At 53.1% G+C, this 125,977-nt stretch overlaps 7 protein-coding genes across 19 annotated transcripts in view; 4 read left to right on the top strand and 3 right to left on the bottom strand.

Annotated features, from left to right (window-relative positions):
• Positions 1–9,590: 9,590 nt before the first annotated feature.
• SMPD4 (sphingomyelin phosphodiesterase 4) lies at positions 9,591–40,064 on the bottom strand. Of its 4 annotated transcripts, XM_037823515.1 has the most exons (21): positions 39,979–40,011; positions 39,778–39,787; positions 37,403–37,483; positions 27,644–27,730; positions 25,434–25,576; positions 24,765–24,840; positions 24,258–24,366; positions 24,106–24,158; positions 22,438–22,589; positions 20,693–20,825; positions 19,517–19,588; positions 17,679–17,765; positions 16,269–16,399; positions 15,829–15,919; positions 15,418–15,518; positions 15,005–15,168; positions 14,495–14,700; positions 14,087–14,320; positions 13,876–14,007; positions 13,658–13,786; positions 9,591–13,535 (listed from the first exon to the last, which is right to left on the bottom strand). In XM_037823515.1, the coding sequence occupies exons 3-21, from the start codon at positions 37,436–37,438 to the stop codon at positions 13,206–13,208; spliced, it is 2,466 nt and encodes an 821-aa protein (XP_037679443.1). In that variant the 5' UTR covers positions 37,439–37,483; positions 39,778–39,787; positions 39,979–40,011; the 3' UTR covers positions 9,591–13,205. The 4 variants fall into 4 exon arrangements, with proteins under 4 accessions (XP_037679443.1, XP_037679441.1, XP_037679442.1 ...); XM_037823513.1 differs by lacking the exon at positions 39,778–39,787 and having other exon boundaries at positions 39,979–40,064; XM_037823514.1 differs by lacking the exons at positions 17,679–17,765; positions 39,778–39,787 and having other exon boundaries at positions 39,979–40,064.
• A 538-nt stretch (positions 40,065–40,602) lies between these two features.
• On the top strand, positions 40,603–47,665 carry LOC119524865 (mitotic-spindle organizing protein 2B-like). The gene is given in 5 exon segments (XM_037823517.1): positions 40,603–40,798; positions 40,929–41,068; positions 41,821–41,948; positions 41,950–42,001; positions 47,399–47,665. Coding segments are annotated over 5 exon segments (648 nt in total). The 5' UTR covers positions 40,603–40,628; the 3' UTR covers positions 47,557–47,665.
• A 2,256-nt stretch (positions 47,666–49,921) lies between these two features.
• On the bottom strand, positions 49,922–87,854 carry LOC119524939 (putative tubulin-like protein alpha-4B). Its single transcript, XM_037823676.1, is given in 6 exon segments — positions 49,922–50,286; positions 50,288–50,560; positions 50,562–50,699; positions 50,933–51,081; positions 51,866–52,088; positions 87,207–87,854. Coding segments are annotated over 5 exon segments (930 nt in total). The 5' UTR covers positions 51,987–52,088; positions 87,207–87,854; the 3' UTR covers positions 49,922–50,037.
• Positions 87,155–92,477, top strand: LOC119524938 (cationic amino acid transporter 4-like). 3 transcript variants are annotated; one of them, XM_037823674.1, is made up of 5 exons: positions 87,155–87,282; positions 88,468–89,490; positions 89,762–90,384; positions 90,565–90,673; positions 90,783–92,477. In XM_037823674.1, exons 2-5 carry the CDS (start codon positions 88,509–88,511, stop codon positions 90,971–90,973), a joined length of 1,905 nt encoding a protein of 634 aa, XP_037679602.1. In that variant the 5' UTR covers positions 87,155–87,282; positions 88,468–88,508; the 3' UTR covers positions 90,974–92,477. The 3 variants fall into 3 exon arrangements, with proteins under 3 accessions (XP_037679602.1, XP_037679603.1, XP_037679601.1); XM_037823675.1 differs by lacking the exon at positions 87,155–87,282 and adding an exon at positions 87,924–87,950; XM_037823673.1 differs by lacking the exon at positions 87,155–87,282 and adding an exon at positions 88,012–88,050.
• Positions 92,478–95,988: 3,511 nt separating this feature from the next.
• On the top strand, positions 95,989–99,525 carry LOC119524846 (cationic amino acid transporter 4-like). The gene is made up of 5 exons (XM_037823479.1): positions 95,989–96,047; positions 97,017–98,039; positions 98,361–98,965; positions 99,148–99,256; positions 99,365–99,525. The coding sequence occupies exons 2-5, from the start codon at positions 97,058–97,060 to the stop codon at positions 99,523–99,525; spliced, it is 1,857 nt and encodes a 618-aa protein (XP_037679407.1). The 5' UTR covers positions 95,989–96,047; positions 97,017–97,057.
• Positions 99,526–102,410: 2,885 nt separating this feature from the next.
• Positions 102,411–117,120, bottom strand: LOC119524845 (tubulin alpha-3 chain-like). The gene is made up of 13 exons (XM_037823478.1): positions 117,116–117,120; positions 116,836–116,905; positions 114,687–115,284; positions 114,260–114,389; positions 111,500–111,633; positions 111,169–111,251; positions 110,522–110,741; positions 109,576–109,724; positions 108,629–109,309; positions 106,045–106,318; positions 102,724–102,742; positions 102,590–102,683; positions 102,411–102,500 (listed from the first exon to the last, which is right to left on the bottom strand). Exons 1-13 carry the CDS (start codon positions 117,118–117,120, stop codon positions 102,411–102,413), a joined length of 2,547 nt encoding a protein of 848 aa, XP_037679406.1.
• A 3,198-nt stretch (positions 117,121–120,318) lies between these two features.
• The window catches only part of LOC119524937 (cationic amino acid transporter 4-like), a 23,632-nt gene continuing 17,973 nt past the window's right edge, over positions 120,319–125,977 (top strand). For 2 of the 8 annotated variants that reach the window (XM_037823659.1, XM_037823658.1), the window contains exons 1-2: positions 120,320–120,621; positions 121,092–121,218. In XM_037823659.1, the coding sequence (XP_037679587.1) occupies positions 120,532–120,621; positions 121,092–121,218 (217 nt within the window). In that variant the 5' untranslated portion in view covers positions 120,320–120,531. Of the gene's footprint in view, positions 120,622–121,091; positions 121,219–125,977 lie in introns of all 8 variants that reach the window. The other 6 variants (XM_037823663.1, XM_037823662.1, XM_037823667.1 and 3 more) reach the window with 4 other exon arrangements.

The raw sequence follows: 125,977 nt of genomic DNA, 5'->3' as shown, positions 1-125,977 counted from the left end.
AAACACTCAGGAAACTTCCTCAACATGATGAAGGACATTGTGGCGGTAGGAAGCTCTATGTACCCCAGAAAAGTATCTCCTGTGGGTGTGGATCCACCGTAAGCAGGATCTTTCGGTGGGTAGGATCTTAAGGTGTGGCCCACCTCATTCAGGTGGGCCTTACTCCTCTTACTGGGGTCCTTTACACGCAAATGAAATTCAGACTGAAAACCGTGGACACAAGAAGCCGAAAGCAAGGAAACCTGGAGGAGAAGGGAGAGACCAGCAGATGCCGCCGTGTGACCTGCCACGTGGCAGAGGAGCCCCAGAGTTAAGCTTGGGGAAAGATGAGGAAGGCACAGAGCTGAGACGGTAGGCGCAGGGGTGGGCACAGTTGCTGGCGAGGTTCGAAGAGCTGGGGGGTGCTGGACAGTGCGATGCACTACGATATTACAGTCCACCCCATCCCACGGCTCTTACAGTCTTTCCGCCACCTCTGCCGCGGGGGTCCCTGAGCACAGTTCAGGAGGGTCCAGGTCTACGGCCACAAGATTGAGAAACAAGGCCACAACTCCAATATAAACAGCAACCAGACAGACAAATAGTCAGTGCAGTCAGTGTGCCGATAAGCATGTAACTCCAGTGCAAGAGGAAAAGGAGTCTTCAAACCCTGATTTTCTGATACGGTTGGTACAATTTCATACATGTGCTAAGGCAACGGTGACACACACGTTCATCTGGTGTATACGAGAGCAAGTCGTGCCAGTCAGGGCATGAGTGCCGCCTTGAGTGGCAGTAAGCAAACCTAAGGCCAAGCAGTTTTGCAACACTCCTTTTCCCATCGGCGCGGTTCCTTCATTTGAAAGCTGCATACCACGGTTAGTAGCACGAGGCATGGGAGTCAGGTTTGCTGAGGCTGCACCTTGTGGTGATGCAGCTACTGCTCCAGCGCCAGGAGCCCAATCCTGAGCAGGCGAAGGGGCGTTTCACCCTTAGACCAAGGCCGTCTTGTAGAGCTGGGAAGTGCGGTGGTGCGCTGGGTGGAGCCCTGGCAGGAAGGGGCACCCTAGAGTACAACCCATTGAGTTGCAGAGGAGAAGGGCCAAGGGTGTGTTCCACATGACCAGCCAGCACCTGGGGGAGGCACACACGAGCCGGCATGTTCAGAACTGCTTTGTTTTCCTGTCCGTTTGTCCTGCCGTCCAGTGGCATCTTGATCGTGTTCCAGTGTGGGCAGCCACCCCGTGTCGGTGCGTGGCTAAGTCAGAAGCCCGACGTCTTTCCGCACACGAAGGAGCTCTGGCACTGGGATGCCACAGTCAGGCCGTCCCAAAGGGATGTCACGGACGGCGGGTCTCGTTCAGATGTTCTCTAACAACAGAAATAGCAGGTTGAACAGAGAGAGAACAGTTACAGAGAGCGTTGGAATCAGGTAGTTGCCGCCTTGGGGGACGTGGGTGATTAACAGTTATAATCCAGTTACTCCAGTTAACTAAGCATGATGGGAGAATCCCCCCTGGGAGGCCAGAGTTCATACCCAGCAGTCAGTTTGATTGTGGACTGTGGACCACTGGGCCCATTCAAGGAAGGAGCTAGATGAGCTTGCATGCAGCAAGGAGAGGAGCTCTAAGGGCATAGACATAAATGTTTAGTGGGTCCTCGAATAGGAAGGTCTTTGCCAGCAAGCACAATGGTGGTCGGGTTTTCTCCCACTGGCCCCAGAACACCAGCTACCACTGGGCACGTGCCGGGCTTACGAACACCACACGTGCTGCCCTCCATGCGAGCAGGCCTTAGTGCCCCTTGCTTCCTTTTGGATCCGATCCACATCACTGGCTGTCACTTCCTCGGTGGATATTTCTCTTGTGCATCGTTCGTGTTGTAGCATCGTCGGTCCTCTTGAGAACGGGAAAATGGGCTCTGGGGTTGCACCGGCCTGTCACACAGTGTCCTCCGGCACGTGCAGCAGTCACTCCACGGAGGCAGTGACCATGGAGAGCCGAGACAACGGAGCCCTTTCTGGCAGGCAGAGCTACGGGTGTCTCCATCCACCTCTGGGGCACGAGCAGAAGAGGTGACTGATACCTTTCAGTTTTGGGGGCCATAGAAATCTGCCTTGCTGATATCTCAAATGGGGAGACACCGTGTGCAGTACTGGAGCTTGGTGAAGCAGGTAAGAGAATGTTAATATGGAAGCCAGATTCTGCAGGGCATGGGTTTCATTGAGTTGTCTTATTTGCCGTTTTAATAAGCCGTGTTTTTCATTCTATTGAACTGGGTCCTGGAGGGGTGGAGCGTAGGTGAAAATGCCAATCTATTTCTCGTTCTTTAGCCCACTGCTGTGCATAATGCCCGGTAAAACGCATTCCCTGACCACCACTTATGTGGCGTGGCATCCCGCAGAAGCCACTGAGCCATTTTACACCTTTGATGGCATGTTGCTGGGTAACACACTGCACTGGGAAAGCCTGCAAAGGCCAGTGTTAGTGTCTACACAAGTTGAGGCCTAGTGTTTGCCAGCACTAACTGTAAAGGTCCTAGATATTCTACCGGCCAGTCTAAGGGCATGTGAGCTCGACGCACGAGCCCACCGCTGTAAGGTACAGAGCACGGCTGAAGGTGGGGACACGCATCATGATTTTGTAGAACATGCAGGAAGTCAGGATACTTTCTAGGGACTCCTACAGCCTTTGTGATATGCCTCCCCCCACCCTGGGGCTGTCCCCGTGTCCACTTCTGTGCAGCCGTGGGGTGGCTTCTGCAGCCGATGTGGGACACACGATTCACGGGTAGGCCCAGGTGTCTGCTTGCTTACCTGGGGGTGGGGGTGGGCTTGCTGGTGGGCTGGGACACGATGAGGAGTTAGAGCCGCTTCAGGAGCTGAGGGGGAGGCGTACATTTCTTGCCACATGGTAGTTCCTCAGAGCGGATGGTTCATAATTTGCCAATTGTCTTTATGCCACTGGTTTATCCATAACGTGAGCCCCTGGTTGACCACCTCGTTAGAGGCCAATATTCTTGCTACTATATCCGTGCTGCTCGCAGTTCGGCCCGTTGACCACTTTGTCTTGAAGCCGAGTCTGAGCAGATGCTCCGTTTCATCTCAGCGGCCAGAGCTCCCGGCTTTGGGTGTTGCCATCACTTGACCCTCAGTCCACCCCTCATCACGTATCGGGGCTCAGTCTTCACTCACTGTGGGTAAAACTGAAGCAGGGGCTTCCGCCCGAGGTGGACTGCCCGGTTCTTCAGACAAAATAGGGCCCAAAATCTGTTTTAGGGCTTGGCTGCGAGGACTAGTTGGTAAAGTTCCTCTCTGATTTATGGATGTGAGCCGTTTTGTAAAATTTGTAATTGGGCTATTCCAGATCTGGGTTCAGTCAGTAAACCTCCCTCCAGCCTGTGAGTGGATAGGGAGTTCTTACGGTTATGGTTTGGGCTCCTGTAATTGACTCCACTTGCTGAGGGGTTTTATATACTGCAGGTAACTGTTGCTCCATTATTGTGTGTTTGGCTTCTGCCCCTCTCCAGAGTTGTGATCAGAACCCCACGGGCATGATACCTGTAGGCTGTTTTTGCCACGAGCCCCACTGCACGCCTTCATCACTCGAGCTGCTTTGGGTACGTATGGGTGCTGGGGAAGGGGGAGCACAAAGCCAGATCAGACTTCCCGTTCTTGTTTCTCCTGGTCCCATGTCTCCCTCTTTTCATAAGTGCATATAGTGGTCTAAGAACTTGGGCTGAGTGTGGTACACATATCCGCCAGGGATTTAAAAGTGCTTTAGGAACTTGTGATTGCTTAATAGCAGTAGGGGCAGGTTGTTGTAGGATTTTCTTTATGACTCCGTCTGGAGTGTTTCGGGTCTTACCCAACCAGCTAATGCCCAAGAACTTCACCGCCATCCTGGGCCCTTGTATTTTTGCCGGGTTGACTTCCCAACCTCAGTCCTTTGGGCTGTTGCAGACAACTATTAAGGCAATTTCTAAATCTGCGAAAGAACTGGAGGTTAACACAACGTCATCTATGTAATGGAACAACGTAGCAGTAGATGATAGAACTAGAGTTGATAAATCCCGGGCAACCGTTCCGTGACAGGCAGAAGGACTGTGTAAATATCCTTGTGGCAGGAAGGAAAGTGTCTGCTGCTGGCCTTCCCACGTGAGGACAAATTGATTTTAGGATTGAGGATCTCGGGGTTTGCTGAAGAAGCACTTGGCAGGTCTGTTGCAGCGTGAGGGGTCCCCAGCTCACTGATCACTTGATCAGGTAGTTCAGCTGTGCTGGGTACAGCAGTGTGTCTGGGGGAACAACTTTATTCAGTTCTCTATAATCTGTCATCATTCTCTGAGTTTCATTGGGCTTTTTTATTGGCCAGACAGGGCTGATCAAGGGACTTCACACTGATCGTACAATTTGCGCTTTTGCCAGTGCTTTAATTGTGTCAGTTATTTCTTGACGCTGTCCTGGCAGTCGGTGTTTTTGGTGTGCACGATTCGCCGCAGGCCTGGTAGACACTGTTTTCCATTTAGCTGATCCCTGCAAGCCCATTTTTATTGCTCATACTTGTGGGTGAAACTCACCTGTAGTATTGTGGATAGCATGAGCCATTAGAACATCAATCTATAAAACATTTTCCCGTTTGGGGGGTATATGTACTATATATTCATTTGGGGGGTAAGTACCGATTGCAAGAGTTAAACGTCCATTTTACCCATATGGCAGGATTGGCAAAGCCATTGTCAGGAACCCAGTGCTCTCACTGTTTTTCAGGATTTCCATATATCAAAATACATTCAGCCCCTCTATCTACTAATGCCTCATGTTTTTTGCTTATTTTGGGGGTCAAACGTATGGTGAGCTCCACACGTGGCCCTGGTGTCCCCTTGTAGAGCTCTCCTGTGCGGGCAACCTAGGGCTCTCCTCAGGGCGGAGGCCCAGGGGGGGCACCCACAGAACCATCCGCCCTAGGGGCCGTGGGCATCACAGTTACTGCCCCTTCAGAGGTGTCAGGTTTAGGAAATTGTTGTTTGGGTTTCAGGATATTCCAGAGACCAATCACACAACATTGTTTCCCATCTGTCTCTGCATGGGCAATGCCTGCTCGTAAGACGTTGGCCCCCTCTGGTTTATGGGTTACTCTAATGGGACCCTTTGTAGGATTTATTTCTTCTTTGAGTTGTTCTTGACTTTGTTTCCTGGGTTTGATTCCTTTATTGTCTTCTTACTCTCTGTTATTGTCTAGACTGTAAGGTCAGTCGTGGCTTCCCACAGTGCACGAATCTCCCACTTGGGGACCTGAGGGCTGCTAAAGCACTGCCGCATTCCCTGGGTCCTGAATTAATGATCTTTTTCCAAATTTCTCCTGTAAACATAGCACATCAGGACCCGTAAACCTTGGGTCATAGATTGCCTGTCTCATGCCTCGTTCTTTTAACCTTGCCTGACCTTCAGTAGTTCCCCACACTGTGGATGGGGACGGTCACGGTGTCATCTGTCCATCTCTGCAGGCTGGAATCGGCCAGGACATGAGGGGCCAAGTCCCAGCAGTGCCTTGAAAATTATGCAGCTTTTGTCCCAAGTCTGGGTTAGCACTGATGATACTGAGTTTTTCTGCCTCTTGAGACTTGAAGCTAATTCCCACCATCCACAGGGCACCGTCCAAGTCACTGAAAGTTCCCTGGGTGCCACCAGAAGGTTTCTCCCAATTCAGGAAGCTCCGTAGCGGAGCCCTCCCTCCCGCAGACGCACCGAGCCCCCGGCCTGGGCCGCGCTGCCCTGGGGTGTGGCCTCCCTCTGGATGGGACGCCCGTCACCGCCATGTCAGTGTCGCTGTCTTCATCCTCCCCGAGTCCAGGGTTTGGGATCCCAATCCTAAGAAAGCTCTAACCTTTGCTTGGGCCTTTTTGTGCCCTCCTTCTTTTAAAAACCGACAGGCCAGCACTTCATATCATCTCTGGGTGCCGAGAGCCTGTTCCGAAGGCTGCGGTGGAATCCGTGTATCTTGGTAACTGTGACTCCTCCCGCAGTGCGTGCGTTTTCCTGTCTTTCCCGAGACGGCCTGCCCGAGCCACCCCACCGCCGACTGCAGAAGCATCGCATCTGCCATCTTCACAAATTTCATCACCTTTTGTTCTTGTAACTCGCACTCCTGGGGCGTCCCCATACTCACACGGGGGTCACAACAGTCAAGCAAGCGGGCGGCCCCGGGAGCTCCCCCGTGGACTCCGCACCCCACTCGTGCTCTGCTCCGCGGCGTCCTACCGACCACGGCCGTCGTTCCGGGTGAGGCAGGAGGCCGTGTACCAGGGCGGCCTTCCACCCAGCCGCCAGGGCCCGGCAGGTCAGAGGGTGACTCGGACAAGTCCAGCTTGGCGAGTGAGATGGGGCACTTATTGGGGGCCTGCCTGGGGTCCTCGTCCTTGGTGGTCCTTGCTGGGATGGTCCGCACTGACCAGAGGGGAAGGCAGGGCTTAGTGGGAACGGACGCAGAGTGTGCCCCACGACTGCCGGCCAAGTTCACTGCTCTCAGAGATCATCCCTGGGCAAAGCTTCCCCCGATGTTAACCTTGGGACATTAACAAAGGCACAGAGCAGAGAGCACGTGCGGGGATGTGCGTAATTGCCGAGGAGGGTGGGAGAGTTGGGGGATATTGGAAAGTGCAAAATCATTATCGTGTTACAGTACCGGACGGGATCTAAGCAAAGGCTACACAAGGATATTGGGACAAAAGGAAAATTTGGAATATTGGCTGTGAGTTTTATGTCAACTTCAATTTCTTCATCTCGATAACTGCACTTACGGATACACAATGAAGAGCCTTGCTCTGAGGAAGTGTGCAAGGAAGTATTAAATATTCCAGTAGTAGGATGTGTGTAAGCTACTCTCAGATGTTTCCAGCTGAGAGAGAGATTATTGAGTGATACAGCAAATGTGGCAAAACGTTAGAATTGGTGGATCTGGCCTCCGGGGCTGGGGAATGTTGGAATCCTCTGCTCTGTAAGGAGTTTGTATTACTTTTGCAACTGTTCTGTAACTTTGAAATTATTTCAAAATAAAACTTAAAAAAAAGAAAAAGGTGAAATGAAAACATTTTAGAGTTCCCAGGAGACCTGTACTAGAAGAAACACCGAAGAAAATTGTTCTGGCTGAAAGGAAATGACACCAGATAGTAACTTGGATCTCAGCCGGGCGTGAAGAGCCCAGAACTAGAAAACGTGTGACCAGGCACATGTGAGGCTGAAAACCCCGTTGGCTGTGGGCTGGTTGCTTCCCTCATGGATGACCGGGATTTTTCTTCCAGAGGACGCTGTGCACAGCGACAGACTGTGTCAGGGTGTAGAGGTTTGGGCCGAGGCCGGGAGTTTATCTAGAGATGTGCATCAAAGACGGAAGGAAGAAGGAAGCTTGCTTTGAGATTTGATCACGTGAGTGTTTCTTGAAATCTGGAGTCGGATCCTGGCTGAGCCTGAACCTAGCTTGGAGTTTACCCCCCGTGCAGGCTCAGGATACTGACTTACAGTCTATGCATAGTTGTTTTCATTTTTCAAAGTGCTGGTAAAGAAACTGATGTGATTATAAAATAAGTGAACAACAGAGTCCGTTTCTAGAAGGCCTTCCTGGCTTCCACTAGCGTTCTCCTTTAGGCCTTTCGTTTCTGCACACTCCTGAGGATTCTTGTCAGGGTTGCACCCACTTCCTGTAACTTTGTCAAACTCATGTAAATTTCATATTTACTGGCGTGTTTTATGGGACATAAGCCGTGCCACGTGGTAAAGGTGATTGAAAAGGTACTCGATGGATCTGAAAAGTATTCCACTTACCAGGTTAACGACATAAAAGAGAAGTTTCTAGTTTGGGCAGAGAATGGGAACGCTTAAGGAAGGAAAACGATTCCAGTGGTATTTTCATGACTTTTAACCTCACAGAAGGAAAGAACTCACTAACTGGATGGGTTGAAGACCAGATTAGACGTGGCCTTGGGTAGAGCCGGCCCGGCTGGAACACGGTGTCAGCCTCAGGACAGAGGAGGAGGAGGACATGTGGGAAAGGACGAAGAGTTAAGTACCAGCACCAGCTATTCAGGAATTCAGTCGAACACACGTGGAATTGGGATCCTAGAGGCAAGAAGAGAGAGAAGGTATCTGAGGCAGTATTTGGAGATGCCAAAACCGAGACGCCATCCAGCCCAGTCTTCCAAGGGGCACTCAGCACGCTACAAGGCTAGTGAAAAAGATAATCACCACCGGGATGACAGGAGGAAATCTGCCAATGGACAAAAGGCCAAACTTAGAAGCTTGCAAGGAAACAAACAAACAGCTGGCTTGTAGGACTGTCCTCTCAGTTAAAAACAGTGGAAGCCATGAGAGAGCTGGAAGGAAAAACCAGAGCCGAACCCAAGTTTGAGATTCTTCAAGAATGAGAAAGAGGATTGTCATTTTCCAGAAGAAACCGCTAATGAATGGAATGCCCAAGAGTAGCCAGCCGGTAGTGGGTGCAGCTCATTGCGAGGAAATCCCACCACGACAGCATTAGGCATTGAAACAAAAATATAGTTTGTGTGCAGAAAAGTATGTGATAATACCATATGTCCAATAAGAAAGACTGTCAATAAGCAAAGAAAAAACTCAAATGGCAAAATACAAACAAGAAATTAAAAGACTATGTTTTATTCTATTCTTTTAATTACTTTAAAAGACTGGTTTTATAACCTTTATGGATATAAAAACCATAAGAATAACACAAAAAATATGGGAAATTGAACTATACAGTTTCAAGATTCCTATATTACATCTGTAGTAACTCAATGAAGCCCAAGTAGATTGTGATAATTAAAGATATGCATTTTATTCCCTCTGGCAACTACTTTAAAAATGGTGGGAGGGACACAGATAAAAGCTAAAAAGGGTTTCCAGCTTCTGCTTAAAGATGTAGTAAGCTGGAAAGAGTTTTGCTCTCCAGATCATCTGAAAATTCAGATTTTTTACTGACCCCATTTGAGTGGAAGTTGTATGTCAACAGCCAACTTGAAATCTAAGGAAATCCTGGTCTCCCCAAGGGGAGACAGGACATGAGCAGATGCTGAACCCCTTACAAGCCAGTAAGAAGAATTTAGCCGACAATTTTCAATCTCCAAAGCCCAGTTGTGGACTATTTTGAGAATTCACAGCCACCCGCAGCTCCTGTGCACAGACGTCACCGGCGGAGCTCCAGGGGAAGTCTGGGGACTGGGAGAGAAACTGCCCTCCTGGTGCGAGCCTGGGAGACGGAGCCGCTGCTTTACACACACGGCACAAGCCTTTCATCTCTTAGTTGCTATTGAAAGTGGAATTGTTTTTTTGATTTCCATTTGGATTGTTCGTTGCTGGTGTATGGGAACACCACGGATTTTCTGTATTGATCTGGGACCCCACCTCTTGGCTCAATTTGCTTATTAGTCTAGTAGCTTTCTCATAGATTCTCCTGGGTTTTCTATATAGGGTCATGTCGTCTGTGCACGGGGATAATTTTACTTCTTCCTTTTATAACTTAGATGTCTTTTATTTCTTTTTCTTGCCTAGTTGCTCAATATTTGCTTCATATATTCTGGAGATGTGTTACTAGGTTTATATATGTTTTTTTTCCAATCTTTTTTATTGTGAATTTTAACAGGTATACACAACAGTGATAACTTTCATTGTACGATTTCACAAGCAGTTAGCAAATCACAAAAGTTCAACCTAGTTAAAAATTCTGCACGTATTAAGCCACCCATTCTCTAGCCTCATTCTATGTCCTGGTTAGGACGGTATCTTAGAAGTCTTTGTCCGATATTTCCAAGATCTGATCTTCCTCACTGATGGTTTCTAACTCTTTATCTTGTTCCTTTGCATGAACCGTCACTTCCTATTTCTTTGTATGTTTTCTACTCCTTGGTTGCAACTTGGGACATTTAAATATCCCCGTTCCCCTGGGAAATGGTTTTCTCGTGGTCCCGGGTGCTGCACTATACGCTCCACAGCCCGCCATCCTCTGCCCTGGGGAACTGAGCTCGGCTGTCCCGTGGGGTCCAGTGAGCCACCTGCGTGCAGGGTGACTTTCGGGATGGTGAACCTGCAGTGGGGCTGCCCCAACTGGTGTGGACATACGTGCGCCCAGTAACCTAAGCAGGGACCTGCCTTGGAGCCAGAGGGGACGGGGGAGGCCCGGCAAGGTGCCGTGGCTGTTTTTGCTTTGGCTGGGGTCCCACGTGCGCCTCGTTGCCGTAGCCCTTTAACTGTTTTCAGGGCTTTGGGAAAGGCGTTCCTTCCAGTTCTTGTTTAAAGCTTCTGTGGAGGGTGGAGCCTGGAGTTGTCTCTCCACCATCCACCTCGTGGGGCAAAGGGAAGCAGAGGAAGGGGTTCAGACGCGGGGGCAGACCAGGCACCCGTGGAGAGGGGCGTGCACAGGACCTCAGGTGCCCAAGGAGGTCTTAGGGGTGAGGGGCCAGTGTCCCCCCAAGGGCCAGGGGGATGTGGTGCGATCCGCTGTGCTCTCCCTGGCTGCCCAGCACCTGTGGCCAGGTGTTGACAGGCTCCCTGGAGGTGGCCACTTGGGTGTGGGCTCGGTTAGGGGTACATGAGGGGGTGGGGGGCACAGGCAAATTGGGGGAGCGACTAAGAGTTCTGCCTTGCTGCCGGGTCCCCACAGGGTCCTCGGGGACGACTGGCACCTGCCTTCGGCCCTGTGGGTGAGCATGTCTGTGGTATGTCCGGTGGCTTGTCCAGCAGAGCCTGAGTCTGAGCCGCCTCCGCCTCAGTTGCACCAGGGCTTGGGGTCGTGATGCCCCTGAGATGAGTTTGTCAAGAAAGGCAGTGGGCCGGGAGGGCTCCGGGTACAGCATCAGCTGCTTGGGCCACCCCCAGCCCCTTCCTCTGCCACACGCGCTCCTGAGTCCCAGCATGGCCAAGGCTGGGTGCCCCAGGCGGCTGTTTCACGGTTAACGGGTGAGGGATGAAATGGGACATCTTGTTTGGTTTTGCTCTTGAAGGTGTCGGAGGCCCGAGTGTTTTCAGTGAAGGAGAAAGAGCACAGGGGATGTGCTGGTGAGGGGGTGGGGAGTGCGGAGGGGAGGAGCCGTGGGGGCCACAGGGGGCCACGGTGCCCTCACGGGAGAGTCGGTTGGGGAAACTGAGGGGCGCCGTGGGGACCCCAGAACCTTGTCTGGCCAAACACGCTCATTTTGCTGCTTTTGACTTGAGACAAAGATCAGTCAGAACCTGCAGAAATAATAGCCCATCCCCAGCAAACGACCGAAAGCAGCCGACCTACCAAGCGAACGGGGGGCGTTTAACCCTCCCGGCTGCTGTCCGTGGAGGCCGCCCCTGCCCCCGGCTGAGGGCCACGGTGGGCTGCCCTGCGCGTCTGGGGCCCCAGTGCCCACCCCCCGTCAAACACGGCGACGACGTCATGTCTGTCGTGGGCCGCAGGTCTCGGGGCACACGGGCACCAGCCGGAGGGCGGCTTCTGCTGCGTCAGGGCCTGTTTCCCTCCGAGCCGTCCCGGTGGGCGGCGCACAGGCATCCTGCAGTGCGGCCCGGCTCCCCACGGCTGTGTGTGCTGTGTTCTCGTTTCCAGGGCTGCTGAGAGCAGATACCAGGAAATGTTCAGCTTGAACAACAAGAAGTTATTTTGCTTATTGTTTTGAGACCAAGAAAGTGTCCAAACCAAGGCATCACCAGGCGATGCTTTCTCCCTGACGCCCGGCTGCTGGCGATCCTGGGCTGTCCTGCCACATGGCCGGGCACACGGCGGCATCTGCCGTCCTCCCCCTTCTCCTCTGGGTTCACTGCAGCTTCTTGCTTCCCTAGAGCTTCCCTGGATTTCTCTTTAAATTTCATTTTGTTTATAAATGACTCCAGTAAGAGGGTCAGACCCATCCTGAATGAAGTCACCTCCTTGGAAGGCTGTATTGACACGGGGTCCACCCGCAGGGATGGGTTAGATTTAAGAGCGGTTTCCTGGGGCGCGGGCAGGCAGGGCGTCAGCTGCAGACGTGACCCAGCACGCGCAAAGCTTCAGAAGCAACGAGTGCTCCAGGCAGACCCGGGGGGCAGAGGCCGCGTGCCTGCCGAGGCCATGTGGAGGGAGCCTGCAGCCCAAGCACCCCGGGGACCCCGCCTCCCCCCGCAGGGGTCTCGCTGAGACCTGCCTGCTCTGTTGCTGCTGCAGAAGCTCACGGGCCTTTGGGTGAGGAAAACAGAGACGACCACCAGGTTCACTGGCCCTGGGCAGGGGGCGGTGGGGCCCCCGCAGCTGTTCCTGCAGCTCCTGAGCTCCCTGGGGGACCCCACGCAGGCCCGTGACCCGGAGAACAAATCCTGCAGCCAGACGCTGCCTGGAGCCGGGACAGGGTTTATTCAGAGTCCTGGCTGCCGAGAAGTCCGTTTGATTTTTGCTCATAGGAAAAAGGCCACCTTACTTCAAAATACAAAACCTAACATTTACGATTTGCAAAACTTAAAACGTTTAACAACCATCCCACATGCGTCAGAAACCAAGGCCGGCTGGAGACGGTTGCAGAGACTGTTCTCTCTGGTGGGGCCAAGGGGGAGTGAGACTCGCGGTTGCTGGTTTTGAGGGTGAATGTGTAACTGTTGTGTTCTGGAAGCTCAAGTTTTAACGAAGGTGACTCCGTCTTTAGGCGCCTGATTTTATTGGGGACATGACACGGCTTGTGCCTGTCTTTGGTCACAGGCTGGAAGCCGGGGCTGACCCGTGGACTGTACCCCAATGCCTGGGGAGGGGCAGCGCCGGCGGCAGGCACGGCAGGGGGGACATGCGCAGGCCCGGGGGCCACGAGGGGCCTGAGCTCAGCACCCGTCGGCACCTCTGCTCCCAGGGGGCTCCACCGCCTCAGCACGGGGCTCTCGGGTCCAGCCTGGGGGCAGCCGGGGGAAGACAGGGACGCGCCTTGTTTTGTCGCGTGTGGTGGCAGCACCTGCGTTTACAACCAGGGACTGGGGAAGCCGCGGCCGCCTCTCCACGGTCCTGGGGTCACGAGGGAGAGCGGAGGTCGCACTGCACCGTCTGCCCTGAGGCAGCACATAGCGCCTGGGTGTCACACAGTGGGAGCCCCAATCAGCCAGGAAACAACAAACGAGGCCTCGAGAGCTGCTTCGGCTGTGAGTCCTCGGGCGCCGTGCCCGGGTGCCTGCTGGGCCCACGGAGGGGCCGGGCTGTGTGCAGCAGCCCCCGCGTCCCGCCCGGCCTTCAGGGCTGGTGCAGCTTCACCCGCTCGGTGAGCAGCGTCATGGCCACGGCGTAGAGCAGGTAGCCCAGGGCCAGGAGGAGGGCGCAGGGCAGGGGCCCGACGCAAAACAGGGAGGCCGTGAAGAAGGCCAGCAGCAGCGAGAGCAGCGTGTGGTAGCTGCCCAGGAGGCGCAGGCTGAGCCGGGGGCCCCGGGCCCGGAGGGCGGCTCGGCCGGGCCCCACAGGGCTCCGCGGGTGCCAGCCGGCCTGCGCGGGCTCCAGGAGGTGGTAGCGGGAGAAGCTGCCCAGGAAGTCGGCGCGGGCGCACAGGGTGGCCATCTGGCCTGCGAACTGGAGGGGGTAGAGTGGGGGCCTCAGGCTGCCGGCCCCGGACGCAGGCCCGCGCTCCCCCCACGTTCCCGAGGACGCTGGTGGGACAGGGCGAGGGGTGAAGCGAGGGCCGCCCCGCTCACCCGGCGGTTGATGGCGGATGACAGCCGGAAGAGGGCGCGCACCAGGCCGGCGATCTCGTGGCTGCGGATGGGCTGCAGCTCCGCATCGCCCTGGTACTCGATCTCAAACCTCCGCAGGCCGTTGATGATCTAGGAGCCCGGAGAGGCCCAGGCTGAACCAGGGGGCACACGTCCACCGGCCCCCCAGGGAGCAGCCCCCACCCGTGGGGGCCCCGTACCTGGTACCGGCCCAGCGGGGTGAGGACGAGCCCGGCCTCACCCACGACGCAGTCCGGGAGCTGCTTCTTGCCGTTCTCGTCCTGAGTCGTCCCCAGCGCGAGCGTGAGCTGGGCGAGCTGGGCCTCGCTGAGCTGGGGAGAGAAACGCCTGATGAGCCGCGGGGTCGGGGCGAGGGCAGGGGTCTCTCGGCGCCCAGCAGCCCGGCCGCACCCGGAAGATCTGGCACAGGTACTCCAGGGCCTTCTCCAGGTGCTCGTCCGTCTTGCGCACGCTGTCCTGGCCGCCCTCGTCCAGGTCAGTGGCTGAGCCGGAGCCGTTGGGGTCTGTGGGGCCGAGGCGCAGCCACGACAGGAGGGAGCGGCCGGCCGTGCTCTCCCCCGCCTGGTCGGAGACAGCCTTGGCGGTCTGCTGGGCCCGGGCGATGAGCTGCGCCAGGCGCAGGACCTGCGGGCAAGGAGAGTGCGGGTTGGCTGGGGGCCTCCGCGCGGGAAGGACCTTCACAGACTCCAGGATGCGCCGCCTCGGATCACGAGTGCCCACCAGTGCTGGGGGAAAGGCCTCGGGGGACTGGCGGGCGAGGGCGCTCCTGGGAGCGGACACCGGGGACGCCCCACTCACCAGGGTGCGGGCCTCGGGCCCGAACAGCGGGGTGTACTTGCAGTCCTGACCCTCCAGGCCGTACACGTGGCTCTTCACCTTGAACGAGGCGTCGGTGGCGGCCGGCGGCCAGGACGACAGGAGGCCCCCGGAGAACGAGGGGGCCGCGAGCGTGCGGTGCTGCCGGTGGGGGAGGACGAGCTCCGGCTCCAGGAACAGACGCTCCCCTGGGAGGGGACCCGGGTCTGGCTCCCGCTTCACAGGGCACAGGGGCTGCCCCCAGCAAACCTGAGCGTCTCCAGGTTTCCAAGGGGCACTGAGCGCCGAGCACCCCAGCGGTGGGGGCTTCCCCTCAGTGGGGGACCGGCTCGGAGCCAGCTGGGGGGACGGGAAGGCCCGGAGGGTGCACCCCGGTGCTCACGGTGCCCCACACGGTCAACAAAGGCCCCTGAGACCAGCAGGACCCCAGAGCTGAGCCCTCACGCCGGCGCCTCGAGAGGGGACACAGCCCGGGACAGGCGGGCGCCTCACCTTTCTGGATCATCTCGGCCAGGTGGGGCTGGGCAAAGACCTTGGCCACGCGGAAGACCATGAGCGCGTTCTTGGGGCTGACGAGGTCGGTGCGCAGCGCGCGGTTCAGGAAGCTCACGAAGAGCTTGGTGTACACCAGCAGGTTCCCCTGCACGAAGGGCGCCCTGGGGGCCGAGGCGTGGGTCAGGGTGGGCCCCGCTGCTCCCTGGGTCCGACTCGCCTGGAGCCCAGGACGGTGGGACGGGGCGCGAGGGGACGCAGGGCGGAAGCGAGGAGTCCGCGGGGACCCAGCACAGGCAGAGGGTGAGCGGGTCGAAGGGGCTGGGGTGAGCCTGAGCCGAGAGGAGACGGGAAGGGCGAGGGGACAAGCCCCCCACCGCCTCCATGGGAAATCGAGGCCGAGCTGGGCTCACCACTTCTCCGCCACGGCCCGGGGCTGGGCGTCGGGGCCCGGGGCCTGCTTTTCAGGCGCATACCTCCAGGGCTGCAGGTAGCTCAGCCACATCTCCAGGACCTGGGGGGAGAGCCGCGGCCACGGCTGGGTCCCGGCTTCCTCGGGGACCTCAGCGTAGAGGCTGACAAGCCGCTGCCCCCCCAGCGTCCCCGGGAACCAGCGGGGCGTCTGACCAAAGCCCCACCCAGCCTTGGAGGTTCGGGATCGGCCGCTTTTCCCAGCTGAGGCTGCGGAGCCCGGCCTCATGGGGCAGGGGCTGCCCAGGCCTCCTCTCTCACCTCCGCGGGAGCCATTACCTCCCTCCCACATGGGGGCCGAGAGGAACACACCCCACCCGGGACTCCTGACGCTCACCACGGGCCACACTCACAGCTCGGAAGGATGCGTCCAGGGGCCAGTGGCCGAAGCAGTGCTGCAGGAAGAGGTAGAGCTTCTGCTGGACAAACCGGGGAATGGCGGCCCTGCGGGGGCCAGAGCAGGTCACCCTCCACCACGTACCCAGGTACACGCTCAGCAGGTGGGCGTCGGGCGTGCGTGACCCTGGGGAGCCTCCCAGCACCCCCCACAGGGAAGGTTTTGGATAAAGAACCGAGGTTCAGAGAGATTAGGGAGCAGCCCAAGGACGCACAGTGGCTCCCGCGTGCCCTCGGCCCGGCCCCGGTGCTGATGGTGGAGGGCAGGGGCAGCAGCACCGGGTGGGCTCCGGGGATTTGTGCGGACTGAGCAGGGGCACCCCCAGCCCACCTGCTTCCCGTGCTGCTCCCGCCCCACCGCCCGGGGGAAGGGACGAGAGGCCAAGGCCGCACGCACCGCTTGAACTCCTCCAGGGGGCTGGCGGCGTGGGCGTGGGGCTCGGGCCGCAGGCTGCCGGAGAAGGCGTGCAGGCGCTTCAGCAGCAGCCGCACCACCAGCACGTGCTCCTCGCTGGGCGCGAACGGCTCCTGCGGCCGGGGAGGGGCGTCAGGGCCCGGGGGGCGCGGCACCCACAGCACCCGCGGCCGCACCCCACCCGGGGCCACCCGGGCTCCGAGAGCAGCCGGTGGGGCGCGCTCGGCCCTGCCCCGACGAGGCCTCGTGGACTGTGACGCCCCCAGGAGGTGTCCAGGGCAGGGCGGCCCCTTCTGGGGTCCCTGGTCAGCCCGCGGGGGCACAGGGTGGCACGTCCTCCCTTGCGCACACCCTGGCCGGCCAAACCCTGAGACAGGAGCCTCAAGCTCGGGAGCCAAACTCCGCACTCCCAAAGCCAGCGGAGGAGCTGAGACCCGGCCCCACGCGGCAGGGGGCTTTGCAGATCCGGGGCAGGACCCACTCCCGGCGCTCCCTGCTCTGGGGCCAGCCGGGCTCCCACCACCCACCCCTGTGGCTTCCGGCAGTGTCCCCCAGTCCACCCGCAGTGCTGGGGCCGCCCCACCCCGTCTCCCTCCACGGCCGGGCTGTTTGCTAATCCGTGCGATGCGACGTGTGCTGTTCTGAGGCGGGGAAAGCCGCCTGGGGTGTTGGGGAGAATTTTGACAGAAGACAAACCCCGCAGGGCCAGGCCCCGGCTCCTCACAAGGACCCCCTCAGCCCCGCGGGGAGCCTCATTTCCTGCCCTCCGGCCCTGCTGCTTCCTCCCCCGGGGCTGGCTGGGAGCTTTTCCCAGCCCCGTCGCCCCGGGAGCCTCCGACCACGGTCCTCCCCACAGCTCTCCCCTCCCGAGGGTCTCGCCCCACGCGCAGGCCGGCGAGGGCACTGCTTCCCCGCTCAGCTGGGGCCCGCGGCGCTCCCCTTCTGTCCGGGCTGTGTCGCCCCAAACACACTCAGCCCCGAGCCTGCTGTGTCCCCCCCGCCTGAGCTGAGCACAGACCCCGCCCGGCCCCCACCTGCTCCCGACCCCTGTGCTGCACACACAGGCCCCGGCTGGGGGCGCCCCTGACAGCGAGGAGCCTGCACCCCCGTCCCTCGGGGCTCCAGCCTCTGGCTCGGCCCCGTGGGCACCAGACCCTGCCCGGGCAGGTGAGGCGGCCCCCACAAGGACACCCCGCTGGCTCCCTGAACCTTGGGGCTGAGCCTGGAGGCCGACCCCGAGATGCCACTGCACCCCACTGCAGCCGGGGGGGCCTGGCCGGGTGCGCCGTGCGCCCAGCCCTGCCCGCGGCCGCCCTGGCACTGCCCTGTGCGGCCTCCACACTGCGGCGACGCAAGGGGCAGCACAGAACCACGCGCCGCGCGCGCCGGTACTTGGTAGGCGTGGAGGGCCTGGCAGCTGGGGGGCACAGGGCTGTGGAGGGCGCTGGAGACGCTGAGGCGGTAGTGCAGGACCTCCAGCTGGGGGGCGCAGGGAGGGCCGGACGGGGAGACAGGGAGGGGGAGAAAAACAAGAAAGCGAGCGTGAGCCCGGGAGAAAATACACAACAAAACAAAACAAAACAAGAGCAGTCACTGAAAATCCAAACCATCACCTCTCCTTTGCAGCTCGCAGCCGGGGGTCCCCCAGCAGAGCCCGGCCGGGCAGAGACCCCCCGAGACCGCCTCGAGGCTGCAGGGCCCAGTGCTCCCCCCGCCCCCGGCAGCGGAGGCCACAGCTCAGAACGGAACCTTCAGCTGGAGAAGAGCCCCAGGCTCTGCCCACAACAGAAAAACGCCTGCTCGGTGGGACCTTCTGGGGCGGTTTTAAGGAGACGCTCCCCGAATCAGTACGTACATTAAGTTCCCACCTGCCTGACACCTGCCTTCTCTGAGAACTGACGGAAGGGGCCGGGCCCCACAGGAGCCCCCAGGCCCCCCGCTCTGTGGCTCCACCTGTGGCCCTGAGCCCGGCAGCCCCCAGCCCTCCCGCCTCAGCAGGAACTCCCCTCGGACCCCCGGAGCCCCTGCCCCGGCTGCACGCCCAGCACACTTGCCCCGAGCCGGGCACTGGGCACAGCAGGGCAGGGGGGGTGAGCAAGGTGGCACCAGCTTCCCTGGACGAAGGCCGCACCCGCCCGCAGGAGACCACACAACCGGGAGGGGCCTGGGCAACGAGACCCCGAAGCTTCCATGGGCCCCACCCAGCCCGGGGCCGGCCAGGAGGAAGCACACGGCAGGAGGAGAGGGACAGAGGGCAGACGTGCACGGCAGGGACGCGGCTGACCCTCCTCAGTGTCCCCCGAGGACTCACAGCCTCACAGGACAACGAGGGGCCGACAGGATGGCAGACGCGTGGGGTGGCCTGGCTGTGGGCACAGGCTGCTGGGACCCGGGGACAACAGACCCTGGGGGGCTCCTGGGGGGCCCTCGGCCACAGGCAGCCTCCAGGGACGTGCAGGGAGTTGGGTTTTGGATGCAGGAAGGGCATTGCAGGCTCTTGGCAACTTAGGAGACCCCAGACGGACCCCTCAGCTTTTACTCCCAGGGACAGCGACTGGGGGTCCCTGGAGAGCAGCGGGGTGGCCGTGATCTGGCCATCCGTACGGCAACGTGAGGGGCTCAGGAACTCCCAGGGTCAGAGTGAAGCCAGGGACAGGGCCCCTCCCCAGTTTCAACTCCATCACCCACAAATTCTTAATTCTTGAGGAAGCCCAAAGAATCCCGTCCACCAGTGACAACGTCGAAGCCGCAGGAGCAAGCTGGTGCCCAGAACCCACGGGGAGCAGAGATGGGCCAGTGGGCGTCACTCGAGCCGTCTCCCGGAGCGTGGACTGAGCCACGCCTCTAAGTGCCCCCCGTGCTGCTCGGCTCACTGAACCAACCATCGGCCTGGGAGCCCCAGGGGCGCTGCCGGCCCCACCACACCCCACAGGCCTGCATTGCAGGGAAGGGGGCAGAGGGCCTGGGCCCACCCACCACCAAGCCGCCAGTGCCCTGAGGGCAGGGGCAGGCAGAAGGGCCGGAGCCCGTCCCCAAGGTGGGGGCTCCTCCTGGGAAAGCAGGGGCTGCTGCTGAGGTGGGATGACCCAGGCTTGGCTCCCGGAGGGGGCCGCAGACCCCCCCTTCTCAGGGAGAAGGTCCACCCACAAGGGCAGAGGGGCCCCCACGGCCCAGCCCCGGGAGCTAACCCAGCTCGAGGCCACGCGAGGAGGGACACGGCGTGAGCATACCTTGGCGTGCGGGGACTGCAGCTTCTGGTACATCTCCAGCGAGTAGTGGTGAAGCCACATCTCAACGAAAACCTGCGGGCGAGCACGAGCATTGGTTTTCAGTCCAAGAAACAACCACCAGCTCCACACTGTGAGCCGCGTCCTGGTCCCGTCCTCCGCCCACACCAGCTGGCAGCCGCCCGAGCCAGCACTGCCCGCCCCGGGGGCTGCCGTGACAAGAAAAATCAAAGGAGGCCCTCGAAGGCACAGGCCTTCTCTAGGTCAGCACTGCCCTCCCCACTACATGGGACCTGACCCCCAGGGGTGTAAATCTCCCTGGCAACAGAGGATATGACTCCCAGGGAGGAATCTGGACCCGGGATCGTGGGATTAAGGACATCTTGACCAAAAGGGGGATGCGAAAGGAAATGAAATAAAGTTTCAGTGGCTGAGAGATTCCAAATGGAGTCGAGAGATCACTCTGGTGGACATTCTTATCCGCTATATAGATAACACCTCTTAGGTTTTAATGTATTGGAATAGCTAGAAGTAAATACCTGAAACTACGAAACTCCAACCCAGCAGTCTGGACTCCTGAAGACAATTATATAATAATGTAGATTACAAGGGGTGACAGTGTGATTGTGTAGACCTTGTGGATCACACCCCCTTTATCTAGTGTATGGATGAGTAGAAAAATGGGGACAAAGACTAAACGAAAAATAGGGAGGGATGGGGGAATGATTTGGGTGGTCTTTCTTAATTTTTACTTCGATTTGGGGAAGGGTAATGAAAATGTTAAAAAACTGTGGTGCTGGAAGCACACCTACAGCTGGGGCCCCATCCTAGCCCACCAGCGGGATTCCACAGCTCCCCCCCACCCCGAATCCAGCGCAGGCTCGGCCAGGTCCCAGCAGGGCGCAGGCCTCGCAGGGAGGAAGCCCGAGCCCGAGGGCAGCCCGTCGCCAGCGCCGTGAAATCATGAGCAGGAGGCAGCTGGGGACGAGGTGTAATGTCCCCCCAGGGCAAGCACAGGGCACCGTCTCCAGGGGTGCAGGAGGGGACAGAGTGAGGGGCGGGTCCTGCATGGAGGACCCTCGTGGACAGGGAAAGTAACGGGAATGGAAATCTGGCCCACGACACTTCCTAGACTCCACGGCAGGAGATGGCAACGAAAGGCAGGCCCCGGGCACTCACCTGCAGCAGGGTCTCGGACCTCCAGATCTCGTGGGAGGCGGGGTCCGCGTTCACGGGCGTCTGGTGTGCCAGGTGCCGCTTCAGGAGGCTGGTGTGGTGCAGGCCGTAGGGGGCGAAGGGCACGGCTGCCGTCCTGGGGAGGGGAAGGGCCAGGGACAACTGGACACCAAAGTCGTCATGGGCAGGCACCGACAGGACCTGCCGTGCCACACGACACCCCAGGTCCACACTGATGAAAGTGAACAGATGAACAGCAGAGAAAAGTCCCCCAACAGCGGAGGACGAGCTAATAAACGTGGAGGGACGCGGGAGAATGTCACCAGCCAACACCTGACCCAGTGATGATGCGGCCATGAGCCACCAATGCATCGGGCGCTGACACTACTGACAGCTGCACCGGCTGCAGACGTTCACCCACAACACCCTCGTTACTGATTAATACAGGACTCAGGCACGAGGAAGTTGCTAACGTTACAGCGGAGAGACAGGGCCACCTCAGCGCCTCCAGGCAGGACACCGGACACCAGCATGGCAGGCCAGGGGCACAGCCTCCACTCCCGTCCCTCAGGCCACACAGAGCCTGTACCCGGGGGTCCTGGGTCCACAGGACCCTCTAGCCCTGGTCCTGGGGCCCCTGTGACCCCACCCTGTCCCTCTGGGGCCTGACCCACAAGCCCCTTCTCTCTCGAGCTGACACCCCACACCTGCAATCTGCGGGTGACTGAGCTTGTACCTCAACTTACCAGGCCTGGGCCAGGGGACCTGATATCACCCCCTGGGGAGGGTAGTAGGTACGGGCGTTAGTGCCCTCTGCAGCCCCCCCGAGCCTGGGAAGCGAGGTCAAGGCAGCTCCCTTTTCCTCACCCAAAATGCCACTGGCAGGGGAGGCTTGCCGGAGGGAACCGCCTTTCTCCCAACCGCCCTTTCCCCACTTCCTTATCTTGCCCGCACACTCCCCTGTGCCAAGGCAACTCCTGCCACCGCCAGCGCGCATGCACCGTGGCCAGAACAACTCCCGCCCGCTGCAACGGCTCCTGCGTCCTCTCAGAACCAATCCTAGCCCCTCTCCCTTCAGTATTGCCATTTAAGGCTACTTCACCTCCTTTCCAGCCCTACCCTTCTCACCAGCCTATATAACCTGTAATCACCCCTAAATAAAGTCTCTCTCTCTCTTTGGCACATACTCCTACTGGATGAAGAGTGCTTTGTCCTTATCGCCGCCCTCCACACCTTGTACGCCCCCCGCCGAGGACCTGGCCAAGTCCTCCGCCTCGCCCTCGCCTCCGGGAAAGAGCCCCCGCCGCCGGTACCCTTTAAGCAGCCCCGAGAGCTGATGGCTCCGCTACCGGCCGCCACTCCCCCCAGAAGCAGTAACCGCGACCGCACAATCCGCTCTCATACACACCTTCCTGTCCCTCCCCACCCTGCTCCCGGCTCTGCGTGTGGGGAGGGCCCCCGGGGCAGAACCCAAGCCCATCCCCAGCAGCCCACGGCCATGTGGAGGCAGCTGAAGACCAGCTCCTACCCGCACAGACCACGACACCCAACACAGAAGCCCCCCAGAGGCCCCCGCCCTCCGTCCTGGGCTGTGGCGGCTCGGCTGGGGACACGAAAGGCAGGAGGAAGCTGTGGGCCCTGACGGAGGGCAACGCACTGTCCCGGGACGGCGGCTTCAGGCAGGACATTCCCCGGTGCCCGCAGGCCGGGCCGCCTCAGCCCCTCCCCGACAACCCGTGGGGGCTTACCTGGGAGCCGGCGAGGGGCTGGCCCCCCCAGGGCTGGAGGCGAGCGGGGGGAGCACGCTGCCCTCCGTGGGCAGGAACCACGACAGGTATCGGTCAACCAGGATGAAGTAGGCGCAGTCCGACGTGCGCACGGGGAGGGGCCCGGGTAGCGGCTGGAAGAGCAAACGGCGTCCGGGGGTCCTGGGATGCGGCACCACGTCCGAGGCCGGTCCCAGCACACGGGGCCTGAGCGGACCCCCCAGGCTGGCCGGCCGCGTCCCGTCGAACCTCCCCCAGAGGGCACGGCCTTTCAATGCCGTGCAAGTATCTTTACCACCAGGCTTTCGACGGAAAAGCTTAGCGCACGTGTCCCCGATGGGACTGGGGAAAAGATGTAGAACTACTAAACTTCCCCACCTGGGGACACCCGCACGGGGGACTCGCGATTTAAGAAGCCACGCCCCGGATCGTGGGGCTCGCCCCTATGAAACTTATTTCCGTAATGGAGAAGCTAAGCCACTTACAAACATGCCTAAGAGTCTCCCCAGAGAACCCCTTTTGTTGCCCAGATGTGGCCTCCCTCTCTCAGCCAAGTCTGCAGGTGAACTCGCTGCCCTCCCTCCACGTGGGACGTGACTCCCAGGGGTGAGCCCGGCCCTGGCAACATGGGACTGACGATGCCTTCTTGACCAAAAGGGGAAAAAGAAATGAAACAAAGTCGAGTTTTGGTGGCTGAGAGATTTCAAATAGAGTTGAGAGGTCACTCTGGAGGTTACTCTTATGCAAGCTTCAGCCACATAGTGCAAATGGCCACAGTGTGCCAAGCCCCAACCAACAGTGTTCCTGAAAACCCTAAACAAAATAAAACAAAAAAACACCCAGGGTTCCATCTAAGACTCTAGAAAAGTTTTACTCATTAGCTTTATTTGTTGAGAAAGTTAACACCTCCAGACTGTTCCTGTGCCAGATCAGCCCTGACCCCAGAGGGCCGAGTCTCTCCTCGGGCATCAGCCAGCTGTGTTCCCCACCCCGTAATGTCGACACCCCTTTTCCAACATGAAGAAGTTGAAATGGTCATTGCCCAAATATCTCTGAAGACTGAGACAATGATCAAACGAGAGGGAGGAATCGTAGCTGAGCAGATAGGATTTAACAAGTGATTACAACTACAGAATACACGGATATTTCTTTTCAGTTTCTAGCGTATTAGAACAGCCAGGAAGAAACACCTGGAACTGTGAAACTGCACCCCATGCTGCACTGTGAAATCTGCTCTATCGCTACTTACCAGACCCTTTGGAATTTATCACCTTTCTGCATGTATTTATATCTCACAAAAATGTAAAAAAAAAAAAAAGTGTCCGAGATGGGAAACACTGCAGCACGGACAGGTGAGGGGCGTGAGGGTAAAGGGAAGAGAAAAGAGGCCAAGGGGGAGCAGGACAACGGGAAGAGGCAGCCGCCATGTTCCCACCGCCACCTCCTCCAGGAAGCCGCCCTGACCACCACCTGGGACCCGGACAGCCTGCCCGCCAAGCCGGCCCGTATCTGCTGACCTCGCCGAGGGAGCATGAAGGATGACCAGGCAGCGAGGCGGGGAGCCGAGCCGGGAGGGGAGGCCCAGAGCCCCTCACCCGCAGCCCCCACCCCGGCCGGGGGGCTTTGCTGAGCCCCCCCCCCCACACCTACCTTTTGAGTGATGAGGCTCAAGGCAAAGAAGAAAATGTAGTACTCGAAGGGATCTGACGGCAGGGTCAAGGACAGTGGCGCGAGAGGCTGTGGGCCGCCCTCGCCCGCGTGCTGCCCACCCCGGCCCCACCCCCCCCGGGCACCGAGGATGCTGAGGGACAGGTGGAGGCCCAGGCCCCCGGGCGGGGGGAACTGCAGCTTGTTGTGGTACAGAGGGCTGTCGGGGAGCACGCGCTCCTGGATGGACGCCTTCACGGGGCCCTGTGGAGACAGGCAGGTGGGTGCGCCCCCGGGAAGGCTGCCTCCCCCCGGGCAGCGCTCGGGCAAAGAGCGTCTGCTTAGATTCTCTGTGATCACCTCATAAAAACCCGCCAACAGGAGGGACAGCAGCCGTGCCCACTTCCGAGCCTAGCCCGTCTCCTTTGCTCTCAAACCCTACAAGAAGTCGTCCCTCGACACACCCCCAAAGGACTGGAGACTCAGACCACCACCAGGTCCCAGCCCTGCCCACCACTCGTCAGCAGCCGGCAGGCGGAGCGGCGCCTCCGTCACTCGCAGAGTCGAATTATCTGGAAACTACGCATGACCCTGCTTGCCGTCGCGGCCGCCTCGTGCAGCCCCTGCTGCCCCGGCCCCAGGCACCGCCACGGCCGACTCACCGGCAGGTAGGACACCGGGAAGTCGAACCTATAGTCTTCCGCTTGAAGTTTATAAACCAACTTCATCATCGGGCCCCTGAACACAAAACGAAGCAAACAAAACGGGGCAAGTGAATTGCAAATCGTTTTGTTTTGATTGTTTCTCAACTTCAGGAAACAGTGTGATCTAAAAATGGATCACAGGATGACAACCATCTCGAGCCATCGGATGCAGCGGCTCTGCTTGGCTGGTCTCTCCAGCTCCTGTCTGAACGCGCACGGGGATTTAACAACGGAAAATTTAACAGAAGCTTCCCTTGTCTCTTACGGAGATAAGAGTCATTTGTACTCTGCTCTCCTCTTGGAGCAGAGGCAGGTCCTACTGGTGTATATGAGAAAGTCTTAGAGGGACGAGGCTCTCTGGACACTGAAATTTAAGTCAGTTCTCTGTAAGCAACTCATCATGTGCCGTTGCTAAGAATGTTGCTAAGAAGCAGGAAGAACAGGCCTTCTGGAAGTCTTATTTCTGACGGGATTCCTGGCGGCGTGGGTCAGACGAAGGAAGTGGGACGAACAGCCTTCTCTGTCCATCGGTCTGCTTCTCAGCTTAATAAAACAGCCCGCAGTTTCGGGGAGCAGGGATTACCCTGTGGAAACGCTGAGCACCTCTCGGGTGACAAACCTACCTACCCAGGGTCGAGAAACTCCATCGCGATGCTGAATTCCACGGGGTTCACCCGACCCTGCAGGCAGCGAAGGTTCCAGCCGACGAGGACGCCATCCAGGCTGCCGAAGACGCTCTCCACCAGCCAGGGGAAGACGGCGTGCAGGTCCTGGAACAGCGAGCGTGAGGACGGGGCGAGCCCGGGCCGGGGCCCCCCGCCCCAGCCCACTGGGGAAACCCATGGGAACCCCCGGTGCAGCGGCGCCGATGGGAGCCACGGCTTTGGGTTCTCTCACTGTGGCCACGGGGCACACGAAGCAGCCGTACTTTGTGTTCGGGCCAGTCAGATAATCAGCCTGGGATTAAAACGTTTTCTAGGAATATCAAAGACTCGCTCTGTAGGAGAGTCCGTGTTCTCTGCCTTCTCCTGATTGCGCTGACGCCGCCCCGCTCCCCCAGCCTCCAGCCCGCCGTCTCCTTGAGCCCCAGCGCCATGCTCTCAGTTAAGAGATATCTGAAGCTGACGTGGAAATTGCCAAACAATCTGTGACTGTAAAGCCTGTGTTAGAAGACGTGGGAACAGAGGAAGAAGGAGGTGACCCCGTTCGTCCACCAAATGTTGATGCGGCCACATGAGAAAGGTCGTTCCGTGGGGCAGCGGCCACGAGGGAAGCAGGTGGACCGCACCCGTGTGGGGCGGAGAGCTCCTGAAGGCTGACCGGGGAAGGCTTCTGGAACTTACTCCAGCTGCACGCTACTTAGACATCAAGGGTTCACTCGAAGTTATAGGCCAGACTGTTGCGAATCTGACCAAGGGGAGAACTGAGGACATTCACCACATCAACGACTCTACTGAAGAGGAGGGAACCTGGGTGACTGAGAACCGGTGGCGTGAACACTCCAAATGCCACTTGCACTGCTGTTTACCACAGTTAATCTCAGACAGACAGTCGACAAATACAGCAGCAGATCAACCACCTTAGCAGAACCCTGTCCTTGTCACACGTGTGGTTTGAGAACAGATTCCAAACCTACAGCTGAGGTTCTGCTACTGTGATCAAGTTTTTTCTTTGCTCTGAATAAAATTGAACTGTGGGTTCTCTACAGAAAGCGGCACTTTGGGCTTTCCCTCTTTACGTAAAGCAATTTGTGCCCAGTTTACTGTTCAGTTAACACCAGTTTAATTGCCTTTTAAAAGCTGGCACTGTAAATAAAAACAACTTGAAAAAGAGTTTTCTGAAATAGAATTAACAAAGAATTATCTTTATTCATGATCTGAAAACTGAAGAAGGCCCCCTGGGGCACCTGTCCTGAGCAGGGTTGCGGGGTGTCTCCCAGCTCCCTCGAGTCGCGGAGGGTCGCTGTGCTGACCGCCCCGTACAAAGGGCTTCCTCAACCAGATCTGAGGACTTGGGGTTGGATCTTCAGTCCCCTCGGCTTTCACTACGTTGGCTACGGATTCAGCTGCCAATTTGTGGGTTTTGGAGGAAGAAATATAACTAGGCAGTCTGGAGTTTTGCATTTGAAAGACACTTAACCCATGTGGAATATCATCTTTTTATAAGCATTATTCCCGAGGTGGTGGTGGTGGGGAGGAGAGACTACTATTCACAGCACATGCATGTAAAAAGGATTTAACCCTGAACATTAAAATATGTGGCAAAACCTGGGAAGCATCTACCACGAACGCAAGATACTTTCAATAAAAAATAAGTTACGTTAAAAAAAGAGCCTGGTAAAGTTCTTTTCCGAATTGAGCTCCTAAAACATAACCATGAGGTAACTGTTGTTTGGTGTTAACAACTTGCCCAGTGTTGTGTCGTGAGTGTAATTACACTAATTATTTGACAGGTCCGGGTGTGACTGAAGCATGTATTTTGAGCATTTACCTAAGGGTTCCTCCACCGCAACACAGCTGACATTCTGGGCTGGACACTCCTCTAGGACCACCTGGCGCGGGGGCTGTTGAGCAACACCCCCGACCTCCCCTACTAGGTGCCACCAGCAACTGCTCTCCCCACTGCCTCCCTAACCCGTGACAACCAAAGACATGACCAGACGCTGCCAGGTGTCCCCTGCAGGGAACAAGCACCCGCGGTGGGGAACGCCCGGTCCACGTGTTCACGCCCGTGAGAGAGGCAGTAGGACGGGCCTCTGTGCCAGGCAGCGCTCGCCGAGGGGAATCCCCCGGGGGAGCATTAACCGGGCCCCACAAGAGACACAGGCAGGCCTGTACCTTTGCTGGAAAATCCTCGATGACTTTAACCAAGTCTTGGCACCGCTGTGCAAAGGGCTTATTTAGAGAGTCGGCTTTCAGATTAGCCTGGAAGACAGAACAAACCGAAAAAAAAAAAAAAAAACAACAAAAACGTAAGCGAATTCATTTTGCAGCTTTTGCGGCTATTCTGTCTCAAAACAAAACAGAAGTCTGAGCAAGAGGACCCCCTGGCCTGGTTCTGTCCCCACAGGCTCCGGGTCGTGGACGCCACGAGACTCGCAACTCCCCGGCTGGCTTCCAGCACCCTCCCGAGGCACCACCTACAGGCAGAACAAAGCTGCCTTCTGAAGTCAGGAGGGGAGACAGGGGCAGCTCGCAGCCAGGAGGCGACCCCTGTGGGCTGGCCGACTCCTCACGGAGCACGGAGTCTGTGAGCGCGAACTGGAAATCGCCCATGTGGCTGATCGCCCCAGAGTTTACACAACTACAACTGTCGGTGAGAATGTCCAAAAAAACGAGCTGTACTTTATACAGTAGATAACAAACCCACCAGACCTGTTGCCCGAAGAAACACAGCAGCCTGCAAGTACACACGGCCGCAGCCACGTCAGCACTAGCCACCGGGCGACACAGTGGACAGGGGGCATTCAGGACAAGCACGAGGTCAGGGACATGGGGAAGGACGTGCAGATCAAGATCAGGAGGAAACGGCAGGATTTCAACCAAGAGGGTGTTTGCCTTCTCAGGGCAAAATCTATGGCCGTGTCCATCTGCAGTGACGACAGATCCCACGGGGCCCCGGTCGGCGGGAGCCCTGGGCTGTGCAGGCCAGGGCCGGGCCCGCTGGCTCTAGAGCTGTGCGCTGAGGAAGAGTCCTTCCAAGAGAAGGCTGCAGCAGAGCACCTCCTGGAGCTTCCGGCTGGAGGGCTGCAGCCCGCTGCCCGTGCACTCCTGGCCAGAGCGGGGAGCAGTGCAGCGCGGGCTCACCCGGACTGCTGGGCAGCTGCAGTACAGTTTGGGGGGGGGGGCATGCTCCTAGCAAATTATTGAAAGGAACATGAGAAACAGTCGATAGGAATTCCAGGAAGATGGCGGAACAGGAGAGGCAGAGCAAAGCTCTCCTCCGTGAGAGGGACAAGAGAAGGGGCTGAGGGCGCCCAGAGCAGGAGTCCAGGGTGCGCGGCTGGAGAGGGAGCTCGGCAACCACAGCGCACAGTGGGGACTTGGGTGGGCAGGCGGAGAGACTGTACCTGGAAGGACAGGGAGGGTGTCTTTGACCAGGACCACTGTGGGGGGAGGGGGTGGCTGGAGGTGGACGCCCAGCGCAGGAGGGGGCAGCTTTCCACGCCCCGTGCACCCGCCTCAGCAGGTGGCTGGGAGATGACCCTTCACAGCCCCACGGCTAGGAGCTCCATGAGGACTTGTGATCACATCTACTTTCTCCACGGACGCCCGCGGTGTGCAGGGGCGAGAGGCGGGGAGACGCAGGGAAGCACCAGGAGGCTCGCGGCCACGTGGCGGACAGGGACTGGAGCGCATCCAAGCTGGAGGGTGAGACACACGAACTCACAGCCCAGAGTGCTCCTACTGGGGCCACATCGCACCCCCAGGGCACATGGAGAACTGGGGTACACACTGGATTCCCACCCTGTTGGACTCCGCCCACTGCACAGAAATTCCAGGAAGACCTACTTGAGGGCGCCACCTGCAGGTAGGTCAGGGAACCCGCACCCCAGGGAGCTGTCTCAAGGGCGCCACCTGCTGGTAGGCAAGGGAACCCGCACCCCAGGGAACGGTCTCAAGGGCGCCACCTGCTGGTAGGTCAGGGAACCCACACCCCAGGGAACGGTCTCAGGAGCGCCACCTGCTGGTAGGCCAGGGAACCCGCACCCCAGGGAACGGTCTCAGGAGCGCCACCTGCTGGTAGGTCAGGGGAACTGCACTACAGCAAGCTATAACTCTCCCGAATTATATATAAATGCTCAAATAATCATGCGTTTCCCAAAATAACCTTTTCAAGACAAGGAAATGCCCAAAGCCTACAGAAAATTACAAAGCACTTAAAGAATCTAGAAGATATGGACAAGCCAAATGAACAAATTAAAAAACCAGAGGAGACACAGAATCTGGAGCAATTAACCAAAGAAGTACATACAATTCTCCAAAACCACTTCAATGGGTTGGCTAAAGACAAAAAGACATCAAGAAGACTCTAGAAGAACATGAAAAAGAATTTGAAAGGGTAAATTAAAAAATAGCAGCTCTTAGGGAAATAAGGGATACTGTAGATCAAACTTGAGAAACACAACAGCAGATTTCAAGAGGCAGAAGAAAGATTAAATGAATTAGTGGACAGGATAATTGAATGTGATGCACAAAAGAACAAATGGTGAATAAAAACTGAAAACTTTGAAATGGATCTCAGGGAAACGAAGGACAGCATGAAGCATGCTAATAAAAGAATCACTGGTGTCCCAGAAGGAGAAGAAAGAGTAAAGGGCTAGGAAAAGTATTCCCAACACTTAGAAACAACATGAATATGCAAATCAATGAAGCCCAATGAACACCAAATAGAATAAATCCAAATAAATCTACCCCAAGACATACCCTGATTAGGCTGTTAAATGCTGAAGAGAAGGAGCAAGTTCTGAAAGCAGCAAGAGAGAAGCAACTCGCCACATACAAGGGAAAGAACATGAGACTAAGTACTGACTACTCAGCGGCCACAATGGAGGCGAGAAGGCAGTGGTATGACACATTTAAGATTCTGAAAGAGAAAAATTGCCAGCCAAGAATACTTTATCCAGCAAAATTGAAGGATAGGTTAAAATTTTCACAGACAAACAAATGTTGAGAGAATTTGTGAACAAGAGACCTGTCCTGCAAGAAATACTAAAGGGAGCTCTACCAGCTGAGAAAAAAAGGAGAGAGAGGTCTAGACAAGGGCACAGAAAAGAAGAATATTAGTAAGGGTAACTTAAAGGCGAAAAAAAAGAGGGGGAGGGAACAGATCTGACAAATAAAAACCAAAAGATCAGATAGCTGATTCAAGAACTGCCTTCACAGTAATAACTCTGAATGTGAACGGATTAAACTGTCCAGTTAAAAGATACAGACTAGTAGAATGGATTAACAAGTATGACCCATTGATATGCTGTTTACAAGAGACTCATCTTAGACCCCGAGACACAAAGAGACAAAGTGAAAGGATGGAAAAAAATATTTTACACAAGCTGCAACCAAAAGAAAGCAGGGGTAGCTATAGACTTTAAATGCAAAGATGTCATAAGAGACAAAGAAGGACAATATATATATTAATAAAAGGGACAATTCAACAAGAAGAAATTACAATCATAAATGTTTATGCACCCTATCCAGGAGCTCCAAAATACATGGGACAAACACTGGCTAAACTGAAGGGAGCCACAGACACATCTACAGTAACAGCGGGAGACTTGGATACACCACTCTCTTCTATAGATAGAACAACCAGACAGAGAACCAATAAGGAAACTGAGAACCTAAACAATTTGCAAACGAATTGGACTTAGAGATATATCTAGAGCGTTACATTCCAAATTACCAGAATATGCATTCTTCTCTAGTACTTATCAAACGTTCTGCAGTATAGATCATATGCTGGAGCACAAAACAAGTCTCAATAAATTTAAAACGACTGAAACTCTGACCATAATGGAATGCAGCTAGAAATCAATAACCACCAAAGAACACATCTTTCACAAATATATGAAGGATAACAACATATTCCTAAACAACCAGTGGGACAAAGAAGAAATTTCAAGAGAAATAGGTAAATATCTAGTGACAAATTAAAACACGAACACAACATACTGAAACTTAAGGGATGTGGCAAAGATGGTGTTGGGGAAATTTATAGCTCTAAATGCATACATCAAAAAGGAAGAAAGAGCTAAAACCAAAGACCTAATTGAACAACTGAAGAGGCTAGACAATAATCAGCAAATTAACCATAAAGCAAGCAGATGAACAGAAATAACAAAGAATAAAGCAGAAATAAAGGAGCCAGAGAACAAACAAACAAACAAACAAACAAAAACAAATAGAAAGAATAAATAAAACCAAAAGTTGGTTCTTTGAGACGATCAACAAGATTGACAAACCCTTACCTAGACGGAGAAAGTAAAAAAGAAAGAAGACCCAAATAAACAGAATCAGATATGAGAGTGGAGTCATTACTAGGTATCCTGAAGAAATTTTAAAAATCATAAGAGGATACTATGAAAAACCATATGCCAACAAACTAGACAACCTAGAGGAAATAGACAATTTCCTGGAAATGTGAACAACCTAGATTGACCAAGAAGAAACAGAAGACCTCAACAAACCAATCACAAGCAAAGGGATCCAAAAATCTACCTACAAATACAAGCACAGGGCCAGATGGCTTCAGGGGAAATTTTACCAAATTTTCCAAAAAGAATTGACACGATTCCTGCTCAAACTCCTTCAAAAAATTGAAGAAAAAGGAACACTATCTAACTCATTTTATGACGCTAACATCACTCTGATACAAAAACCAGATAGATACTACAAGAAAGGAAAACTACAGGCCAATCTCCCAAATGAATATAGATGCAAAAATATTCAACAAAATACTTTCAAATCGAATCCAAAGGCACATTAAAATAATTATACATCACGACTAAGTGGTGTTCGTTCCTAGCATGCAAGGGTGGCTCAACATAAGAAAATCAATGTAATACAACACATTAACAAATCAAAAGGGAAAAATCAAACAATCATCTTGATAGATGCTGAAAAAGCATTTGACAAAATTCAGCATCCTTTTTTGATAAAAACACTTCTAAAGGTAGGAATTGAAGGAAACTTCCTCATTATAAAGGGCATATATGAAAACCCACAGCCAGCATAGTACTCAAAGGAGAGAGACTGAAAGCCTTCACTATAAGATGGGGAAACGAGACAAGGATGCTCGCTGTCACCACTGTTATTCAACATTATGCTAGAAGTTCTACCCAGAGCAATCTGGCAAGACAAAGAAACAAAATGTATCCAAATTGGAAAGGAAGAAGTAAAACTGGCATCATTTGCAAATGACATGATCTTATATTTGGAAAATCCTGAGAAATTGACAACAAAGCTACTTGACCTAATAAACAAATTCAGCAGAGTGGCGGGATACAAGATTAAGGCACATAAGCTGGTAATGGTCCTATACACTAGTAGCGACCTAACTGAAGAGACTCAAGAAAAAAATTCCATTCACAATAGCAACTAAAAAAAATCAAGTACCTAGGAATAAACTTAACCAAGGATGTAAAAGACCTCTACACAGAAATTCATGAAATGTTACTAAAAGAAATCCAAGGGGATGTAATTAGGTGGAAAGATACTCTGGGTTCATGGATAGGAAGGCTAAATGTTGTTAAGATGTCAATTCTACCCAGACTGATCCACAGATTCAACACAATGCCAGTCAAAATTCCAACAACCTACTTTGCAGACTTGGAAAAGCTAGTTATCAAATTTATTTGGAAGGGTAAGGGGTCTCAAATTGCCAAAAACTTTCTAAAAAAGAAGAATGAAATGGGAGGACTTATACTTCCTGTCTTCAAAGCCTCCTATAAAGCCACAGTGGTCAAAACAGCATGGTACTGGCACAAAAATAGACATATTGATCAATGGAATCGAATTGGGAGTTCAGAAATAGACCCGCAGATCTACAGTCGGCTGATTTTTGATAGGGCCCCCAAATCCACTGAACTGGGACAGCACAGTGTCTTCAACAAATGGGGCTGGGAGAACTGGATATCCATATCCAAAAGAACGAAAGAGGACCCTTACCTCACATCCTACACAAAAATTAACTCAAAGGGGACCAAAGACCTCAATATAAGAGACAGCACCATAAAACTCTTAGAAGATAACATAGAGAAATATCTTCAAGACTTAGTAATAGGAGGTAGCTTCTTAGACCTTTCACCCAAAGCACAAGCAATGAAAGAAAAAATAGATAAATGGGAACTCCTCAAAATCAAAAGCTTCTGTGACCCAAAAGACTTTCTCAAAAAGGTGAAGAGGCAGCCAACTCAACAGGAGAAAATATTTGGAATCCATATATCTGATAAGATTGATATCCTGCATATATAAAGAAATCCTACAACTCAACAACAATAGTACAAACAGCCTATTTATAAAATGGGCAAAAGATATGAAAAGACATTTTTCCAATGAGGAAATACTAATGGCTAAAAAACACATTCACCAGCTAGGGAAATGCAAATCAAAAGCACAATGAACACCATCTCCCACCAATAAGAATGGCTGCCATTAAACAAACAGGAAACTGCAAATGCTGGAGAGGACGTGGAGAAACTGGAAGTCTTATTACTTGTTGACGGGAAGTAAAATGGTACAGCTGCTGTGGAAGACAGTCTGGCAGTTCCTCAAGAAAACTAGATACCCAGTTACCCTATGATCCAGCAATTCCACTTCTCGGTATATACCCAGAAGATCTGAAAGCAGTGACATGAACAGACATTTGCACACCGATGTTCATAGCGGCATTGTTCACAAGTGCCAAGAGATGAAAACAATCCAACTGTCCTCCAACAGACGAGTGGAGAAACAAAATGTGGTATACAATACAACATAATACTACGCCGCAGTTAGAAGGAATAAGGTACTGAAACATGGTAACATGGATGAACCTTGAAGATATAATGCGGAGTGAAATAAGTCAGACACAAAAGGAGAGATATTACATGTTACCACTACTGTGAACTCCCTGAACAATGTTAAATCAGTGTCTTATAATGTATAATATCAGGGACCTAGAGATAGCAGAAGCTAGTGTGGGGAAATGATAACCTGATACGTTCATATACGTTAATGAGGATGAACTTAAAGGTATGGGAATGGACAGGGGTGATGACTGTTTGTTAATCGGATTATAAGGATTATAAGTGTCAGGGCTGCACTGAAGGTGGGGGGCTGTTTAAAGGCATATAACCCTCAGAGTAGCACTACAAATATAGACAGGTGCTTGCATGATATACTTCTAAGGTATGACACTGGTACAAAGAATTCACAACACAGTGGTATATGGGAAAAACTACTTATTGCCTGCTAGGGACTATAATTCACAGGAATACCTTATTAGTACCACACAAATACCAGGGAAAAATAACTAAGGGTTGATAAGACCTTTGAGGTGTTTTGGGTCATGAGAGTTGTTTAAAATGGAGTGATGATTGTACAGCTAAGTGAAGATAATGTGAGACCCTGATTATTTTTATCTTGGAGAGAACAGATGCTATATGAACTCAGGAGCCCCTACTTAATAAGTCAAGCCCTTGATCTTGAGGCTTGCTCTTGTGAAACTTATGGTTGTCATGGGGAAGCTAAGCCCACCTATAATTATGCCTACGAGTCACCTCCAGAGAACCGCCTATTGCTCAAATGTGGACTTTCTCTCTCTAAGTCCAACTCTGCAAACATATTCATCACCCTCCCTTCAATGTGGGACAGGACTCCGCAGGTGAGTAAATCTCCCTGGCGACGTGGGACATGGATGCCAGGAATGAGCCTGGCCATGGCATTGAGAATGCCTTTTTGACCAAAAGGGAGAAAAGAAAGGCCACAAAATAAGGTTTCAGTGGCTAAGAGATTTAAAAGAGTCAACAGGCTATCCTGGAGGTTACTCCTCTGCAAGCTTCAGCTAGATATGCCGAACGGCCACAGTATAAGCCCAAGTCAACTGTAGTCCCCAAAACCCTAAAGAATACCCGGGCCCCTATCTGAGACTCTATGAAAGGTTCACTCACCCAGTTTATTTCTCAGAAATTTAAATTCTCCAGTTCTCCTATGCCAGATAAGCCCCCCTTTCAAGAACAGCCTCTTCAAGAACATCAACCAGATATGTTCCCCTTTCCAATAATGTCGACACCCCTTTTCAACATGAACAGGTTAGGGTGGTCACTGCCTAGACATCCCTGAAGATCGGGAAAGTGATTAAACCAGAGGAAGGGGTAGTGACAGAAAAGATGGAATTTAACAAAGGTTTAGAAATACTGAATCTTTATGTAATTTTTTCTTTCTTAGTTACAAGGTGTGCCAGTTTGAATGCATGATGTCCCTTCAAACGCCATTATCTTTGATGTAATCTTGTGTGAGCAGGCCTATCGGTGTTAATTAGATTGTGATTCTTTGAGTGTTTCCATGGAGATGTGCCCCATCCAACTGTGGGTGATGACTCTGATTGGATGATTTCCATGGAGGTGTTGGCCCGCCCATTCCGGGTTGGTCTGAATTAAATTACTGGAGCACTATACAAGCTCAGACAGAAGGAGAAAGCTGCTACAGCCAAGAGGGACACTCTGAAGAATGCACAGGAGCTGAGAGAGGAGCTGCAGTTTGAAGATGGCTGTTGAAAGCAGACCCTTGCTCTGGAGAAGCTGAGAGAGGACAAACACCCCAAGTGCAACTAAGAGTGACATTTTTGAGGAACTGCAGCCTAGAGAGGAACGTCCTAGGAGAAAGCCATTTTGAAACCAGAACTTGGAGCAGACGCCAGCCACGTGCCTTCCCAGCTAACAGAGGTTTTCCGGATGCCATTGGCCATCCTCCAGTGAAGGTACCCGATTGCTGATGTGTTACCTTGGACACTTTATGGCCTTAAGACTGTAGCTGTGTAACCAAATAAACCCCCTTTATAAAAGCCCATCCATCTCTGGTGCTTTGCATTCCACAGCATTAGCAAACTAGAACACAAGGGTATTAAATAGCTAGAAGGAAAGAACGGAAACGGTGGAATGGTAACCCATAACATTCTTTGAAATTTGCTCTGTAGCTACTTGTTAAACTGTACTTTGAAAGTTTTATCACCTTTCTGTATACATGTTACATTTCATAGTAAGGAAATAACTGAATCTATGGTAGTATAGCCCATAATATTCTTGGAAATTTCCTATATAATTATTTGTTAAATCATACTTTGAAAGTTACCACCTTTCTGCATTTGTCGTACTCTGCAATAAGGAAATAACTGAAATTGTGGAACTGTAAGCCTAAACATTCTTTGAAATTTTCTCTATAGCTAATCGTTAAGTTGTACGTTGAAAGTTATCACCTTCTATATATATATTTCACAAAAAGGAAATAACTGAAACCGTGGAACTGTAACCTGTAACAGTCTTCGACATTTGCTCTCTACTTCTTAAATCACACTTTGAAAGTTAACACTTTCATGTATGTTATATACCACAATAAAAAAATGGAGAAGAAAAAAAAAAGCGTCTTCTGAGAACTGAAACTAAGAATCCCGGTTGCCAGTACTTGCCCCTCACCTAACTTCCCAGCGTCGGGTCACACACTCAAAGCACAGCCCTGGTGGTCCCTCTGTCTTTGCTGATGACAGTCACGACTGTGAGACCACCTCCTATTTGTGTAACGGTTTTCAGGGCGTGCAAAACCCACATACACCCTTCACTTGCTCCTCCACAGACCCAGGAAAGCAGGAAGAATGGGCATTTGGATCAGCTTGACTTCCAGGTGAGAAAACCAGAGCTCAGAGGTTGAGCCAACCCACGGCCCCATACCAATAGGAGGTAGAGTGGGGCTTAAGGATTCCAACCCCGAAGTCAGTGTTATTTCTATCATTCGCCCTTTAGAAAACAACCACTGGAGAGTTCTGTAGGTCCATGGAAAGAACGCAACCCCCTCAGCTTCAAAACTATCATCACACAGATATCCACGCAGACAACTGATACTTACCAGGAGGCTGGGCTGCTGGAAATGTGGAAATGCCATGGCAGCCTCCCGGGGAGAGTCTACACCGGCCGTCTTAGAAAACCACTGCGGAAAAACAAAGACGGAATCAACACCTGCCACACAACAGAATTATATGTAGTTTCCCGATGCCCAGGAGAACGCTGGTGTAACTCCACACGCACTGCACTGTCAAAGCCTGTGTTTTAGAGAAATACTAGTCTTGTGTAGTGCGGACGTGCACGGCCAGCTGTGGACCCGAGTTTGTAGTGGGGAATCCTTGGTAACACCTGGGCACACTGACTATGTACAAAATCCAGTCCTAAAGGCTCTCCTTGTATTTCTTCCTCTAATCCTTCCTAGTAGGCAGAATTCTAAAATAGCCCCCACAAGATTCCTGTTTCCTGGGTATTCAATCCAACACTAATCTAGGCACTGCTGGGAAGGGATTTTGCAAATGTAATTAAAGACCCAACTCAGGTGACCTTAAGCTACAGACTGTCCAGGGAGGGCCTGATTCAACCACACAAATCCTTTAAAAGCAAAGCATTCTTTCTGGCTCATAACAGAAGGGGAAGTCAGAGAAATGCAAAGGGCCTTGAAGTGCAGCTGCTACTTGGAAGATGAAGGAGGCCACCTGGGAAGGCAGGTAGGTGGCTCTCAGAGCAGAGAACAGCCCCTGGCTGGCAGCCGGCAAGGAAATGGGGACCTTAGTTCTCCAATCCCAAGGAACTAGATTCTGCCAGGTAAGAGCAAAGCTGGCTGACACCTTGATTTCAGCTTTGTGATGCTCTCAGCAGAGCCCACCTGGACTACCTAACAGTAAGGTAATCAATGGGTGCTATTTTAAGCTTCTAAGTTTGTTAGAGTAACAGAAAACACACCCTACAAAACAACTCTGTAAGGAGAGGACTGGGAGTCACTGGCCCTAGCTAATAAATGGCAGAGCCAAGATTCAGATACAGACCTCCTGGCAAATCCCTGAGGCAGGCAGGTAAACACTCTCTATATTACCTGTGCTCTAGGGGAATGGATGGAGGGGAAGGGCAAGTTCTGCTAAGGGAGCCTTTGAACTGGCCATCAGAAAAACACAAGCTGCCCATCAGATTCCCGCCCACCCAAGACAGAAACAGAAAATATCCAGACCTGGACTGGACAAACAGGAAGCCTGCCCAAGTCCCACTGATGGGCGAGTGGTGGCTTTTCTGGCGCCGCTTTGTCTGCTGTATATGGGTGAAGGTGCCAAGGCAGCAACTGACAGCATATGTGGGGAAGGTCACGGGCAGGGTGCAAGGAGGTGGTATAGGAAGTTGGGGTGTTGAGAGAAGACATCCATTTCTGCCATTTGGCAGTAGGAACAATGCCCCCTCTTTTTTTTTTTCAATTTTCAATTTAAGCTGGTTACCAATTTCAATTTAAAAGAAGACTTAAGGTATTAGAACAGCTAGAAGGAAATAACTGAAATGGTGAAACTGTAACCTACAACATTCTTTGAAATTTGCTCTATAACTTTTTAAATCGTACCTTGAAAGTTATCACATTTTTTGTATACGTTACGTTTCACGATAAGGTAATAACTGAAATTGTGCAACTGTAACCCATAACATTCTTTGAAATTTGCTAACTACTTGTTAAATCATACTTCAAACATTGCCACTCTTCTGTATATGTTAATAGTTCATAATAAAAAACGTTAAATAAAAAAAGAAGACTTAAGACAAATAAAATGCCTCAGTTCTGAACCACTTGGTCGAGAGAAACACTGTGTACTACTCTGAAAGGATCAAAGCAGCATAAAATCCTGGACAACTGGAAAAAGGCAAAGCCTTACAGATGGGGAGGTGACGGCACCTTTTCAGAGAAAGCTTCCAAAGGCAGCGACGGAAGGAACGAGGCCCAGAGGCGCCAAACCAGGGATGTTTCCAAGAGACCATCATGTCTTCCAGGAGCCCCGTTTCCTGATACCGCCGAGGCCACGCTCCCCCCCCCAACCACACCCCTCTGGGGCCGCGCACCAAGCGGTCAGCTCATCCTGCCCTTACAACACCCACTTTCTTCTGGAGCGCTTCAGAGCCCGCTGCGGGGTTTCTCCTGAAGCCGGCAGCCCTCGGTCAACGCCCCCCTTTGGCTGCGCCTCCCGCTCTCCGAGAAGCAGCAGCACGCCCCCCCATTTGGGGCTCACATGTGTCCCGGGAAGCTGGCACTGCGACCCCCACGCTGCAGATAAAGCAATGGAAGCTCCGAGAAGTCGCGCTCCAGAGGGAGGGCCGGGCCTCCCACTCGGCTCGTCCTCCCACACCGCTTGTTGAGCCCCGGGCTCAACTTTAAATCTTAGTTCTCCTTCCCCCAACTCGTTCAACGATCGTTAACGGAGCACCTACCGGGACCCGCCTGCGGGCCGCGCGGAAGGGCAGCATGAAGGCTCAGCCTCGGCCTGCGTCCCCGCCGCGGGCCCGCTCCAGCCCGGGCAGAGACGCCGGGGCCCGGCCCGAAGTCGCCGGTGGGACCCGCCGCCGCCCGCCCGGGGCTCAGGAAAGCCGCCAGGGCGCGGGGCCGACTCGCGCCCGCCTCCCGCCACTCACCCGCGAGGCCCTGAGAGCCGCAGGCCGCCATTCGGACACGGGGAGCCGCGATGGCGTCATCAGGCTGCGCGCGGCGTCCCGCCCCGTGGCCTGGCGGGAAACGCGCCGCTCCCTCCTCTAACGCCAAGCTCCAAATACGCGTGCGCGAAGCCGAGACCCACCGGGTTTGGTGGGCGCTGCCTCTGATTGCGCGTGCGCGATGCGGGACATCCGCGCTCCTCCCGCCTGGCAGGGAGTGCGCGTGCGCGTCAGCAGAGGTCGTTTCCTCCGCCCGCGAGGAGCGCCGCCTAGCGGGGAACCCGCGCGGAACAGCCGATCGCGCGCGGGGCGTCCACGTCCCCTCCCCCGACCGGCACTTATTGGGCACCTGCTGTATGCCGGGCGCGGAAACCCAAGCGGGCGCGCCACCTGCGGCCTGGCCGGGGAGGCCGCGGTCGCCAAGAAGCGGGGGTGCGCGGCCCGCCACGGCCCCCGCGATGCCGGACACCCCGCCGGGCGCACGGCGGGCGATCGGGGACCCCCCAGCCCCGGGGCCGCGGTTGAAGGGGTTCGCGGCGGCCTAGGCGGGCGGGGCGGCGGGCCGCGGCGAGGCCGGGCCGGCAGGGGGCGCTGTGGGCGCGCGGGGCGGGCGGGCGTAGCTTCCCGCGCGGATGGCGGCGGCGGCGGGGGGCGCGGGGTCCGGGCCGGGGGCGCCCCCGGGGCTGGAGGCGGCCCTGCAGAAGCTGGCGCTGCGGCGCAAGAAGGTGCTGAGCACCGAGGAGCTGGAGCTGTACGAGCTGGCGCAGGCGGCGGGCGGCGCCATCGACCCCGATGTGTTCAAGTGAGCGCGCGCGGGGGGCCCCGGCTGTCCTCCTTGGGGGCTGGGGAGGGGGTGCCCAGGGTAGAGTCGGGGCCTTGGGTGGCCGGTCCGGGGCAGAGGGCTCACCGCGCCCCGCGTTTGTTCCCGCCAGGATCCTGGTGGACCTGCTGAAGCTCAACGTGGCCCCCATCGCCGTCTTCCAGATGCTGCAGTCCATGTGTGCGGGGCAGAGGCTGGCGACCGAGACCCTGGACCCCGCGGCCCCCGCATCCAGCGTGCCGGATACCCGAGGTCAGAGCCGGGCCCCGTGCGCCCTGGCCCAGAGGCCAGATCTCTCTGTCTGTGGGCCTCCCACCCGGGAGCCGCAGGGCCCAGCTAAGAGATTTGCTCCCGGCTTGGCTGCCGCTCTGAGAGGGGGTACCTCCAGATACCGGGGATGGAGCGAGGCCACTGGGAAGCCCAGGAAGGCTATAGGGCGCACCTAAGACTTTGGCTGCCCCAGCTCTCTCCCCCACCCCTGCACTCCTTCCTTCATTCTACAACACGGGGGCAAAATGGCTTGGGCCGCTGTCTTAGCAGCATGCTCGGCCTCCAAGGAGGCGCTCCTTCCTGCAGCCCCTGGCCCAGATCCCCAGCCCCTGGCTGCCCCGGCACATGCAGAGCTCCCAGAGCACAGGGGACCGGAGAAGCAGAGCTCTGGGCTCAGGTTTAAGGGGCACCCTCTCTTGGGGGTGATGACTGAGGGAGAAAGGTGCTGATTTTTCACTCAACCTGCAAGTTGCTTCTGCTCTCCACAGCTTTTGGGGATCCTCTGAAACACAACACAACTTCGCAGGCAAACAGAAGGGGGTCCAGGCTGGATCCATGGGCACCCACAGGCATCCTGGGAAGGGGTGCATGTCTGGGTGGAGGGCAAACCGGGCCCCTGGGCTGGGAGAGAGTGGCCCCAGGTGTCCGGGCCCCCCTGTCCAGAGAGGCCCGTCTCCGCACTGACACATGCTCTGTCTGCTCTCTTTGTCTCTCTCTCTCTCTCTAACCTCCAGCGGCCTCCTTTCTCTCTGCCAAGAACAGTAGCCCCCCAGCCAGGCCCTCCTTGTCCTCTGCCCTGCGGCCCGCGGCCTCTCCGGTGCTGCTCCACGGCCCAGCTGCCACGTACCCGCCTCTCTCTCCGGGGCCCCCCCGGTTCCTTCCGCTTCTCTTGCTGCCTGTTCTCTCCTTTTACAGGTCGCGTTTATTGGCTTATCTCAGGGGGGTTGGTGCTCGCTCTTGTTTTTGTGGTCCCCCAGCTGCCCAGTTTAGAGACGGGGCACAGTCTCACGGCTCGGTTTCCTTCCGAGGCAGTTTGTGATGCTTCTAGAACATGGGGTCAGGCTGGGGCCAGGACACGAGCAGCCCTGGTAGGTGAGACAGGGCTCTGCACAGGTGGGGTCCTAAGCTGGGGCTACCTTGCCAGGTATGCTGAGTGGAGCCCTCAAGCCATGAGCTGTGTGAGCGCCCAAGACCCCACATTGCCCATCTTGCTGTTTTGGGGGAGACACCTGAAACTTGGTGCACGGCCTCTCTCTGCAGGCCCTCTCTGCCCTGGGCTGTAGACCAGGCCCCTCCTCGCATAGCTCAGACCCAGGCAGGGCCAGGCTCAGGGTGGGCATGGGCAGGTGACAAGGCAGAAAGGGGACATCTGTGGGCGAGTTTCCAGAGGGAGAGGGATGGATGTAGAAGCCAACAGTGATGGAGACAGGGCTGGGGGGTGGCCAGTGCAGCCTGTCCAGTCACAAGGAAGCTTCCAGAACCTTGAGAGCCCTGGCCTTGCAGCAGCAGTAAAGCTTAAGCAGAGCGGGAGGGCCGTGTGGCCCTCAGGGGACTGGCCCTGGATGGAGTGGGGCGAGCGGAGGCACTGGTGAGCAGGGGCGTCTGTTCCGGCCTGGGTGGGAGCCAGGCCTGGCCTGGGCTGGCAGGCGCAGGGCAGAGAATCAAGAAGTGTGTTGGGAGTTCAATGGGCAGGCCTTGGGGATCGACTAGATCTGGGGGTGTGAGCAAGGAGGAGGGAACAGAGCGGACAGCCTAGGGGACACTGGGTCTAGGGTGGAGGGGGGACAGCAGGGCTGAAGGGGGGTGGGCACTGGCTATAGGGGGGGTGCGGAGGATAACCCAACGGGGAGGGACGTCCAGCTGCTCAGAGCGAGGGGAGAGGGAGGTGGGGGCTGATGCATCTTGATGGATGCAGGGATGAGAGGCACTGGGGGCTGCAGGGGGTGGCACCGGGAGCACCATGTGCCTGAAAAGGGGCTCTGAGGGTGAGTGGGGACAGGAGGAAATGGAGGGCTGGCCCCACAGGAACAATTTCTGCACAAGGAGGCAGGCCCCGGATCTTGGGTTCTGCTAGTCTGTGCAGCAGGGGCTGGGAGCAGAGGACATGGAGGATCCCGAGAGACCCAGTGGGGGTGGAGGGGAGTCTGGGGAGAACTGGGGGAGTCAGGGCTGGCAGGTGGCCACACAGGAGTGGGCTGTGGTCAAAAGGCAACCACCACCAGGCCAGAAGTGCAGAGACCTCGGGCCAGTGTGTCACGGGAGCTGTCCGGGGGATGGGATGGTGGGTGGTGGCCTAGGGTGACGACAGGGATTTCTGGGGGCCTTTGGGGTGTGGACTTGTTTGCGATCAGGAGCTAGGGCCCCACTGAGGGTAGAGAATCAGGGGCTTGACCCTGAGCTGCTGCACAGTCAGGGGACTGTCATCTCGCTTGTGCTCAGCAAAAAAGGGGGAAACCTGAAAGCACAGTGGGGTGATAGCAAGAGTGTCTGGAGTCACTTGGGAAAAATTAAATTCAGCTGAGTGTTACTAAGGACGCTGTGAGCGTTTTAAAGAGATGGCCGTGTGTGGTGTGTAAGGTGACGCTCAGGGTACGGAGGCCGTGGGCCTCACCCAGAACCGTGCTGTCTGCTCCAGAGCCACGATCCACGCGTGTTTGGTCTGAGTGGAGATGTGCCGTGCCTATAAACTACGCAGTAGATGCCTGAGAATTGGCATGGGGTAAAGAACGTTAACATCTTGCTCTTATCGTTTGCATCCTGCAATAATGACTATATTGGGTAATCAGGTAATTAAAATATATTATTTAAATTAGTTTCACTCGTTTCTTCTCACTCTTGGATGTGGCTACTAGCAAACTTAAAATTACACATGTGGCTTGCGCTCTAGTTCTGTGGGGCAGTGCTGTTCCGGAAAATTCACAGCAATGCCAAGTAAGAGTGGGGGGTTGTGGTGGGCACTGGGACACCCCTGGGTGGACACTGCTCCAAGACGGGCAGCCCAGCTGGAAGTGCATGGGCATGTCCGTGTTGTGCGTGTGTCTGGGTGGCAGCTGTGTGTGTTCTGGAAACATTTAGGAAGCCCCTACTGTGTGCCAGAACAGAGGGGGCTGCTCGACTGGCCCAGGGACTCGCCCGCTGCGCCGATGGGCCGTCCTGGCTGTCCACTGCTGGGGCCCCCAGACCCTGCCCACCAGCCTTGCGGGAGAGCCAGGCACTCCGCCTGGGGCTGGGCTGGCCCCCCGCCCGGGCCAGCCAGACAGGGGAGGCCCATGTGGTGCCATTGATGGAGAGACAGCGTATGACTACACTTGTGAATCATCTAGAATGGGCACGTCCAGAGAGACAGAAAGTGGAGTGGAGGTGGGAAATGGGGAGTGAGTGCTCGGTGGGGACAATTTCTGCTTGGGGGGCTGGAGAAGTCTCAGTGAAGAGAACTGACATTGTGAGTGTGTTACCACCACTGAACTCTACGCTTCAAAATGACTAAAATGGGAAGTCTGATGTGGCCAAAATACAGCATGGCATCACACGACGTCTGTCCTTCTGTGTCTGGCTTACTTCACTCAACATGATGTCTTCAAGATTCACCCATGTTGTCACAGGCTGTCAGAACTTCATTCCTTTTTATAGCTGAATAATATTCCACAGTGTATACCACACTTGCTAATCTGGTCATCTGTTGATGGATATTTGGGTTGTCTCCACCTTTGGGCTGTTGTGAATCATGCTGCTTGTTGATGTTGGTATGGACGGATCTGTTTGAGTCGCTGCTTTTGGTCCTTTTGGGGTAGAAGAGGCTTTGTGTGTAAAAGTGAGTTTGCGCGTAGATGTGGGTTCCCCGAGTCTTGCAGTAATTCTGTGTCCAACTTTCCAAGAAGCCCGCCTGATTTTAATGCTGAATGATGTCGGTCTTTGAGGCACAGAAGGGGGCGAGGAGGAACCGGCCTGGGAGCCGCTGGCACCACTGCCCTCCGGCCCAAGTCTGCAGCTGGTTCAGCTCCCAGGCCCTGGGGAGGGAGTGGCTGAGCCGGGCTTCACGCAGCTCTTTCCACCGCAGGGCCACTGGCCTGCCGTGGGGGTGCTGGTGGGGAGCCCACAGGAGATGGGACCCTTGCCCGCTGACCAGCCAGTAAGGATCATAATACACTGGCGCTTTGTACTGGAAGAAAGGGGTGGCAACGGTGCCGGAACGTTCTCTGCTTTGTCTGTGTTCTTTGTGGCTGGCTGACTTGAGCCGCCTTTGCCCCCACATGTTCCCGTCTGCTCTCCTGTTGGCTCTGGACAACCTTCATTGTGTCTTTGTTGAGTCAAGTGTGTACAAGTCATTGAGTAGAAGCCCGGAGAGGTGAGGCAAGAGGAAATCAAAAGGCGGGAAGGCGGGAAGGAGCCACCAGGTTTCCGACCGTGGGACTCCGTAACCCTCCTCACCCCACCAGGCAGCAAGGGTCCTCAGGTTCCCCAAAGAACTTTCCAGAAATTCTCATGAGGCCCATCCTGTCCCTGCAGGAATCCCGGGAAGGATTTAGGTGTGTCAGAGGCGTGGGGAGCGAGTTTGAAATCCTAAAGGAAGCAGAGCCTGCAGGGCCTCAAATGCAGGTGCCACCTCTTGCTCAAGACGGTGCAAACTGTGAAACAGAAAAAGGACTTAACAGCCCCGTGGGCCACTTTTATCCTTGCATCTTTCCCCCCAGGGAACTCACGATTCCCCAGGGCAGGCTATTTGACTAAACGTGAGATAGAGGCCTGTGGACGGAGGAGGACAGAGGCTGGCTGGGGACATGTATCCTGGTTAAAGCTGAGCAGAGAGCCCTGGCAAGGACACTCTGGAGGAGCAGAGCTCGTGACCAAGCAGGCATCCCTGCTGCCCAGCGCATTCTGTCCCCCTCTTAGGGGGCTGATGCCACTGACACTGAAGCCACTGTGGTCCAAGCAAGTGCTGGTATTCCTGGCTGTCCTCACCACAGCCCAAAGAGCAGCGACAAAGAGGAGAGAGTAAAGTAGGCAAGTCACAACCCAGGGAAATCTGAGCCTGTGATATTTACCTGCGTTGTCACTGCGTAGTGTTTAGGGGGGAAATGCCAGGGGTTTAAGCTGCACCAGGAACCGATCGTGGGATCCTGTGAAGCTGAACTGTAGAGTGAAAAGGGGTGACCGCTGTGCTTGTGCAAATACTTGGAGGCTCAAGTGTGATTTCTAACTTGCAGAACTACAGTCACCGATTTTCCTAGACAGTTTAGAAAGCGAATTCTTTTGGAACGTGGAGCCAAAGATGTCTCCCTGTGAAATGGGCTGTAATTTGGACCCTGCTCCTTGGTGAGTTGTTTCTTGAGCCGCCCCATCAAGGCCAGAGACGGGGACTGTGAGCAGGCGACAGCCAATAAGGCAGGTTGAGCCCGAGGTGGAGCGGAGCCAATTGACACTACGCAGTCTTTATAATAGTGTGTGGAAGACAAGAGTTACTGAAAGCGATTTGATTTTTAAATTAATTTTAAGGGTACTGGTTAGTCCTTATAATCAAATTTAAAATAATTTTAAGATTGCTGATCAATAACTATTAATAGAATGAAACTTAGGGGAGATCACTGATAACAAAAGATCCTCACAGTCTCTTCATGTAACAGAAAAGATGGCCAAAGGCAGCTGAAGAGTTTGGGAGCAAAAAGTGTGTGCAAAGGAGCTTCCAAAAGGGGAAGTTTAGAGTCAGGTATGTCACCAGGAAAGTTGGAGGTTAAAACATGGGAACATATACAGTGAATCTTGTGGTGGACGTTGTCCATGATTAACTGTACAAAAAGTTCTTTCATGAACTAGAACAAAAAACAGAGAGAGCACACTTCCAAAATCCAGGATCAAAGATCTGATTTAAATATTTGATAACCAGTGTGCTTCCTGCTTCATTGTGAGTGTGCCTGGTGCAGCTCAGACATGATTCAGGAGTAAATGTTCCGGAGGAGATGCGAGCACCTGGAGAAGCAGGGAGGCAGGTGGCTGTGCCAGAGGGTCCCGGCAGCCCTTCTGGGGGGCCCTCCTCTAACTGTTGGCATCGTATTGACAGGTGGGCAATTCCTAGAGCAAGAGTAAATGAGCTGAGCTCACCGGGAGCTGAACTGGCCCATGGCTTTTCCTTTTGCTTCTGCCCCTTCCAAGGATTCCCTTGGATGTGCTGGCTTTAGGAGCTGCGGGCTGCAAGACTGTGTGGGCTGGTGGGGTCCCTGGCTGAGAACGCTACGGGGCAGATGTGCTCTCTGTAAACCTCACTGAGGGAACTCTGGGGTGTGTGGGCTCCTAACGGTGTCTTCTGTGTCCCCCCAGGGAGAAACCGAGGCAGCGCTGCTGTCGGCGGAGCCGGAGCCCTGGCGGAACGGAGTGGCCGGGAAGGATCGAGCCAGAGGCGGCCCCGACAGCCCAGTGCCACCAGGCTGCCCAAGGGGGCCGGGCCTGGGAAAAGCCCCACACGGGGCAGCACCTAGGACGGACGGGGACAGACACCTCTCCCAGCGACCGCAGGGCTCTGTTGTCCATGTTCAGGAGGTGGAGGTTGTCTCCTTCTGGGGAAAATAAACCTTTTTGAAAAATAGAGGGTCTAGTTCAAGATGTTTTCTGTCGCCTTCTGAATAAAGGTCATCTCACTACAAAGAGGCCCAAAGATTTAGAATTAGGAGTTTGTGCGCCGGTCCTGAGCATGGCTTTATCTTTGGCTCAAGTTGAAAGGAGCAGGGCCTCCTGCTGGGACCATCCAGGGGGCCGAGGGGCAGGGGCGGCGCTGGCTTCCAGAAGATCACAGAATGATTAGCCAGGAGAGGAATCACGTTTGCTGTAATCTAGAGGTTCTGCTCTCTGGGTCATGCCTGGCATGAGAATTTTAAAAGCTGTAACCCTTTTCCCTGGGAAATGTGACCCACCCTTTTGGGGATTTTGTGGCATCCCCCTGCTTAAAGACAGCAGTGACCCCAGAAAACTACAATACTATTCTGACCGTAACTACCTGGAGCTGGGCCAGTCCCCACAAGTTAAGGGTACTCCCCCCTGGGCAGCCCCTGCTCAGGCTCCAGCTGTGAGTTTCGGGGTCCCCGGAGCCAACCCTTACTGACCAACTGGCCACAAACTTGAGTTCCCACCTCCTCATCGGGTTCAGTAATGAGCCAGAACACGCTACGGAGCTCAGGAGAGCATTACAGTTGCCATTATGGTTTTATGTGTGGCAGAGAAGGATACAAACCAGAAGCAGAAGCAGACTTAGGGCGAGGTCCTGGAGGGTATCGAAGGCCAAGTTTGTGTCCTCTCACCTGGAGCCACCCCGCGTCCCCTTCCAGCACGCTCACAGAAGCACTCTGGGCTTACGATGTGATCAGTGAAGCCAGTGCCCATGTGTCGCTCTCTCAGAGGGGGCTGGTGGACATGACTTGGCTCCAAAACCCCGACTCAAATCTGGTGTCAACTAGACAAAAGACACTCCTATGCTGGGAAATTTCAGAGACTCAGAGGCTGCCTCCCAACAGCCTGGGCAAGGCAGCCAAGTTCCTTACTCCACCACCCTCCCCTGCACACACCCAAGCCCTCCCGTGGTCCTCCAGCTCCAGCACTCCGGATTAAATTAAATTAAAAAAGCACCTCTGCTTTCTGTCCCTTAGAGGTTAATTCCCCCAGGCTCCGTAGCTGGAACATTTTCCACTGAGACGGATCCCGAGGATGCAACCACGATACGGGAAGCCCCCCTCGCCCACCCCGTGCCCCCCTGCCTTGCCCACCAGCACCTGCATATACCAAAGTCACAGATAAATTACCAGGGGCCACCTGCTGTCACCACGGCAACGGGAGGGGCTCTGACATCTGCTTAAGCGGGAGGGAGGGGTCCGTGACATCCCAGGGGTGGGCCCGGGGCACCTCAGCACCAGGGAATGGCGGGACTGGAGGGTCTTCAGAGGCATCACCGGCAGTGGCCAGGATTGGCTAGGGTGGGCTGGCGCACTCTGCCCGTACGGGGCGGGCAGCACGTATTTCCGGCCCAAGGACCATGGGGCCCCTGCCCCACCTAACTCGGCTGCGGTCCCAGGGAGCAGCCACGGGGACCTGCTGGGGAAGAGGTGCGGCCGCATCCGGGGAAAGTGTCCTTTACAACATCAGGCAGCTGCGCCCTCCACCTGCCGCCCTCAGCACCAGGAACCACCGCAGGGCCGGGCACAAGCGAGGAGGGGCTCGGCCAGACAAGGCGGCAGGAACAGGCAGGCGTGAGGGAGCGGAGGCCCAGAGAGGAGAAAGGGACAGGGCTCGGGGGTCACGGTTCCCAGGGCTGGAAGCCCCAGGAGGGTCCATCGCGCGTCACGGGAAGGCAGACGCAGGCCGGGGCTGGGAGGCCACCCGAGAGGGACGATGCTGCCGCTTCCTTCAGAGAAGCCCGTGATGGTTTTAATTTAATCAAAAATTATATAGGATGAATCAAAAAGAAAGGAGCAAAGTGAGATTCAGTGACAGCAATCAGCGTCTAAAATGTTCCAATTTCCAACATATACACTATCCACCCAAATCACGAAAATGTCCTGAAAATTCCTACATGGCTATGTTCAACCTACGTTTCCCACACCAACTCTACGCCAAAAAGAGATGCAAAACTCTTTCAGAATATTTCCCATTTTTTTAAATTAAATTCAGTTTTATTGAAATACATTCACACACCGTACAATCATCCATGGTATACAATCCACTGTCCACAGTATGAATATTTCCCATTTTTTGCACTTAAATGATCACCACAGGCTGGATAGACTGTGATGCCTCAGGAAAGAAGCCCAGAAGACGCCCTCAGATAAACCATCCCTTACGGCTCACTCTCTCACGACCAGGAGCCTGAAAGACGGGGCAGACCATCCCTGAAGAGGCCCGGCCCCCGGGGACGGCACGACCTTGCAGGCGAGTCGCCCCCTGCCCGGCAACACGCCACCCTCCCCCGGCTCCTACCTTGAACCCGGTCGGGCACCAGTCCACGGACTGGATGGTGCGCTTGGTCTTGGTGGCGATGGCCGCGTCGACGTCCTTGGGGACCACGTCCCCCCGGTACAGCACGCAGCAGGCCATGTACGTGCCGTGGTGAGGGTCGTACTAGAAGCAGGTGTTGGAGATCTCTGCCATGGACAGCTGCTCGTGGGAGGCCTTCTCGGCGGAGATGACCGGCGCGTAGGTGGCCAGGGGGAAGTGGACGCGGGGGTACGGCACCAGGGTGGTCTGGAACTCGGTCAGGTCCACGTTGAGGGCCCCGTCGAAGCGCAGGGAGGCCGTGATGGATGACACGATCTGCCCGATGAGGCGGTTGAGGTTGGTGTAGGTGGGCCGCTCGATGTCCAGGTTGCGGCGGCAGATGTCGTAGATGGCCTCGTTGTCCACCGTGAAGGCGCAGTCCGAGTGCTCCAGGGTGGTGTGGGTGGTCAGGATGGAGTTGTAGGGCTCCACCACGGCCGTGGAGACTTGGGGCGCCGGGTAGTATGGTGAACTCCAGCTTGGACTGCTTGCCGTAGTCCACCGAGAGCCGCTCCATGAGCAGGGAGGCGAAGCCGGAGCCCGTGCCGCCCCCTAAGCTGTGGAAGATGAGGAAGCCCTGCAGGCCGGTCCACAGGTCCACCTGCGGGGACAGGGGTGTGAGTGCGGCCGCCCAGGGCAGGGCCAGGGCCACCCGCTCCCACGGACCCCTGGCTCGTGTGTGGCACACTCGGCTGGAAACAGAAGGGGACCCGAGAGATGCGTGGGTAAGTTTCAGCACACACCTCTGCTCATCACTCGGACTCAATTCTGGCCTGGGGTTTGCCAAAATGCCCTCCCCGTGGCTACCCAAGGCCCCCCTGGCGCCCTCCTCACCAGCTTGCGGATCCGGTCCAGGACCAGGTCCACGATCTCCTTGCCGATGGTGTAGTGGCCCCGGGCGTAGTTGTTGGCTGCGTCCTCCTTCCCGGTGATCAGCTGCTCCGGGTGGAAGAGCTGCCTGTAGGTCCCCGTGCGCACTTCGTCTGCAGACACAGGGCGTCCTGTGAGCCCTGCGGGCCGGCCACACTCCCCAGGACCCGCTCGGGCCCTGCTCGGCTCCAACAAGGAGACCTGGTCCCCGTGGGGCCACAAGCGTGAAGGCCACATGGAGACCGTGACGGTGCCACACACGAGCCACAGTGCAATAGAGGCTCTGGGAAGGGCAGGTCAATGCACAGGAAAGGCCGGCACAGCCAGTCCCCAGGAAGAGAGAGACAGGGTTCCCTCATGCACACGGCTCCCACACAGGTGATCCCAGTTTCTTTTAGGCTCGCGGCTACATCAAAGGGCACTGAGAACAAACCCTAAGTACCAGAGGATCACCCGGTCAGCACGACTTCTGCCGGGCTGTCCCACTGGCACCGTGCGTGGCCTGGGTCTCATGGGCTTTAAGTGATGTTCTGTCACTCCGGGTGGTCCCTGACAGGGCCCTCTTTGTGGCTCTGGTTGGAAATCACCACGGGCTCCTCATCTGGAGGAACAAGGGACACTCTGCCCCTCCCTGTACTTCTGCCCTGCAGGTGGAGATGGTGCACGAGGCCATGCCCAGCACTGGGTACGGCACCCACCCCGCAGCCCGAGGCCCCTTCATAGCCCGTCCTCGGCAGGTCAGGTCCTCCTATGCGAGGAGAGGCTTCCCGCAGGCGCCTCAGCCACTAGTGTCTGTGTTTTGCACCCCAAATCGCCCTAGGTCTGCGCCCTGAGGCCCTGCCCTCCCTGCAGAGGGCTTCGGGGAGCAGCGTGTGGCCTCGGGGCCCGAGCACCTACCCACCACAGTGGGCTCCAGGTCCACGAAGACAGCCCTGGGGACGTGCTTGCCGGCACCCGTCTCGCTGAAGAAGGTGTTGAACGAGTCGTCCCCACCGCCGATGGTCTTGTCGCTGGGCATCTGCCCGTCGGGCTGGACGCCGTGCTCGAGGCAGTAGAGCTCCCAGCAGGCATTGCTGATCTGCACCCCTGCCTGCCCCACGTGGATGGAGATGCACTCGCGCTGCAGACAGAGCACGGGGGGCCTCGGTCTCCGAGGCACGCAGCTACACCGCATGCAAGTGACGACTGGTAGAATATCCTGTTTTCTGAAGGTTTTCTCAGACGTAGCCTCCCAGGAGCTTCCCGTGACCGTTCTTACTGGAACACCTGCCTATCCCACCTGGAGAGACACCTGGAACAGGAGAACTGTCATCATAAATTCATCTTACAAGCAACAAAGTAATAATGTTACAAGTTACTACAGGCCGCACGTCTTTGCAGAGCGTCCCTGCAGGGTCGAGCATCAGTGGTGCTCGAACAGAGCCTGGCGCTCGCCTCCCTCGGTGACCACCTGAGCCAGCCCGGCCGCCCCTCACAGCGCCCTGGGACAGCTCTAAGGCCCCACTGCTGCTCCGGGGCCCCAGTGCCGCCACCTCTCCTCAGCCACCCACCAGGAAACCACGGCCCCTGCAGGTGCACCGGGATGACGACCAGGACTCGGAGGCCACCATCAGCCACCAGATCCACCTGGAGCCCTGCACCCCCATGTCGACCTGTCAGGGTCTCACTCCTTCAACCGTGAGGCTGTGGCTGCAGAGCCTTGCCGAGTATTTCCTTCACCAATCTCTTGAGGACAGGGGACGTGCTGAGAAATGTATGGGGCTGCAGAAACAACAAGGTGGCTGAATCTCCCTCCAGGACATCAGGACATCACACACGACTGGGGGTGTGTGACACTTGGAAGAAAGGGTGACTCACAAACTGGCCACTGACACAACCCCCACCTGGGTTGAGACTCCAGTGAGCGAGCAGGCGAAGCCCATCACAGAGCTGGGTGAGGCAGTACCCCATCTGTGCGGGATGCCCACCCCCTGCCCCCCAATCTGGCTTGGCCGAGCGTCTCTCTGGGAAGCACACCCTGGGAGACAGTGATGACGAGCGCTGAGCCTTAGGCCGGCTTCTGGGTCTCCGCGGCAGTGCGTGCACGCTGGCTTTACCTTGACCTATTCTAGAAGCCGGATCAACATCCACCAAGTTTACTTATACTATTCCTTTAAATAATGTAATTTTGTCCCCCTGAGACAAAATATAAAATAAACAGTCAAGCAATTTTGTTGCCATCCAGAGAACAGATTTACCACCCTGCATTAAGCAACAGCTTAGAAAACTGGACAAAATATACAAAGCTACAGTTCCCAGTCACTGGACAACAGACAACAGAAGACAGCCCATTCCTCAGTGCAGAGAAAACCAGGGAAGTGAGCCCTGGAATTGCTCCAGCCACTGCCTGGGGAGCTTCCAGGATGCAGCGGAGGGAGGAGACACCCAAACAAAGCTCAGCCATCCCCGAGCTGAGGAGAAAATGCGGTGCTCACGGAGGCAGAGGGGAGGGCGGCACAGACGGAACTCTCCAGACATCTGCGGAGAGTCCCACGTGCGTCTCCAGCTGAGCACTGTGGGCCAGGCTGGGTCAGCAGGACGATCCCTGCAGCGCGTCCCGTAGGGCTGGAGCAGACCGTGTCCCTGTTCCATCAGAGCGGGAGGACGGCCTAGCTTCAGAGCTCTGTCCGGAGGTCTCAGAAGGGCCCCCCTCAGCGGCTCAGCCGAATGAGGCCTAAGCTAAAGGCTGTTTCAGACCCACCTAAGAAAGCTTCACAATGAGCTGCAAAAGGACCAAAGTGTTTCCAGGTAACTTGATTGCATCCAAAGAGCAAAAATGCTTAAAGGAATACCAAAAAATCTAGCACCCAACAATGTAAAACTCATAATGTCTTGAATCCAACCAGGTATTCAAAAAAAAAAAAAACAAAAACCACAAAAAACAAAGTGGAACAGGAAAATATGACCATATGAAGAGAAAAAGCAATCAACAAAAACAGACTCAGAAATGACGGAGGTGAAAGAATAAGGAGACAGGGACATTCAAATAACTACTATATTTTTATCTGTATGTTTGAGAAGGTAGAGGGAAGCATGAGAGTGAGAGACAAGGATAAAATGAAACAGACCTAAACCTGTGAAAGAAGGGAGCCGACTCCGTCTCTGTGTTCATGCAAAAGAAAGTTGTATTCTACTTATTCCTACAGGTTTTTATAGCATACAAGGTAGTCTCCTAGGTGACTGTTTTCAGGTATTTCAGGGAGGGTGTATTTTTTCTAAAGCCATAAGGTGTGGTTGCATGTTTTTGATCTCAAGGGACAATGTCTTTGGGGCTAGACGGGAGACAGCAGGAGACAGGAGCACAGAAGGAGCCTGGGGACTTCACCCTTATCTAAATTGCCTGCCTTCAGGCATGCAAAGCTTTGGCCTTCTCCCAGCCTGGTGCCCGCCTTCGGGCTCCCAAAGCTTAGCAAGTGGCCCCCCTGTATAACCTATCAAGCCAGGGAATCTTTCTGTCTCCACATAAACCAAACTGCTACAGGCAAAAAGGACAATGTCTAAAATGAAAAATACCCTGAGTGGGATGAACGGCAGATCAGTGCAGAAGAAAACACTTGAAGACTTGAAGACACCATAGAAACCCCCCAAAATGAAACACGAGGGGAAAACATTGAACAGACTATCAGTGATCGCTGGGGCCACCTCAAGCCGTAGACTGCGTGTGCAATCGGGAGGCCTCGGAGGATTAGGAGAGAGGGGGACAGAAAAAATGTTTTAAGAGTGAATAGATATCAGAAAGTTGACACCCCTTTTCAACGTGAACAGGTTAGGGTGGTCACTGCATAGACATCCCTGAAGATCGAGAAAGTGATTAAACTAGAGGCAGGGGGAGCAACAGACAAGATGGAATTTAACAAAGGATGATGAATGCTGAATCTCTATAAAATTTTCTTTTTCTTAGTTGCTGGGGTACCAGAATAGCTAGAAGGAAAGAACTGAAATGGTGGAACTGTAACCCATAGCATTCCTTCAAATCTGTTCTGTAGCTACTTGTTAAATTGTAATTTGTATATTGTCAGAAATAAAGCGGTATCTGTAAGGGAATAAACGCTCACTCGGTTCTGGAGGGGAAAAGAATTTATTACAATCTTGCAAGATAGGGCGTCCAGCCAAACACGTGGAAGGCTGGCGCGCCAGAGGAAGAGAATGGCGATCTTTAAATCTCCTACTCCTAATTCGCAAGTCCCTCCCGTTTCCCCATTGACTGGGTACTACAGAGATTACAGCCTATCTGAGAATACTAATTAATTCATCTTTTGAGATTTTAATTTGTACAGCCTATCCAAGAGAGCCAGCTAGCTCATTATTGAGATTTTGAACTGATCAGTCAATCCCAGAGAGCCAACTAGCTCATTATTGCGATTTTAAATGATCAGCCAATCCCAGAGAGCCAACTAGCTCAATACTGAGATTTTGAACTGATCAGCCAATCCCAGAGAGCCAACCAGCTCATTATTGAGATTCTGAATGATCAGCCAATCCCAGAGAGCGAATGAGCTCATTATTGAGATTTTGAACTGATCAACCAATCCCCCTCAATTTTTTTTTTTTTGCTGTGAGTTCCCGCCTCTGATTTTACCTCATATCTCTTTACATTCCAGTAACTATGGTTACTTTTCCATATAAGGAGCAGGCAGATTCTCTCTTCTCTTTGTCTGGGGCTTGTTTAAACTGGTTTTGCCTCCTTATTCCATGCTGTCTCTATGTGAAAGCTAAACTTATTCCTTTCTTACATATATGTGCTATATTTCAAGTAAGAAAATAACTGAAAATATGGTACTGTAACTCATACCATTTTTGGAAATTTCCTATATAACTACTTATATTAAGTCATATTTTAAAAGATATTACCTTTTTGCACATGTTATATTTCACAGCAAGGGAATAACTGAAACTGTGGAAACTGTAACCCATAATATTCTTTGAAATTTGCTAACTACTTCTTAAATTGCATTTGGAAAGTTATTACTTCTATGTACGTATGTTACATTCTATAATTAAAAATATGATTAAAAAAAGGAATGGATAGATGAAAAATTTCCAAATTTCATGAAAACTATACACTCACTGATCCAAGAAGCTGAATAAACCCTGAGTAGAAGAAACATGAAGAAAATGACACCGAGGCACATCACAATTGAATTGTCTAAAACCAGTGAGAACAAGGCAAGGAATAAAGACAGGTTACCTAAGGAAGAAAAAGATGAGGATGAAAGCCGCCTTTTCATCAAGAACAGCGCAAGCCAGAAGAGACGGAGGCAACAGACATAAAGTCTTGTAACCTAGAATTTTACACTCAATGGAAATATCTTTCAAAGAGGAAAGTGATTCTCTCCAGTAAAAAGGAACTATCCATACGTGCAACAACATGGAGGAATCTCAATTATGGTGGGTGAAAGAATGCAAATGAACAAAAAAGAGTACATTCTCTGTGATTCCATTTATAGAATATTCAAGGCAGGAGGGAGGGACGACACAGCACAGGAAACGCTGGGGAGTGACGGATACGTTCATTGTCTCGATTGTGCCGAGGGCTTCATGGATTATGACTATGGATATGTTAATATAGGTTAAAACTCATTATACTACACACTTTAAATGGGTACTTTATGTCTGTACCTCATTAAAGTTTTGGTGTTTTTTTTTTTTTTTTTTTTGAAAGGTAAAATAAAGACTTTTTAAGGCATTCAGAAGCTGGGAGAATAAATCATTAGCAGATCACCCTACAAGGAACACCAAGGGAATTACTTTACACAGAAAAAAAGTAATACTAGAATGAAACGTGGAACTACACAGATGAAGAACACGAAAATGCTAAAAATGTGGGCAAATATAAGAGTATCAAAATTTATAAATCTCTTTCAAATATAAGTGAATGTTTAAAGCAAAAATAATTGCATACTGTTTAGTTCAAAACACATGTAGAAGTAAAATACGACAAACAATAGCACAAAGGCCCAGCAGGGCAAATGCAAGTATTCTGTTGTGAATATGGCTTGAACTTAATGTGTAGGTTAGATAAGCAGGCTACAATCCCTAAAACCACCACCAGGAATAAAATAAAATGAAGAGGTATTTGAAGGATAAAGGATACAAGATGGACCTCATATAAATAATCAATTAATACAAAGAAAGAAAGAAAAAGGAAAAGGGAACAAACAGATGGAATAAATAGAAAACAAATAGGAAACTAGTAGATTTAAACCTGAATATATCAGTAAACACGTTAAATGTCATTACAAATGAGAAGTAAATACCTAAATAAAAGGCAGCTTGTCAGAATTTTTTTTTTTTAAGTATATGCTATCTACAAGAAACCCACAGACAGATTAGAAAGTAAAGGGTGGGACGGCGGAAACGGCTGCGGCCAGGCAGGTGCGGATCTGACGCGATCAGAACTGCAGGAGAAGGGACGGTGAGGCGCAGGGATGGAGGGATCTGGGAGTGACGGGTGACACTTGGCGAGAAGACAAGCTGCCCTAAGAGGACGTGACAACACCACTGAGTGAGCTTCCTGAGCCTGGACAAGACAACGGCTGTTGAAGAACAAGAAATGAAGTGGGCAGACTTGGCCTCACAGTCCCTCCATGCGAACTGGAAGCTGACAGCAAGGTCCTTTTTCCTGAACAGATTTTTTTTTAAAATACATCGACACATACTGTTTTCTTTCCACCTCCTAACTCAAATCTTTTAGTGACAAATCGACTCAAAAACGTACACCCGTAACTGTAACATATGCTTCAAAATTTGCTCTACAGCTACTTAACTCATACTTTGAAAGTCATCACTTTTCTGCATATGTGTTATACTTCACAAGTAAAAAAAAAAATGTACACCCACTAAGTTTGTGGTAGCAAAGTACAATGTGAAAATATTCATTGGATGAGAAACAAGTTGAGATTTCCTGGGAATACAGGACCAAAAGCTTTCATTCCCTAGCTTGTATGTGAACGTGATTGGTTATACACTTGCCTTTAACTCTGATCTTGTCTTATAGTCGGAGTTTGGTATTCCCCAGCGACTTCTCTGTCACATGGTACATGTGACTGCAGATAGGAGAGAAGTCAGATGTGATATACTCCCACTCGGAGGAGGAATCTGGTGGATGTGTAATTAGCCTGTGAATGTTACAGATTTCTAGTTACTCCATTCATTGATTACTGGGATCCTTAAGATCTCCCGTGGTATTTTTATGCTTTGGATAAGTTTACAGCTTAAAAAATTATCTGAATGAGGGGGTGACAATGTGATTGGGAAAGCCATGCAGCTCACACTCCCCTTTGTCCAGTGTCTGGATGGATGAATAGAAAAATGGGGGCAAAAAAAAAAAAAGGACCCAATGTTCTTTTTTACTTTAATTGTTCATTTTCACTTTAATTCTTATTCTTACTACTTTTGTGTGTGTGGTAATGAAAATGTTCAAAAATTAATTTTGGTGATGGATGCACAACTATACGGTGGTACTGTCAACTGTACACTTTGTATGACTGCAACATATGTGGATAAATCTCAATAAAACTGAATTATTAAAAAAAATTATCCGACAGTTACCTCTGCTCTCCCTGTAAGTTCCTTTGGTGCTATTGGAAAAGATCATTAGTTATATCACTAGTTTTTATTTCTCAGAGCCTTGCAAAAATAACCAAATAAAACCAAAACACCGTGGAAACCATACTTAGCTACACATTTGTATGAGTACCTGTACTTTGCAAAACATTCATGTACATTATCTCCTGGAATCATTTGTCTATGTTAAATGGTATCTTTTTTTTAAATTCAGTTTTACTGAGATATATTCACAAACCTTACAATCATCCATGGCGTACAATCAACTGTTCACAGTACCATCATACTGTTGTGCATTCATCACCCCAATCTATTTTCAACATTTTCCTTACACCAGAAAGAATCAGAATAAAACAAAAATAAAAATAAAAAAGAACACCCAAATCATCCCCACCCCCATCCCACCCTCTTTTTCATTTAGTTTTTGTTCCCATTTTTCTACTTATCCATCCTTACACTGGATAAAGGGAGCATGATACACAAGGTTGTCACAATCACGCTGTCACCCCTTGTAAGTACAATGTTATTCAATCATCTTCAAAAGTCAATGCTACTGGGTTGGAGTTTGATAATTTCAGGTATTTACTTCTAAATACATCAAAACCTAAAAAGTGTTATCTATATAGTGCATAACAATGTCCATAAGAGTGACCTCTTGACTCCATTTGAAATTTCTCAGCCACTGAGGTTTTATTTCGATTCATTTTCCATCCCCCTTTTGGTCAAGAAGATGTTCTCAATCCCACGATGCTGGGTCTAGATTCACCCCCAGGAGTGATATCCTCCATTGCCAGGGAGATTTACACCCCTGAGAGTCTGGTCCCACGTAGGGGGAAGGCAGTGAGTTCACCTGCCAAGGTGGCTTAGTTAGAGGGAGAGAGGGCCACATCTGAGCAACAAAGAGGCACTCAGGGGAGACTCTTAGGCACAATTATAAGCAGGTTTAGCCTCTCCCTTGCAGTAACAAGCTTCACAGGGCCACCCCAAGACAGAGGGCTCAGCACATCAAGCCGTCAGTCCTCAATGTTTGTGAGAACATGAGCAACAATCCAGGTGAGGAAGTCCAACACCTCTGTATCCTCCCCCAGCTCCTCAGGGGGGACCTGTATATATATTTTGATTCTCCGTCCAAATTACTTTAGGATGTGTTGCTATTTCACTCTAACCTATACAGACCTACCACAGCTCACTCCCTATTCAAAGTTCTATGTAATTGTGGTGTTTGAACAAACTGACTGTAGAAGTTACATTGTTTAGAAAATATAGATCCTGGAGGTGGGGCAAGATGGCAGACTGGTGAGCTGTATGTTTTAGTTACTCTCCAGGAAGTAGGTAGAAAGCCAGGAACTGCGTGGACTGGACACCACAGAGCAATCTGACTTTGGGCATACTTCATACAACACTCATGAACATGTGGAACTGCTGAGATCAGCGAAATCTGTAAGTTTTTGTGGCCAGGGGACCCGCACCCTCCCTGCCAGGCTCAGTCCCGTGGGAGGAGGGGCTGTCAGCTCCGGGAAGGAGAAGGGAGAACTGCAGTGGCAGCTCTTATTGGAAACTCATTCTACTGATCCAAACTCCAACCATAGATAGACTGAGACCAGACACCAGAGAATCTGAGAGCAGCCAGCCCAGCAGAGAAGAGACAGACATAGAAAAAAAACAGCACGAAAACTCCAAAATAAAAGCGGAGGATTTTTGGAGTTCTGGTCAACATAGAAAGGGGAAGGGCAGAGCTCAGGCCCTGAGGCTCATATGCAAATCCCGAAAAAAAGCTGATCTCTCTGCCCTGTGGACCTTTCCTTAATGGCCCTAATTGCTTTGTCTCTTAGCATTTCAATAACCATCAGATCTGTGAGGAGGCCCCCCCCCTTTTTTAATCCTTTTTTTTTCTAAAACAATTACTCTAAGAAGCCCAATACAGAAGCCTCAAAGACTTGCAATTTGGGCAGGTCAAGACAAGAGCAGAACTAAGAGAGCTCTGAGACAAAAGGCAATAATCCAGTGGCTGAGAAAATTCACTAAACACCACAACCCAAGAAAAGGGGGGTGTCCACTCACAGCCATCATCTGGTGGACAGGAAACACTCCTGCCCATTGCCACCCCATAGCCCAGAGCTGCCCCAGACAACCCAGTGTGATGGAAGTGCTTCAAATAACAGGCACACACCACAAAACTGGGCATGTACATTAGCCTTCCCTGCAACCTCAGCTGATTGTCCCAGAGTTGGGAAGGTGGAGCAGTGTGAATTAACAAAGCCCCATTCAGCCATCATTTCAGCAGACTGGGAGCCTCCCTACACAGCCCAGCAGCCCAGAACTGCCCTGGGGGGGACAGCACTCACCTGTGACACAGCACAGTCATCCCTCAACAGAGGACCAGGGGGTGCACAGCCTGGAAGAGGGAGCTACTCACAAGTCTCAGAAGCCATACGCCAATACCAAGGACTTGTGGGTCAGTGACAGAGACAAACTGTGGCAGCACTGAACTGAAGGATTAGACTATTGCAGCAGCTTTAAAACTCCAGGATCACCAGGGATATTTGATTGTTAGAGCCACCCCCCCTCCCTGACACCCCAGAAACACGCCCCATATACAGGGCGGGCAACACCAACCACACACGCAAGCTTGGTACACCAATTGGACCCCACAAGACTCACTCCCCCACTCACCACAAAGGCAAAGCAGGGGAGAACTGGCTTGTGGAGAACAGGTGGCTCGTGGACGCCACCTGCTGGTTAGTTAGAGAAAGTGTACTCCACGAAGCTGTAGAGCTGATAAATTAGAGATAAGGACTTCAATTGGTCTACAAATCCTAAAAGAACCCTATCAAGTTCAGCAAATACCAAGAGGCCAAAAACAACAGAAAATTGTAAAGCATATGAAAAAAACCAGATGATATGGATAACCCAAGCCCAAGCACCGAAATCAAAAGATCAGAAGAGACTACAGCACCTAGAGCCCTCAAAGAACTAAAGATGAACAATGAGACCACAGTACAGTATACAAAGGATATCAAGAAGACCCTAGAGGAGCATAAAGAAGACACTGCAAGACTAAATAAAAAAACAGATGATCTTATGGAAATTAAAGAAACTGTTGACCAAATTAAAAAGATTCTGGACACTCACAGTACAAGACTAGAGGAAGTTGAACAACGAATCAGTGACCTAGAAGATGACAGAATGGAAAATGAAAGCATAAAAGAAAGAATGGGGAAAAAAACTGAAAAAATCGAAACGGACCTCAGGGATATAATACATAATATAAAATGTCTGAATATAAGACTCATTGGTATTCCAAAAGGGGAAGAAAAGGGTAAAGGTCTAGGAAGAGTATTCAAAGGAACTGTTGGGGAAAACTTCCCAAATCTTTTAAACAACATAAATACACAAATCATAAATGCCCAGCAAACTCCAAATAGAATAAATCCAAATCAACCCACTCCGAGACATATTCTGATCACACTGTCCAACACGGAAGAGAAGGAGCAAGTTCTGAAAGCAGCAAGAGAAAAGCAATTCACCACATACAAAGGAAACAGCATAAGACTAAGTAGTGACTACTCAGCAGCCACCATGGAGGCAAGAAGGCAGTGGCACGATATATTTAAAATTCTGAGTGAGAAAAATTTCCAACCAAGAATACTTTATCCAGCAAAGTTCTCCTTCAAATTTGAGGGAGAGCTTAAATTTTTCACAGACAAACGAATGCTGAGAGAATTTGCTAACAAGAGACCTGCCCTACTGGAGATACTAAAGGGAGCCCTACAGACAGAGAAACAAAGAAAGGACAGAGAGACTTGAAGAAAGGTTCAGTACTAAAGAGATTCGGTATGGGTACAATAAAGGATATTAATAGAGAGAGGGGAAAAAATATATATGACAAACATAAAGCAAAGGATAAGATGGCTGATTCAAGAAATGCCTTCACGGTTATAACGTTGAATGTAAATGGATTAAACTCCCCAATTAAAAGATATAGATTGGCAGAATGGATCCAAAAAAATGAACCATCAATATGTTGCATACAAGAGACTCATCTTAGACACAGGGACACAAAGAAATTGAAAGTGAAAGGATGGAAAAAAATATTTCATTCAAGCTACAGCCAAAAGAAAGCAGGTGTAGCAATATTAATCTCAGATAAAATAGACTTTAAATGCAGGGATGTTTTGAGAGACAAAGAAGGCCACTACATACTAATAAAAGGGGCAATTCAACAAGAAGAAATAACAATCATAAATGTCTATGCACCCAATCGAGGTGCCACAAAATACATGAGAGAAACACTGGCAAAACTAAAGGAAGCAATTGATGTTTCCACAATAATTGTGGGAGACTTCAACACATCATTCTCTCCTATAGATAGATCAACCAGACAGAAGACCAATACGGAAATTGAAAACCTAAACAATCTGATAAATGAATTAGATTTAACAGACATATACAGGACATTACATCCCAAATCACCAGGATACACATACTTTTCTAGTGCTCACGGAACTTTCTCCAGAATAGATCATATGCTGGGACATAAAACAAGCCTCAATAAACTTAAAAAGATTAAAATTATTCAAAGCACATTCTCTGACCACAATGGAATACAATTAGAAGTCAATAACCATCAGAGACTTAGAAAATTCACAAATACCTGGAGGTTAAACAACACACTTCTAAACAATCAGTGGGTTAAAGAAGAAATAGCAAGAGAAACTGCTAAATATATAGAGACGAAAGAAAATGAGAATACAACATACCAAAACCTATGGGATGCAGCAAAAGCAGTACTGAGGGGGAAATTTATAGCACTAAACGCATATATTAAAAAGGAAGAAAGAGCCAAAATCAAAGAACTAATGGATCAACTGAAGAAGCTAGAAAATGAACAGAAAACCAATCCTAAACCAAGTAGAAAAAAGAAACAACAAAGATTAAGGCAGAAATAAATGACATAGAGAACAAAAATACAATAGACAGGATAAATATCACCAAAAGTTGGTTCTTTGAGAAGATCAACAGATTGACAAGCCCCTAGCCAGACTGACAAAATCAAAAAGAGAGAAGACCCATATAAACAAAATAATGAATGAAAAAGGTGACATAACTGCAGATCCTGAAGAAATTAAAAAAATTATAAGAGGATACTATGAAGAGGAAATGGACAATTTCCTGGAAACATATGAACAACCTAGACTGACCAGAGAAGAAACAGAAGACCTCAATCAACCCCTCACAAGCAAAGAGATCCGATCAGTCATCAAAAATCTTCCCACAAATAAATGCCCAGGGCCAGATGGCTTCACAGGGGAATTCTACCAAACTTTCCAGAAAGAACTGACACCAATCTTACTCAAACTCTTTCAAAACATTGAAGAAAATGGAACACTACCTAACTCATTTTATGAAGCTAACATCAATCTAATACCAAAACCAGGCAAAGATGCTACAAAAAAGGAAAACTACCAGCCAATCTCCCTAATGAATATAGATGCAAAAATCCTCAACAAAATACTTGCAAATCGAATCCAAAGACACATTAAAAAAATCATACACCATGACCAAGTGGGGTTCATCCCAGGCATGCAAGGATGGTTCAACATAAGAAAATCAATGTATTACAACACATTAAAAATTCGAAAGGGAAAAATCAAATGATCATCTCAATAGATGCTGAAAAAGCATTTGACAAAATCCAACATCCCTTTTTGATAAAAACACTTCAAAAGGTAGGAATTGAAGGAAACTTCCTCAACATGATAAAGAGCATATATGAAAAACCCACAGCCAGCATAGTACTCAATGGTGAGAGACTGAAAGCCTTCCCTCTAAGGTCAGGAACAAGACAAGGATGCCCGCTGTCACCACTGTTATTCAACATTGTGCTGGAAGTGCTAGCCAGGGCAATCCGGCAAGACAAAGAAATAAAAGGCATCCAAATTGGAAAAGAAGAAGTAAAACTGTCATTGTTTGCAGATGATATGATCTTATATCTGGAAAACCCCGAGAAATCGACGATACAACTACTAGTGCTAATAAACAAATTTAGCAAAGTAGCAGGATACAAGATTAATGCACGTAAGTCAGTAATGCTTCTATATGCTAGAAATGAACAAACTGAAGAGACACTCAAGAAAAAGATACCATTTTCAATAGCAACTAAAAAAATCAAGTACCTAGGAATAAACTTAACCAAAGATGTAAAAGACCTATACCAAGAAAACTACATAACTCTACTAAAAGAAACAGAAGGGAACCTTAAAAGATGGAAAAATATTCCATGTTCATGGATAGGAAGGCTAAATGTCATTAAGATGTCAAGTCTACCCAAACTCATCTACAGATTCAATGCAATCCCGATCAAAATTCCAACAACCTACTTTGCAGACTTGGAAAAGCTAGTTATCAAATTTATTTGGAAAGGGAAAATGCCTCGAATTGCTAAAGACACTCTAAAAAAGAAAAACGAAGTGGGAGGACTTACACTTCCTGACTTTGAAGCTTATTATAAAGCCACAGTTGTCAAAACAGCATGATACTGGCACAAAGATAGACATATAGATCAATGGAATCGAACTGAGAATTCGGAGATAGACCCCCCAGATCTATGGCCGACTGATCTTTGATAAAGCCCCCAAAGTCACTGAACTGAGTCATAATGGTCTTTTCAACAAATGGGGCTGGGAGAGTTGGATATCCATATTCAAAAGAATGAAAGAGAACCCCTACCTCACACCCTACACAAAAATTAACTCAAAATGGACGAAAGATCTCAATATAAAAGAAAGTACCATAAAACTCCTAGAAGATAATGTAGGAAAACATCTTCAAGACCTTGTATTAGGCGGCCACTTCCTAGACTTTACACCCAAAGCACAAGCAACAGAAGAAAAAATAGATAAATGGGAACTCCTCAAGCTTAGAAGTTTCTGCACCTCAAAAGAATTTCTCAAAAAGGTAAAGAGGCAGCCAACTTAATGGGAAAAAATTTTTGGAAACCATGTATCTGACAAAAGACTGATATCTTGCATATATAAAGAAATCCTACAACTCAATGACAGTTGTACAGACAGCCCAATTATAAAATGGGCAAAAGATATGAAAAGACAGTTCTCTGAAGACGAAATACAAATGGCCAAGAAACACATGAAAAAATGTTCAGCTTCACTAGCTATTAGAGAGATGCAAATTAAGACCACAATGAGATACCATCTCACACCAATTAGAATGGCTGCCATTAAACAAACAGGAAACTACAAATGCTGGAGGGGATGTGGAGAAATTGGAACTCTTATTCATTGTTGGTGGGACTGTATAATCGTTCAGCCACTCTGGAAGTCAGTCTGGCAGTTCCTTAGAAAACTAGATATAGAGTTACCATTCAATCCAGCGATTGCACTTCTCGGTATATACCCGGAAGATCGGAAAGCAGTGACACGAACAGATATCTGCACGTCAATGTTCACAGCAGCATTATTCACAATCGCCAAGAGATGGAAACAACCCAAATGTCCTTCAACAGATGAGTGGATAAATAAAATGTGGTATATACACACGATGGAATACTACACAGCAGTAAGAAGGAACGATCTCGTGAAACATATGACAACATAGATGAACCTTGAAGACATAATGCTGAGCGAAATAAGCCAGGCACAAAAAGAGAAATATTACATGCTACCACTAATGTGAACTTTGAAAAATGTAAAACAAATGGTTTATAATGTAGACTGTAGGGGAACTAGCAATAGAGAGCAATTAAGGAAGGGGGAACAATAATCCAAGAACAGATAAGCTATTTAACGTTCTGGGGATGCCCAGGAATGACTATGGTTTGTTAATTTCTGATGGATATAGTAGGAACAAGTTCACAGAAATGTTGCTATATTAGGTAACTTTCTTGGGGTAAAGTAGGAACATGTTGGAAGTAAAGCAGTTATCTTAGGTTAGTTGTCTTTTTCTTACTCCCTTGTTATGATCTCTTTGAAATGTTCTTTTATTGTATGGTTTGTTTGTTTTCTTTTTAACTTTTTTTTCATACAGTTGATTTAAAAAAAAAAAAAGGAAAAGTTAAAAAAAAAAAAAAAAGAACAAGGAAAAAAATATGTAGAGCCCCCTTGAGGAGCCTGTGGAGAATGCAGGGGTATTGGCCTACCCCACCTCGATGGTTGCTAACATGACCACAGACATAGGGGACTGGTGGTTTGATGGGTTGAGCCCTCTACCATAGGTTTTACTCTTGGGAAGATGGTTGCTGCAAAGGAGAGGCTAGGCCTCTCTATAATTGTGCCTAAGAGCCTCCTCCCGAATGCCTCTTTGTTGCTCAGATGTGGCCCTCTCTCTCTAGCTAAGCCAACTTGAAAGGTGAAATCACTGCCCTCCCCCCCTATGTGGGATCAGACACCCAGGGGAGTGAATCTCCCCGGCAACGTGGAATATGATTCCCAGGGAGGAATGCAGACCTGGCATCGTGGGATGGAGAACATCTTCTTGACCAAAAGGGGAATGTGAAAGGAAATGAAATAAGCTTCAGTGGCAGAGAGATTCCAAAAGGAGCCGAGATGTCACTCTGGTGGGCACTCTTACGCATGATTTAGACAACCGTTTTTAGGTTCTAAAGAATTGGGGTAGCTGGTGGTGGATACCTGAAACTATCAAACTACAACCCAGAACCCATGAATCTCGAAGACAATTGTATAAAAATTTAGCTTATGAGGGGTGACAATGGGATTGGGAAAGCCATAAAGACCACACTCCACTTTGTCTAGTTTATGGATGGATGAGTAGAAAAATAGGGGAAGGAAACAAACAAACAGACAGACAAAGGTACCCAGTGTTCTTTTTTACTTCAATTACTCTTTTTCACTTTAATTATTATTCTTGTTATTTTTGTGTGTGTGCTAATGACGGTGTCAGGGATTGATTTAGGTGATGAATGTACAACTATGTAATGGTACTGTGAACAATCGAATGTACGATTTGTTTTGTATGACTGTGTGGTATGTGAATATATCTCAGTAAAATGAAGATTAAAAAAAAAAAGAAAATATAGATCCTACACCAAATAAACATCTCTTCCCTTGGTCTCACATGGAAGTTGAAGTTTTAACACACAGTCAGTTTCAACCTTTACCCTTTGGTCTGATTTGCCCTAGTCTTTTTTTTTTTCTTTTTTAACTTCATTTTTATTGAGATATATTCACATACCATCCAGTCATACAAAGTGTACATTCAGTTGTTCACAGTATCATTATATAGTTGTGCATTCATCACCAAAATTAATTTTTGAACATTTTCATTACCACACACACAAAAATAATAACAGTAAAAATTAAAGTGGAAAAAAAAAAAACAAAGTAAAAAAGAACACTTTTTTTTTTTTTGGCCCCCATTTTTCTCTTCATCCATCCATACACTGGACAAAGGCGGAGTGTGATCCTCATGGCTTTCCCAATCACATTTTCACCCCCCATAAGCTACATTTTTATACAATTGTCTTCAAGATTCATGGGTTCTGGGTTGTTGTTTGATATTTCAGGTATTTACTGCTAGCTATTCCAATTCATTAGAACCTAAAAAGGGTTATCTATATTGTATGTAAGACTGCCCACCAGAGTAACATTTCAGCTCCTTTTGGAATCTCTCTGCCACTGAAGCTTATTTCATTTCCTTTCACATACCCCTTTCAGTCCAGAAGATGTTCTCCATCCCATGATGCCAGGTCTAGATTCCTCCCTGGGAGTCATATTCCACGTTGCCAGGGAGATTCACTCCCTGGGGTGTCAGATCCCATGTAGGTGGGAGGGCAGTGATTTTACCTGCCAAGTTGGCTTAGCTAGAGAGAGATAGGTTTGCTCTGGTCTTAACCAGATCTGCTTCATTCATATCTCTAATTGAAATCTGGACTCTTTTTCAGCCTTTTTTTTTTTTAACAGTTGCTGTATGTGCTAATACTAACATTCATATCTGCTGAGCTCTAGCTCTGAGTTTCAGGTGTCACACAGATACCCAATGTTCCAGGGACCAATCAGGTTATACAGAAAGGGATCAACATCTCAGAGTTTAGAGACAGCCATTACAATTCAGGAATAGATGTGACTGCTGTAAGAGCTTACAATCTAGGGACCATTACAATAATCATTTCCCTGTTAGGCTGTGCTCTAAGATCCAATTCTGAGTTTACACGTTCTAAGCAGTTCACATTGGTGAGGCATTATGGTGTTTGCCCTGGTTTCTGGTGCACTTCACTCAACATGCTGTCCACAGGATCCATTCACCTTGTTGGGTGTCTCACAGCTTCACTCCTTCTTGTAGTTGCTCAGTATTCCATTGTATGCCCAAACCACAGTTCAAAATGGTGTCTTTTTTATTCCCTACTCAGTTTGTAAAGTCTTTGTGGGAAGAGTCCCTGGTTTATACTTCTGTATCGTTCACTGCAAAACTGAGAGCACTAAATAATTGAAATCTTTAAAAAAAGACAAATAAAAAAAACCACCAGCAACAAAAAGTAAAGAGTGGGAGATACACACCACATGTTTTAGTTTCCTATTAGCTTACAGTCTGAGGCTGAGCAAACATACAAATCAAGGCATCACTAGGCGATGCTTTCTCCCTGAAGCCCGGCTGCTGGCGATCTTGGGCTCCTCTGCCACACGGCCGGGCACACGGAGGCATCTGCTGGACTTTCCCTGCTCTTCAGGGTTTCGCTGCTGTCAGCTTCTTCTTCCCTGGATTTCTCTGTCTGGATTGCATTCTCATATAAAGGACTCCAGTAACAGGACCTGAGCTCGCTGCTGCGCTCAGCCCCTGTGGGCACTCTGCCCGCACCCCGGCCCCGTCATGGGCAAGAAGCACGAGACCTAGTGGTGCTTGTCATAGGAGGGTTACACAGATGAGCCCCTGGAGAAGCACCAGACGCTGGTCCTCAAGGTCGGAGGAAGTGAAGTGACTGAACTCACAGGCTCTGGCTACGACTCAGCTACTATGATGACAGGTCCAACCATGAGCAAGAGAGGCACAAAGAAAAGAAAAAGAAGAAAAAGTCAGGGAAGGAGAAGCACCTTGATGATGAGAAAAGGAGGAAGCAAAAGGAGAAGGAAAGGAAATGAGGAAAGGAGCACTGTGACTCCGAGGGAGAGACAGAGCACAGTTACTCAGCAACTGCTGGGGCATTTCCTCTGCCAGCTCCAGAGCAAAGATCCTCCTGGCGTTTTTGCTTTTCCTGTCACACATGCAATTGCTCCTAGATATTCAATGATAAGAAGACATATGATGGATTCTGGCACAATGAAAGATAAAACTGTAGCTAACAAATACAAGTCAGCCACAGAATTCAAGGTAAATGGCTCCTGGTTCCTGAGATGAATGTTCTGATGCCCTGTGCACATGATTATGCCCACGAAACACTTTGCCGTCCTAGGCCGTCTCCAGTTGCAAGCTTTCAAAAAAATCTGAGTGTGATCTGTTTCACAAACATAGCATTAAGGAAATGAGTTGATTGTCATTTTCTCTGTGTCTTGGTCTAGAAGCTGCACCATCTGTCATATACTATAAAAATATTTTTCTTCTTTTTTTTTTTTTTTAAAGTTCCTGTGCTGGCATAAATGGGACACGCGGGTTCAAGCAAAGATGTGTCCAATTTGGCCTGGAGCAAGAAGGGGTGTTTTTAGAGCTGTCATTTTCCTAATTCTTAATTTTGTCCTGTAATTAATCGATGTTTCATTTTGTTGGAATAATAAATTCAAATATATCCTGAGTACTTTCAGAAAAAATTTAAAAAGAAAGCTATATTAACAATGTTTGTTTTCAAAGCAAAGAATGTTATCACAGATAAAGACAGTCATTTTGGAATGACAAAAGGTCCATTCACGAAGAAGGTAAAACAATCCTTAATGTATCTGTATCTAATAAAGTGTCAAAATACACAGAGCAAAAACTAATAAAACAAAAAGGAGAAATAAACAATCCACGATTATACTGAAGGATTTCAACACTTCTCAATAACCGACAGAACAAGTAGAGCATCAGCTGGAGCCAGGATACCTGGCAACAACCTCCAGGGGCACTGACCTAACTGAAATTTCTAGAACATGCCACCCAACAGCAGCAGAAGACATTCTTCTCGAGCACACAGGGAACATTTACAAAATAAGCCACATTCTCAACCATAAGAAAAGTCCTCATACATTTAAAAGGATTCAAATAATACAAAGTATGTTTGCTGACTGTTGGAATTAAATTGGAAAAAAACTAATATATGGAAAAGATCCAAATACATGAATACAAAATTAGAATATATTTTTCATGGGATGAAAATGTAAACATGACACACCAAAATTTGTATGATGTAACTGAAGCAAGGTTTTGAGGGATATTTGCAAAATAAAATGCAGAAATCAGAAAGAGCAGAAAGCTCTAAAATCAATGATCTATACAGACTCTTCCAGAAAACACAAGAGGAAGGAACCCTCCTGACTCATTTCATGAGGCTAGTGTTACTCTGACACCAAAATGAAAAACATTATAAGAACACACCCACACCCTTCAGGAACACAAACACACAAAAATTCTTATAAAATTCTCAAAATCAATGACCCAAACTTCTACCTTAAGAAACTAGCAAAAGAAAAACAAATATAACCCAAATTAAGCAGAAAAAAGGTAATAATAGAGAGCAGCAATAAACGAAATAGGAAACAGAAAAAATAGAGAAAATCAAAGAAACTAAAAGCTGGTTCATTGAGCAGAACGATGAAAGTGATAATAGTCAAATGGATCAGGGAAAAGAAGATGCAAATTGCTAATATCAGGAATGAGAACAAGGACATTACTACTGCTCCTACAGATGTTAAAATGACTAACAAGAGAATATTATGAACTCCATATGAACAAATTATCAGAGCCTGCTCAAGAAGGGAGAACCAGAATAGAAATAAAACAGGCAATCAAAATGGCCATCGAGTGTCAGTCCTCTTTTCCCACAGTGTCAACACCCCTTTTCAACATGAACAGGTTAGGGTGCTCACTGCCTAGACATCCCTGAAGATCAAGAAAGTGATTAAACTAGAGGAAGTGGTAGCAACAGACAAGATGGAACTTAACAAAGGAGTATGAATAATGAATCTCTACGTAATTTTCTTTTTCTTAGTTGCTAGGGTATTAGAATAGCTAAACGGAAAACCTGAAATGGTGAAACTGTAACCCATAACATCCTTTGAAATTTATTCTATAGCTACTTGTTAAATTGCAATTTGAAAGTTATCACCTTTTTTGTATGTAAATTATATTTCACAATAAGGAAATAACTGAAACTATGGTACTGTAATTCATACCATTTTTGGAAATTTTCTATATTAACTACTTGTTAAATCATACCTTGAAAGATATTACATTTTTGCATATATGTTACATTTCACAATAAGGAAATAACTGAAACTGTGGAACTAACCCATAACATTCTTTGAAATTTGCTAACTACTTGTTAAATTGCACTTGGAAACTTATCACTTCTATGTACATATGTTATATTCTACAATAAAAAATATGATTTTAAAAAAATGGCCATAGTATGACTGGATCATTCAAAGTGAAGGTAATATTTTTCCATCATATAATTATGATCACGTTACAGTTCAGAAATCTCAGGCTACTTCCCGTTGTCTGTAATTTCCTAAACTGGCTTTGTCACCCCCTAGCTCTTAAGAGGAATGGTCTGGAAGCTCAATAATGCCGCATCTGCCTAAGAAAACTGGCTAAGCTACAGCTGACAGCCTAACTGTGGATTCTAACCAAACTTGAGGTCATTTCGGAATGACAAAAGGTCCGTTCATGAAGAAGAAGAAAAAAACAAACAAACAAACAAACAAACAAGACTCCCAGCTTATAGCGTAGACTGATTTCAGGGACGAATTCTCCAGAAGGTAATGGACGTTGTGATAAGGTTCACAGAGGCATAAACTAGGATGTGTACACAATTCCTGCTGCTAGGATCACTAATCAATTCATCTTGAGATGCAAACCTTCAACACAAAGCAAAAGTACTTGGACGGTCAACATCTGCTCACAGAAAGCTCAGCACCAGTTATCTCAGGTTATAGTCACAACAGTGTCCTACATCTCCCCTGCCAGGAAAATTTCCTAATTACGTTGGTGCAGCCAAATACTACGAATTTTTAAAATCATATTTAGGCATTTCAACTTCAGAAGCCCATATCCTCCCAACAACAACAAAAGGCTGAGTAGCTCTTGTTAAAGTATTAATCGATCATGGTGGTTTAGTTTTTAAAAGACAAAGCCTTTGCTAAAAACAACACCTCTTAAAAATGGTGAAATGCACAAATTTCTTCTAATCCTGAACCATCCTTTTCCTTTACATTTGGAATAATTCCTCTCTAAAAAACAAATATTCACAATAAAAAATAAAAAATAAATTAAAAAAATGAAGTGCACTTGGGCAGCCCATTTTCATGCTGTGCAATGACCAACAAAAGGTGCCACGACACCAACTTTTACAAAGGGGGAGTGCGGAAGTCAGCTGGAGCCGGTACAGAATCACATAGTTTATAAAGTCTGGCGCGATCAGGAGGGGAAACTGAGGCTCAGCGGTGACCGGCCCGCGCCCACGGTGACCCGGGGACAGGCAGACCCTGACCCTGACCTTGCAGAGTCCCGCCCGGGGCTCAGGGCCGTCTCTGGGGCGTCCCTCGCCTGGGCTGTGCACAGGAAGGAGCGCGCTGGGCCCCGCGGTGGAGCGTGAACCCCACAGGCGCCCGCACCCCCGGAGCCCAGGGCGGGAAAATGCGCGCAGGGAAGGGAGGAGCCCGGGGAGGGACGGGGACCCGCATGCACCGTGCACGGGAGGGTCCGGCAGCCTCCGGGAACCCCAGCCCCCCGGATACACGGAGACCCCGGGAAGGGCCCGCCCAGGTGAGAGCCGCGCAGGTGTGCAGGACGCGCACCTGGTGGAGCAACCCGGGTGCAGCCCCGCGCGGGGAACAATAACCCACATGTCCACACGCGCCGGCACGGGCGCCAGGGCTCCCCGTGCAATGGAAACCAGGGTGCAATGGTGCGCACTGCGCGCTGCCTCTGCGCACGGAGGGAGGGAACAAGGGCCCCATCCCCATTCGCCTGGTTTTGCTCGGAAACATAAATAAAAGGAAACATAAGCAAAACATTATCTACCGGGGGACGCCGGACCTTGCAGCGTAACCCGTTTGCTGCCGCTCTCGCTTCCAGACCGTGTAAACGTCCCCTACGGTCCCCAGTGCCCTCGAGGGTCACAAACAGGAGAGAAAATCAGGAGGACGCGGGGCTGAGGCGCCGCGGGTCCCGGATGGAAGGTTCCAGAAGGGCTCGGGCTCTGCTCCCCGCCGGGGCAGCCGGCACCTTGCGGAGGGTGCCCTGCGCCCCGCCCCGGCCCCCACGCTCCCCGGGGCCCCCCACACTCCCCGGAGCTCCCCATGGCCGCTCTGGACGCCCTCCGGGCCCCGGCGCCCCCCGAACACCCCCGGGACCCCGCGGCAGGACTCACCATGGCGGTCGCCGCCTCCCCTCAGCCGCACGCTGCACGCCGCGCACTGATTGGCTGCCTGCCCGCGCGGCTGCCATTGGCTCCGACACTTCGGGGCGGGCCCCAGAGCCCGGGATCCCTGCTCGCGATTGGCCACTTTAATGCTCCGGCAAGGTCTGATTGGTAAACGGTTTGGGCGGGAAGCGGCAGCGCAGGCCGCGGGGTCGCAGCTTCCCCGGGTCCGAGAGCCCGGAATGCGCAGCCGCAGATTGCGCCGCGCGGGGGGCTTGACGGGGCGTCGGAAGTTAGGAGAGCTCGTGACTGTGCAGGGGCTTTGCACGCTCCAGCGTGTGCACATGCATGTTAGTGCCCAGGCCCCCCCAAGGGCAGACATGATCCCCGCCTCCTGCAAGGCCGCGTGACTGAGTCCCATGTGATGAGGTCCAGAAGGGAAGCCGAGGAGGGGAGCTCCAGGCTGAAGGCAGGAAGGGGTTACACGGAACTTTCCAGAAACAGAGACCTGAGGGGTGTGTGGGGTCTTGAAGAAAGAACCGTGAGCAAGTTTCCAGGCAGCAGAGGGGCGTGGATAGGGAGTTCCGGGCAGTGGGGGACAGGGAGGTGTGAGCACTGGAAGGTTCCCCCAGGCACCGGGGCTGGGTGAGGGGCGACGCTGGAGCTGCCGAGTGATGCCCATTCGGGTTTCTCAGAGAGACGGAGTTGAAAGCTAAGCACCGAGCAGGAGAACACATGGCCTGTGGGCCCGGAAAACCTGTCTCCCAGGGCCTAGGGCGTTCAGGGCTGTTAGGGATCCAGACGAGGGGAGATGCGTTGTCACCATCACAACATCAAGTACAAACGGGGCTGAGCACAGGCTAGACTGACCACTGTACTAGTCAGTCCACACGGGCTGATCCCAGGCTAGGGTGACATTGCAGAAGCATAAACAGGGCTGAGACTAGTCGAGTTCCCGCAATTTCAGGTATTAGCTTTTGGCTAGTCTATGATTTAGAAAGAGAAAAACTATATAATGATTTAGTCATCGTACTCATTTGTTAATTCATAAGTTCTCGGTTATGGTGCTGGCATGACTGCGGCAGCCAAGGAGTTTGGCTTTGTCTGGTGGGCTGGGGCAGGCCAATAGCACCTTCGCGTTGGAACCAGGTTGCACTGGCAAGTTTTGGGGAGCGTGTGGCAGCAGCCTGAGGCAGGAGGGAGGGTGGGAGGACGGAGATCCCGTAAGAGGCCACTGTAGGGAGCAAAACAATTACAAATCCCCCATCACCATTGTAAGAAAGGAATAAGTTTCGTTTTCACATAGAGACAGCATGGAATAAGGGAAATGGAGGCAAAACCAGTTTAAACAAGCCCCAGACAAAGAGAAGAGAGAATCTGCCTGATGTAAAGAGACATGAGGTAGTATCAGAGGCGGGAACTCACAGCAAAAAAATAAAAATTTGGGGGGGGGGGCATTGGCTAATCAGTTCAAAATCTCAATAATGAGCTAGTTGGCTCTCTGGGATTGGCTGTACAAATTAAAATCTCAAAAGATGAATTAGTTAGTGTTCTCGGATAGGCTGTAACCTCTGTAGTACCCAGTCAATGGGGAAACAGGGGAGGGACTTGCGAATTAGGAGTAGGAGATTTAAACATCGCCATTCTCTTCCTCTGGGGCGCCAGCCTTCCGCGTGTTTGGCTGGACGCCCCATCTTGCAAGATCGTAAATAAATTCTTTTCTCCTCCAGAACCGAGAGAGCGTTTATTCCCTTACAGGTACCACTTTATTTCCGACAACTTGGGGGCTCGTCCGGGATCCAAAGCTTCGGAGGGGGACCCCCGAGGTGGACAAAGGGAAGGCGCGCCCCGCTGATTGAGCGGTCCCGGACTCCGCCATTGGGGGCCCATCTCCGGCAGCTAAAGGGCCCGAGACCAGACGCTTGGATCTGCCGGTTGTGGATGAGAAAAGGGGGAAAAAGAAAAGGCCTGCCTCTGGTTAACCAGGCAACTCCGTGCACGGACCAAGGTAAGGAAAGAAATATTATATTACCTTGGTGGTTAAAGCATTCTGAAAGTCTGGGGCTGATCCTGAGGGAAAGATGCCCAAACAAGACTCAGAATGGGGACATTCTGATGAGCCTAGAGCTGATCCTAAGGGAAAGATGCTCAGGCAAGACTCAGAATGGGGAATAGAGGCAGTCAGCTGGCTGGGAATAAAGGGAAGGGGGTACCTTTAGGGTCCCCGGGGAACATTCCTCTAAATAATCCATTGGGAAACATGTTAAAACATTGGGCTAAAATAATTGGACCAAGGGAAAGGGTAAAAGAAAATGATCAAATATTATTGTTATGTTTAGACAAAAAAAAAAAAAAAAAGTCATTTTGCTGCCAAATATATTCTGGCCAAAATATAAGGCAGATAAGAGTTGGCTTTGTGCTGACCTCGTGTGTCATGTTAATAAAAATAAACCTTTTTCCAAGGCAGAATTGAACTGTGCCATGTGGTGGCTGCAGGGAAAAAAGAAACTAAAACCTGGGATAAGCATTCCCCCACCTTATGGTTTCCCCTCCCCCACTGGGGCGGGAACCATTAAAGCCTGGGGTTTTGGTGGAAGCAGTCTATGCCCCCAGGCAATTGGAGAGCCAGTTAATGCTGACTGCTCCAGTAATTACAACCCACCAAAAGTTAAGAAAAAAAAAAAAAAAATGGAGAGATTTCCAAAAGTTTCTGTTTCTAAAGGCTCTTAAAGAAAGAAAGGTAAGAATCATTAATAAAAAGCCTAGCAAGGCTAGCTGAATAACAATTAACTTGATTCTTAAACTCTGGTTTATGTAAATATCCCTTTCTTGGGAGAAGAAAGGGAAATGGGAAAGAGGGCAGCTATGAGAGAAAGAGAGAGACTGCATCCACCTAAAATAAAATTGGCTGTACCCATATCCCCAAAGAACGATGAAAGTTGAGGTCTGAAGTCAAGTGGTCTCAGGCTGGGAGAGTGGAGTGGCCCACATGCATGAAAAGGGTGAGTTTGCCCTGGGGGTTGAGGGTGGGCCTTCCGCCTCAATGCTCTAGAAAAGTTTTGCCGCCTCAGGACCCAGAGGGTGGAGCACATTCCCAGGGGAATGTGAAAAGCCTGGCTGCCACCCCACTGTTCAGAGAAGGTAGAGCCTTTACCCCGAAGAGGCAGAGTCTGGGTGGCACCCCGATGTTTAAGAAGGGTGGGGCCAAAAAGGTAATCTCCCCAACATCACCCCAGACTTTGAAAAGAAAAGGGCTGCCACAAAAGCCTCTAAAAAGGGTTGGACTCCCACTCCCTCAAGCCCCAAGAATACAATGTCATTCTGTTAATAACTCAGACTTTAAAAGGTCAGTTATATAAAGGAATTTTAGCCTAATATTCAGAGAAGATCCAAAAATCGATGAATGGCTGAATAAGCCATTAGAGGAAATATTCAGAGAATCAACAAGCCAGGGAGGAAACAGACAAAAGTGAGATAGAGAAGTAATTGGAGCAGTTTAAAAAAAAAAAAAAAGGAGGAAGGAAATTTGTAGCATGGGGTTTGTGTGATTCTCTATTCATATACTTATGTGGGGCTAAACAGGTATTAATAAATACATTTACATATTTTAGTGTGCTGTGTAATTAAGTCTAAGGCATGTGGAAGCTACATTTAAAGTCCCTTAATGTGTGTATCAGGGTATATAGAAAGTTATATGCACATTTTTTAGGACTGTATTTGGATGCATTCTGAGAGTTAAAACTTCATGAATCTAATGGGAGTTTAAGTTGTATGTTTACACAGGAATGTGGGATAGTTGTATTTGTATGTAATAAAAGCATGTAATACAATTACGTAGGAGTCTTTCAAACTGTGAAAGTTTGTCAGTGTGTAATTTAAAGCTTGGCAAAAATTTCCTGTGTACTCATCTATAGTAAACTGAAGCTATTTCTTTGTGTCTTTATAGCGTATACTAGTTTGTGTGTACTCTAAAGCTGGGCAATTGTGTGCAGTTTCACAATAGTGTGAAAAATGAAAAAAAAAAAAGGTGAGAAAAACTGTGTAAAAGTTTTCTATGTATGTGTAACAGTAGTGTATTGGCTATACATGCTTGTAAATGGGAATGTATGTCTGTTTCGTATGGTTATGAGTGTGTATATAAGTTATATGTGTCTGTATTCCAGATATATGAGACTGTGTATTCTTGTAAAAAGCAGAATAATTTTTCTGATATATTTTGGGCAAAAGCAAAAGGTCCATACTCAAAGTGCAAGTAAATGTTCCTATAAAAGGGTTTAAGGTTCACTAAAGCTGAATTAAACAAACTTAGAACAGTGAATGGTTCATATCTCTTCCCAGGTCTCCATTTGGTAATGCCAGGTTGCTATCTTAACATTAAGTCTAATAGGAATAAAGACACCACATATATTGTCAAATACTACACACCAAGGCTTGTCCTCCTCTCCCTGGAGAGTGGGTTTTTACTCATCTAACAGCAAAACTTGTGTGTATGTTCAAGGTATGCATATATGTGAATCACGTATATTCAAGCATCACTAAACTAGGTGTACTAAAAACTGAATTTTAATTTAGCATTTAAGAGTGGTAAGCCTTTTTGTGTTCATTAATCTTAGGTTATTGTAAATTATTGTTGTCCTTTAGTCTAATTGTTCTAGCCTGAAATGTTGGTAAGTTCTTGCTGCTCTTCATGCACATGACTTCAGGAGTGTCTGTACCTAAAGCAGGTATTAGCAGTTTTACACTAGGGGAGTTATTAGAGGGGTGCAAGCCATGTGTAATTTAGTACTTAGGCAATTACAAGGTGTAGGCCTTTGGTTTTTGGTTTGCCTTTCCCCAGGAGGACTGGAGAGCTCCCCTCCCTAGACACAAAAGATCTTTTTCTTAAGAATTATATACTGGCCTTGTCTTCTACTTTATCATCTCTCAGGCACCGTGGACTGCTGGCTCAGACCCTGCCTCTTGAATTTGCTGCCCATTGACATCAGCCTGGCAGCTGGGTTCTGATCCAGTCGTGGAAAGAATCCAAACTTCAACCGATCTGGGAAGGACCCTATCAAGTCTTGCTGACAACTAAGACGGCAGTCCGAACGGCAGAAAGAGGCTGGACTCATTACACACGAGTGAAGGGACCAGTGCCTGAACCAGACGATAAGTATCCAGCAACTCAACCTGAAACCTGGAAAGTGACTCCTACCTCAGATCCCCTAAGGATCACTTTAAATAGGCAACAGTTAAAGGAACATATTAGAAGGGAGAAAGGGCTGGATTAAACCCTATGTTTGCATTGTGCTCTGTGTATAGCTTAATGATGAAATTGCTTATGCTGATCATAATGTTCTATATTCAAGGAGTAACAGGTTCTGCTAAGCTGGTTATAAGTGTAGTCAAAGGCTTAAAGTCTCAAACTGTACAATTTGATGTTTGTCAAGTAATGAGCTGTAAAAATCTAAAACGTCAGCAACAACTGAGAGAGGAATATAAGCATTTATGTAAGCAGACTGTTCAAATAGAAAGCAAGATTGTTGGGGGGCGAACATTTGAGAGTATAACTTATGAGACACCTAACCCCTGTTATCCTTGGAACACTGCTTGGTGGACCACACAGTATGAGGGATGGGTCTTAACCCAGGTTGGAGGAAAAACCATTAAGGGAAACTTGGCTGGAATTTAACTCTCCAGTACAAATTGACCCCAAGGTCATTAGAATACTTAAGGCCAAAGACTTAAAGCAAACCACATAAATAGAGACAGGTTATGGAAATACAAATGCCTGGGTAGAATGGGGCAAACATACCATCCAGAGTCTAAACAGAAGTGACTGTTATGCTTGTACAACCAAACAACCCACTGTTCAGATTATGCCCTTCCCCTTGGGGATGAAAAAGCATGAAAGGGAGTTTAAATGTATAACACTCCTCTTTCAAAATGCTACTCCTGGTGAAAGTTGTAGTACGTTGTCCTCCCTTTTCCCTCCAGTCCAGGAGGGAAGTGTCAAAGCCATACCAGCGTCTCACCTTGGTCCCGGAAACCACTCTGCCTGTCTCTCCAGATGGGAAGAAGGGCTCCAGAATCTTGGTACCATGGCTTTGTGTACACAGGTGTGGAATGTGAGCAAGGATAGTACTGGCAACTTCTCCAGCCTAACTATACCCCGAGCAGACCTCTGGTGGTACTGTGGGAAGGGCATCCTCTGGCCAACACTACCTGAAAGGTGGGGAGAAACCTGTGCTCTGGTTCAATTGGCTATCTCATTTACCCTGGCATTTGAAAGTAATAAAGTACCAACCCAAGGCAAAGGAGAAAAGAAAAATGTACAAAGTGTACCTAGTTCCTTCAATAAAAAAATGTTTGTAGATAGTATAGGGGTTCCCCAGAAAGTTCCTAATGAGTTTAAAGCTAAAAATCAATTAGCTGCAAAATTTAAATCGTCCTTATTCTGGTGGGTCACCATCAATAAAAATGTCAATCATCAGCTAAAATTTATCAACTATACCAGGAATGTCATTAAAGAAATAGCAGAACAGTTAGATGCCACTAGCCGAATGGCATGGGAAAACAGAATGGCCCTAGACATGATGCTAGCTGAAAAAGGAGGCATCTGTGCTATAGTTGGGGGAAATTGTCGCACATTCATCCCCAATAATACCGCACCTAATGGAACTATCACCAAAGCCCTACAAGGCTTAACAGCCTTATTTCAGAAACTAGAAAAGAATTCTAGCATTAACAACCCACTCATAGAATGGTTGGAAAATTGGTTCGAGAAATGGAAAGGAATTGCAACATCTATTTTAATTTTCCTTATCATTCCAGCCAAAATGTTTATAACAGCTGGGTGCTACATAATCCCGTGTGCTCAAAGGCTAGTTCAAAAAGCCATCAAAACCACTAGAATCAAAAATAAGAAAGATCCCTATGATGAGGAATGTAAAAAAAGCCCTTAGCAAATTTGAGAATCTAAAATGTGAAAACTAAAGTGTTTAAAAAAAAAAGAGGAGGGAATCTGTAAGAAAGGAATAAGTTTCGTTTTCACATAGAGACAGCATGGAATAAGGGAAATGGAGGCAAAACCAGTTTAAACAAGCCCCAGACAAAGAGAAGAGAGAATCTGCCTGATGTAAAGAGACATGAGGTAGTATCAGAGGCGGGAACTCACAGCAAAAAAATAAAAATTTGGGGGGGGGGGCATTGGCTAATCAGTTCAAAATCTCAATAATGAGCTAGTTGGCTCTCTGGGATTGGCTGTACAAATTAAAATCTCAAAAGATGAATTAGTTAGTGTTCTCGGATAGGCTGTAACCTCTGTAGTACCCAGTCAATGGGGAAACAGGGGAGGGACTTGCGAATTAGGAGTAGGAGATTTAAACATCGCCATTCTCTTCCTCTGGCGCGCCAGCCTTCCGCGTGTTTGGCTGGACGCCCCATCTTGCAAGATCGTAAATAAATTCTTTTCTCCTCCAGAACCGAGAGAGCGTTTATTCCCTTACAGGTACCACTTTATTTCCGACAACCATACACACACGCACACACATGCACACCCTGGTGAAAGGACACACAGAATTTCCACGTTAACACCCTCAATTGACCGCCCTCAAAAACTCATCATCCCATTTCTGCTGATGGTCCCTGGAAGATTCTGGGTTTACCCCACAGAGGAGAAGAGCCCCTTCTTTTGGTTCTTTTAAGCAAAACCTGAATAAGCTGGAAGGCAGGACCAGAAAGGGAGATAAATGTAGAGAGTACAGAAAACAACCAAAATAAAAAAGAAGAAGAAGACGGCAGCAAAATATCGATTTCTTACTCTACCACTAGGCCCATCAAGGCTTGGGGTTCACAGTGGCAGTAGCAAAGGATCCGGGTCTGAATCCAGCCCCCATGCTCTTCCCTACATGCTCTTCCTTTGCTCTGGAAGATTCCAGAGGGTGGCCTGGGGGTCAGAAGGGTCAGGCAAGAGCTGGGGCTTCCAGGGAGTAGTGTTTGGGAAATAGGGTAGATGTGGGGCTCCCTCCAGGGTGTATTGCTGGGTTTGGTTTCTGAGTTCTTGGCCAGGCGGTGAGAAAGAATTCAAGGGCACATACAGCATTGAGTAAGGAGGCATAAAATTTATTAAGAATGCCTGTGAGGGGACAGGCGGGCATCTCTCCAAGACAAGAGAGGAGAGAGACCCCAACATTGTGGGGCATTTGCTTTTGTAGATTAGCTTGACTTCCTCCCCTTCCCCCTTCTTTGTTCAGAGCTTTCTCCTCCCCTCCCTTCCCTCCAGGGTGCTGCCTGGTGGTCGATAGTGCATTTGGGTGGGCCGGTTAGGTGACTCACTCAGGTGGGTTGTTTGGCCCCCAGGTACTGTTAATTGCTGTTCTCAGAGATAGCTCTCTCCTTGAGGCCTGACCTCTTCTGGGAATTTGCCCTTTGCTCAGCTGAGCCCTGCCCTAATTCTAACCGTATCTCAGGAGGAAGGCTCCTAGTGGGTGCAGGGAGCCTGGGGTTGATAGGAACTGGGGTGAAGGCTGGATGCCTGGTGATGGGGACAGCCATGGCCGCCATTGGCAGGCCTGGAGCACTCAAAGAGGGAGGTGCTGGGAAGCCAGTTCATGGGGAGGAGACATGGGGTAAGTTTGGAGATGAAATCGGGGCAACATGCTAGTGGGCTTTCCCTGGAGGACTGAGGCTGCAGCAGGGTGGGATGTCCAACATGGGGACAGAGAAGACAGAGCTGCAGGAGACTGGCAAGAGTGGAGGAGCAGATGGCAATGAAGACTGACCTGGGAGAAATGTCAGCCTCCTCTCATCACCCCAATCCCCATCCCATCCATGAGATGATTTGAGGGATCTCTTTGGGATACAACAGAAAGGGGAACACAAGGAGCCTGCAGGACACTGGAAATCTGGGTCAGGAGGGCATGTAGACCCCATGATCTAGAAGACTACAACATGTTTTGGTGATGATGGCTCCATGTCCTCTACCAGGCTTGGGGAGGAGCTCTTTGACTTGAAGCAGAAGATGGAGAAGAGCTCAGTATGGGGAAAGACAGTGTTCTCCACACCTGTTACTCCCTTCCTGAGGCTACACCTCCATTTCCCTTCTGAGCTCTCAACCCTTCCCTACCCCTGGTGGGGGAAGGAAAGATGGAGCTCCAGTATTCTTTTTGGGAAATAGTTTGGTGCCTTATATGTAAAAATAATAATAGCTTTTCACATACCAAAATCCACAAACCATAACATTCACCCATTCAAATTCTCCGATTCATTCGTTTTGAGTATATTCCCAGAGTTGTGCAACCCTCGCCAACATTTTCATCAACCCAAAGAGCCACGAGCAGTCACTCTCTGTTCTGCCTCCTACCAGCCCCTGGCAATCACTGATCTAATTTCTGTCTCTACAGATTTGCCTATTCTAGATATTTCATGTAAGTGGAAACATACAATATGTGGCCTTTTGAGTCTGGCTTCCTTCACCAGCTTCATAGACATCGTAACATGTATCAGAACTTACTTGTTTTGTTGTGGCCAAATAATACACCACATTAGTTTATTCATTCATCCGTTGAAGGACATTGGGTTGATTCCACTTTTTTAGCTATATTCTTAATAGCTAATTGGTGCTACGAATATTCATGTACATCTTTTTCTGTGGATATATGCTTTCAGTTCTTGGGGCATACACCTAGGAGTGGAATTTCTGGGTCATAGGGTAATTCTATGTTTAACATATTGAAGAACTGTTAACTGTATTCCAAAGTAGATGCACCATTATATAATCCCTTTGTGAATCAAAGGACATATTATCAAGAAAGTGAAAAAGACAACTTACAGAATGAGAGAAAATACTTGGAAACCATGTATCTGATAAGAGTTAAATATCCAGAATATATAACGAACTCCTACAAGTCAACAAGAAAAAGACAAACAATGCAATTTTAAAAATGGGCCAAGGATCTGAACTAGACCTTTCTCCAGAGAAGATATGCAAATGGTGTTTGTTTTCTCATTGCTAAAACAAATACCTTACAGTGGGTTGGCTTAAACAATGGGAATTTTTGGCTCACGGTTTTGAGGCTAGGAGAAGTTCAAAATGGAGGCATTGTCAAGGCAGGGCTTTCTCCCAGATGACAGTGGCATTCTGGAGCTGGCTGCTGGTGGCCCTTGGTCCTTAGCTTTTCTGTCATGTGGCAATGCATATGGTGGCCTCTCCTGGATTGTCCCTTCTTTTCCGGGTTCTACTACCAACGTTCAGCTGCTGGCTGCTCCTCTCACTTTTTCTCTTTCTGTAATCTTCTTTATAAGACCTTCAGTAAAGACCCATCCTGATTCAGCTGGGCCACACCTACTGAGATAACCTCCTCCACAGGTCCCATTTACAAGGGTTCACACCCACAGAATGGATTAAGTTTAAGAACATGTTTTTCTGGGGTACTGAGCTCCAAACCACCCCCAATGGTCAGTAAGTATATGAAAAGACACTCACCATCAATAGCAATTAGAGAAATACAAATTAAAACTACCAGACACAACTTCACACCCACTATTATGGCAATTAAAAAAACACGAAATTAACAAGTGTTGGTGAGGATGCAGAGAAATAGAAACCCTTGTACATTGTTGATGGGGATGTAAAATAGTGCCACCACTGTAGAAAACCGTTTGGCAGTGTTCTCGTTTGCTAATGCTGCCATTTTGCAAAATACCAGAAATGGATTGGCTTTTATAAAGGGGGTTTATTTGGTTACATAAAGTCTCCAAGGTAAGGCATCAACAATACAGCACCTTCACTGGAGGATGGCCACTGGTGTCTGGAAACCTCTGTTAGCTGGGAAGGCACATGGCTGGCATCCGCTTGCCCCCTAGTTGCATTTCAAAATGGCATTCTCCAAAACATAGCTCTGGGGGTGTTTTGTCCTCTCTTAGCTGCAGCTCCTCTCCAAAATGTCACTCACAACTGCTCTCAGCTCCTTCTGTCTGTGAACTCTGTATATAGCGCCAGTGATTTAATTCAGACCCACCCTGAATGGGTGGGTAACACCTCCATGGAAATTATCCAATCAAAGGTCTGGCCCACAGGTGACTGAGTCACATCTCCATGGAAACAATCAATAGGTTCCCACCTAATCAACACTAATATGTCTGCCCCCCACAAGACTGCATTAAAGAATATGGCATTTTACTGCGGGACGTAATATATACAAACCAGCACAGGCAGTTTCTCAGAAAGTTAAACAGAATTATCAAATGACCTGGCAGTTCCACTCCTAAGTATACAACCAAAGAATTGAAAGCAGAGACTTGGACAGATAATTATATACCAATGTTCACTGTAGAATTATTGACAACAGATAAAAGGTGGAAAAAACCCAAGCATCCATCCATAGATGAATGAATAAATAATGTGGTATATTCATACAATGGAATATTATCCAGGCGTAAAAAAGAGTGACATGCTGGCCCATGCTACAACATGGAAGAAACTTGACGACATCACGTTGAGTGAAATAAGCCAGACACAAAGGGATATATGATTTTTCTTATATGAAATACTTAGAATGAACAAATTCATAGGCACGGAAGGCTGAAAAGCAGTTGCCATGGTTGGGAGGAGAGGGGAGTGGGGAGGTACGGCTAAAGGAGTATGAGTTCTGGTTTGGGATGATGAAAATAGTCTCAGATAGTGGTGAAAGATACAGAGCATTGTCATGAATGTCAAAGACTTGTCCACTTAAAATGGTTAAAAATAATTTTATGTTATGCATATTATACTACAATTAAAAATAAATGTATAAATTTTTAAAGTCATGGTAGAGCTGAGTTCAGCCTACTGGAGGTGGAGTTGTCTCATGGGGATCCTCTACCATGAATTACCTGCCTCCTGGGTGAGAGGCTGTATGTACTCTACACCTTATTTAATCTTACAATTATGCCCGTTACAGAAGAGCAGTCCTCCTTCTAGGATTTTACCCTGGAGATACAGCTCTAACCATACAAAAATACAGGTGCAAAAGGCTGTCGATTCAAGTGCTGTCGGTAACAGCAAACTTTTGGAAGCAACCCGAATGCCTATGCACAGTAGAGAAGCTGAATCAGCTCTGGGACGCCCCCAAAGGAGTACTACGCAGATGTGAAAAAGCATGGCTTGATTTCCAGGACATATCACTAAGAAAAAAAAATGTACAAATATATGTAGCATGCTACCTTTTGTGTAATAAAGAAGGAAAATAAAATAAATAATAAAAAATGAAGGGTGCTGAATTACATTTTTGTGGAGGAATTTCAGGACAACAGATCCCTGCTCAATTACATTTAGGTGACACCTGAGGCCCGGGGTGGGGCGTGGGGGGCTGTCTTCCCTGCAGGAAGTGGAACCTGTCTGAGAAGTTCTTCAGGATGCTGTCAGGCCAATATCAGACGGGGCGGAGAAGGCTGGCTAGGGCGCTGGGTTCCAAGACACACCGTCTTGTCCTGAGCCCACCTTCCCACTGCCATTGAGCCAGCCAGGCGGCAGATGCCTGGAGATCCAATTCCACCAGCCACCTAGAAACCTGAAAACACACTGAGAAAAATAAAATAAAGTCCTGGGGGAAGAGGATGCCTGTTTTGGTTTGGTTGGGTTTTGCTTTGCTTCCTTTGGTTGTCGTTTTGCTGCAGACAAGCGAGCTCCCTTTTCACACCACCTTTTTCACTCTCTGAGCTGCAGGAAGAGCAGAAGGAAAAACTCGACCTGAAGGAGTGTGTGGGCTGCCTGATGGCACCGGATAGCGACTAGTGGGGGGCTGTGTCGGGGTCCCCCAGGGTCCTCCGTGCCCGACTGGCCGTGCTGTCAAGGGTGGGGCCTGGAGCTGGAGGCTCTGCACAGCCAGCCTCGGGTCCGGGCTTGTCCTCTGGTCCTGGAACCCGGGACACGCACTCAGTCGGGCGCCAGGTCCAGCTCTACCAGGCACCCGCCCTGGCCCAGGGCCAGCACCAAAGCCCCGGGCTGGCTCCTCCGGGGAGCGGGCGGAGCACTCGCCTTGGGGTGGGGGCGCCCGGCAGGTGACTCCCGAGGAGGGGTGGGGGTGGGCTCTAAAGCTCCCTCTGGACCTTGACCCCGCCCCCGGACCCGGGTCGAGGCCCTTAATTTACCTGGGGGCCCGGGCTTGCTTGTCTGCGAGCGGTGACAGAGCTTCCCGGGGATCTAGTGATCACTGGATTTCATCGGGTAAACAGGATACGGTGGGCTAGCGGGATGCATGCGCGCGGAGATGGGACGCGGGGGTGACCGCGGGGCGGGGCGGTCTGCGTGGTCCGGGCCCCGGGGTGGGAGCAGCTAGGCGGCCTGCGGGGTGCCAGCTCGGGGAACCAGACAGCTGGGCGGTGTGCGGGATCCGGCCCCGGGGTAGGGGCTGCGGGTCGGTGTGCGGGAAGCAGACTCAGGGTGGGGCCTGCCGGGCTGTGTGCGGGATTCAGGCCCAGGGTTGCGGGTGGCTGCGTGATGTGCGTGGTTGAGGCCTCGGGTTGGAAGTGGTGGGCTATGTGCGGGGTCCGGGGACCTAGTTGGGCGCTGCGGGCGGCGGGCGGGGCCCAGGGACCCTGGTTGGGCGCTGCGGGAGACGTGCGGGGTCCGAATCCGGGTTGGGCGCGGCCGGGTGCCGTGCGGGCTCCACGCTGGGGGTTGGCGCTGCGGGCGGCGTGCGGGGTCCACACTCGGGGTTGGGCGCTACGGGCGGCGTGCGGGGTCCGAGCCCGGGTTGGGCGCGGCCGGGTGGCGTGCGGGCTCCACGCTCAGGGTTGGGCGCTGCGGGCGGCGAGCGGGATCTGGGCAGGAGGGGCGGGCCGTGCGCACAGGCGGCGCGGGCGGGCGCAGAGCGGCGGAGGCGGCGGCGGCAGGTGGGTCCCGGCGGGTCGTGCGGGGCCAGGCAGCGACCCGGGCGGGGGGAAGGCTCGGGCGCCTGGGGACAAGGGCGCGGCCAAGTGGCGGCGCGGACAGGTGAGGAGCTCCCTGGGGACGGGGGCGTGGGTCCTCCCGGCCCTGCGCGGGGGTGGGGACAGCCGGCCGCGGCCTGAGGCGAGGTGGCCGCCTGGGCCGCGCCCCGGGAGGTAGAGCCGCTCCTGTTCCGGATCCGGGAGACCTGGCTCGGCTCCCGGGAAGCTCCAAGGTTTGCACCGTGCTCCCAGATCCCAGCCCAGGAGGAGCTCCCAGCTCCTGCTCCCTGGGGCTTGTCCTTGGTGCCACCAGCTCACCCCCAGGTCTGGCTGCACCAGATCCCCTGGGGACAGGGCCCGGACCCCTCCCACTAGATCCCAGCCCTCCACAGGCCCCACATGCAGGTGCCCGAATCCCCAGATCAGGGCCGGGGACTGGGCTGTGGAAGGGCAGCCCCTCACTCCCCTCTGACCCTGGCAGGTGCTGGGGGCTGGCTCTGAACCTCCTCTCTGCTGCCCACCATGGCCCGGGGACTGCCCAGCGCTGCCAGCCTGGTGCGCTTCTGCCAGAAGGTGAACCGGGTGAGGCCTCTGGAGGAGACCACCATGGAGACGTCACTGCATCGCTGCCTGTCCACGCTGGACCTCACCCTGCTCGGCGTGGGGGGCATGGTGGGCTCAGGCATCTATGTGCTCACGGGCACTGTGGCCAAGGAGCTGGCTGGCCCGGCTGTGATCGTGTCCTACGCCGTGGCCGCCGTGGCCTCCCTGCTGGCCGCCCTGTGCTATGCGGAGTTTGGGGCCCGCGTGCCCCGCACGGGCTCTGCCTACCTCTTCACTTATGTGTCCATGGGTGAGCTGTGGGCTTTCCTCATCGGCTGGGACGTGCTGCTCGAGTACCTCATCGGTGGCGCCGCTGTGGCCCGGGCCTGGAGCGGCTACCTGGACGCCATCTTCGGCCACCACATCCGCAACTTCACGAAGACCTACGTGGATGAATGGCAGGTGCCCTTCCTGGCCCCCTACCCGGACTTCCTGGCCACCGCCATCCTCCTTCTGTCCTCCGTCTTGATCTCCTGTGGAGCCCGCGTGTCCTCCTGGCTCAACCACACCTTCTCGGCCATCAGCCTGGGCGTCATCCTCTTCACCACCGTCCTGGGTTTCATCCTGGCCCGCCCGGAAAACTGGAGCTCTGAGGAAGGTGGCTTTGCTCCCTTTGGCTTCTCGGGCATCCTAGCGGGCACCGCCACCTGCTTCTATGCCTTTGTGGGCTTTGACGTCATTGCTGCCTCCAGTGAGGAGGCCCAGAACCCACGGCGGGCAGTGCCCAAGGCCATCGCCTTCTCACTGGGCCTGGCGGCCACCGCCTACATCCTGGTCTCCACCGTGCTGACCCTCATGGTGCCCTGGCACAGCCTCGACCCAGACTCGGCACTAGCTGACGCCTTCTACCTGCGCGGCTACAGCTGGGCCGGCATCATCGTGGCGGTCGGCTCCATCTGCGGTGAGGAGCAGGGCTGGGTGGAACAAGGAAGGGGCTGTAGCCAGGGTGGGTGGGTGGGGAGCCCATCTGGGGGACACACCTGTTGTATAACAGGGCCCAGGAAGGCTCTAATGTAACAGATCCTCCATCCACCTACTCCCCAGTTTGTGCCCCAAGTGTCCATCCAGGGCAGAGGTGACTGCAACTGGGGCGTCCCATTCCTCCTGGGTGGGAGATGACGATCGAGCACCCCCGTGCTGACCAGCCCCCCACCACCACCCCTCTGCTGCAGCCATGAACACTGTCCTGCTCAGCAACCTCTTCTCCCTGCCACGCATCGCGTACGCCATGGCGGTGGATGGGCTGCTCTTCCAGGTGTTTGCACACGTCCATCCTCGCACACAGGTCCCCGTGGCGGCCATCCTGGTGTTTGGGTTCCTCATGGCCACCCTGGCGCTGCTGCTGGACCTCGAGGCACTGGTGCAGTTCCTGTCCATCGGGACACTGCTTGCCTACACCTTCGTGGCCGCCAGCGTCATTGTGCTGCGCTTCCGGACGGCCTCTCCACCCAGCTCCCCGGGCCCAGCCAGCCCCAGCCCCGGGACCAAGGAGCCCAGCTCCTTCTCCGACCGCCTCCAGCTGGTGGCCCCTGAGCCGGGGCGGTTGCGGCCGGCCCTGAGGCCCTACCTGGGCTTCCTGGACAGGTATGGACATGGAACGGCTGTGGCCTGGGCGCTGGGCCTCCTGGTGGCCTCGGCCGTCACCCTGGGCTGTGTGCTGAACTTCGGGGACTCGGTCCTGCACCTGCCTCGCTGGGGCTACATCCTGCTGCTTCTGTCCAGCGGGGTCGTCTTCCTGCTCAGTCTCGCCATCCTGGGGGCCCACCAGCAGCAGCACCGGCAGGACATTTTCCAGGTACCTCCCCCAACCGCTGATCCCCACTCGCTCACAGCCTCTGCTGCTGCAGAATGGACGAGGAGAGGATGGATGTTTGGGGAGGCCACCACGTCCAAGTTTTGGCATGGAGAGTGGGCACTTGCCTCCCCATCCTTCAGAGGTGGGATAGGAGGCCCAGCCCTGCTGTTGCCCCCTTAGGTGCCCCTGGTGCCCCTGACGCCGGCTCTGAGCATCCTGCTCAACATCTGCCTCGTGCTGCAGCTGAGCCACCTGACCTGGCTGCGCTTCTGTATCTGGCTGCTGATCGGTGAGTGGGGGACAGGGGGCTGGGACATGAGGTGGGCTGTGGGGAGAGGGCACGGTGGGCCGTGGCCAGTCACTCAGCTCCCCACCACCCCCACCTCCCATCCCTGCAGGACTCACCGTGTATTTCACCTATGGCTTCTGGCACAGCAAGCAGAACCTGCCGGAATCCTCAGGGCTAGCAGCTGCCCGCTACGTGGTTTTCCCCAATGGCACTCTGGTAGAGACCGTGCAGGCCGTGCAGCCCCCCTGCCAGCCACCTGCCCAGGAGCCTGGACACACTGAGCAGCCTGCCAAGCCATGAGGCCGGCCAGGAGAGGGCTTCTTCCAGTGCCTGCCCCTTGTGTCCTGGGCAAGCTCACGGGCCTGCCAGGCCTGCCCGGGTCAGGGAGCCCCAGGACCTTAGGCTTCAGCCCCGGGGCCGAGCTCCAGATGTTCAGGGATGGGCCGGGGCCAGCCTGGTGCAGTGGACACTCTGCCCTGCACCTGCCAACTGATCGCGCCCAACTCCAGGTGAGGGTGGGAAGTGGGCAGGCAGGGAAGGGGCTTGTGGTCCCAGCAGATCCACAATAACAGCTACTCAGCCATCCCCGTGACCTATGCCGTGTCCGCTGTGGCTTTCTTTGTGGCACTGAGTCCCCACCTGCCCCTGGGAACCAGGTGATTGTCCCTGAGCCTCAGCAAGGGGTGGTCCGGGACGGTGCCCTCTGCCCAGCTCAGCAAGGAGCCACACACACCCCCTCACACCACCCAACGGGGCCCAGGACAGGACTAGGGTGGGGATCCATCCCCAGATCCAGGGAGCAGAGGCAAGATCCCAAGGAGGCTGCCTAGAAAAGGCTGTGATATCCAGAGAGCACTTGGCTTCCCAGGGCCCCAAGATGGCACAGCCTGTGCCCTGGGGTCTTAGGGGACGGTGAGTCCCACGGCCACATGGGGGTACGTGCCTGTGTGGCCCCTGCCCACCTGGGCAGCCCATATGTGCCACCCCTGCCCTAAACAGACCAAGACAACTGCTGTTTGCAAACTCGGGCCTGTGTTTCTATTCTCCCAGGGCTGCAGCTCTCGGCTGCCATGGTGGCTCTCTGCCCAGCCACTCACGGTTTTTGGGTGAGGGCTGGGAACGGGCACACGTGTGAGGGGCCCCAGTCCTGGGGAATCTCCATGAAAGCCCAGGGCCCACCTATGTCTGTGCTGTGTTCTCCATCCCCTGCCCACCCGTGCCCTGTAAAGACCACACAGGAAGCTGGTGGCTGTGTCAGGTTTTACTCCCCACCTTCTCCAGCTGTGACATGAACTTTCTCTGGGACCCACTGTGATGATCAGGCCCCATGGGACCCCTCTCCCACCCCCTTGGCCTGCCTCCCATGGAGAGTCTCTGGGGGTCGAGGGCAGCAGGGACCCCCAAGGGCATTGCCGAGTCCCTTGGGTTTGGATGATCCCAAATGCCAGCCCAGCAGGAGCACCAGCCTGGACACAGCTCCGAGGGCAAATGGCCAGCATGTCCCCCAGGGCTCCAGGGCCCACGAGGAAGTAACCCCCACGCCAGCCTGGAAGATTGACCCCCAAACCCCTGCCCACCCATCCAGGGACCAAGAGGGGCCTGGCCTCTGCAGCCGTGGCCCAGGGATATTCTCCAGCAGGCAGGACTGGGTCCCGGGGAAAGTTCCAGAGCTGGAATGTGACCAGCCAGCCGGGGGGCCAGGCCTGCCCTCTTTTTTTTAAATCAAATTCAGTTTTCTTGAGATTTATTTACATATCATACAATCATCCATGGTGTACCATCATATAGCTGTGCATTCATCACAAACTATTTTTGAACCTTTTCCTTACACCAGAAAGAATAATAAAAGTAAGAAATAAAAGTGAAAAAGAACACCCAAATCATCGCCCCCATCCCACCCTATTTTTCATTTAGTTTTTGTCCCCATTTTTCTACTCATCCATCCGTACACTGGATAAAGGGAGTCCGATCCACAAGGTTTTCACAATCACACTGTCACCCCTTGTAAGCTACATTGTTATTCAATCGTCTTCAAGAGTCAAGGCTACTGGGTTGGAGTTTGGTAGTTTCAAGTATTTACTTCTAGCTATTCCAATGCATTAAAACCTAAAAAGGGTTATCTATGTAGCATGTAGGACTACCCAATCCTAGGTTCCAAATGTTCAAAGAAAACCCACAGCTGGAAAGGAGAGCAGGGGTTCTTGGCAACAGATGCTGGAGCTCTGGGGATCAGCCCAGGCAAGAGGGAAAGGGGAGATATCAAAGGGGGATCTGCATTTGGGGATGAGACATGGATAAGAGCAAGGTGGGGACACCCCACACACACCATTCCCGACAGGAGGTGGGAAGCCCACCTGTGGCAGCTTCACAAAGTCATGAGAAACACCCGGAGATCATGGTGGGTGAGGTGGACGCTTGTCAGGCCAGGGGAGCAGGGGGTGAGCTGTGCCTGGGTCCCAGGGTGTCCAGGGAGTGGCAGGGTGGCTGGCTCTGTGTGTTGGGGAGAGTGTGACAAGGAAGGGAGTCGAGGGCCGGGCCGAGGGCAGGGAAAGGTGCAGCAGAGGTGGGACTATGGAGGGCCTTTGGGACACGGTGTGAGGCAGCTGGGGCTCAGGGCAGGTACATGCTGGGACTTCAATTTGGGTGTCAGCAGAATGGAGGGGGAGCTAACGTTGCAGAAGAGCTGGGCAGAGGGAGATGGGACCAGGTGATGTGGCCTGAGAGACACAGAGAAGAGGCACCTGACTGGTGTCCCAGATCAGGGAGGAGAACATTCAGGAAGCTCCAGGCCTGCCCTACTCCCACACCGTCAACCCACCCACAAGCTCAGATCTTGAATTTCCAGACATTCCACTCCTATCCTGATGCAGCCTTTGCAAATGCAATTCTTCCCACTTGGCTTCCCAACCAGTCTCTCAACCTGTTCCTTCATCTACCTGGAAAACTCCTACACATCCCTGAAAGCCCTTCCCAACCTGCCCTGCAGATGGCACGAGTCCCTCCACCCCTTCTCTGGCATCACCTGCCTCTCCCCAATGTACATTCACTGCAACAGCCCAGAGGGTGGTGTCAGATCTGGGAGCCCCCACTCCACACACCCCATTCCCCTCGGGCAGGGGGAGGCCCACCTGTGGCGGCTTCACAAAGTCAGCCACGTCCCACAGCCGGTTCCCTAGCTCCTCGATCTGGGTCATAGAAACCCCTTTGGGTATAGTGATGACAGAGATCTGGGGTAGCCTCTTGGTAGCCTTTTTTGGCCAGGAGAGCCCACCTGGGGGCAGAGGAGATGGGCAGTGTGGGGTGTCCCCTGGCACATGGGAGCAGGGTGAGAGCTGGTTCCCATGTGTGCTGTCTCTCCCCCCAGATGCTCCTGTGCCCCAGGCCCGTGGGGGACACTGTCCACTGCCCCCCACCCGGCTTGCAGTCCCCTCACACTCCCCAGCCCCAGGGCTCCCTGCCCAGGGTGCAGCCCTTCCAGAGGCCGCTGACCCCGTTCCAGCCTCGTTCCCTCCCCCAGACCCCTGCACGGGCTGAAGCTCCAGGCAGACATCAGAGATCCAGTGTCCTCAGCCAGAGGCACCTGCTCTCCCCCCCCCACCACCACCGTGACCTGCCGACACCCCTTCCAAGACTCTGGAAAGGAGGGGGTGACACACAGGGGAAACACATCACAGCTTGCTTTTGTATCTCGCAGGCTCTGCCCTCCCTCCACCAGCCCAGCCCCTGAAGAACCAAACCCTCAACCCTCAAGCAGCCGCACTGGCCACCGCCTCTCGGCCACAGCCCAGAAAGGACCCTTCTCTTACCCCACCACGTAAGCCACGACCCCGAGCTGCAGCAACCTCTGCAAGGCGCCCACCTGCCAGTTCCTTGTCATCACGTACTTCTCCGTCTTGTAATCCAGAAGCCCCCAGCCCGCCGTGAACCCCGGGGAGCCCATGCTCCCAGCTCCTGCTGGCTGCTGGGGTGCGTGAGTCAGCAGAGCCGCTGCGGCCACAGCAGAACGGGAGGCAAAGCAGGTTCCCGAGCTGGGCCAGGCCGGCAGCTGTTCAAGGGACACTGTCACCCAGGAGGGAGGATCCAGGCTCCACCCCCAGGCCGGGGCTTGTCCTACCCCCAGCTGCCCTGGGCCTCCCTCCTCTGCAGACCCCTCTGCTGCCACAGAGGCAAGCAAGACCCTCTGCTTCTGGGGTTCATTTCCTTGGGGTGGGATAGGATGCAGGGGTGACAGGATGACAAATGCTGGGAGTGGTCGTCATGGGGGCAGCAAGAGACCAACGAGAGCTCCAGGAAGAGTGGCCTCTGAGCTGACACTTGCAGGTTCCGAAGTTCCACCAGCGACAGAGCTGGGCAGGGACAGAGGGAGGAGCGGAGGAAAGGCCGAGGAGCCTGAGCAGGAACCGGGAGCCACGGAAGGCTCCTGCGCAAGGGCGTGCAGAGGAGGCTGCAGTGAGGTGGGCGATCCAGCGCTGCAAGGGCCCCCAGGCGCTCCTGGGCGATGGGGGCGACGCTGCGACCTCCAGCGCGCTAGGCGGGACACGATGCTGCCCGGGCGGTTGCCGCGGAAACCACAACACCGGGTTGCCCGGGCGACCGCTGCCCAGGGACGCGCCGCCCTATTGGCCGGGATGGGCGCCTGTTCCAGGACGCCGCGTCCGATTGGTCGGCCGAGTCGGAGCGCCCGCCCACCTCCCGGGCCGCGCTCCAGGGCGCCTGCGCAGCGGTCCCGGCCTCAGCGCCCGCGGCTGCGCCAGGGGCGAGGGCGTGGGGGTCCCCGCGAGGGGTCGGGGGACGGGGGAGGAGGCGGCAGCCGGGCGGGGGGCAAGGGGCTGGGGTCCCGGGCCGAGGAGGGTCGGACGCGGATTCGGACTCGACCTGGATTCTGCATCAGGGAACATGGCGTTTGGGGACATAATACATCCAAGGTGGCACGTTCCACCCCCTGGACCCCAGAATGACACGATCTTCCCATGTACAATGTACATTCATCCCCACACAATATCTAAAAGGCTTAAATCACTTCAGGAGCAACAGGTGAGTCCAAGATCCCAGCAGAATCAGTCCCAGGCGGGGTCTTGTCCTAAAGCCAAGTTCCCCTCTGGCTGTGGACCGGGAAACTCAGAACAAGTGATCTGCTGCCAGTGCACAAAGACGGACAGTGACAGGAGACACGCTCCCATCGCCACAGGGAGAAAGTGAAAGGAAAACGGTTCACAGGCGGAAACACACCCTAAAACCTGCAGGGCAAACTCCATTAGATTTCAAAGTCTGAGAGTCATTTATAGAACGACATTTTAAACACGGGGCTTGAGAGAGCCGGAGTCCAGCGCTTTCCGAGGGTCTACCTGGCAGCCCTTTCTCTCCAAATGCTGGGGTGAGTGCTCCAACTTATCCACACACTGGGGAGACCACCTTCTACTCAGCCCCACCCTCCTCAGACATCGGGGTGCCACCCGGACACTGCCTTTTGGGGGAAAAGGCTCTCCCCTCTCTCAACAGTGGGGTGGCAGCCAGGCTCTGCCCAGTCCCCAGGGAATGTCCTCCACCCTCTCTGGGGCCTGAGCGACATTACTCTTCCTGAGCAGATTGCATCAAAGAACACGATTGCATCAAAGAACATGGCATTTTGGGAGACATAATACATCCAAACTGGCACAGGGGTGGGGACTGCCATTCTCACGCCCGCCCCGGGCTATCTCAGCCGATTCTGAGAGTTAGGGTTGGGTTCTCCTTCCACTTGGCCCCTCCTTCCTGCTCTCCATGTGGCTCTCTCCACTGTGGCTTGATGCTGACCCTCCATTTGAGCTGACCGATGCCCCTAGCCTACCCAGAGTGCCCTCCTCTAGAGCCTGCCTCAGCAGGGCACTGTGCGGGGTCCGGACTGGGGTTGGGCACAGCACGTTGTTGGCAGAGAGGGGCGTGGGGCACCAGCTTCTGAGCCTGGGGCACAGGCCGTGGGCCCTCCCGACCCTGTGCAGGGTGGCACCTGCCCGCCTTGACCTGATGCGAGGTGGCCGCCTGGGCCGTGACCCAGGAGGTAGAGCCACTTCTGTTCTGGATCCGGGAGGCCTGGCTCGGCTCCCGGGGAGCTCCAGGTTTGCACCGTGCTCCCAGATCCCAGCCCAGGAGGACCTCCCAGCTCCTGCTCCCTGGGGCTTGTCCTCGGTGCCACCAGCTCACCCGCAGGTCTGGCTGCACCAGATCCCCTGGGGACACAGCCCGGACCCCTCCCTCTAGATCCCAGCCCTCCACAGACCCCACATGCAGGTGCCGAAATCCCCAGGTCAGGGCTGGGGACTGGGCTGTGGAAGGGCAGCCCCTCACTCCCCTCTGACCCTGGCAGGTGCTGGGGGCTGGCTCTGAACCTCCTCTCTACTGCCCACCATGGCCTGGGGACTGCCCAGTGCTGCCAGCCTGGTGAACTTCTGCCAGAAGTTGAACCGGCTGAAGCCCCTGGAAGAGTCCACCATGGAGACATCGCCACCTCGCCACCTGTCCATGCTGGACCTCACCCTGCTGGGCGTGGGGGGCATGGTGGGCGTGGGCCTCTATGTGTTCACGGGCCCTGTTGCCATGGAGCTGGCCGGCCCGGCTGTGATCGTGTCCTACGCTGTGGCCGCTGTGGCCTCCCTGCTGGCCGCCCTGTGCTATGCAGAGTTTCGGGTCTGCGTGCCCCGCGGGGCCTCTGCCTACCTCTGCACCTACGTGTCCATGGGTGAGCTGTGGGCTTTCCTCATCGGCTGGGACATGCTGCTCCTGCTCCTGATCGGTGGCGCCACCGTGGCCCGGGCCTGGAGCAGCTACCTGGACACCATCTGCGGATACCACATCAGCAACTTCATCGAGACTTACCTGGGCATCTGGCAGGTGCCCTTCCTGGCCCCCTACCCGGACCTCCTGGCTGCTGGCATCCTCCTTCTGTCCTCCGTCTTCATCTCCTGTGGAGCCCGCGTGTCCTCCCGGCTCAACCGCATCTTCTCGGCCATCAGCCTGGGTGTCATCCTCTTCACCACCGTCCTGGGTTTCATCCTGGCCCGCCCGGAAAACTGGAGCTCCCAGGAGGGCGGCTTTGCACCCTTCGGCTTCTCAGGCATCATAGAGGGCACTGCCATCTGCTTCTACACGTTCATGGACTTCCATGCCATCACTGCCTCCAGTGAGGAGGCTCGGAACCCACGGCGGGCAGTGCCCATGGCCATTGCCTTCTCGATGGGCCTGGCGGCCACCGCCTACATCCTGGTCTCCACCGTGCTGACCCTCATGGTGCCCTGGCACAGCCTGAACCCATACGCAGCCTTGGCCGACACCTTCTTCCAGCGCAGCTACAGCTGGGCTGGCTTCATCGTGGCGGCTGGCTCCGTCTGTGGTGAGGAGCAGGTCCAGGCTGGGTGGCAACCGGGAACGAGACCCTGGAGGCTGGGGTGGGGAGGGAGACAGCACTCCCTTCCCTGAGCCCCCCGGGGGACACACCTGTTATATAACGGGGCTCAGGAAGGCTCTAATGTCAGAGATCCTCCACCCACCCACCTCCCCCAAATTGTGCCCCAAATGTCCATCCTGGACAGAGGTGACTCAGCTCTTATTAGATTCTGTGGTGGCCCTGTGACCAAAACCAGGGTGTCCCGTTCCTTGGTGGGAGGTGACAATGCAGCACCCCCGTGCTGAAGCCCCCAACCCTCTCCTGCAGCCATGTTTACCGTCCTGCTCAGCAAGCTCTTTACCCTGCCACGCTACGTCTACGCCATGGCGGTCGACGGGCTGCTCTTCCAGGTGTTTGCCCGTGTCCATCCTCGCACGCGGGTCCCCGTGGTGGCCATGCTGGTGTTTGGGTTCCTCATGGCCACCCTGGCACTGCTGCTGGACCTCAAGGCACTGGTGCTGTTACTATCCATCACGTCACTGCTCTCCCACACCTTTGTCACCACCTGCGTCATTGTGCTGCGCTTCCGGAAGGACATTCCAACCAGGTCTCCAGGTCCGACCAGTCCTAGCCCCAGGACCGAGGTGCCAGCGCAGGCTGAGGACCCAAAGCCCAGGCAGTTGCGGCCAGCCCTGAGGCCCTACCTGGGCTTCCTGGACAGGTGGGGACATGGAACGGCTGTGGCCTGGGCACTGGGCCTCCTGGTGGCCTCGGCCGTCACCCTGGGCTGTGTGCTGAACTTCGGGGACTCGGTCCTGCACCTGCCTCGCTGGGGCTACATCCTGCTGCTTCTGTCCAGCGGGGTCGTCTTCCTGCTCAGTCTCGCCGTCCTGGGGGCCCACCAGCAGCAGCACCGGCAGGACATTTTCCAGGTAACAACTGGAACCCCTGACCCAGACTAGCTCACAGCCTCTGCTGCTGCAGAGTGAACAAAGAGGGCTCCAGGGCTGGGGAGGACACCACAACCCTTTTATTTGGCATGGAGGGTGGGTGCTTGCCTCCACAACCAACAGATGCAGGGAAAGGAGGCCCAGCCCTGCCGTTGCCCCCTTAGGTGCCCCTGGTGCCCCTGACGCCGGCTCTGAGCATCCTGCTCAACATCTGCCTCGTGCTACAGCTGAGCCTCCTGACCTGGCTGTGCTTCTGTATCTGGCTGCTGATTGGTGAGTGGGGACAAGGGTGCTGGGACATGAGGTGGGCTGTGGGGAGAGGGCACAGTGGGCCTGGGGCAGCCCCTCAGCTCCCACCACCCCCACCTCCCATCCCTGCAGGACTCACCCTGTATTTCGGCTACGGCATCCAGCACAGCAAGCTGAACCTGCAGGAGTCCTCGGGTAGAGACAGCCAGGTGGAGATGGAACGGGAGATGCAGCCACTCAGCCGGCCGCCTGCCCAGGAGCCTGGCCACATGGAGCAACCCACCAGGCCATGAGGACAGCCAGGAGTTTCTGCTGATGCTTTGCACCTTTTGTTCTGGGCAAGCTCAGAGGCCTCGCAGGCCTTCCTGGGTCGGGGAGCCCCAGGACCTTAGGCTTCAGCCCTGGTGCTGAGCTCCAGATCTTCAGGGCTGGGCTGGGGCCAGCCTGGTGCAGTGGACACTCTGCCCTGCACCTGCCAACTGATGGCGACAAACTCCAGCTATGGGTGGGAGCAGGTGGGCAGGGAAGGGGCTCGCGGCCCCAGGAGATCCACAATATCACCTACTCAGCCATCCCCATTTCCTGTGCCATGTTCACTATGGCTTTCTTTGTGTATTGAGTCCCCACCTGCCCCTGGGAATCAGGTGATTGTCCCTGAGCCACAGAAAAGACTCCAAGGCTCTGTGAGGGGCTGTCAGGGCCAGTGCCCTCTACCCAGCTCAGAAGGGAGCCACACACACCCCAGGCACAACTCACACCTCCAGGGGCCAATGGGTCCCTCAACAGGACTGGGGTCAGGATACATCCCCAGATCCGGGGAGCAGAGGTAAGATCCAAGGAAGCTACCTGGAAAGGGCTGTGATGTCCAGAGAGCACTTGGCTTCCCAGGGCCCCAAGATGGCACAGCATGTGCCCTGGGGCCTGCCAGGGATGGTGAGGCCCACAGCCCCATGGGGGTATGTGCCTGTGTGGCCCCTGCCCACCTGGGCAGCCACAGGTGCACCCACTGCCCTCAGCAGACTGAGACAATTGCTGTTTGCACCCTCGGGCCTGCGTTTCCATTCTCCCAGGGCTGCAGGTCTCAGCTGCCAGAGCTGGCTCTCTGCCCAGACACTCAGGGGTTGCAGCTCACCTGGGGATGGCACCCTTACTTGAGGGGCCTCAATCCCTGGGGTTGGGGTCCCCCCATAGCACAAGGCCCACCCATGTCTGGGCTGTGTCTTCCATCCCCTGCCCATCCATGCCCTGTAAAGACCACCTGGGAAGCTGGTGGCTCTGTCAGGTTTTCCTCCCCACCGTCTACAGCTGTGACATGAGCTTTCTCTGTGGCCCACCGTGGTGATCAGGCCCCACAGGACCCCTCTCCCACCCTCTTGGCCTGCCTCCCATGGAGAGACTCAGGGTCAAGGGGCAGCAGGGACCCCCAAGGGCTTTCTGAGGCTCTCGGGATCAGATGGTCCATCCCAAGTGCCAGCCCAGCAGAACACCAGCCCTGGACACGGCTCCAAGGGCTAACGACCAGCATGCCCCCAGGGCTCCAGACAGGCAGGACTGGGTCCCGGGAAAAGTTCCAGAGCTGGAAGGTGATCAGCCAGCTGGGGGGGGGGGTCCAGGCCCACCCTCCTGACCACTGACAGCAGCATTCCTTCCAGATGTGCCTCCCTCTGGGACCAGGGCCCCCCACGAGCAGGTGCCCCAGGCTGGGGTGGGCAGCTGCCCAGACAGGTTCCTGGGCCTGGCCTGGGGCGGCCGTGGGTTCAGTTTGCACAGGATCCCTGTGCCGGTTTTAATGTATTATGTCCCCCAAACGCCACTATCTTTGATGTAATCTTGTGTGTGCAGATGTACCAGTGTTGATTAGATTGTAATTCTTTGAGTGTTTCCATGGGGATGTGCCCCACCCAACTGTGGGTGATGACTCTGATTGGATAATTTCCATGGAGGTGTTGGCCCCGTCCATTCAGGGTGGGTCTAAATTAAATGACTGGAGCCATATAAATGAGCTGACAAACAGAAGGAACTCAGTGCAGCTGAGGGTGACATTTTTGAAGAACTGCACCCTAGAGAGGAACGTCCTGGGAGAAAACCATTTTGAAACCAGAACTTTGGAGCAGATGCCAGCCACGTGCCTTCCCAGCTAACAGAGGTTTTCCGGACACCATTGGCCATCCTCCAGTGAAGGTACCCGATTGCTGATGTGTTACCTTGGACACTTTATGGCCTTAAGACTGTAACTGTGTAACCAAATAAACCCCCTTTTATAAAAGCCAGTCCATCTCTGGTGTTTTGCATTCCGGCAGCATTAGCAATCCAGAACAGTCCCTGAGCTCCATGAAGCCCTGAGGATCCCAGGACGTCCTGAGCCCCTCAGTGACCCCCGCCTCATACCCTCTGCCCTCTGCTCCCCTCCCAGCTCTCCAGCGGGATGGCCTGTGCCCACAGCTGCTGGGCAGCCCTGGGGGGTGGCAGATGCTGGAGCACCACCTGCTCACGTGTCCAGGGCCAAGGGCACCCCGGGCTCTCCCCGTCTCCATGGATTTGCAGCAGGTATCTGCCCAGAACAGAGGGCTCTGAGGCTCCCGGGCAGCAGGGGACACATGCCAAGGTGGGGGTCAGGGGTATAGGGAGCAAGAGAGTGCTCCTGGGGGTGTAAGGGTGGATGCCTTCCACCCCCACCCCAGCTTGGTCCTGAGGTCCCCAGGCAGGGTCCCCACCCTTCCCAACCTCTGACCCTGGACGGGGCCCCCACCCTTCCTGACCCATGACCCTGCACAGGGCCCGCACCCTTCCCGACCCCTGACCCTGAACGGGGCCCCCCTGGACACAGTATCTGGCTTATGGTGGAGGCAGGGGCTGGACGGCATCTAAGGCCCCTGGGCGGCCTGCTGAGGGGCTGTGAGAGCCAGCTCGGTCCACGCAGGCTTGGCCGTCACCTTTGGGGCCTTTGCCTGTGGACACAGGATGGCGGGTCAGGGCTCCGGCCACCGTCTGTCCAGCGGGCACCAAGCTCAGAGGCCCAGACACAGCTCACCTCCTTGTACTTCATCCTCCAGTAGAAACGGGCTTCTTTGTCCACGTAAAACAGCAGCAGGTCACAGCACAGTGACCTGGGAGAGGAGGGCAAGCCCATGTCCAGCTCCCCAACCCCTACCCACCCCCCAAGACCCCACCCACCAGCTCAGGGCTCCCAGGGGGCACTCACCACGCCCAGCCACGCGGCTCCAGTGCCCAGGGTGATGGCCGTGGGGATGAGCCCAAACTTCCCAGCCTGCGAAGGGAGCAGGGGCTGAGCCGGCCCCAGGTCACCCCACATCCCCTTCCGGCCTCCCCTGCCATCCCCCTGCCTCCGGGCCCTACCCGCCCAGTGACCAGGACATCGAAGCGGATCCCACAGAGCTTGAGCAGGCTCCAGGTCTCCACGCCAGGGGATGCCCACCAGTGAGTGGCTGTCCTAGGGGGCAAGACACGGTGCTGGGGCCAGCTCCATCCACTCCAGCCCGTCCTCTCCATCTGTCCCCACCCCAAGTCAGAAACAGGGGCCTCCGCTCTGTCCTGTTGCTGAGGATGGAAGGAAAACAAAATGGAAGGCAGGAAGGTCCCTAACAGACACCAGCGGTGGGTATGGGGGAGGTAGGGGGTGGCCTAGGGTAGGGAGAGCCCAGAGCAGGAGCTGACCCTACCCTGGGAGCCGGGAAGGCTCTACCTGGAAGGGACACAGGTTGGCTGGGCCTGGAAGAAGCCGCAGGAGGTTTCCAGGCATCAAAAGCAGAGAAAGTGGAGCCAGCAAGAGCAGAAGTAGGGGAGTGGGGTACGGGTGTGGAGCGAACCCCACATGGCTGGGAAGGGCTCGGGGAAGACAGTAAAGCCAGTGCAGGCCAGGCTGGGCGGGCAGCCTCGAGGGGCTCCGTCCCCAGCCCCAGCGACTGAGTCAGACACAGGGTCACACATGGTGGCAGCAGGCCCCGGGGAGGCCGTTTGGGAGACCCGAGACATGACAATAAACACAATGCAAGATCCTCGAGCACTTTCAGAATACAGGGGAAGGGAAAAAATTAGGATTGCTCTTGGGACAGTTGGGGAAATTTAACTACTAGATATATTCTGCCATTGCCTCGTTTCTCGGGTGTAGCTTTAGTGCAGGGTCCCAGAAGCCATGTCCTCATCCTCAGGAGAGGCAGAACATGGATGATGGCCACTTTGGAAATAAAATAAATCCATTTCACCCTGGAAGGCAGAGGGAAAGAGACTCAGGGTGCCCTTGGAGTGAGTCCGACAGGGAAGATGGGCTCACGGGAGAAGGGGACGGAGCCTGTGCTAGGAGAGGGGGTGCCTGCGGACGGTCCCCCCGACTGCCCACCCAGCCCCCTCCTGGGACGCCCTCTCCCGGCCCACCCCACGGAGAGCACGGAGAGACCAGGGCCCCGGGGTGGCCGGCCTGTCCCCCAGGAGTGGAGCAGGAGCCAGTGAGCAGCTGCGGCAGGCGAGGGACGGCACAGGCCTCACCGGAAGCTGTAGCTCGTCTCCTGCAGCTGGAAGGTGTAGTGGGGGCAGCATTCAGAGCCCCCAGGGTCCACATCACAGTCCCAGTGGACACAGATGCCCACCGCTCCGCCCTGCAGACCCCGCATCACTTCTCCACTGACAGGAGGCCAGAGACCCCTCTTGGAACCCAGACCCTCAGACCCACCAGCAAGGCCAGGTCCTCAAAGGCCCCCCCAGCTGCCTCCACGATGTCCCCGACCCGGAAGATGGGGCAGGGGGGCCTGGAGAGGGGGTGGTGGCGACACTGCTTGAAGTAGGAGGTGTCCCAGGTCTCCAGGGCGTTGCACCTGGATGAGGAGGACAGGATGGCAGGTGGGGGTCCTGGGGTAGAGCAGGGGGCATCTGGAGCCCCCAGGGCCTGCCTGGGCTCACTTGGAGAAGTTGAACTTGCTGAAGGTGATGGTGTTCTTGATGAAGAGTGAAGTTCTCAGCCTGAACCAGAAGGGACTTCCTGAGGATGGAGAGAGGTGAGGGCAGGTGCCCACGGCCCCTCAGGGACCCCACATAGGGGGCTGGGGACAACTCATGTGGGAACAGGCCTGCTCTCCATGGGGCACCAGCCAAAGATCTCACAGGTCCTTTGGGTCCCATTGAACATGCACTGCCCCATTTTTATGCCTTGAAAACAGATAAACTCTGGGCCCTCAAATGTCCCCAGGACCTGGGGATGGGAGGGCATTGGGTTTTGGCAGAACCGAGAGGAGCCAGGACAGAGGCTGTGCCGGGCATGCACACGGGGTCCCAGGAAGGCCCAGGGGAGGTGCTGGAAGGCAGAGCCCCCAGTTACCGTGGCTGTGTGTCCCCATCTCTCCTTCAGGATGGTCCTCATGGGCCCAGCAGTTAGCAAGTGGGAAGAAAGGGTGCTGGGTGGGAGGCAGAGTCGCTGAGGGCCCAGGAAGGGGTCTTCCTTCCTAACCAAGTCAAGCAGCTGGAGGGACGGGAGCCTCCCCATGACCCCACAGGGTACCCTAAGTTTGGGAGGCACATGGGAGCGATGGAGGTGCAATAGGCCTCACCTAATCCCACCCCACAGCCTCTGCCCCCATCACCTAACCTCACCACCCCACCTTGTGGTGATCAGGGCCGGGGTCCCTCATGCATGCTGGATCGAAGTTGGGGGGCCCGATTCAGGGCTGGCCTGGGGTGAGGCTCTGTGGGTGAAGGACGTGATGCCGGATATGCCAGGAGGGACCAGGCCACTCAGATCCACGAGAGAGCAGTCGGGGGACTCTGGCCTCTAGGGAAGCCAGGGTGTCATGTGGATGAGTTGCCCGGCAGGCTTGTGGCCTCCCAACCACGGAACGGCTCCCTGGGAACCGCGGGGAGGAGGAGAGGGTCTGAGACCAGGCCCAGGGGAGGAAGAATCCCAAGGAAACTAGAAAGAAACAGGGACCCCCTCCAAGTGTCTAAACAGTGTACAAACTGAACATCCAATAGATATCTTTGTTGCAAATGGGGAAGGGAAGGGCATTCTTGGGTTTCTCCAAGCAGAAGCTCTTCCTTGCAGACAGGAGGGGGTGGGAGGGGTTTCCTGTAGGATCGGGGCTGGGGCAGGAGGCGTTTCTCACACGAGGGGGAGGTACTGGGATTCAGACAGGAGGGGGCTCCCCTTGTGTGCCTGGGGCCAGTGTTGGTCTGTCCCCATGCCGTGCCTGGGGCCCCGGGGCCACAGGGAGAGGGACAAGAAACTGGTACAAAGGACCTGACCAGACCCAGCACCCAGGACAGGGGCCACTGGTGCCATCTGGGGGCGCACGATGGGCTGACGGTTCCCCCTGACCTCAGGCAGCCCCGGGAGAGAGTTTAGGGGTGCGGGGCCTTCGTGGTACAGGTTCCAGGGCTGGGTTTGGGCAGCCCGGGGAGGAGCAGCCGCTGTGGGGCTGAGGCCTTTCCCTTTGGGAGAAAACCCAGGTGACTGTTCTGGTCGCCAAGGGCCTCAGGTGTGGAGCTGAGGGTCTGAGAATGGTTTGATTATGTCAAGTGATCAAAGCACTTTTCTCCCGAGTCCTTTGAAGCTTTCCTTCTGGATTAGTGCAGTGACCAATAAACATTCATCATCGTGCCTAATAATTTCTGTTTGAGAAGAAACTCAATGATTTCCCCAGAAATCCATTTGGGAAAAGCAGGTCTCTGCGTGGGAAATTTTATCCGAGTGAAGCACGGGAAGAGACGGCGCCTCGATACAGAAACTTTAATAGGGAAACACATCCCGTCCCGGCACAGTGGGGAGAGGGGACAGAGGCCGCCCCCGCCCCCTCAGCACTCCTTGCCCCCCTCAGCCTCCACCGCGTCCACGCCCACCTCCTCGTAGTCCTTCTCCAGGGCCGCCAGGTCCTCGCGGGCCCCCGAGAACTCCTCCTCCATGCCCTCGCCCACGTACCAGTGCACGAAGGCGCGCTCGGCGGACACGAGGTCGAACTTGTGGTCGAGGCGCGCCCAGGCCTCGGCGATGGCCGTGGTGTTGCTCAGCATGCACACGGCCCGCTGCACCTTGGCCAGGTCACCCCCGGGCACCACGGTGGGCGGCGGGTAGTTGATGCCCACCTGCGGAGGAGGAGGAGGGGATCAGGGGAGCTCGCGTGCACCTCGGGAATGGCGGTCACCGCTGTACAACTGGAGCCGTGGGCCCCGGTTGAGCTGATGACCTGTAGAAACCGGTACCGTATTTCCTTGGCAGTGTCCTCTAATAAGCTGTAACACCACTTTTGGGATTTACCTGCACAAGTAGTATAGATTTCTCCGTATTAACTTCACAGTATATAACGGCAAAACTGGAAACAAACTGTCTTTCATAGGAACTAGTTAGATTACGATGTACCCAATGACCATCAGGTCGTCAGGGGCTCCATGTGGGCACAGTGAGGTTCTCACCCATCAAGGGGTGCCCTCCCACAGCTTGACCGCCAGGCCCGTGGCCCCTCCAGGTGGGATTCTGCCCACTTCCTGTTCCTGGTGGCCGCCTGTGTGCAGTGAGCTGGGTCTGTAGCCCACGTGGAAGGAACGGCCCCTGTGCAGTGCCTGCGGATGTCTGTATGTCACCCAACATATAACAAGAGGCACAAGGCACAGAACATCTCTCAAAGGACAAACAAAAAGCTCTGGGGAGAACCTTACAACACCGAGAGTGAGCCCTAGTAGGGTTACGGATTATAGTTAATACTGGTTCATCAAATGTAATAAACCGACCAACTAATGCAAAATGTTAGCAGGGAAAACTGTGTGTGAGGAGAGTATATGGGAACTCAGCTTTCTCTATGTTCTTTATATAAACCTACAACTGCTCTAAAAACTTTTTTGAAGCTCTGGGAAAGGAGAATAAAACCTCAGCTTTTCAGCCTTCTACAGTTTTAACACTTTACCATGAATGTGTATTAAAATAATTTTTCTAAACGTGGACAAGATTCCTTGAAGATAGTATGCTCCTGAGCAAGATGATGTTAAAGTCCGGGGGATGTTAGAGACTCGGCCCCTCTGGCTGGGGGACCTGCTCCCTCACTGCTCCGTGGCCCTCCCTCCCGGAGCTGTGTGCTCAGTTGAAGGGGACAACCTTCCCCACTAGAGGAAACCTCCAGTCAAGGGCACCCAAGCAGCTGCACCCCCTGCTAGCACCGTGCCTCCTGGCCGGGGCTGCCTTGGGTGTTCTCATCTCCAAACGTGACACTGGAAGCAAACGGCCTCTGCCCAGGCAGAGGGGCCTGATAATGACACACCCAGAAAGGACGCTTCCGGACCCAGGCTTTCAGGTCTGCAGATCTCTGATGTCAGAAGTAATGTTTTCAGGTCTATGAAGGATGTGGAATTTATCCATATCTGTGAGTGACTTTACATCTCTCAACTTAAAACTAAGCTCCCAGAGACATTCTGTATCAGCCTGTCTAAAAGTGGGGCTGACGGACATCCAGAGGGTTCGACAAGGTGTGTGGTAGGTGAGCTGTGGTCCCCCAAAGGTGGACAAGACACACGGGCTCCTGCTCCTTCCTTGTGTCACTTTCAGTCTGGAATGACCCTGGGATTTGCAGCTGCCCGACCACTTCCTTAACTCCTCAGGGTTTGCAGACGTGAGGCCGTGGCTCACAGTCCAGGCTGAAGCTTTGTCTCACCCAGAAAACCAACTGTGGACAGGGGCTTTTACAAGAGTGCAAACTTCACGAACCCAGGTGTGGCTAAGGCACTCGGCCCAGAAATCACAACAGGCCTTAGAGCCTGAGAGTCTATCATCTAGTTTCCCATCACGGAAGATATTTCACTGTGAGATTAAAGATGTTGGAGGGAGCCACCTCGTTATCAGCAAGATTTTGTGTGTGAGGCTGTGTTCCAAGGCTCAAAAAAAAAGCAGTGAGCTGCTCCTGGCCTGCACAAGGAACAGCACATAAAGAATGTAAAATTCTATTTACAAAAACTAATGTTTTGTCCAAAATGGACTAACACCATGATCAAGGTTCTATTTTTAACAGGCAAAATGAAATTGTAGACCCCCACAACTTTCTAACTGCGCAGTGGAGTACCAGGGAGGACACACCAAGGACTGCGGTCAGACCGCCTCTGAATTCTGTCCCCTTCACTCACTCCACTGAGGCTCTGAGACCTTGCAGCTGTCTCAGCCTCAGTCCCCTAAAGGGTAAAATACCGATACTGCGGCCCTGTGGACTCCGCAGGGTTGTCTAAGAATAAGGATGTGTAAACTGGCCGGTCGAGCATAAGGCACTTAGTGAATTATTACTAAATTTGCTTGCTCCGTGGCCCAGCTGATGTGGAATGGCAGACCGTCCCTGAACAGGCCCAGCACCGGGGACAGCACGACCTTGCAGGCAAGCCGCCCCCTGCCCGGCAACACGCCACCCTCCCCGCTCCTACCTTGAACCCAGTCAGGCACCAGTCCATGGACTGGATGGTGCGCTTGGTCTTGATGGTGGCGATGGTCGCATTGACATCCTTGGGGACCACGTCCCCCCGGTACAGCATGCAGCAGGCCATGTACTTGCCGTGGCGCGGGTCGCACTTGACCATCTGGTTGGCCGGCTCGAAGCAGGAGTTGGTGATCTCGGCCACGGACAGCTGCTCGTGGGAGGCCTTCTCGGCGGAGATGACCGGCGCGTAGGTGGCCAGGGGGAAGTGGATGCGTGGGTAGGGCACCAGGTTGGTCTGGAACTCGGTCAGGTCCACGTTGAGGGCCCCGTCGAAGCGCAGGGAGGCCGTGATGGACGACACGATCTGCCTGATGAGGCTGTTGAGGTTGGTGTAGGTGGGCCACTCGATGTCCAGGTTGCGGTGGCAGATGTCGTAGATGGCCTCGTTGTCCACCATGAAGGCGCAGTCCAAGTGCTCCAGGGTGATGTGGGGGGTCAGTATGGAGTTGTAGGGCTCCACCACGGCCGTGGAGACCTGGGGCGCCGGGTAGATGGAGAACTCCAGCTTGGACTTCTTGCCGTAGTCCACCGAGAGCCGCTCCATGAGCAGGGAGGCGAAGCCGGAGCCCGTGCCGCCCCTGTAGCTGTGGAAGATGAGGAAGCCCTGCAGGCCGGTCCACAGGTCCGCCTGCGGGGACAGGGGCGTGAGTGCAGCCGCCCAGGGCAGGGCCAGGGCCACCCGCTCCCACGGACCCCCAGCTTGCATGTGGCACGCTCGGCGGGAAATGGAAGGGGGCCCGAGAGATGTGTGGGTAGGTTTTAGCACACAACTCTGCCCACCACTCGGACTCAATTCTGCCCCGAGTTTTGGCAAAACGTCCTCCCTGTGGCCAGCCCAGGCCCCCTTCCCATCCGGCACGTCTTTGCCTGGAGCCCCCCCGGCGCCCTCCTCACCAGCTTGCGGATCCAGTCCAGGACCAGGTCCACGATCTCCTTGCCGATGGTGTAGTGGCACCGGGTGTAGTTGTTGGCTGCATCCACCTTCCCGGTGATCAGCGGCTCCGGGTGGAAGAGCTGCCTGTAGGTCCCCGTGCGCACTTCGTCTGCAGACACAGGGCGTCCCGTGAGCCCTGCGGGCCAGCCACGCTCCCCAGGACCCGCCCGAGTGCTGCTCGCCTCCACCAAGCAGACCTGGTCCCCGTGGGGCCACAGTGTGCAGGACACACGGAGACCATGACGGTGCCACACACGAGCCACAGTGTGACGGAGGCTCTCGGAAAGGTAGGTCAACTCGCAGGAAAGGCCGGCACAGCCAGTCCCCGGGAAGCGGGGGAGGTGGAAGCCCCTCATGCACACGGCTCCCACACAGGTAATTCTACAGTTTCTTTTATGCTCCTGGCTACATGAAAGGGCATTAAAAAATCTTTTTTTAATCCCTAAATACCAGAGGATCACCCGGTCAGCACGACTTCTGCCGGGCAGTCCCACTGGCACCGTGCGTGGCCTGGGTCTCACGGGCTTTAAGTGATGTTCTGTCACCCTAGGTGGCCCCTGACAGGGCCCTCTTTGTGACTCTGGTTGGAAACCTCCGCGGGCTCCTCATCTGGAGGAACAAGGGACACTCTGCCCCTCCCTGTACTTCTGACTGCAGGTGGAGATGGTGGACGAGGCCGTGCTCAGCACTGGGGACGGCACCCACCCTGCAGCCCGAGGGCCCCTTCATAGCCTGTCTCACGGCCACCAGGGCAGCCCGTCCTCGGCAGATCAGGTCCTCCTAAATGAGGAGAGGCTTCCCGTGGGCGCCTCAGACACTAGCATCCACGTTTTGTGCCCCGAGGCCCTGCCCTCCCTGCAGAGGGCTTCGGGGAGCAGTGTCTGGCCCCGGGGCCTGAGCACTTACCCACCACAGTGGGCTCCAAGTCCACGAAGACGGCCCTGGGGATGTGCTTGCCGGCACCCGTCTCACTGAAGGTGTTGAGCAAGTCGTCCCCGCCGCCGATGGTCTTGTCACTGGGCCTCTGCCCGTCAGGCTGGATGCCGTGCTCGAGGCAGTAGAGCTCCCAGCAGGCACTGCTGATCTGCACCCTCGCCTGCCCCACATGGATGGAGATGCATTCGCGCTGTGGACAGAGCACGGGGGCCTTGGTCTCCAAGTCACGCAGCTACACCGCATGCAAGCGAAGACTGGTAGAATATCTCATTTTCTAAAGGTTTTCTCAGACATAGCCTCCCAGGAGCTTCCCGTGACTGTTCTTACTGGAACACCTGCCTATCCAACCTGGATAGACACCTGGAATAGGAGAACTGTCATCATAAATTCATCTTCCAAGCAATCAAATAATGTTAAAAGTTATCATAGGTCGCACGTCTTTGCAGAGCATTTCTGCAGGCTCCTACTTCAGCGGTGCTTGAATAGTACCCAGCGCTCGACTCCCTCGGTGACCAACCAAGCCAGCCCTGCTGCCCCCTCACAGTGCCCCGGGACACCTCCAAGGCCCCACTGCTGCTCCGGGGCCCCAGTGCCGCCACCTCTCCTCAGCCACCCACCCGGAAACCACAGCCCCGCAGGTGCACCAGGATGAAGACCAGGACTCGGAGGCCACCATCAGCCGCCAGATCCACCTGGAGCCCTGCAACCCCATGTCGACCTGTCGGGGTCTCACTCCTTCAACTGTGAGCCTGTGGCTGCAGAGCCTTGCCGAGTATTTCCTTCACAATCTCGTGAGGACAGAGGACGTGCTGAGAAATGTATGGGGCTGCAGAAGCAACAAGGTGGCTGAATCTCCCTCCAGGACATCAGGACATCACACACGACTGGGGGTGTGTGACACTTGGAAGAAAGGGTGACTCACAAACCAGCCACTGACACAACCCCCACCTGGGTTGAGACTCCAGTGAGCGAGCAGGCGAAGCCCATCACAGAGCTGGGTGAGGCAGTACCCCATCTGTGCGGGATGCCCACCCCCCGCCCCCCAATCTGGCTTGGCCGAGTGTCTCTCTGGGAGGCACACCCTGGAAGACAGTGATGACGAGCGCTGAGCCTTAGGCCGGCTTCTGGGTCTCCGGGGCAGTGCGTGCACGCTGGCTTTACCTTGACCTATTCTAGAAGCCGGATCGACATCCACCAAGTTCATTTATACTATTCCTTCAAATAATGTAATTTTGCACCCCTCTGAGACAAAATATAAAATGAACAGTCAAGCAATTTTGTTGGCATCCAAAGACCAGATTTACCACCCTGTATTAAGCAACGGCTTAGAAAACTGGACAAAATATACAAAGCTACAGTTCCCAGTCACTGGACAACAGACAACAGAAGACAGCCCATTCCTCAGGGCAGGGAAAACCAGGAAAGTAAGCCCTGGAATTGCTCCAGCCACAGCCTGGGGAGCTTCCAGGATGCAGCGGAGGGAGGAGACACCCAAACAAAGCTCAGCCATCCCCGAGCTGAGGAGAAAATGCGGTGCTCACGGAGGCAGAGGGGAGGGCGGCACAGACGGAACTCTCCAGACATCTGCGGAAAGTCCCACGTGCGTCTCCAGCTGAGCACTGTGGGCCAGGCTGGGTCAGCAGGACGATCCCTGCAGCGCGTCCCACAGGGCTGGAGCAGACCGTGTCCCTGTTCCATCAGAGCGGGAGGACGGCCGAGCTTCAGAGCTCTGTCCGGAGGTCTCAGAAGGGCCCCCGCCAGCGGCTCAGCCGAATGAGACCTAAGCTAAAGGCTATTTCAGACCCACCTAGGAAAGCTTCACAATGCGCTGCAAAAGGACCAAAGTTTTCCAGGTAACTTGATCGCATCCAAAGAGCAAAGATGCTTAAAGGAATACCAAAAAATCTAGCACCCAACAATGTAAAACTCATAATGCCTTGAATACAACCAGGTATTCAAAAAGAAAGTGGGTTAGGAAAATGTGACCATATGAAGAGAAAAAGTAATCAATAAAAACAGACTCAAAAACAACAGGAAGAATAATGAGACAGGGACATTAAAATAGCTATTATATTTATATCCATATGTCTGGGAAGGTAGAGGAAAGAATAAGCATGAGAGTGAGAGACAAGGATAAAATAAAACATACCTGAACCAAACTGCTAAAGGCAAAAAGGACAGTGTCTAAAATGAAAAATACCCTGAGTGGGATGAATGGCAGATCAGTGCAGAAGAAAACATTTTGAGGACTTGGAGACACATTAATTGAAACCCCCGAAAATGAAACACAAGGGGAAAAAACTGAACAGACTCTCAGTGACCACCGGGGCCACCTTGAGCCGCAGACTGCGTGTGCAATCGGGAGGCCTCGGAGGATTAGGAGAGAGGGGGACGGAAAAAATGTTTAAGAGTGAATAGACGTCATAAAGTTGACATCCCTTTTCAACGTGAACAGGTTAGGGTGGTCACTGCCTAGACATCCCTGAAGATCGGGAAAGTGATTAAACTAGAGGAAGGGGTAGAACAGACAAGATGGAATTTAACAAAGGATGATGAATGCTGAATCTCTATAAAATTTTCTTTTTCTTAGTTGCTGGGGTACCAGAATAGCTAGAAGGAAAGAACTGAAACTGTGGAAACTGTAACCCATAATATTCTTTGAAATTTGCTAACTACTTCTTAAATTGCATTTGGAAAATTATTACTTCTATGTATATATGTTACATTCTATAATAAAAAATATGATTAAAAGAAGGAATGAATAGATGAAAAATTTCCAAATTTCATGAAAACTATAAACTCACTGATCCAAGAAGCTGAATAAACCCTAAGTAGAAGAAACATGAAGAAAATGACACCGAGGCACATCACAATGGAATCGCCTAAATCCACTGAGAACAAGGCAAGGAATAAAGACAGGTTACCTAAGGAAGAAAAAGATGAGGATGAAAGCCGCCTTTTCATCAAGAACAGTGCAAGCCAGAAGAGACGGAGGCAACAGACATAAAGTCTTGTAACCTAGAATTCTACACTCAATGGAAAGATTTTTCAAAGAGGAAAGCGATTCTCTCCAGTTAAAAGGAACTATCCATACGTGCAACAACGTGGAGGAATCTCAATTATGGTGGGTGAAAGAATGCAAACGAACAAAAAAGAGTACATTCTCTGTGATTCCATTTATAGAACATTCTAGAAAAGCTGATTAGTGACTGCGGGGGGTGGTGCAAGGCAGGAGGGAGGGACGACACAGCACAGGAAACGCTGGGGAGTGACGGATAAGTTCATTGTCTCGATTGTGGCGAGGGCTTCATGCATTATGACTATGGATATGTTAATATACGTTATCTCATTACACTACACACTTTAAATGAGTACTTTATGTCTATACCTCAACTGATTGTACACTTTGTATAACTGCATCATATGTGAATATATCTCAATAAAACTGAATTATTAAAAAAAATTATCCGACAGTTACCTCTGCTCTCCCTGTAACTTCCTTTGGCGATATTAGAAAAGATCATCAGTTACATCACTAGTTTTTATTTCTCAAAGCCTTTCAAAAATAACCAAATAAAACCAAAACACCCTGGAAACCATACTTAGCTACCCATTTGTATGAGTACTTGTACTTTGCAAAACATTCATGTACATTATCTCCCGGAATCATTTGCCTATGAGAGCCGCGCAGGTGTGCAGGACGCGCACCTGGTGGAGCAACCCGGGTGCAGCCCCGCGCGGGGAACAATAACCCACATGTCCACACGCGCCGGCACGGGCGCCAGGGCTCCCCGTGCAATGGAAACCAGGGTGCAATGGTGCGCACTGCGCGCTGCCTCTGTGCACGGAGGGAGGGAACAAGGGCCCCATCCCCATTCGCCTGGTTTTGCTCGGAAACATAAATAAAAAGAAACATAAGAAAAATATCTAGTAGGGGACCCCGGACCTTGCAGCGTAACCCGTTTGCTGCCGTTCTCGCTTCCAGACCGTGTAAACGTCCCCTACGGTCCCCAGTGCCCTCGAGGGTCACAAACAGGAGAGAAAATCAGGAGGGCGCGGGGCTGAGGCGCCGCGGGTCCCGGATGGAAGGTTCCAGAAGGGCTCGGGCTCTGCTCCCCGCCGGGGCAGCCGGCACCTTGCGGAGGGTGCCCTGCGCCCGGTCCCGGCCCCCACGCTCCCCGGGGCTCCCCACACTCCCCGGAGCTCCCCATGGCCGCTCTGGACGCCCTCCGGGCCCCGGCGCCCCCGAACACCCCCGGGACCCCGCGGCAGGACTCACCATGGCGGTCGCCGCCTCCCCTCAGCCGCACGCTGCACGCCGCGCCCTGATTGGCTGGCTGCCCGCGCGGCTGCCATTGGCTCCGACACTTCGGGGCGGGCCCCAGAGCCCGGGATCCCTGCTCGCGATTGGCCACTTTAATGCTCCGGCAAGGTCTGATTGGTAAACGGTTTGGGCGGGAAGCGGCAGCGCAGGTCGCGCGGCCGGAGCTTCCCCGGGGCCGAGAGCCCGGAATGCGCAGCCGCAGAGTGCGCCGCGCGGGGGGCTTGACGGGGCGTCGGAAGTTAGGAGAGCTCGTGACTGTGCAGGGGCTTTGCACGCTCCAGCGTGTGCACATGCATGTTAGTGCCCAGGCCCCCCCAAGGGCAGACATGATCCCCGCCTCCTGCAAGGCCGCGTGACTGAGTCCCATGTGATGAGGTCCAGAAGGGAAGCCGAGGAGGGGAGCTCCAGGCTGAAGGCAGGGAGGGGTTACGCGGAACTTTCCAGAAACAGAGACCTGAGGGGTGTGGGGGGGTCTTGAAGAGAGAACCGTGAGCAAGTTTCCAGGCAGCAGAGGGGCGTGGATAGGGTGTTCCGGGCAGTGGGGGACAGGGAGGTGTGAGCACTGGAAGGTTCCCCCAGGCACCGGGGCTGGGTGAGGAGCGACGCTGGAGCTGCCGAGTGATGCCCATTCGGGTTTCTCAGAGAGACGGAGTTGAAAGCTAAGCACCGAGCAGGAGAACACATGGCCTGTGGGCCGGGAAAACCTGTCTCCCAGGGCCTAGGGCGTTCAGGGCTGTTAGGGATCCAGACGAGGGGAGATGCGTTGTCACCATCACAACATCAAGTACAAACGGGGCTGAGCACAGGCTAGACTGACCACTGTACTAGTCAGTCCACACGGGCTGATCCCAGGCTAGGGTGACATTACAGAAGCATAAACAGGGCTGAGACTAGTCGAGTTCCCGCAATTTCAGGTATTAGCTTTTGGCTACTCTACGATTCAGAAAGAGAAAAACTATATAATGATTCAGTCATCATACTCATTTGTTAATTCTTAAATTCTCGGTTGTAGTGCTGTGAAATACTTAGAATGAGCAAATTCATAGGCACAGAAGGCTGAAAAGCAGTTGCCATGGTTGGGAGGAGAGAGGAGTGGGGAGTTACTGCTAAACGAGTATGAGTTCTGGTTTGGGATGATGAAAATAGTCTGGAATAGATAGTGGTGAAAGATACAGAGCATGGTCATGAATGTCAAAGAATTGTCCACTTAAAATGGATACAAATATTTTTATGTTCTGCACGTTTTACTGCAATTAAAAATAAATGTATATATTTTTAAAATCGTGGTAGAGCTGAGTTCAGCCTACTGGAGGTGGAGCTGTCTCATGGGGATCCTCTACCATGAATTACCTCCCTCTTGGAAGAGAGGCTGTATGTACTGTACACCTTATTTAATCTTACGATTATGCCCATTACAGAACGGCATTCTTCCTTCTGGGATTATATCCCGGAGATACAGCTCCATACAAAAATACAGGGGCAAAAGGCTGTCCATTCAAGTGCTGTTGGTAACTGCAAACTTTTGGAAGCCACCCGAATGCCTATGCACAGTAGAGAAGCTGAATAAGCTCTGGGACGTCCCCCAAAGGAATACTATACAGATGTGAAAAAGCGTGGCTTGATTTCCAGGACATATTATTAAGCAAAGTAAAATACAAACAAACATATGTAGTATGCTACCTTTTGTGTAATAAAGAAGGAAACTAAAATAAGAAATAATAAAAAATGAAGGGGCCTGAATTATATTTTTGCGGAGGCAGTGCAGGACAAGAGACCTCTTCTCACTTATGTGTAGGTGACACCTGAGGCCCGGGGTGGGGCGTGGGGGGCTGTCCTCCCTGCAGGAAGTGGAACCTGTCTGAGAAGTTCTTCAAGATGCTGTCAGGCCAATAGCAGAAGGGGTGGAGAAGGCTGGCTAGGGCGCTGGGTTCCAAGACACACCGTCTTGTCCTGAGCCCACCTTCCCACTGCCATTGAGCCAGCCAGGCGGCAGGTGCCCGAAGATCCAGTTCCACCAGCCGCCTAGATACCTGAAAACACACTTAAAAAACTAAAATAAAGTCCTGGGGGAAGAGGATGCCTGTTTTGGTTTGGTTGGGTTTTGCTTTGCTTCATTTGGTTGCTGTTTTGCTGCAGACAAGCGAGCCCCCTTTTCACACCACCTTTTTCACTCTCTGAGCTGCAGGAAGAGCAGAAGGAAAAAATCAACCCGAAGGAGTGTGTGGGCTGCCTGGTGGCACCGCATAGTGACTAGTGGGGGACTGTGTCGGGGTCCCCCAGGGTCCTCCATGCCCGGCTGGCCATGCTGTCAAGGGTGGGGCCTGTCACTGGAGGCTCCGCACAGGTGGCCTCGGTTCTGGGCTTGTCCTCTGGTTCCCGGACCCCGGGACACACCATGGCATCAACAGGCTGCTCTTCCAGGTGTTTGCACACGTCCATCCTCGCATGCAGGTCCCCGTGGTGGCCATCCTGGTGTTTGGTTTCCTCACGGCCACCCTGGTGCTGCTGCTGGACCTCGAGGTGCCGGTGCAGTTCCCATCCATCAGGTCACTGCTTGCGTACTCCTTCGTGGTCACCACTGTCATTGTGCTGCGCTTCCGGAAGGCCTCTCCACCCAGCTCCCCGGGCCCAGCCAGCCCCAGCCCCGGGACCAAGGAGCCCAGGTCCTTCTCCAACCGCCTCCAGCTGGTGGCCCCTGAGCCCGGGTGGTTGTGGCCGGCCCTGAGGCCCTACCTGTGCTTCCTGGACAGGTGTGGCCACAGAACAGCTGTGACCTGGGCGCTGGGCCTCCTGGTGGCCTCGGCCGTCACCCTGGGCTGTGTGCTGAGCTTTGGGGACTCGGTCCTGCACCTGCCTTGCTGGGGCTACATCCTGCTGCTTCTGTCCAGCGGGGTCGTCTTCCTGCTCAGTGTCACTGTCCTGGGGGCCCACCACCAGCAGCACCGGCAGACCATTTTCCAGGTACCTCCCCCAACCCCTGATCCCCACTCGTTCGCAGCCGCTACTGCCACAGAATGGACGATGGGGGCTCCGACGTCTGGGGAGGCCACCACGTCCATCCCCCTTTTATTTGTCACAGAGGTGGGACAGGATGCTCAGTCTTGCCATTGCCCCCTTAGGTGTCCCTGGTGCCCCTGACGCCGGCTCTGAGCATCCTGCTCAACATCTGCCTCGTGCTGCAGCTGAGCCACCTGACCTGGCTGCGCTTCTGTATCTGGCTGCTGATGGGTGAGTGGGGGGCAGGGGGGCTGGGGTATGGGGTGGCTGTGGGAGAGCGTATGGCAGGCAAGGCCAGCGCCTAAGCTCCCCAGCACCCCACCTCCCATCCCTGCAGGACTCACCGTGTATTTTGGCTACGGCTTCTGGCACAGCAAGCTGAACCTGCCGGAGTCCCTGGGGCTGGTGTTCACCCATTATATGGTGTTCCCCAATGGCAGTTTCATGGTGATTCTGAACTGTGGTCGCACAGTGCAGCCTGCAGTTCCCTGATGCCAGCTGGTGGGGTCTGGTGGCGACAGCGCCTTTTGTCCTGGGCAAGCTCAGGGACCTTGCAGGTCTGCCCGGGTCATGGAGCCCCAGGACCTTAGGCTTCAGCCCCGGTGCTGACTCCAGATCTTCAGGGATGGGCCGGGGCCAGCCTGGTGCAGTGGACGCTCTGCCCTGCACCTGCCAACTGATGGTGACAAACTCCAGCTATGGGTGGGAGCAGGTGGGCAGGGAAGGGGCTCGTGGTCCCAGCAGATCCACAATATCACCTACTCAGCCATCCCTGTGGCCTGTGCCATGTCCCCTGTGGCTTTCTTTGTGGCCCTGCATCCCCACCTTCCCTTGGGAACCAGGTGATGGTCCTTGAGCCACAGCAAGACTCTGCGGCCCTGCGAAGGGGCCATCATGGACAGTGCCCTCTGCCCAGCTCAGCAGGGAGCCACACACACCCCCTCACACACCCTGGGCACAACCCACGTCTCCAACGGGTCCCTGGAGAGGACTGTGCCCAGGATCTATCCCCAGATCTGGGAAGCAGAGGCAAGATCGAAGGAGGCTGCCTAGAAAGCGCTGTGATATCTAGAGAGCATTTGGCTTCCCATGAATCCAAGATGGCGCAGTGTGTGCCCTGGGGCCTGCCCGAGGATGGTGACACCCATGGCACGTATGTGCCTGCAGGGCCCCCACCCACCCTGGCTGCCCACAGGTGCACCCACTGCTGTCAGCAGACGGAGACAAGTGCTGTTTGCAAACTCCGTGTTTCCATTCTCCCAGGGCTGCAGTTCTTGGCTGCCACACCTGGCTCTCTGCCCAGACACTCAGGGGTTTCAGGTGAGGGCTGGGAATGGTACACACCTGAGGGGCCCCAGTCCCTGGGGGCAAGAAGGTTCCCCATGAAAGTCCCAGGCCCACCCATGTCTGGGCCCTGTCTTCCATCCCCTGCCCAACCATGCCCTGTATATTCCATGCAGGAAGCTGGTGGCTCTGTCAGGTTGTACTCCCCGGCCTTCTCCAGCTGTGACATGAGCTTTCTCAGGGGCCTAGAAGCCTCCAGCCCTCCGTGGCCACTGGGGAGCCCAAGCTCCCAGCTCCTGCTGGCTGCTGGGGTGCGTGAGTCAGCAGAGACGCTGTGGCCACAGCAGAACGGGAGGCAAAGCAGGTTCTGGAGCTGGGCCAGGCCGGCAGCTGTTCAGGGGACACTGTCACCCGGGAGGGGGGATCCAGGCTCCACCCCCAGCTGCCCTGGGCCTCCCTCCTCTGCAGACCCCTCCGCTGGGCACAGAGGCAAGCAAGACCCTCTGCTTCTGGGGTTCATTTCCTTGGGGTGGGATGGGTGGAGGGGTGACAGGATGACAAGTGCTGGGGGTGGTCGTCATGGGGGCAGCAGGAGACCAAGGAGAGCTCCGGGAAGAGTGGCCTCTGAGCTGACACTTGCAGGTTCCGAAGTTCCACCAGCGACAGAGCTGGGCAGGGACAGAGGCAGGAGCGGAGGAAAGGCCGAGGAGCCTGAGCGGGAACCGGGAGCCACGGAAGGCTCCTGCGCAAGGGCGTGCAGAGGAGGCTGCAGCGAGGTGGGCGACCAGGAGCTGCAAGGGCCCCCAGGCGCTCCTGCCTATTGGCCCGGGAGGACGCCTGTTCCCGGACGCCGCGTCCGATTGGTCGGCTGAGTGGGAGCGCCCGCCCACCTCCCGGGCCGCGCTCCAGGGCGCCTGCGCAGCGGTCCCGGCCTCAGCGCCCGCGGGTGCGCCAGGGGCGAGGGCGTGGGGGTCCCCGCGAGGGGTCGGGGGACGGGGAGGAGGCGGCGGCCGGGCGGGGGGCGGGGGTCCCGGGCCGAGGAGGGTCGGACGCGGATTCGGACTCGACCTGGGGACCCAGGACGCCCCCGGGCAGGGTGGGCCGGGCCTGTCTCCCCGCCTCGGGGCTCCTCCGTCTGGGGCGCAGGGGGCGGGCCGGGGCCCGAGTGGGCAGGGAGCCCCTGTCGGGCGGGGTGCACACCCGGGTGTGGGTGCCGGGGCCGCCCCGCCATGCTGCAGCCCTGGAACGCGCTTCCAGAATGTCGGTAAAATGAAAAATCAAAACCAAAACCAAAACCCTGCCCAGCAGTGTAAGAAAGGGTGCCCCAGCCTGAAATGGGGTGAGGGCTGGGATTTCACAACCCAGAGGGGAAACTATGCAGCGTTATTGCGTCAGGCAGGAAGCAGCAAGTCTAAAGGGGAAGCAGGGAGCAGACAGTGATGGACGATGGACGGCAGGGGAGGAGGTAGGCGGAGGACACCAGGGAGGGGTCCCCATTCTTTCCTTGTCTCCCCCCAGGCCCCCGTGGGCTTGGAGACCTGGCCAGGGTCGCCCTCTCTCTGGGGTCTTGCCGGACCCCCGGCATCGTGCCCGCCTCCTGCTTTCTGTGTGAAGGGAGCCCCCAGAGCTGGACCTGCGGCCTGGAGGGACCCTGGGGGCCGGGCTTGGTGAGGGGTGGGGGTCATGGGATTCCCGATTCCCTCCCTGGGTGAGTGCTGCCTCCATCCCACACTGCTCGGACCCCTCTGTGCCAGGCGGGTTCCCTCCCCCACATCCGGGAGGCAGCTGTGGGGGGCAGTGGCAGGGGTGAGGTAAGGGCACCCACAGAGGGGGAGGGGAGGGCAGGGCCCCCAGTGGGAGAGCACAGGGCGGGCTGAGCCTGCAGCAGGAGCAGGGTGGGGGCAGCTGTGTCGGGGCCCCTCTGCTCTGCTCCAGGGGGCCCGGGCTCTGGCTTCCGCCGTGACCCCCCACCCCTCCATCAAGCGGCTGACCCTGCGGGACAACGGGCTCCGTGCGGTGGGGGCCTTGGCAGCTGCCCTGAGCACAAGCAGCTGCCTCTGTGGTAGGTGCCGAGCCTGGGGTAGGTGGGCGGATCAGGGATGCAGAGCCCCCTCCCCAACCAGGCCTTCTCACCTGGGCCTGTGGGTGTCAGTGGGAGATGGAGGAGAGGCCTCATCACAGGTAAGGTGGGGAGGGGGTGGGGTCAGACCATGTCCTGCACCTGACCCTCCAGACCCCAGAAACCCCCCTCTGTGGCTGCCCAGCACCCCCTACCTGTGGCTGACCCCCAAGGAGCACTGCACTGCCCAGATGCACTAGCAGGAGGGTCATCCTGCAGCCGGGGTCCTGGGACACAGAGAAGGGGTGATGGCACCAGAGAGGAGGGGGTCTTGGTATCTGCAAACTGGGTGGCTGCCAGCAGCAGAGTTGCGTTGTCTCAGGGTTCTAGAGACTGGACGTCCAACATCAAAGGCCGGCAGGGCCCTGCCCCACTGAGAGCTGTAGGGAGGCCCCGTCCTTGTCTGCCCCTAAACTTCTGGGGTTTGCTGGCACACCTTGGCCTCCCTTGGCTGGCAGCTGCAGCACCTCGCTCTCTGCCTCATTGTCACACGGCCTTCTGCTGCCTGTGTCCAAACTCCCTTCTTCTTAAACAGACACACATCACGTTGGACTTGAGCCCCCCACCCCATCTGCTTCCTGCCTCTTCTTAACTAAATCGTGGGCGCGGGGCCTGCCCGAGGAGGGGCTGCACCTGGTTGAGCTGTAGCCAGGTTTTGTATGTCAGCCTGTTGCTATGGTTTAGGCCAGGGTTGGGGTGGGGATTCCCATTGTCCCCACTCTGGCTTAACTCCCCCTCACCCCGTTCCCCCCACCTGGCTATCTCACCTGATGCTTAGGGTTGGGGCCCCTTCTGCTCGGCCCGTCCTTCCTGCTCTCCATCTGGCTCTCTCAACAATGGCTCGATGCTGACCCTCCATTTGAGCGGACTGACCCCCCTGGCCGGCCCAGAGTGCCCTCCTCTAGCCTGCCTCAGTTCCCCCTGAGAGAGTAATGCACCCTAATCTTAAGGGGAAGCTGAGGGATGAAGTCTGTCTTCTGGAGCTTCTTCCTGCTGTCATGGCAGTGTCCCTGTCCCCATGGGGGTAGATCTCTCTATCCTGGGAGAGGCAGGGAGGGGTTGGTCTGGGCCTGGGAGGTCAGTGTATTTGCGAATCAGCATGAGTTTATCATGAAAAGCCTGTAGCCTGTTGGAGAGAAATTTGGCAAGAAGGTTGAACAAGCAGGGACCAGTAAGAAAAGGACAAGGAGGGAAGCAAGAATTCCCACAAAAGGAAGGATCCAGGATAGCAGTTTAGGGAAATTGGGAAGAGGCCAGGCTTCATTAGCATGTTCTCTTAGCCTCACTGCTTGATCCTGTAGGTCTTGGATGGTCCCTGCCACTTCGTGGGATTTGCTCACATTAAAGCAGGTTTCTTTTTTTAGGATGTTCCTGCCTGGGCAGTGGTTACTCTGTCTAGTGTGTGCTCACCTGTTTTGCAAAACCGCAGCCGCTGGGGAATCTGTTTGGGTTTGTAGGAGTCACAGGGATTGACAGGCTGTGGTGCAGCTTTTTGAGAGTTCTAAGGACAAGTTACCATAAACCTGTTGGCTCCCACTATGGCTGCAGTTCTGTCCCAGCAGATGTAGATGTTCCTAAGGTGGGAGAAGGGGTTTTAGTGAAGGGTCGGCCATTTTAGTCAGCCTGTGGGATGCAGTAAGGGGTAGAGGCATTTCCCGTTGTTCATCACCACTGAGAGAGTGGGGGTCAGGGAAAAGGGGGTGCAGAGCCTGTTGAGAGAGGAGGAAGGCTTGAGTGTGCTGTGGATCCACATGAGAAGAAAATTCCACTATGTGGAGGAAGTTCATGAAAATCCTCCAGTGAGGACTGGGTCACTGTTGCCAAGGCCAGTCACTCCCTATCTGCTGGGCTTGGATTGTTCTGGTAGAAGAAGTGAGTCCAGCCCCTGTAATGGGAGTTGGGCAGGCAGTGTGGACAGGTTCTGCAGAGTTTAGTTTTTAAGGTGGATAATGCTGTTGTCTGGCTCCCACTGTGATCTTTCCCATGAGCCCCCTACATTAGAGAGGGGACAACATTTTCCTAAGTGGGGGGTGTTGGGCACTGAGGGGCTACAGGTGGGGCTGGGCCTGCTGTGACAATATGGAGAAGATGACTCACAGTTCAAGAGGTTCCCCTAAGCCCTATTTAGTGGAGTGACAGCACCCGGGGCATCAGGGGACTGGCTGCGGAAACAGCACCACTCAGTGATGGTGGGAGACTCGGTTCATCCCCTTCTGGGCTAAGGGGCCTGCCTTTCTAGGTCTAGAGTTTCACTCCTCCAGGAGAGACCCAGAAGACAAGATTACAGACTTGGGCATCCAGGGACCCCAACCGTGAAGCACCAGAAGAGGAGGGTTAGACAACACACAGAGGGGAGAGAGATGTTTCCCAGGGGGCAGTGACATTCCAGCACAGGGCCCCCCATAATGATGCAGAAAGAGGGATGTCAAATGCTGCTGTGAGCTAAATTGCTTGATACGTCCTGAAGGAGGAGGGGCAGACATTTAGTTTTGGAAAAGTTTTATAGTGTGGGATTGGGTTAAGAGGCAGAGTTCCCATTTTTGGCTGGAATGGGGTGTGCTGACACGTTGGTTCCCTGACTTGCCCACATCCAGCCATTTGCTGTTTGGAGCTTGGCAGCCTGTCCTGCCACCCCAGGAGGGGGTGGTCCTCGGCTCTGGCTGGTGCTGTCTGCTGAGAGATGGGGTCCGGGACTCATGAGGTGGCTGTGAGGAGGGCTCTTAGCTTTGTTTTTCCACAGGAGTTTAATCCTCCCAGTGGCCGGCAGGTGCAGGATTCCCTCTTGTCAGGGGTGCCCGTGGGGTCCTGGAGGGAAGGTGGGTCCTGGGAGGGTGAACCCAGCTGGGGATTCCTCTGACTTTACCTGCTGGGGGAGTGACAGGAATTCCTGAGTGAGCTCCTTCCATTTGGCTCCAGCTGGGAGCCAGGCCTGTTTTCCTGCCAGGTTTTTTTGTTTTAATTTTATTTTGATATAAATTCAAAGTTACAGGAACAGTTGGAAAAATAATACAAACCCCACACACAGCACACCCTGACCCCCCTCCCCCAATACCCTGATTCACAACTTTAACATGCTGTCACACCACTTCTTTCTTTCCCTCCCTCCCTCCCTCCCTATCATCCATCATCTGTTGCTCTGTCTTCTGAACATATGAGAGCAAGCTGCACACATCCTGGAGTAAACACTGCAATTCACATATACAATTCCCGTGAACAAGAACATTCTTCTATGCAATCCCATTAAGCACAGCTGAGAAGTTCAAGAAATTCAACATTGATACAAAGCTTCAATTCTGTATTTCCTTTTTTTTTTTTTTCTTATGTCCCAACCATGTCCCTTTGAGCCTCCTGTCCTCCATCCTCAGATCCCATCCAGGAAAATACTTGGCATTCAGTTGTCATCTATTTAGACTGTCTTTTTTTTTTTTTTTCAATTGTGGTATCATATACAACCTAAATCTTCCCATTCCACCCCCTCCCTAGCATTCCATTGGTGGGATTAATCACATTTAGAATGTTGTAATGCTATCACCATCCCACCATCCATTACTGGAAATTTCCATTCCCCTCAAACAGCAGCCCTACACTCATTTCTTAACTCCCCATTGCCCCTTCCCCCACTTCTCGTGACCCATTCTCTACTTTTCATCTCTATGGTCATATTCTCTGATAATTTCTTTGTGTTTACTGTGGGGCTTAAATTTAACCTCTTAAGTCCACAACAATCTTGTGTTTCTTTGATACAAACTTAACTTCAATAGGACACATAAACTATGTTCCTATACTCCTCCATTCCCCTGCCTTTATATAGTTCTTGTTAAAAATTACATTATTTTACATTGAGTCCAAAACCATTGATTTGTTATTAGAGTGTATGTATTTTATATCCTGTAAGAAGTAAATAGTGGAGTTACAAATAAAAATTATTGACTTCTATTTGTATTCCATTGTGGTCAGAGAATGTGCTTTGAATATATTCATTTTTTTCAAATTTATTGAGGCTTGTTTTATGTCCCAGCATATGGTCTCTTCTGGAGAAAGTTCCATGATCACTAGAGAAAAATGTGTGTTCTGGTGATTTGGGATGTAAGGTTCTATATATGTCTGCTAAAATTCTCTATATCTCTCTCCCCTTTCTTTGTTCTCTGTTGGTAGGGCTCCCTTTAGTATCTGAAGTAGGGCAGGGCTTTTATTGGCAAACTCTCTCAGCATTTGTTTGTCTGTGAAAAATTTAAGCTCTCCCTAAAATTTGAAGGAGACCTTTGCTAGATAAAGTATTCTTGGTTGGAAATTTTTCTCTCTCAGAATTTTAAGTATGTCACACCACTGCCTTCTCGCCTCCATGGTGGCCACTGAGTAGTCACTACTTAGTCTTATGTTGTTTCCTTTGTATGCGGTGAATTGCTTCTCTCTTGCTGCTTTCAGAACTTGCTCCTTCTCTTCAGTATTTGACAGCCTGATCAGAATGTCTTGGAGTGGGTTTATTTGGATTTATTCTATTTGGAGTTCGCTGGGCATTTATGCTTTGTGTATTAATATTGTGTAGAAGATTGGGGAAGTTTTCCCAACAATTTCTTTGAATACTCTTTCTAGACCTTTACCCTTCCCTTCCCCTTCTGGGACACCAATGAATCTTAAATTTGGATGTTTTATTTTATCTATCATATCCCTGAGATCCATTTCAATTTTTTCATTTTTTTCC

The sequence above is a fragment of the Choloepus didactylus genome (genome assembly GCF_015220235.1).
Source record: "Choloepus didactylus isolate mChoDid1 chromosome 23 unlocalized genomic scaffold, mChoDid1.pri SUPER_23_unloc1, whole genome shotgun sequence".
NCBI lineage: Eukaryota > Metazoa > Chordata > Mammalia > Pilosa > Megalonychidae > Choloepus > Choloepus didactylus.
The sequence above is the reverse complement of the archived record's forward strand: the minus strand, read 5'-3'. Positions and strand labels throughout refer to the sequence as shown.

Excerpts from the sequence above, each read along its gene's own strand:
- SMPD4 (XM_037823513.1), bottom strand. The coding sequence starts at position 40,038 with ATGACGCCATCGCGGCTCCCCGTGTCCGAATGGCGGCCTGCGGCTCTC. Across the intron at positions 16,400-17,678 it reads AGGCCCTCCACGCCTACCAA|GAGCCGTTCGCGCCCAGCGA; the intron begins GTACCGGCGCGC and ends CCCCGGCCGCAG. Across the intron at positions 14,008-14,086 it reads ACCTGTGCCAGATCTTCCGG|CTCAGCGAGGCCCAGCTCGC; the intron begins GTGCGGCCGGGC and ends TTCTCTCCCCAG.
- LOC119524938 (XM_037823674.1), top strand. The coding sequence starts at position 88,509 with ATGGCCCGGGGACTGCCCAGCGCTGCCAGCCTGGTGCGCTTCTGCCAG. Across the intron at positions 89,491-89,761 it reads GGCGGTCGGCTCCATCTGCG|CCATGAACACTGTCCTGCTC; the intron begins GTGAGGAGCAGG and ends CCTCTGCTGCAG. Across the intron at positions 90,674-90,782 it reads CTGTATCTGGCTGCTGATCG|GACTCACCGTGTATTTCACC; the intron begins GTGAGTGGGGGA and ends CCATCCCTGCAG.
- LOC119524846 (XM_037823479.1), top strand. The coding sequence starts at position 97,058 with ATGGCCTGGGGACTGCCCAGTGCTGCCAGCCTGGTGAACTTCTGCCAG. Across the intron at positions 98,040-98,360 it reads GGCGGCTGGCTCCGTCTGTG|CCATGTTTACCGTCCTGCTC; the intron begins GTGAGGAGCAGG and ends CCTCTCCTGCAG. Across the intron at positions 98,966-99,147 it reads ACCGGCAGGACATTTTCCAG|GTGCCCCTGGTGCCCCTGAC; the intron begins GTAACAACTGGA and ends TTGCCCCCTTAG.
- LOC119524845 (XM_037823478.1), bottom strand. Across the intron at positions 111,634-114,259 it reads CACCCGGGTTGCTCCACCAG|GGTGTGCCTCCCAGAGAGAC; the intron begins GTGCGCGTCCTG and ends ACTGTCTTCCAG. Across the intron at positions 106,319-108,628 it reads GGTGCCTGACTGGGTTCAAG|GTGGGCATCAACTACCCGCC; the intron begins GTAGGAGCGGGG and ends CCTCCTCCGCAG.